General features: G+C 35.7%; 3 protein-coding genes, 2 long non-coding RNA genes, 1 other non-coding gene and 2 pseudogenes across 9 annotated transcripts; 2 read left to right on the top strand and 6 right to left on the bottom strand.

The window, feature by feature from the left end:
* The first annotated feature begins 42,965 nt into the window (after positions 1 to 42,965).
* On the top strand, positions 42,966 to 44,213 carry LOC145794970 (uncharacterized; annotated as a pseudogene).
* LOC114284448 (small nucleolar RNA R71) lies at positions 43,047 to 43,153 on the bottom strand. Its single transcript, XR_003636899.2, has one exon. It is a non-coding gene; the product is annotated as a small nucleolar RNA R71 (small nucleolar RNA).
* A 2,753-nt stretch (positions 44,214 to 46,966) lies between the features above and the next one.
* On the top strand, positions 46,967 to 47,889 carry LOC145794893 (uncharacterized; annotated as a pseudogene).
* A 20,313-nt stretch (positions 47,890 to 68,202) lies between these two features.
* On the bottom strand, positions 68,203 to 82,824 carry LOC114284439 (uncharacterized). 3 transcript variants are annotated; one of them, XR_014334991.1, is made up of 3 exons: positions 82,690 to 82,789; positions 69,486 to 69,575; positions 68,203 to 68,571 (listed from the first exon to the last, which is right to left on the bottom strand). It is a non-coding gene; the product is annotated as an uncharacterized LOC114284439 (long non-coding RNA). The 3 variants fall into 3 exon arrangements; XR_014334992.1 differs by having other exon boundaries at positions 68,203 to 68,560; XR_014334993.1 differs by lacking the exons at positions 68,203 to 68,571; positions 69,486 to 69,575 and adding an exon at positions 74,700 to 75,101 and having other exon boundaries at positions 82,690 to 82,824.
* Positions 82,825 to 88,284: 5,460 nt separating this feature from the next.
* PRXIIF (peroxiredoxin IIF) lies at positions 88,285 to 113,462 on the bottom strand. 2 transcript variants are annotated; one of them, XM_028227333.2, is made up of 5 exons: positions 113,170 to 113,462; positions 113,038 to 113,067; positions 109,660 to 109,818; positions 88,719 to 88,813; positions 88,285 to 88,585 (listed from the first exon to the last, which is right to left on the bottom strand). In XM_028227333.2, exons 1-5 carry the CDS (start codon positions 113,353 to 113,355, stop codon positions 88,480 to 88,482), a joined length of 576 nt encoding a protein of 191 aa, XP_028083134.2. In that variant the 5' UTR covers positions 113,356 to 113,462; the 3' UTR covers positions 88,285 to 88,479. The 2 variants fall into 2 exon arrangements, with proteins under 2 accessions (XP_028083134.2, XP_082733619.1); XM_082877493.1 differs by lacking the exons at positions 88,285 to 88,585; positions 88,719 to 88,813 and adding exons at positions 105,545 to 105,613; positions 105,719 to 105,781 and having other exon boundaries at positions 113,170 to 113,454.
* On the bottom strand, positions 100,465 to 101,516 carry LOC114284437 (uncharacterized). Its single transcript, XR_014334994.1, has 2 exons — positions 101,303 to 101,516; positions 100,465 to 101,219 (listed from the first exon to the last, which is right to left on the bottom strand). It is a non-coding gene; the product is annotated as an uncharacterized LOC114284437 (long non-coding RNA).
* A 1,925-nt stretch (positions 113,463 to 115,387) lies between the features above and the next one.
* On the bottom strand, positions 115,388 to 122,048 carry TSC10A (NAD(P)-binding Rossmann-fold superfamily protein). The gene is made up of 4 exons (XM_028227331.2): positions 121,385 to 122,048; positions 119,704 to 119,851; positions 116,541 to 116,832; positions 115,388 to 115,567 (listed from the first exon to the last, which is right to left on the bottom strand). Coding segments are annotated over exons 1-4 (975 nt in total). The 5' UTR covers positions 121,919 to 122,048; the 3' UTR covers positions 115,388 to 115,566.
* A 5,126-nt stretch (positions 122,049 to 127,174) lies between these two features.
* Positions 127,175 to 128,811, bottom strand: LOC114306965 (uncharacterized). The gene is made up of 2 exons (XM_028252295.2): positions 127,974 to 128,811; positions 127,175 to 127,630 (listed from the first exon to the last, which is right to left on the bottom strand). Exons 1-2 carry the CDS (start codon positions 128,082 to 128,084, stop codon positions 127,349 to 127,351), a joined length of 393 nt encoding a protein of 130 aa, XP_028108096.2. The 5' UTR covers positions 128,085 to 128,811; the 3' UTR covers positions 127,175 to 127,348.
* Positions 128,812 to 144,179: the final 15,368 nt, after the last annotated feature.

Below are 144,179 nucleotides of genomic sequence, written 5' to 3'. Positions count from 1 at the left end.
TGTACTCAGCTAGGGGCTTCTTTGGGGGTTTTACAACCTAGTTGGGTCCAACCTTATTTGACTGGATAGGGGCAACATCGTTTTATGGGACAATCAGGCCAGATTTTGAGGGCCTCAGGAGAGTCAAGTTCCCAAGCCCTAGTTGGGGAAGTTCACAGTTGTTCCAAGTGTGGCCGGTTGGGGCACATCAGTAGTTCTTGTCTGTGGCTTGTAAGCTCATAGGATATCTTGGGTCTGAGGATGACCAACCTTAGCGGTCCAGTAAGGGACGGTAATGGTGGTAATACCGATGGGGTGGTTTTGTTTTGACTAATCCGTTTTGTAATCATTGGGTTCTGTTGTGTAACCAATGTGTTTTGGAATCGTCGGAGCATTAAGGTTGTTTGTTTCTATATATATATATATATAGTTATGTGTGCCTGTGCTTATCTATTTTCTTGAAATGGGCATATTAGAGCATGTTGTGAATCTAAAAGTTTTATGAATGTAATAAGTTGTTGTGAGACCATAAGATTTTTAGTAATAATGCATTTGTATGCGTGTGATTGGTTTGGGAAAAATCAGGGCTAATGAGCCATGTTTTCAAATTTGGAAGGATTACTGAGGGATGCGTACCTTAATCAGGATTACTAAGGGGCGAGAACAGTTATACTTGCCGGGTGTTCGGAATTTCATTAGTGCTATCTAATTGATCTTATGTGCGTGAAAGTGATGTTGGTCTACTGTCGTGGGAATTCCTCGAGGGGATGTGAAGTGTGAGATTAATGCTAGGTATAGTATATATTTAACTTGGTGTTTTACCAGGGGGGCATAGTGCATAATCTTGTTAGGAATAGACTTGTACCTTCAGGGTAGGTAACGTTGCCAAACCTACATTTGTACTGATTGGTCGTTTCGATTGAGGGAGTGTTAGTCCCTATATGGGGTTGTGGTTGTTGGCACCGGGGAGTGGTGTGTTGTGAGCAGCTGGTGCTATATCTCGGGTAGTAGTATATCGGTGTCTCCTAAGTTTTCGGGCTCCTTTATTGTGATCGAATGCGATAGGTTTGTACCTTAGCACTGGTTAGGTCAGGAGATACTATCGGAAGGGTTGATTGGGCGTATAGCCTGCGGTTAGGGTGTGACCCGTGGATGGAGTCACAATGGCATGGTGTTTGTGGATGAAGGTGCTATGTTTGCTGGTGTTCGGTACGAACGGTTACTTGGTAGTGTTAAATGTCGTGGTGTAGCAAACCCTGTCAGTTAACTCGGTATGAGGGAAGGGGTACGTAAATTCTGTTACTTCGAGTTCAGTCGACATGGTGAGTGAAATCTCTAAATGAGGAAATTTTGCATAGTGCGGTGTGTGATAGCGTGTGGTTCGTATGTTGTTAGTAGATGATGTGTAGAAGGGGATCACTCTTAGGGAATCCCAGGCGAATGCCTTGGTAAGGCTATGGTGTGGTTACTGATGAAATCGCGTGGTTTGAGGTTTGGTAAAGCTAGGTCACTTTGATATAAGTATCCGTCATCCAGTTTGGATAGTGGTAGTACAAGTGTGGAAGTAAGGTTGTGTAGAGTGAGTGAGGCACTCTGTTAGAGTCGTTTTGACTCGTTTGGTCCTTGTTTCTGCATTGTAAGGCACGGGGGTGTGCAAAGTTATCCTTTATGTTGTTGTGTTGTTGGGAGTTTCAAACGTTTAGGAGTCCCTATCGTGAAAGTACTATTTTTAGGGATTACGTCATCACTGTGAGTATGGCGGGTTTTGTAGGTTGGTTATGTTGTGATTCGCTTGAGGGACATTGAGTACTCTTCGTAAACTAAAATGATTTTGAATCGAAACGTGAGTTTGCAATCCTTGTTTTTAGAAAATAAGTTGAGGAGAATCTCTAAGTTCGGCTGTGGCCAGTTGTAACGCCCTCAAAATAATAGCATAAAACCCATCACTTAAGACATGCATTGATACAAGAGAAATCAACACTTTCATTCATCAGAGTAGTTCTTACAGCAGCATTACACGTTAACAACAATAATAAATGCCCTACGGGCTTACAGCTTTCCAAGTCAACACTTGGTTACAAGAAAATAGAGTACTAACTCAAATGTATATTAAGCCCTTGGCTTGAAATTACATGCATTACATCAAAGGAACAAACAACAAAAGTCCGCCAGTCCCCAAGCCTCTCAAGCTACGTCCCCGGAGGTGGCAAGTTACCTGTACTTGAAAATGATGTCCCCATATAGGGTGAGCCACAGCCCAGTAGAATTATACTAAACCAACTATGAACAATGACTAAGAGATTAGCAACTGATAGATGGTCAACACTTACACTTCCATTTACATCTTATTATAATTCCATGACGGTCAAGTCTATGCTACAATTTACCTTCCATTTCTTATTCAACTTTGAGTTTGGAAACAAGGCTCAGTACTCTGGCCCAAACATTTGATGAGATCATAGTTTCACCACTAGAACACTTTTGAAGTTCAAGGTGGATACACATTTTGGTGTTGATTCAATAACACATAAACTACTTCCATACTTCACAAACGATGATGATATACATTTTAGTGCTATATCAAATTAAACAAACTTTTCAATAGATAAGCATATGAGCTATATCACTAACACAACAGATAAGCATATGAGCTATATCAGTACTTCAACAAATAAGCATATGAGCTATATTCAATACTACAACAGATAAGCATATGAGCTGTATCAACATTCCAATAGATAAGTATATGAGCTGTATCAACACTTCAATAGATAAGCATATGAGCTGTATCAACACTTCCATGGGTGAGCATATGAGCTGCATCCCTGGGTCCATCCCCCATCTTCCCTTAACCATTAACCGGTTTAGAGGTACATCCCTCATCTTCCCCTAAACCATTAACCGGTTTAGAGGTACATCCCCCATCTTCCCCTAAACCGTGGAGTACATCCCCCATCTCCTCTCATACACAAGTAATGCATATAAACACAGAATCACATACGCAATCAATCAATACATAAAGTTAATGTATTCTATCAACTGTCTACACATAATGCATACAAACACATTGGCCATATGCACAATCAACCAACACATAAAGTTAATGTATTCTATCAACCGTCATACTCTATGACACATCCAATTGATTAGTTTTAGTTTGCCTAATTATCATGCATTGTCTACAACAATCAACACTACCCTCCACCGGTAGCTCAAAGCAATTATTTCTAAGCAGGAAATAAATGCACAAGCAGATAATATATCAACATCTCAATCAGGTGAGCAATAAATGATCTAACTACACCCTTTAGTCTCATACATTCCCAATTTCAACATTTCCAATTCAATTCCTCATTTCCTTTAATTAATTATATGCATTAATTAATTAAAACAATTAGGGAAAATTACCTTAATTAACAAAACAACTCTAAGGTTCCATTTTCATTCACAACCCATCATCCAACTCATGTTTACACCAAACTTGTATATAGGTTTATTTCAAACAAAACCCCAACTGTTGTAAAATTACACAAAAGACCCAAGCGTTCTTGAATCTACCCAACGACACCCAACATATCAAAATGCTAAAATTCAAAGACAAAGCTCATAAGATGGAGTAGGTTATCCCTACCTCAAATAATGGGACCCAACGAAGGAGGTGAAGAAACGAAAATGCTCCAAATCCCAAAATTTTCAGATTAAAAGATAGCCCTCGACGATCAACACAACATTTGTAAAGGCCCAAAGTGAGAAAACAACTCCTACTAGATCAATCCTAAGAGAGAAGTTAGGGTTTTAGTGAGAGGAACTCTCAAAATAGCTTTTTGGAAAAGTAAGAGAGAGAAAGGATGTTGAAAAGTGAACAAAAAGGTCGGATCTCGGCTTTATATAAAAGTCGCCCCGCTCGAGCGCCAAACTCCCCGCTCGAGCGTCCAATTCCCCGCTCGAGCGGCAGATGTACGCTCCCAGAACTTTTACAGACATGGTTCCCGCTTGAGCGTCAAACACAAACTCCCGCTCGAGCGGCCAATCCTCCGCTCGAGCGTCTACCACTGCAGACGAAATACTGGATGGGTGATTTCCCCGCTCGAGCGCCAACACCCCCGCTCGAGCAGACAAGCAACAATAGAGTCCCGCTCAGGCGTCAAAAGCGCCGCTCGAGCTGAGAAACCAAAAACTGGGCAAAGATCTTATGTTTTAAAACACAACCAACTAATTCCCAACTTGCCCAACACGACCCAAAGCTCGAATACTAAGAGGAAGGGATGGAAAGAGGATAAGACAACGGTACTCTTACGAAATCGAATCCAGATTATAGTTAAACACGAAAGGGAAAGCCGGGATCGCTATACCAGTTGTAAGTGGCGTGCTCAAGTAGTGACGGTATAAGTCTGTATACCTTTGAAGAAAAAAAAAAACCCGAGTGCTTTGAAACAAACGGAGTAATAAGACAGATTCTTTAACCTGAATGGAATATTTTATGGGAAGTTAGGTGTGACCTAGTCTGAGTTGCTGGTTACATGTTGTGTGCCTTTGGTAAGACCTTAAAATTTTCGGGTGTAAATGGGCCGTAATGTTGTTCCTTACCCTTGCTTCGTCTTGCGTTCCTGTTTTGTGAAAGTTGACTGGAAGCCTTTTGTACAAATGATTTCATATTTCATAAGTTGGGGTAGTAAGTACTAAATACTGGTTTGAGTATTGTCGATAGTCGAGACATAGTGGATGTCTTAGAACACTGTAGTGGTTGCGTGTGACTTACTATTATCATTGTTATCGGGTCTTGGAGGACGGGACCCTTCCAATAAATGAGGTGTTGTGGAAACGTAACGGGGTTGAGGAAAACCACTTGGGTAATTGAATTTCAGGTCCGAGAGAAATATCCAAATCTATTTGTGGATGTTTGAGCGTGTGTTGTATTCATGTTGTTTTGTTAAAACTTTAGAGAGCATTGAATATGTCTTAAGTTGAAAAACATTGCATATGTTTTTGGTTCATGGAAGTATTTTGAAACTTGCCTTGAAATGAAAGTTTAATGTAACATTGCATATGCTGAATGTATTGTAGAACTAGAAATATATCATGAGCATTGACTATGATATGAAATTGCAAATCATGTATATTGGAAATTGTTAGATTTGAAAGAAATGCATGAGGGTAATACATATTGTAATGTATACTGTAGGTTGTCTCCTGAATAGAGATGAAGTGACCGGTAATGGGTCAGGTTGTTGAATATTGAATGGTAATATTGTTGAGGAATTTCAATGTGAAGTCTTTGCCAAACAAATTGTGGATGGTTATGTGTTATGAGCAACACCGTGTTTATGAAAAATATTTACCAAACTTTTGAGCTTCGTATGAAAAATTGCAAAAAAAAAAAAAAAATTCTTCAGAATGCCAATGTTGAAAATTTGATTTTTCTTTGAGAAATGCCTCATGAGCAAGAGAATAATTTCCCTTATATTTATAGAAAAGATGTGCATTGGTTGTTTTATTTGGAATTTAAAATTGTTGAGAAGTGACTTAGCTGGGGGCGCTAGTCAGGTGTTTTGGTGATTTATCTCGGGAAGAGTTTGGTTTTGTTGAGGTCTTTTGTGCCTGAGTGTTGTCTATGGAACGTGTTGCCTTAGTTAGTCCTTTTTTTTGTGAGAGTTAACTACAAATTTGTTGAGAGAATAGTTTCTTCCCTAAGTGCTTGGGTGTTGAGTGCTTTGTGGTCGATTGACCTTGTAATTGTGTTGTTTTCTTAATTTCGGGGACGAAATTCTTGAAGGGGGGAGGTTATAGCGATCCCAGGTTTGTCCCCTTTATGTACAGTGTTCCGGACTTAAGTTCCGTGGAGTTGGTGGTTGTATGTCTTGTTGTCATCCTTTAATTCCATATGTCTAAGTTTTAAGATGTGTTGGGCGTGTTTCGAACAAATTGGTTGAGCCTTAGTCCCTTTCCTTGTTGCCCAGAGTTTTGATGGTACGCTCGAGCGAGTACCTTTGCGCTCGAGCGGAGTTGGATTTTTGGTTGTCCGCTCGAGCGGGACATTTCACGCTCGAGCGGAGTTTCACACTTCCAGTATCTATGCCTCTGCAAAACTTCTGCAAATGTGTTTTTCACGCTCGAGCGGGTTTCCTTATGCTTGAGCGGGTCACGCTCGAGTGGGTATGTTGGTGCTTGAGCGGGGTGTTCATTGTCTGTGAAAGTTCTGAGAGGGGGTAATCTACGCTCGAGCGGACTGGTTTTCGCGCTCGAGCGGATGTATTTTGTTTTTGTGTCTTGGAGCTCGAGCGGGACTTATTGCGCTCGAGCGGGTCCAGTTTTTGTGTTTGACGCTCGAGCGTTCTATTATCCGCTCGAGCGGGTCATGCGTATATCAGTTGGCAGCTAGGCATTTTTGAATCACTTTTCACTTTTGTTTTCTCTCTCTTACTTTCCCAAAATATCTTTTGAGAGCTCCTCTCTCTAGAATCTCCTTTCTCTCTTAGGATTGATCTAGTTAGAGTGTTCTCCCATCCTTTGGCCTTTACAAAAAATGTGTTGATCGTCGAGGGCTACGTTTTGATCAGAAAAGTTTGGAGTTTGGAGCACTTTGAGTTTGGTCCTCTCCTCCGTTTGAGCTCTAACTTCGAGGTAGGGATATCCTACTCCATCTTATGAGCTTTGTCTTTAAATTTTAGTATTTCAATGTGTTGGGGGTCGTTGGGTAATTTTGAGAAAGTTTGGGGTCTTTGTGTAATTTTCAAAAGATGGGATTTCAAACATATAAACCCTTATGTATGTAATACATTGGAAGATGGACTTGGTGTTGGAATATTGACGAAGAATGGAACTTTAGGGTTGGTAGTGTAAATACGGGAAAAAGCCCTAATTGTTATGATAAATTAATTTGTATAATTAATTTAGGAAAATGAGAAATTGAATAGGAAATATTCAGATTGGAAAGGTACGGGATCAAAGAGTGTAGTTGGATTAATTTATCGCTCACCTAGACAAAATGTTGATATTTTATCCATTTTGTGCATTTATTTTTTGTTTAGAAATAACTGCTTTGGACTATCGGTGGAGGATAGTCTTGATTGTTGTAGACAATGCATGATGACTAGATAAATTAAAACTAATCAATTGAGTATGCTATCGAGTATGGTGGTTGGTATAATACAACAAAATTTTGTATTGATTGATTGAACTTGTATATGATAATTGCTTATACACATTGTTTTGTGTGGGAGAAGATGGGGGATGTACTCCACGGTTTATTGGAAGATAGGGAATGGACCTCTAAACCGGATTTTGTGTGACATTGATACAGCACTGCAATGTGTATCAAGTGTGGATTATAAGAGTGTTTGTTTGATTTGATATAGCACTAAAATGTATATCATTATCATTTGTGAAGTATGAAAGTGGTATTATGTGTTATTGATACAGCACCAAAATGTGTATCCATAATGAATTTCGAAAGTATTTTGGTGATGAGTTATAATCTCATTAAATTATTTGGCCAGACTCTGAGCCTTGTTCTCAAACTTGATGACGAATAAAGAATGGAAGGTGAAATATAGCATGGGCATGATTGTCATGAAACTGTAATATGACATAAGTTGGAATATAAGTGGGGACCATCAATTGAATGTTATTATTTTAGTCATTGTTTATAGTTGGTTTAGTGTATTTCTACTGGGCTGTGGCTCACCTCTTATGTGACTTCATTTTCAGGTACCGACGGTATGCCACCTCCAAGAACATAGCTTGGAAGGCTAGAGGCAGACAGACTATTTTGTTGTTTTGTTTTCTTTGGATGTATTTCATGTAAATTCAAGCCAAGGGCTCAATATGTATTTGAATTAGTACTCTGATTTTGTAACCAAGTGTTGACTTGGAAAGTTGTAAGCCTATAGGGCAGTTACTTTTGTTATCAACGTGTAATACATTTCGTAAGGATACTCTGATGATTGTAATATAATATCTTTTTTCCTGTAACTTGACTGTATGTTATTGATGGGTTTTATGTATTTTTTTGAGGGCGTTACAGACATAGTAAATTGTCCTCAATTGATTGGTCAAAACTTTTATTCAGTAGTGAACAAACAATAATGAATTTAAAAGTTGTTAAATTAAGGTAGTCTGTGGGTGTGGCTTGGGGCCGATTTGATTGAGTATTTGAATTGCACAGAGTATTTAATTTCAACTGTGATTGATTTGGGTTGGATTAGATTATTGTCACTTTTTATAAATTGAAAGTTAATAATCAAAAAGCAAAAGTTAAAAATATTTTTCACTTAACTTTCATTTAATTAATTTTTTTAACTTATTTAAGTTATTTTTATTCTATTAAGTTGTCGATAAAAATTGTACTAAATAATTTGACACTGGTTTTATAATAAAAATAAATCTATAACCATTTCAGATAAATTGCACTAGATAGTCTTTTTATATTGAGAAGTGTTTTCAGCCACAGGTTATTCGCTAGGTGCCTTATTCCTTTAGTCTTAATCCAGTAGTTTGCTTTGCTTCTTATCTTTTGTCACCAATAGTTTGTTTGGATTTTATCAAATCTGACCCCTTTTTTTTTTGTATGGTTTTTTTTTTTTAACGGTTTTTTTTCTTCTTTAGTCTTCTATGAGGAATCACATGTATGTTAAACATGAAAAAGGTGTTGAAGTGTGAATGTGACAATTGCTAGTAGTTAGTTTGATAATTACAGGTGAATTGGGGGTGACATTGATGCTTTTTATCAAGAAAAGTTATATTGAAATTTTTTTTATGTTCAATTCCTCTTAATTCATAATTATTGATTTCCCTATTTCTCATACGTATTTTGATATGATTTTTCTATTGTGATTTCTTGTAACTAGTTTTTTAAAACGAATTCAGTCATTGGAGTATTTTTTTGCAAGTGACTTATCCGTATTTAAAATGTTGGAATTGTGTTGCTTCTCTTTATGAGAAACAAGGAATTGTGTCAGTGGTTGTCTCTTTCATTCTAAACTAGTCTTCTTTTTTAATAAACTAGAATGATTGCTTTTTTGTACCAAATTGTTGATTCAACATTTCACAAAGGCATTGAAATTTAAGTGTTACCTAGTTATGATACTAATTTAGAAATATTCTTTTATTGAAAGTTATCCCATATATGTGCCAGTTTAACTTGGATATCTTTGCTTGTGCCATTTTGACATGGATATCTTTGCCGGTAGTGCTATGCGCATCAATTGGTATACCAATTAGTGTACCAATATATCCTATAACTGTTGGAACAATCTTCTGTGTAAATAAAATAAATTGAAAGTAAATCAAACAAAATAAAATAAATAACTTACAGAATTTATTTTATCGAATTGAATGAAAATTTAAAGACCAAGTCGAGTGTGTGACATTTTGTCCTTAAGACAGATTCGCCCCGCTACGGTGCTTACGGTTATGTGGCGTCTATCTCCTAGGATACAATGATCTTCACAAATTTATAGTAGCACTCCAAACAAATTTGTCCGGTGAACTAGAACCTTATGTTCTATACTCTCTTTAATTTTCCTAAAGACTAATATGAAGAATTTATGCAAACAGATAAAATCTAGACAGTAAGAAAATATTTTCAGACTGATTTTTTGGATCCCCAAACTGCTAGAATTAAACTGGTATATATAGGCAAAAAATCTGTCCGAACAGGTGCTAATTTGAAGTGAACAGATGCACTTTTAAATTGGACAGGTGCAAGCACTATTCAAACAGATAACTGCTGGAATAGTTGATCTGTCCAAATTATATGAACCTGTTTGGACTCTTAATAAATATGTCCAATTCAAAATGGTAGTTTTAAAACTATTTTTAGAGCAGTTTAAACTGTTGGAATATTTAGATAGGAAAAGGTTTGTTTTGACAAAAAATTTAAATTCAAATTTGAATTAAATTCCTGCAATACTTTTTGAAAAAATTCAAATGAATTTTGTCCAAAAAATTAAAACAAGAACTGACCCAACCCACAACCAGCACTACTCGGCTCGGCCAGTCGGACGAACGGACGGACGGCGGCAGTGCGCCCGCTTGTGTGTGGTGGTTTGGGCTAAGGTTTCATTTGTCCATAACTTCTTCCTTCTACAAACTTGGGGTGTCCCTTGGGACCCAACCCAAAGTTGTACACCTAGAGCTTATATACTCACAAAAGCTCTCTTCAAGTTTCAATGTGAGACAACCCATATAAAGAAACCCACATTTAATTCTTGAATTTGTTTAATTCCATGAACCCGAAAACGACGTCAAGTTCCCATTCACTCATAAATGGTTTTGACGAACCGTCTTCATCGTGTGACTTACCATGCGGCAAGGAACACATCACCTCTTCAGACCCACCCCAAAAGACTTTTGGGGCCCACTCAATTTTGGGCTCAAAGTTGGCCCCAAATATGCCTTTATAAAACCAATTTTCCAACAATCCCCCACATGAATGGAATTTGATGGAGAGAAAATACAACAACATGATCTAATTACAGAGAGTACAAAAATTAGAAATATTTTGCAAAGGATAGGTAGCTTTTGACTTTGAACCTTCCCTTGTGAGACACTATCGGATTTACTAGCTAACCAGTGAACATAATGTCTTGAACTGTTCAACCGTTTGTGTAAACCAAGACAATAAAACTCATACAATATATCCTCAGACACAGTTTAGTTCTCACTATTGTGTTCATTTTGGCCCTGAACAACCTGATCTTTCATGAGTGCTCTAGAGAATTGTAGCCCTTCACAAATCTCATAGAATCGGCCCAGTTCACACTCACATAAGTGATTCTTATGAAGAGTATCCTGCTATACTCCACTAGGTTTACCTAGATATAAGAATCATTAAAATTTTACTTTAACCTAAAACGCTGCAAACATCACTATTTCATCATAGAAATGGGTAGGAGTTTGACTCCCCAGTGATCCTTATGAGTCATTCACAACTTGGTTGTCCCTTTGAACCTAGATCTTGGGATCTCCAGTCAACTAGGTTGGGTTGCCGTTGTGGTAACTCTTATTTAATAGGCTTAAGTCCCATTTCTCTCGATGAATTCTCAACTAACTCTCTTGCTAACTCTTTGGTTAGTGGATCTGCTATGTTGTCTTTAGACTTCACATATTCAATGGAAATAATTCCATTAGAGAGTAGTTATCTCACGGTGTTATGTCGACGATGAATGTGACGTGACTTACCGTTATACATATGACTCTGTGCTCTACCAATTGCTGATTGACTATCACAATGTATACATATAGCAGGCACCGGTTTTGGCCACATTGGAATATCTTCAAGGAAGTGGCGAAGTTATTCTACCTCTTCTCCAGCTTTGTCTAAAGCTATGAATTCTGATTCCATAGTAGACCTAACAATGCAAGTCTGTTTGGAAGATTTCCAAGATACAGCCGCTCCACCAAGAGTAAAGACATACCCACTGGTGGATTTTGAGTTTTTAGTATCTGATATCCAGTTTGCATCACAGTAACCTTCAATTACTATTGGATATCTAGTATAATTCAGCCCAATGTTGCGAGTAAATCGAAGATATCTTAGAACCCTTATAATTGCTTTTCCAATGTTCTACTCCCAAATTACTTGTATATCTACTTAATTTACTTACTGCATAAGCTATATCTGGGCTAGTGTAGTTCATCAAGTACATTAAGCTTCCAATAATTTGGGCATACTCTAATTGAGAAATACTTTCATGTACATCCTTAGAAAGAAACAAATTAACATTCACAGGTGTTCTAGCAAGATGATCATCATCTTTGTCGAATTTGTTAAGTATTTTCTAAATGTAATGAGATTGTGACAAAGCATATCCTTCTGATGTTTTGGTAATTTTCATACCTAGAATTACATCAGCAATGCCCATGTCCTTCATGTCAAAATGTTTATTCAACATTTTCTTGGTAGTTTTAATTATGTCATTATTACTACCTATGATGAGCATATTATCCACATAAAGACATACAATGACATAACATCTGTCTGTGTTTTAATATAAACACATTTGTTACACTCATTAATTTTAAATTCATTTGACATCATTGCCTTGTCAAATTTCTCATACCATTACTTTGGCGCTTGTTTTAAACCATCTAAAGATTTACCAATTTACACACTTTCCTTTCTTTTTCTGGAACAAAAAAACCTTCTGGTTGTTCCATGTAAATTTCTTCATGTAACTCACCATTTAAGAAAGCAGTTTTCACATCCATTTGATGAATTTCTAGATTGCATATAGATGCAATGCAATTAGCATTCTAATGGATGTTATTCTAGTAACCAGTGAGTATGTGTCAAAGTAATCTAAACCTTCTTTTTGTCTAAAATCTTTGACCACAAGTCTTGCCTTGTATTTGTCAATTGAACCATCCGCTTTCATTTTTCTTTTGAAAATCCACCTGTGCCCAAGATGTTTACAACCTGGTGGCAAATCTGCCAATTCCCAAGTGTGATTTTACAAGATGGATTCAACTTCACTATTGACAGCTTCTTTCCATAAAGGATCCTCGGGACTGGACATAGTCTCTTTAAAAGTTAAAGGCTCATTTTCTAACAAAAATGTTAGAAAATCTGGACCAAAAGATTTTGAGATTCTAGCACGTTTACTACACCTAAGTTCCTCTTCCTCATTTTCATCTATCTCTTGCTCTTGATCGTGTTCTTGATCATTACTAGTAATAACATCAAAAGATCTTTTATTATTACTAGTCTCTTGTCCAATCTTATTCGGATACACATGTTCAAAGAAAGATGCATTCCGAGATTCAATAATAGTATTTACATGCATTTCGGAATGTTCTGATTTATGAATCAAAAATCGATATGCACTACTATTCTTGTCATAACCAATGAAAATGCAATCAACGGTTTTAGGACCTATCTTAGTCTTTTTAGGATTAGGAATAGTCACTTTAGCCAAACACCCCCACACTTTTAAGTATTTATAGGATGGTACTCTTCCATGCCACAATTCATAAGGTGTTTGATTCATTTTCTTTCGGGGTATTTTATTTAAAATATAATTAGCAGAAAGTATAGCTTCCCCCCACAAGTTCTGAGGTAATCCATAACTTATTAACATGGCATTTATCATTTCTTTTAAAGTCCTATTTTTCCTTTCAGCAATTCCATTTTGCTGAGGTGAATAAGGAGCGGTGGTTTGATGAATTATTCCATGTTCTTTACAAAACTCGCCAAAAGGTGATTCATATTCACCACCTCTATTACATCTTAGTTTTTTGATTTTCTTACCAAGTTGATTTTCAACTTCATTCTTATATTGAATGAAAGTTTCCAAAATTTCATCATTGGTTCGAATTAAATAAACATAACTATATCTAGTATAGTCATCTATAAAAGTGATAAAATATTTTTTCCCACCTCTAGTTTGAATTGATTTTAAATCACAAATGTCACTATGAATTAATTCAAGTGGTTCCGTACTTCTTTCAATTGAATGAAAATGAGTTTTGGATAATTTTGCCTCAACACAAATTTCACATTTATAATTTGAATCAATGTCAAATTTAGGTAAACATTTCATATTAATTAATCTATGCAAAGATCTATAATTAACATGTCCAAGTCTACCATGCCATAAATTTAAAGACTCAAGCAAGTAAGAAAAATATGTATTTTTATAATAACTGAAGGTACAACGGTCATTACATTCATCTTGAAAAGGCCATCAGACATGTAACCTTTTCCTACATACATCCCATTCTTAGTAAGTACAAATTTATCACTCTCAAACACTAATCTAAACCCATTCTCACTCAACGAAGATCCGAAAATAAGATTCTTATGAATGTCCGGTACATGCAGCACATTGTTAAGAGTGAGTTCCTTTTTAGACGTCATTTTGAGAACAATCTTTCCTTGTCCTTCAACTTTGGAAGTTGAGGAGTTGCCCATAAAAAGTTGTTCACCGTTGTCCACTATAGAATAAAATGTGAACATCTTTTTGTCGGCACAAATGTGACGAGTAACACCAGAGTCCACCTACCATTCTTTAGGATTTCCGACAAGATTTCCTCGGAAACAACTGCAGAAAGATTGATGTCATCCACACCATTGGAAATATATTCCACTTCGGTCATATGGGCTTGAGCAGGCTTCTTGCTTGTTCTTCTTTTGCTTTTGCCTTTGCTATGGCAATCTTTGGCTCAATGTCCCTCTTTGTCACAGATGTAACATTTGCCATTAAACTTGTAATTTTTAGTTTCCCCTCCTTTAGAGCCTTGTGATGAACTTTCTCCAGAAGACTTCTGTTTCTTGGCTTTTGAAGTATGTTCCACTACATTTGCCTTTAACTCCATTGGATGCTTACCAGCTCGCTTCTCTGAATTGCGGTTGTCCTCCTCAATCCTCAAACGCACAATTAATTCCTCTAAAGATATTTCTTTGCGCTTGTGTTTGAGGTAGTTTTTGAATTCCTTCCAGCCTTGTGGTAATTTCTTGATTAAGGCTGCAACTTGGAAGGATTCACTGAGAGACATGCCTTCTACGTGAATGTCATGCAGAATGAGTTGGAGATCTTGAACTTGGCTGATCACAGTTTTAGAATCAACCATAACAAAGTCCAGGAATTTGCTAACCACAAATTTCTTTGAACCGACATCTTCCGTTTTGTATTTTTTCTCCAAAGACTCCCAAAGTTCCTTTGCTATCTTGATAGGACTGTAGACGTTGTATAATGTGTTGTCAAGTCCGTTCTAGATGTAGTTCCAGCAAAGGAAATCAGCATGTTTCCAGGCATCGACCGCAGCAACCATTTGCTGGTCGGTTTCATCATCTTTCAAAATAGGAGCATCCTCACGAAGAAAACGAGCCAGGTTCAAGGTTGTAAGATAGAACAACATTTTTTGTTGCCATCTTTTAAAATCAGTTCCTAAGAACTTCTCTGGCTTCTCACCGTAATTTACCGGTACTGTCACAATAGGAGAGGGGGTTGGCACAATTGCAGCCACCACACTAGTACTTGTTTGGGCATTAGTTTCAGTAGCCATAAATTCTAAATTATAAAACAAAATTAGAATTAGAATTTATACTACACAGAAAATTAATCCAAATTCACAGAATTAAATTATGTAAAAATAAAATAAACAAGAATGTAACTTTTATTTTTCAATTAAGTTGGAAATAAAATAAAATTTTATTTAACTAAATTAATTCCACACAGAAAATTAAATTTCTGTAACAATTCAATAATTTTAAAAAAAACTAAAACATATATTTTTTTTAATTAATGAACACTCAGAAATAAATTAAGAAAACCAAAATTAATTTCTGACAAAATTCCACAAATAAATATTCTGAATTGTTAATGACACCAGTATATTACTACTAGTTGTCAAAGAAAATAGACAGTATATTACTACTATCTGTCAAACAGTATATTATTACTATTTGCTTTCTAATCAGAATATTATTTTGTAAAATCACAAGAAAAAAATTTATGTAAGAAGAAGAAAGAAGAAAAGAAATAAAAGAAAAATTCTGTAAACAGAATAATTCGAATAGGTCTTAAGATTGTTGGAACAATCTTCTGTGTAAATAAAATAAATTGAAACTAAATCAAACAAAATAAAATAAATAACTTACAAAATTTATTTTATTGAACCGAATCAAAATTTAAAGACCAAGTCGAGTGTGTAACACTATGTCCTTAAGACAGATTCGCCCCGCTACGGTGCTTACGGTTATGTGACGTCTATCTCCCAGAATACAATGATCTTCACAAATTTGTAGTAGCACTCCAAACAAATTTGTCTGGCGAACTAGAACCTTGTGTTCTATACTCTCTTAAATTTTCCTAAAGACTAATATGAAGAATTTATGCAAATAGATAAAATCTGGACAGCAAGACAAATATTTTTCAGTCTGATTCTTTGGATCCCCAAACTGCTGGAATTAAACTGGTATATATAGACAAAAAATCTGTCCGAACAGGTGCTAATTTGAAGTGAACAGATGCACTTTTAAATTGGACAGGTGCAAGCACTATTCAAACAGATAACTGCTGGAATAGTTGATCTGTCTGAACTGTATGAACCTATTTGGACTGGTAATAAATCTGTCCGGTTCAAAATGGCAATTTTAAAATTGTTTTTAGAGCAGTTTAAACTGTTGGAATATTTAGACAGGAAAAGGTTTGTTTGGACGAAAAATTTAAATTCAAATTTGAATTAAATTCCTGCAATAATTTTTGAAAAAATTCAAATGAATTTTGTCCAAAAAATTAATACAAGAACCGACCCAACCCACACTTGCGCCCGGCACGGGTCGGTCGGTCGGTCGGACGGCGGTGGTGCGTGCGTTTGTGGTGGTTTGGGCTACGGTTTCATTTGTCCATAACTTCTCCCTTCTACAAACTTGGGGTGCCCCTTGGGGCCTAACCCAAAGTTTTACACCTAGAGCTTATATACTCACAAAAACTCTCTTCAAGTTTCAATGTGGGACAACCCATATAAGGAAACCCACATTTAATTCTAGAATTTGTTCAATTCCACGAACCCGAAAACGACGTCAAGTTCCCATTCACTCATAAATGGTTTTGACGAACCGTTTTTACCGTGTGACTTACCATGCAGCAAGGAACACATCACCTCTTTGGATCCACCCCAAAAGACGTTTGGGGCCCACTCAATTTTCGGCTCAAAGTTTGCCCAAAATAAGCCTTTATAAAACCAATTTTCCAACAATAACATTGTTACTTCAAAGTTATGACCCCATCCATTATACAAATTACAAAGACTCAAAACTTTTAAAATTATGTCACATCATCTATTAGTACACTAATCGGTATACCAACTTGTGCATATAGTATTATTCTATCTTTGCTTATGCTAAACATAGTAACATTTTTATTTCTAAAATTTGATGTTTAAACTTTAATTATGAAGTTTACTAAAAGGCATCTTATGTGTAAATTTTTATATTGCGGTAAAATTGTTGTCATTTTAGATTGATTTATTACAATTGAGTTATGTAGCGCAGTAAAATTATTGATTTATTTTAATTAATTCTTATCGAGTGTGTGATACTAAAAAAATTATCTCAAAGTGCCTTAAGCACGAGTTATCCCTAATATATGAACATGGGGAACGCAATTGATAATTTCGTGTCACAAAATATGTCTCAAAAGGAAGCACCTTTAATAATAGTTGTAAAAGCTTTATACAATACAAGTAAATTAGCCATTAATACTATATTTGATTGGGGGATTTGAGGAGGGATTTGGAAACAAAAATGGAAAAGGTAGGTGAAATGTGAATAAAATATACCTAAATTCCACATAATTTCACACACTTTTTCCCTTTCCTTTTCCAAATCACTCTCCAAATCTCTCAACCAAACACAGTATAAGAGAGAACCGAATAATAACAATAGAAGCCTCATTAAGAACAGTGAAATCAGTTTGACTCATCCGTGGTACATTATTTGATGCACTATTGTAATCTGAGAGTGCTCAAACAATGCATAGTCAATTCCATAACAATGAGAGAACCCATAATGAAGCCTCGATATTTGACAAGTTTCGTATTTGGTACAGAAGAAAATTCTGCTGCAATGACAATTTTAAAATGAAGAAGACAACACAGGAAGTTCAATAGGCTCAAGCAGCTAATACACCGATATACCTGAGAATCCCTTTCTTTTCATCGCTATAAAAAAATTAAGATTTTAGAAATCAAAATTTAGGGATAAAAAAATTTTTTAGGGACCAAATAATTTTGTTGTGAAAAGTGTCATCATTATATTTTTAACAACAAAAATTGGACATTAATGATGAATTATTATCCTTTTGTGACCAAAATTTGTAAACCATTTTGAGACCAAATTGTTTTGTCCCTAAAAGTCTATTTATTAGTGGCATTTTCAAAATTTTTGTTTTTTACTTTTCGGGATGACCTTTTAGCAACTATTCTCATGACGATGGAAATTGGTCCCTAAATGTCTTTTGCAACAAAAATTTCACTTTTAGAGACCAAAACATTTGGTCTCTAAAACTCTTTTATGTTGTAGCCATGCACTAAATCTCATTTTGTTGTATAATTTTGGCTTTGCAATTCAGAAAAAAAATATCAGCAACAACAAATAAGGCTAGAAGAAGAAAAGTGGCAGTCAACTGGAAGGAGAGTCGCCACTGTTTTTGATTAATGGTTAAAAATGTATAATTATCTTATTATTTTTAATCATTACTACTCTTATTAATTTAATTCCCCAGCTTTATTCTTAGGTGTGAGTTTAATGATTTATTTTTAATTTTTACAGAATAATTTGCAATTAGGATAAATGTAGGGGCTAAATGGCAATTAAAGAAAAAGGATGCCACATTGAAAACAAATTCTTTCCAGAAAGGGACGCAACATCACACGACCAATCAGACTATTGGAAGAATGATGCGACCTGTTCTGTTCTAAAGCTTCCAATTGGTTTACCTACGTGTAAGGTGCTGAAGAAGTGGGAAAGTAAAATAACGAATTGCTTTCATTGGGTGTATTGCATCAATTGGTTTATCACTATTGGCTACAAATTTTGTACAGGCCAATCACAGTTCAACACGTGGCAGGATGAGGGCAATACGGGAAGACAATTCAAATCTTCAATCGTAATCACACACGTGGCAGTTAGTATTGGTTATTGTGGATTTGCATAGCACTGGATCAACAAAGAGATGCAAGATGACGTGGCTTTAACAGTTACTCATGTATTTGAATTCAAAAACCAGGAGGGAAGCCTAACTGCAAACATAGCGTAGTGGAGCTAACTATGAGAAAACATGATCAGCGATCACGGAGGGATGATTCGACGGTTAGAAACTCATTTCGACAGTTATCATTGAGAAGTATAAATAGCAGAGAAGGCCCCAGAAAGAAGACCCAGACTCATAACCAAAAAACCAATTTTATTTACTTTATTTTCCTTCCAGTTTTTACATTTCTTGCTCTTTACATTTCTGTACTTCAAATTCCTGCACTGTAATTCGTTCATAGGAGTAGTTTCGAGTAGCTTATTGCTGTAAACCTCTACGAGGCTAAATTGGATCATTGTAAGTCTTTTCATTTTTATTTAATGAAATGCTACAATTGTTCTTCATTTAATCATTATTTACTTAATTCTCCTAAACAAAGTCACCAGTAAAAATCCTCTTCATTGAGGCTGAAAGAACTAAAACACAATCGTCTGATAATTGGTTGGCAATTAATCTTCTGTAAGGACTGATTGATCCCTACTGGCATGCTTAAAATTACAATAATAATCTTCGAAAGCCAAAAAAACCAACATATATTTTTGGCATGCTCGGTGGGACTAATTGAAATGGCTAAACGTAGGAGACAAGGAGAAAATGAACACTTGGAAGAAGGCGTAGAAAGAGAGGTAGAAATACTTAATCTAGAGGGTAATATGATAACACATCCTGTGGAAGTACCTATTTTATCAAAACCTATGGTCGAACAGACCAGCACTTCGGAGCAAGCACCACATGTTCAAAATATTGGACGAGGCCAAGGAATTGGACCATCCACTGTTCCATCTACTCAGCCAATGAATCCATGTGAAGGCTTAGTAGATGCCATGAGACAGTAGTTAATGAACACAATGGAAAGATGGGTAATATCCTTTATGGATCGAATGAATACCCATCAACCAACTAACACAAGGCATATGGAGGAAATCTCAAATGTCCCTCAACAAAGATTAGCTAGAGATAAACAGCCTATGCAAAATAATGGATATACTAATGGTCAAACTAGTAATCAAAACTATGAAAGACCATCACCTCAGTCTTGGTATGAGCCTCTTTCGAGGCCTGTGACAAATCAAAATGCTTCATTCTTAACAGTGAAGTCGTGCAAATTGGTGGATCTGGGCCAATACAAGAAAATGGCATAAGGATGTTTCCAAATCCCATGTTCGAAGCCATATCTGGCATGAGAGGGTTCACTAATCCTTTGTTCGAATTTGTACCCAGGGGGTTGGAAGGGTTTCCTGCAACTGGAAGAGACACAACACCTGTTCCAACACCTTTCGCAGGTCCTTTCGCAGGACAAGCTCAAAGGGGTCACCCATTCCCTCAACAGCAGCCAACACCATAGGGACAACCAGTCCCGAATATGCCTCCATATGGGCCAAGAGGACCTCAGGCACAAGGTTGTCCACCAAATCCTGTGTTTGTTCCTCCAGTAGTGGTTCAACAAGCATAAAATATGGTTCCTAGGGACCAAATTGCTGATATTATTAGAGAGATGTGTGGACCGATGGCTTGGGGGGTTCAAACTCCTGTGTACAGGAAGCCATACCCAGAATGGGTAGATAGGGTACATGAATACCCAAGAGGATTTAGGATACCAGACTTTGCTCTTTTTTTATGGGAATGGAAACCAATCGACGGTAGAGCATATTGCTAGGTTCGCTGCTCAATGTGGTGAATTTACCAATAATGATTACATGAAGTTAAAACTGTTCCCAAATTCTCTAACTGGGACAGCTTTTGTATGGTACATTAACCTTACACCTAGCTCTATCCAAACTTGGCAACAAATAGAGGAGGCATTTCATGCCCAATTCTTCCAAACGGAGCCAGAAGTTTCCATGGCAGACTTGGCAAGGTTGAGTCAAAGGCCTCATGAGAAGGCTGCTCAATTTATTGCCAAATTCAAAAGAGCACGAAACAAATGTAGGATCATCCTACCAGAGCCTGAGTTTGTGAGATTGGCTCAAAATGGTTTAGAGTTTAGGCTTCGAAAGAAGTTTGACTCAACTGAGTTTAAAGACTTAGTGGAACTGACCTATAAGATGTCTAGGTATGAAGCATTACTAGAAGAAGAACAAGATCGAAGTAATACATCATACAAGACGTATGATAGAGATCCTAATTATGAAATTGATACAGCAGAGATACTAGGGAAAGAACCTGTGATCTGTGAAGCATTAATTCATAACGACACAACAATAGACCAGCAGTTTAAAAAGAAAGACCTTCATAAGAAATACTTTTTCAATTTAACACAGGCAGATGGCATTTTTGATCATTTGCTTGCGGCAAACTTCCTGAAGTTACCAAAAGGAGTCAAAATTCTATCTCCAGGGGAACTTAAAAGAAAAGCGTATTGTAAATGGCATAATTCTTGGTCTCACTCAACTAAAAACTGTATTGTTTTTTGGGACAGGATCCAAGAACAGATTCAAAAGGGGAGTTTAAAATTCCCAGCTAAAGCAGAAAAGGCTATGGGGATTGACACTAATCCATTCCCAAAAATTGGAGAAATTGCAACTAATGTTATTATGCCAGACTTCCAAAACTTATCTTTGAAGGAATTGGAAGAGGTCAATGTACAAATGCATGTTGCCAGCCAAACTACTATCAAGAAAGATGCTAGAAGTTCACCAGCTGTTGGACAGGACTTTGTAGATCAGAGGGAAGACTCTGATGAGGAGGCATTAGATGATGATTCTTTAGAGGCAGCTGTTATGCAAAGAATGTGTCCCAAGTGCAGGTTGAGCTACAAGTGGTTGAAAGGGCTTCCGATTAATGGGAGGCAGTATTACAAGGATGTGCAGAGGCGTCCTAAACCAACCAGTGCCTATAACAAAAGGCCATATCCAACTGGTACTAGGCAGCAGCCATTCATGGCTAAGCCAAACAGCCACTAGAGTGCACTCCAAGGTCAAGAGACCTCTACATGAATTCAGACCACCTAACTATTACAGAATGAAAGGCAATCATCCTGAGAGAATACTTGAAATGGGCTCAAGTCATGGGATCAAAGCCAGAGATTGGCCCCTTAGACCAGCCTCACACAAAAGGGAAAGTGGCCACCTTCATGGAAGGCTTGAATTAGGCCCAAAACAGGGAGTCAGGGCCAAGCAATGGCCTCCACAGCTAGCTTCGAAACTGGATTTGAAGGAAGAAAGAGACAGTTCGACAACTGAGCTAGTGGGTTCATGGGTACCTGGAGTTCCAGATTGGTTTGTCATGCAGAACAAACCTAAGGAAATGTCTACCTAAAGAAATGTTGTTGGAGACCCGGGTAGGATGGTTAAACCTCTCTTGGTGGCTCCAAATAATTGGGTGCTACTAAAGCATCCAAAAACAAAGGAACCAAATATGGTCCCGTGATTTCTAGATCCTAAAGGAGGAAGATCCAATGAAGGTACACTCAGTACCAGAAGGATCTAAAAGAATGTGGAGAAAGCTCTTCATTGGTCCAGCCAAAGGGCCAGACAAAGGGAGAAAAAAGTTCAAAGTTAGATCATAGTCCAAAATCGACTCCTCAAAACAAAAGGAGTTGCAGTAGAGAGCAATTGGCCACAGTTCACTCCGAACTGAAAGCCAAAGAAAGATCCAGTTTGGCAGGATTGGAAAAGGCTTTGATGAAAAGTGATAGTGAGACAGAGGGAGAAGTTGACCTAGGCCAAAAAAATGAGATGGTTGAAGAAGAAATGTTTGACGCCTTCATGGCTGAATAGACATTTTTGGTTGGAAAACCAGCAGAAACAGACCATTCGAAGGAGGTCATTAGTAATGAAGTGCCAGAATGTAACATGGAAGATGTTTCTGAAGTAATTGAACAAGTTGGCCTGGAAAAGAAGCAAATACAACCTGTGGTCCAATTTGGCTCAATTCCTCCAGTGCCAGTGAATATGGTGCATATACTACCACAGGAGTTCCAGGCTGAGGATGAAAACCAAGAAGGTCAAGAGATTGACCCAATTCCAGTTTCTAGTAAAGACTCACAAGTTAGTATGGTGCAAGACGAATCCGAAGTGGCGACACCAATGGAAATTGGAGATGAGAGTGAGGAAGAGGTGAGTATTAACCTCTTATACCCTTTTGAGTATCCTATAACATCCATGACACAGCATGTCAAACCCTTGTACATCAAGGCCTTGTTTGATGGGATACAGATGAACCGGGTATTGGTGGATAATGGAGCAGCAGTAAACCTACTTCCAAAATCTTCCTTGAAGAAACTAAGAAAAAGGAACCCCAAATTAATCCCAACCAGCACAACCATTGCTGGTTTCGCTGGGGACAAACAGATGGCCTAGAGTATTTTGTCCATCAACCTGAGTGTAGGAACCAGGGACTGCATGACAGCATTCTTCGTTATCGACAACAATGCTAAGTATAATGCTCTGCTTGGTAGGGATTGGATTCACAACAACAAATGTGTGCCTTCCTCTCTACATTAGAAGATAATGATGGCCTTATGCAATGGAGAAATAGAGGAGATCAATGTAGACCCTCAACCCTTCGTAGCTTGTGTAGATTTTGCAGAGGCCAAATTGTATACTGAAGGAGTGACACCACTCAGTATACTAAGAAAACCTGATGGATCAGCCGAAGTGACGGCTGATGAGGAATTAGCACACCTAAAGCACTTAGTCCAGGAAAGTGCTGATGAAGAGTTTGTCGCCAAGGATGACAATAATGCCTGGTTGTAGGCAAAAAGATAGAACCTAGGAGGCCAGATCTTTGGCTTTAATTAAGTTCTCAGTATTGGATGTAAAATCAATAGTCCAGAAGGTGCAAGAGCAAGAGAAAGAAGCCATGGTAGTTGGCAAGCAAGAGTAGCAACAGGTCAGGTTTTTGGCCTTTGATAAATACTGCGTATTGAACATTGAAACAAAAGTCCAGGAGATATAGGTAGAAGAAGCCTTATGGACAGACTTTGTCTATGAGGAAGAGGGCAAAGATGTTGAATCAAAGAAATTGGGAGCAGAACAAAGCAAGAAGATTGCTTCGAAGATAGAAAAAATCAAAGAAGCATCAGTGAGGTCTCAGATGCAAGACCCCTTGGAAGAAGTGAACTTAGGGGAAGGTTCTATACAGTAACCCACCTATATAAGTGTTTGGTTAAATGCTCTTAACAGGGACCAGTTGTTGGTGGTTTTAAAGAGATATAAAGATTGTTTTGCATGGTCTTATAATGAACTACTTGGATTAGATACGTCATTAGTAGAACATAAGCTCCCCATGAGGCCTAATTTCAAGCCATACAAGCAAAAACCAAGAAGGATGAGTCCTGAAGTGATTCAGAAGGTCAATGAGGAAATTCTTAGGCTTCTCAAGGTAGGTTTTATTAGGACAGCCAGATATGTTGAATGGCTATCCAATATTGTGCTTGTAGTTAAGAAGAATGGCAAAATGAGGGTATGCATCAATTTCAGAAACCTGAATTTAGCAACTCCAAAAGATAAGTGCCCCATGCCCATAGTAGATTTATTGGTAAACAGTTTAGCAGGGCACAAGATTTTATCAATGATGGATGGGCACTCTGGTTATAACCAAATCTGCATTGCAGAAGAGAATATCCACAAGACAGCATTTAGATGTCCTGGGAACATTGGCACCTTCGAATGGGTTAAAAATGCCATTTGGTCTGAAGAATGCTGGGGCTACATATCAAAGGGCTATGAACACTATCTTTCATGATCTCATTGGGGGATATTTAGAGTGTTATATTGATGACATTGTAGTAAAGTCCTAATCCATGGAGGAACATTTGTTTCACTAGGAAGCAGTTTTTGAAAGAATGAGAAAGTTCAAGTTGAAACTTAACCCCTCAAATGTGCTTTTGGTGTATCAATTGGAAATTTCTTGGGCTATGTAGTACACAAGAAGGGAATATAGATTAATCAAAACAAAGCCAAAGCTATTATTGAAGCCAGACCTCCATCAAGTAAGAAAGAAGTACAAAAATTCCTTGGACAGGTTAATTTTCTTCGAAGATTTATTTCTAATACTGCAGGAAAAACTAAAGTATTTTCTTCCTTATTGAGGTTGAAGATGGGGAGGAATTTGTGTGGATGGTAGAGCATCAAACTACCTTCGAAGAAATCAAAGCCTACGTGGCCAACCCTCTGGTACTGATGCCACCAAAGGGTGATAAGCCCTTGAAGTTGTACATAGCTACAGCAGAAGATTCATTGGGAGTTTTCTTAGCCCAGGACAATGAAGAAAGCAAAGAGCAAGCAGTTTATTACCTTAGTAGGTTTCTAAATTCTTGTGAATGTAAATATTCAGCTGTAGAAAAGCTGTGCCTTGCATTGTATTTTGCTGTAATGAAATTAAGATACTATCTTTTGCCTACAACTATCTTGGTAATTGCAACCACATATTTGGTTAAATATATGTTATCTAGACCTATGTTGAGAAGAAGAATTGGCAAATGGATACTAGCTTTATCAGAATTTCATCTAGAATATATTCCCCAAAAGGTAATAAAATGACAAATTTTAGCTAATTTCTTAGTGGATCATCCATGTCAAACAAAAAGCCAAGAGATAATGGAACTTGGTATGGTTAGTGTTGCACCATGGCAAATGTGGTTCGATGGATCAAAAGCCAATGATCTAACTGGAATTGGTGTGGTGATTAAGTCACCACAAGGGGTAGAAACCACACATGGTTTCAAAGTGGATGAAATTACTTATTCCAATAATCAAGCTGAATATGAAGCTTTAATAATGGGACTGGAAATACTTATTGGATTACAAGCTCATGCAGTTGATATATTTGGAGATTCTCAATTGGTGGTTAACCAGGTGAAAGGAATTTTCAAGTGTCAAAGTGTAAGCATGTTGCCATATTATGTTGTTGCATTACATTTGCTTTCTCAATTTTAGATAACAAATGTAACTTACGTCCCAAGATTCTTGAATAATAAAGCTAATGATGTGGCTCAGAAAGCTTCTGTAGACGCGCCCGAACGTCCTAGGCTCCGCGCCGCAAAATTGGCGCGAAAATTTGTTTTGTTCATTTGGGCTTACTACAGCTCGGACTCAATGTCACGATTCTGAATCTAATCCCGCAAAGTGCAATGCAAGACTGATAAATCATCAAAGAATCCAAATCCAGCAAATCGTTTTGGAAAACTGATTTTATAAAGAAGTGCCAAACATGGACTGTTTTGCCAGATACAGAGTCGCCACCTAAATATTTATTTTTGGAAAATTTAGGAAACCCTGACTCGTGCCTAAGGCCACGTGTCCGTCATCACCAAAGTTGCCTCAGCTCGGGAACTTGGGTACGAGAGGGGAAGGTCATGCAATGAGCACCCCCGCTCGCCCGATCAAAGATCGGCCTATACTAAGCATGATATCTTGTTTTTGAAAACATATGTGCTCTTATTCCGGTTATTAACCTAGAATTACTATGTGATGCACACAGCGTACAAGTATAGACTAGATTGCCTAAGTTGGAACAAAACATTGCATATTTGTTTGAAAAATGGGTTTGAAGTTTGCTACTCGCAAGTAGGCAAAACCACGGATTTCGATGAATTGTTCTAATTCAAGCAATCCAACCTTCACCCACAGGCATTCAGGCAGTTATATCACATAAGCAAATAGCCTCATGGCAAGCATGCTATCATGGCAATCAATAACACACATGCAAGATGTTAAAGCATAAACACTCACAGTGTACTCCGAGCCAAAACAAAGAACTAGTTAGAAATCATGCATGATCCTAGTTCATGTTAAGATGGCTAATGCAACACGTGCAAAATATGACTAGAAATAGGCTCGGCTATTCTAAGATGGCATATGAAATACGACAATTCGATACATGTATTCAACTTGGAATTGAAATACGATACAATTAGTATGATGCGCCAAGCCCGGTGCATGCAGTACAGATGAATGATGCAAACATGCAATAGCATAAGGATGCTAAATGAAATATGCCCTAAAACTAACCATCGTAAGCAGTTAAGTAAAAGGGAGAAAGACGTGGGGTTGGAAGACATGCATCACACACACGCACGCTTATTACAAAATTGTGCCCTCTCGATGGAGGGTCCAAAAGAATAATACAAATCAACTAATTAATCAACTAACGAGCTAATTAATTATTACACAACCCTTAATTAATTAAACAAATTAATTAAGCTACAAAAACAGTAAAGCGGCCTCGATAAGAGGGACAAATGCATGCCCGATCGGCTTCGCTCGGAAATCCGTTGCCATGCCTCATGTTGCCTCAATTTGCACTGTTTTGTACCTCTGAAAACTGTGAAAAATCCTGTGATGCTCTAGAACCACTTCATGGACATTCTGAAAGGCCATCGGCCAAATGGTGAAGCCATCGGCCAAAGGAAAGGGGTCATCGACCATTTATGAGATCATTGGCCAAACACTTTTAGCCGATCAGCACACCAGATAGCCGATCGGCCATCTTTTCCTACAAAATGCTGTTTTGCTGCAGCAGGGAACAAACAGAGGTATGGCAATACATTTGCAAGACAATGTTTGCAACTACACCCCTTATCATGTTTGAGAATCAAAGGTGTGTAGTTCTCGACCCTCAGGCCACCAATCATGCATTCCAATGCATGATGGCCAAAGGAGCCAAGTGTGCAATTCTATATGGAATGAATGCAGAAAATCACATAAGAGACCTCAACCTCTATCATGTTTGATCAAGAGGCAAGGCCTGCACACACAATGCTATGCAAACACGCAAGCACGATGCAATGGAACTAGCATGCAACAACATGTAATGGAATTAGCATGTAACAACATGCAATGTACCAAGTATGCAACAAGCATGCAACAACATGCAAAGCAAGCATGCAACAACATGCGAAAATGGGCTTAAACTAAAATGGGCAGCACTCAATCATGCCCAAATCAGTGGCCAAAAGTACTAAAATGATGGTGCCAAAATGCAAAACAAACATGCATGCCAATTGGCGCATAAGCTAGGCAACAAGACACAACTCTCAAACATGTGCAAGGTGTGACAAACATGAGAATGTGGCAATGCAATAAGCTCTAAAAATATGTGAGGAATGATGCCAAATCAACCAAACAAAGCAAGTATAGCATGCAAGAAAGCCTAAGGCTTAAGGCTAGCCAAGGGACTTAAACCATGGCTACACAAGGCAAGCCCCAAAGGGCTAAGGGCACCCAAAGTAGTCCCAAGGCAAGTCAAGATAGGGCCAAAAACAAGCTTAAACCTAGCCAACACAAGCTAGAACAAAAGTTCAAAAGCATGAGGCATGCAAGGCTACAAAAGAGGTGTTATACTACACCTATCAAAACCAAACATGGCATGACTTAACCAATGAAAAGCAGAGTTATGGCATGGTAAAACAAGACCAAAAACCCACTTAGATGGCATCCCAAAGACCTAAGCATTGAGGCACGCACAATGATCCATTCATGAGGCATAAAACATCAACCTCCCAATGCTTAGGTCATATGGAATGATGCCAAATCATAAGAATAGTCCTAGCAATGCATACTAATGACTAGGACACTCAAAGCCAACAAGCTAGGTTGAACCATGACTATACAACGCAATGTAAGAATGACCAAAACAACACCAAATAGACCTTAAGCATGGTAAAACAAGGCTAAAAGCTTCTTTGGGTCAAGCCAAAATCATGCTAAAAACATGGCTTAAAGCACAAAGCATGTTAAGGCAATTTCATGGAAATACACTACAAGTGCATGAGGCATGCAAAGGCTAACCAAACCAAACCTAAATAGAGGTATGACATGGTAAGAAAACACCAAATACATGTTGAAGTGGACACGACAGAGGCTAGAATGACACGCTACTTCATGAAGCATACAAGCCTAGTGTGTATGATTTACACTACAAGTGTATAAACCATGCATAGAGTGATCAATCCAAGCAAAAATAGTGGTAAACCTCAGCAAAATAACCACAAATACATGCTAATATACAAGCTAAAACAAGCCTAACAAACATGCTCACACATGAGGCATTTAAGGCAAGTATTGAAGACACAAGGAGAGGGGATGACCCTCTCCTTTTTAGGACCTTAAAACACCATCCCCACCACTGAAATCCATCTGGATTTCAATGGTGAGAAGGCCAAAACAAGGTGATCCCGAAGCTCACAAAGAAGGCACAAAAGCAAGGCCAAACAAGGCCTAAGGGGAGGTAAACAACTCCAAACCAAAAAGTGATCTTAAACAAAGGTCTCAAGCATGAAAAATCAGAACTTTTTGTAGTTTAGAGTTAAGCTTAAAACAATAAGAAAATAGGTCAAAAAGCTTAAGCAAGAATGGGGGTTTAAAAGCAAGAAGCTCACCCTTGAAGAACACCTTCAAGAACACTACTCCAGCAGCCTCCTCTGGCCAAAACCAGCTCAAGAACACTAAAAACAACTCCTAAGGACCTCAGTAACCAAAGGATGGTGGTCTACTAGGTGTTTATGTGCAATAGTAAGACAAAAAGACACTTTAGAGCACAAAACAAGGATCAACAAGGAGATATAGATACAAATGTATATCTATCTCTTAAGACTCTATTTTTTGAACCTCTGAGAAGGGAGGAGGGGCTCCCTTCTTATAGAATTCCAATTCTCAAGCTTGTTGAGCAAGCTTGAGTCTTGAAACAAATCCCTCTATACACGTGTATGGAGGATGTGAATTGTGCATACCAACTGTCATAGCTGGCAGAAAATATCTGCAAAAAGCAGATGGAAAGGTCTTGGCTTAAAAATATGGCCGATCGGCCAACATAAGTGCCGACCGACCAAAAGGAGTGCCGATCGGCCAACACTTTTGGCCAATGGCAAGAACACAAGGCCGATGGCATCATGCCTTGGTCGACGGGTTGAGGGGATGGCCAACAAGCCACCCTCTTCCCTCAGAAGCAAAAACACGAGTGTTTGGTCCACAACCAAGCACAAAACAAACAAGTTGAGAGATCCTAAGGCAAAGCGCACGGCCGAGACCTCCGGGAACTCAAAACGAACACGAGCATTGATGATCATCGAGTGTTCAAACGATGACGTCCAAGTCTTGAGGACGGTCAAAAATGGGGTGTCTACAGCTTCGAATTTCAAGAGAAGGGATAACACTCAAATGAACATAAGCCAAATAACATATCAAAAGGTAATACCACCCTTAAATAAAAAGAATGTGGTCTTAGAAGTCAATCATAATGACTTACAAGAACAAGATTGAAGGCATCCAATAATGCAGTATCTAGCTGGCCCATCTTTGAAAGCTAGCAGAAAAATCAAATTGCAATCTATGCAATACATAATGTATGGTAATGCTCTCTGCAAAAGGGGGGCAGACAGGTTATTATTGGAATGTTTAGGTCCAAAGGAAGCATTGACAGCCATGGCTGAGGTTCATGAAGGCATCTGTGGTGCTCATCAGCCTGGTGTAAAGATGAGATGGTTGCTTCGAAGACATTCTTACTATTGGCCAACCATCCTTAAAGATTGCATAGAATATGCTAGAGGTTGCCAGGCATGCCAAAAACATGGCACTATATGACATGTACCCATAACTGATCTGCATGCAGTTGTGAAGCCTTGGTCGTTTAGAGGATGGGCTATGGATATGATAAGGAAAATATATCCACCCTCTTCGAAGCATCATTGTTTCATCTTAGTGGCCACAGATTACTTTATTAAGTGGGTCGAAGCTAAGCCATATAAGGCTGTAGACCAGACCGAAGTTATTGGATTCATTAAAGATCTGATCCACAAATTTGGCATCCCACAGACTACTGTTGATAATAGGACTGCATTTGATGGGAAAATGGTAAAGTCTTTTGTGGCAGAGTTTGGAATTAGCCTTGTTAATTCTACTTCCTATTATGCACAAGCCAATGGTCAGGCAGAATCATCCAATAAATCTTTGAAGAAAGGAATACAAAAAGTTGTGGAAGATAATCCCAGGGATTGGCATAACTTACTGTTTGATGTATTATGGGCTTATAGAACTTCTCCAATGTCAAGTACAGGAGTCACTCCTAATGCCTTAGTATATGGACATGATGCAGTACTACCTGTAGAAATTAACATCAAGTCCTTGATGGTGAGATGCCAAGATCAGTTAATTCTTAAGCAGTACCATCAGAGTATGTGCTTGGAATTAGAGAATGTGGATGAAGCTAGAATTCTGGCATTAAATAGTATTCTTTTCCAAAAGAAGAAAGCAGCCAAGAATAATAATAAGGTCAAGCACATTAGCTTTGATGAAGGTGATTTGGTATGGGAGACAATACTTTCAATAGGGGTTAAAAGCCACAAGTTTGGCAAATGGTCACCTAACTGGGAAGGACAATATCAAATTCATAGAGTCTTGCCTTCGGGAGCATATCATTTGAAAATTTTGAATGGATATGTACATCCCAAGAAAATTAATGGTAGATATTTGAAGCTTTATTATCCAACCATATGGGAAACACAAGGAATATAATAAGTGTTAAATAAAATAGCATGAAAACACTCAAATAATAAAATAAGGATTTTATTTCATAATGAGTTGAATACATGTAGCCATAGATTGGCCCAAAAGTCAGTATAGTGTTTCAGCTGTTCCTTTACAATTGACTCTCTACTCTTAAGAGATGGGAACAACTGAATGGCTGTAGCCATCTCCTACTTTCGATCAACCAGTCCTTGGTTAGTGATCTGCAGCTTGGTGGCAGTTCGATCTAAAGCCTGGTTAACTGTTGATAGCTCTACTTCAAGTTGAGCTTTCTTCTCTAATAGTTGAGCTCGAAATTGGGAGACAAAGGAATGTTGTTCTTTCAATTCTGACACTACAGCATGTATTTAGGAAACGAAACTCTGGTCTCTCAGCAATTTCTCTTCTGCAACTTTGGCAGTATGGCAAATGTTGATGTAAAAATCAATGGTAGCTGCCGCCTGAGATAAATAACTTGAAATAGTCATGCTGGATTGCTCAACAACCTTGCAACACTGGAGGAAGCCATTCTTAATTATAGGCCTTTGTAAGACTTCGAATGGGATCCTCGAGAAGGATGTCAACAACTCCAAACAGCTATCCAAGTCTAATGCAGGCAAGGAAGTCCTACTAGTGGAGGAAGTGCTCTCAAAAATTTCTAAGAGAGAATCAGATAGGACTAATAACTCGGTTTCATTGTTGGCTGTTGGAGTGGTGGAAGGCATGTCAAAAAGACTAGCTAGTCTAGCCTCAAAGATGTCCACCTCATCCATTGACATAGAGGGTACAAAAAGGACTCTGGTAGAAGGAAGAGGTGGCTGCATGGGAATAGGAGAAGGAAGTGAAGCATCCCTAGCAGTATCTATAGTCTTAGCTACCAGCAGGTCAAGAGAAGAGGGACTGGAGCTAGATAGGGATAGTGGACAAGGAACTGGAGAGCTACCAGTGTCTTCTCTATGGGAATCAGCTATCACTAGAGATGAAGTAATAGCTGGAATTTCCTCAAGAGGGAAAGGAGTAGCAAGGCTTGAAGAAAGAATAAATTGGGTAGAGTCGAAGGATAGAAGAGGAAAGTGTGGAGTTAAGCCGAAAGATAGGGATGCAGGAATGCTTTGCCTCAAGAAAGGTATGAAAAATATAAGACCAAGAAGTGGGAGTATTGTTTGAATTGACTCCACAGTTCGAGGTATTTCAACTTCAGATGAAATTGAAGGGGTCCTTATTGAAGGAGAAGGCAAAGTAATTGTTGCTGCAAAGGAAGAAATACAAAGTAATGTTAAGTCTTAGTATCAAGAATTTGAGAAAAGAAAATAGAGGCATGAAGGAAATTACTAGTTCCAGAAGTGGTGGCAATGATGGGAGAGCTGCGAAGGGTATAATGTTCAGCAATTTGTTGTTTTCTTGCAGCTTCCTTTTGGAATTCATTAGCAGCAGTAGCTTCATCCCTTAGCATTTGTTGTTGCCTCATCTTCTCAGCTCTCTAAAATACAATAAGCTCTTTGGAATGTTCTACCTCTACTGCTTTAGCAGACTGTAGACACCCCATTTTGACCGGCCCTAAGACTCGGGCGCTTTCTTTTGATTACCCGATGATGACAATTAGAATGTGTTTCTCACAAAATTCTCAGTAAGAAAGATGGAATTTAAGTTTTAATCCCAACCTTCACCCATTTTTTTGGCCAAACTATTTTAGACCTTAAAACCCTCTTTTCAAAATATGTTTTTTTTTAAAAATGTTTTCTTTATAGGTTTGGAGTTGAAGGAAATAGGAGGGGATGAAAGAAAGCTGGTTTAGGAAAAGGATGAGTATCAAATCATTAAGAAGGAAATGAGCAGTCTTCACTAAATTAGGCATTTCTGTTTGTACACTTAGAATTTAAATGTGAGGCTACCACCATTAGAAAGTAGACTTCTGGGGCTTCAATTTAGACCCAAGAACCACCTTAGACCAAGTCCAAATAAGGGAGATATGCCCATTTGAAGTTGAGCTTAAGAGCAGATTTTGTTGATCCAGCCCGAGACAGCCTTCACTAAATTAGGCATATCTCTTTGTACACTTGGAATTTAAATGTGAGGCCACCACCATTGGAAAGTAGACTTATGGGGCTTCAATTTGGACTAAAGAACTGCCTAAAACTAAGTCCATATGGGGGAGATATGCCCATTTGAAGTTGGGCTTAAAAGCAGATTTTGTTGATTCGACCCAAAACAACAATAGCCCATTTTTCTTGGTTTTGGTTCGGTTGGGACAACCCATTTACCCATTTTTTGAGCCATTCAAGTGCATCCACTCATCCTCCATTATACCTAATCATCCTCCATAGTCAAAAAGATATTTTGTTTGCATCCATAAAGGAGTATCCCATGCAACCACCTTGAAAATTTGCCCTCCTATCACATTCTTGTCTCCCACCTTGTCTCCCACCTTATTTTTGACCTTTACTCTCCCTCATTGCCTATATAGAATGATCATATTTTAAGAGAGGGAGAGGACCACGAAATTGAAGAGAAAGGAGTGAGAAAAGAGTGAAAAAAGAGAGAAAATTTGAGTTGTTTAGCCAAAAATATTTCTATCTTCCATATACACCCCATACCTTCCATAGCTACTGAAATTCCTCATTTCCATACACCAAAATCACTCCAAAAATTCTGATATAGCCAAAGATCAATCGCCTCGATCATAAGGAAGAATGTTTAGTGATTGAAAGTGAGAAAAACTTGAGAGTTAGCCACTTTCCATACCACAAACTCCATAAACTCCATAATTTCGAATTGAGGATTTGAGAACACACATCCTACACTTGAGGGTGATCAAGAGGAAGTTTGGAAATCAAGAAGTTCAATCTTTCTTTGGAAGGTGAATTTTTAATCTTTCATTTTCTTATATTTTATATTCATATTCTTGCTTCTTATTTCATTGTGTTTTGTTATAATCCAAGTAGTTTGTTTATCTCATATTTATTTTCTTACTTTATATTTCATAGTGTGTTGTTATAATCCTAGTGGTTTGTTTCGCTCATAATTATTTATTTATTTATTTTTATTCGCATACTTTAATTTCATATTAGTTTTGTTGTAATCTTGCATGTTTTACCTCATATTTATTTTTTTATTTTTTTTCGTGTATTAGTCTCATATTAGTTCCGTTATAATCTTGCATGTTCTATCTTATATTTGTTTTATTGCTTTAGGCTTATATTGTGAGTTTGCACTTTATTTTATTTTATTTTTCTTTTCTTTTTTAATCTAACCGGTAGTGGTTAGTTGAGCCACCTACATATTTTTTTGTTTGTTCCTTTTCTTGGTTTTGCAACAAGACAGGTTTTGCTTGGCCTAGTTCGCCGACCGGCCTATTTGGCCGGTCGGTTAGCTTCTTCCGAACAAGATGGCGTAATCTCCCAATATTGACCAATTTCCGCCGGCGGTTCTAAAGAACATGAAGCTTTTATTTTATTTATTTATTTTATTTTGAGTGTATTGTGAGGTTTTTATTTTGTTGTAATATTCTCCTCATCCCTCTCTAATTTGGTTTGTAATTATTCTTTAAATGTTGTAATAATTCCCCGCCCCTCTTCTTTCTATCCCGTTCTTTTACTCGCTTTCTTTATTTGTACATAAACATCATATTTATTTTTCATCATAGTTATGCTTTGCATCCATGTTTCATGCATCTTGATTCGGCTAAGTTTGCATTTGTGGATTTAATCAATTCCTATGTGATTATGTGCGCTACCTCATGTTCTTGAGATGATTCACATATCATATTTTAGAAGCCGAATCTTTAGTTGCATCTCATGAGTGAATTGCATTAGGATTTTGTATATAAGATCATGCATATTTTACTAACTTTGTTTTGCAGCTTGTTCGTGGGACGTCAAACATGTGAGTTTTTATGCTTTAGCATCCCGTGTGTGTGTATTTTTCTTACTATGTCTAGCATTCTACCATGAGGCTAGTTGCTTATGTGATATAACTCTATGAATGCCAGTGGATGGAGGTTGTGTCGCTTAATTTGGAATGATGTTGATTTTTCATGCTTGTAAACTCAATTTATTTGGGTTGTACATCGTCAAAACTCTTTCAAAATGCATGATATCAAATTACTCCAAAATGAATGGCATAGTCTATACTTGTATGCTTCACATAGTAAATTTTAGGATTTATTAACTAATCAGAACATGAACATATAAATAAAATAAAATTCATATCATGGTTAGTAAAGGCCGATCTTTGATCGGGTGGGCGGGGGTGCTCATTATTGACCTTCCCCTCTCATACCTAAGGTTCCGAGCCAAGCATCCTTGGTTACGACGAACAGTGGCCTTGGCACGAGTTATGGGTTTCCTAATTTTCCCAAAATAAATATTAGGTGGCGACTCTGAGATCTGATGACGCAGTCCATTTTTGACAAAATTGCAATAAAATGGATTTTCAATAAAAGTTGCCAAATCTGGACTCTCATCTATGTTTCACATTGCACTCGTGAGAATAGATCAAAGAGATCTCGGGGTTCCGAACTGTTTAACGCGCGCGGGTACCCCCCGGGCATGTTACACAGACACTTCATGAATAGGGTCTCTAGTGAAATCGGAAAGAGAGACAGTCATTTTCCTCTTTTTTTTTAAGGGTGTCTCCTACTCTTTTTCTGTCTCTTCTTCTTCTGCTTCCACATGAACTTCGGGTACCTCCTCGTCAGGGTCAAGTAAGAGCTTTCTTTTCCTTTACTGTTGATGTTTGCTCTTGAGAAGGTTTAAAGCTTGAACCTTTTGGGAAGAATCTCTTTGTGAGGCACCCGTACCACCTACACCAAAGAAAGAGCTATAGGTAAGGACAAAAGCATCATAAAAGAGGAGAAGAGAAAAGAAATAAGAGTACGTACTTTTCTTCGAGGTAGCTCGAGTAACTCTAGGAGGAGTTGAGGTAGCAGATAGGGCTATGCAAAATACTGCCCAGTCTGCTAAAACCGCACCGATCCACATCAATCCGCACCGCTCTAACCACTAACCGCGGTTTAAACTTTAAAATTTATAATCCGCCAACCGAACCGCTCCGCTCCGCTATAGTTCATACGTATATATTTTTTAACTTCCAATAAAATATCAATATAGAAATGAGTGTGAGAGATATTAAGATATGAAATTTATTACAAATTAGTGGTCATATCCATGAAACATATTATGTAAAATTATTTTGTGTTATATATCTAAAAAATATTATACAAATTAGTGTTATATATTATGCAAATGTATAATAATTAGTTAGAATATTCTTCAATTCGCTAATCCGCCAAAACTGCCCAAACCGCAATTTGTCAATCCGCTAACCCACCATTCGGTTTATAATTTTACTTTCAAACCGCCCTAACCGCACCGCGCACACCCCTAGCAGCAGGAACAGACTTTGTAGTGGCAGGCGCAAGAGCTGAAGTAGCATGAGCAGTAGAGGAGGTAACAGCTCCAGTCCCTGTGGACTTGGCTTGAGGTACATCCAGTACCATTAGCAGATCTTGAGGAGGAATGGCAAAGTGCACCTTCATATTGGCCATCCACCAGTTCTGGCACCTTTTTAGTATGTTGCTTTGAGGTACGAAGGGTAAATACTTAAAGTCAATTAAATCCTGGATGAATTTAGAAGTTGCTTCTTCCAATCGAGATCTTCGAATCTTCAGATCCCTACTGTTAAGGCTTAAATTGGTCTGACTGCAGAGAGGTATTGGGACCCCTTGTGAGAATCCAAATTGCCTAGCAAATTGGGCAGGACAATAAGGCTCAGCGATGCATTTGTAAGCTCTGCGGTTCATAGTCCCAATGAATAGCTCTCTAGGAATCAGAATAGAAGCCCATATGTTTTTGTGCTGGGGTGTAGAATAGGACCTATCACTCAAAAAGGTCTTCAACCAGGATGGGCCAATATTGGTAGGTTCGAAGGGACGGAGGCTGTGAGAAGAAGGGGAAGCTGGGAGTTAGTGGAAAAAAGAAAAGTAAAAAGCAAAGTTGGAAAGATAGAGTGAAACATTGGCTAACTTCATACCATGAGTGATAGGGTTTGGCTCTAGAAACCTTAGACATTTAGACTGTAACTCGGTGAAGTATGCAAAAATCCAAAGTCGAAGTATCCAAAATGGGCCTCCCTGATTGGCATCAAAGGGTTTTTCACAAAAAAGGGGAACAAACCCTATAAACATGACCTAGAACGTATGGAGCTAAGGCCACATTTTTTTGCAAAACAAGGGCTTTGGCAAGAGGGACAAATTCAGGCACGATCCTCTGAGAAGAGGTGCAGAAGAGGAACTTACAAAGCCAGTACAATATAAAAGAGAAAAATTCCCTATCAATCACAGGGCCCTCTCTTTTATTCTCAACCTTGACAAAGTCACTATAGGATGAGTTTAGAGAGGGGAGAGAAAAAAGGGGTTTTGAGGTCAGGATAGTCTGGACTAGTGGGGGTACTAGTAGGGGACAATCCTAACAGATGACAGATGTCAAGGACGGTAGAAGCCATCATCCCACATCTGAATTGAAAGAAATTAAAAGCAGAATTCCAAAAACAAAGGGTAGCAGGTATTAAAAAATGGTCCTCTGAAATGGTAAACCTGGATAATTGGAGGGCATCGAAGAGGCAGAGCTCCTAAAGATCCAGTGTCCTATCAGGGACGACTCGATCATACCATTCCTCTCATTTTGGTCTCACTGTGGGCCAACAGCGATGGGGTCGGTTCATCCTCCAGCTTTCCCAATCAAGACCACCTTCGTAAAGGAGACAATGATCTTCTAGACGTGGGTATAGAGCTGGAACCTTACTGGAAATCTCCTTAAAAATGGGCCCAAGCACATATTCTTGTTGCTCATGACGACGGAGAATGAAGATGCGTCCGTCAATGGCACTTTTCTCACCAGCCTTGTACTTCTTACACTCTTCATCAATGATCCTTTTCAAGGCTACAAATGGACTCGCACGCTCTACAACCAGTATTTTCAAGGAAGAATAAGCCATTGATAAAGAGTTCTTTCAGAAGACGAAGTCGGGAAAGAGAGTAAAGGGAAAGAGAAAGCTAATAGAAGATGAAGGGTTTGAGTGTTAGACAACCAAGTGGATTGGGAGCACAAAATAAAAGGATTTTAAAACCTTTCCGTCTGAAAAACACCCAGTCGTTTTATATGGGCGGAATTAATAAAGAAGTACTAAAGGTACGGGTACGAAAGGTTTCCCTCAATATCTTTAATTTGGAAGGGAAATGTATCTCAAATACTAATGTTGGCTTCGAAATCAAATGTTTGGCTTCAAAGCCAAGTTTTGGCGCCAAAAATCAAGGTACAATCAGCTTCAAAATCAGGAAGCTGACTTCGATGCACATTCCACACCTAAGGGTGCAGGAATGCCTAGGTATTTGTTTACTTCAAGAAGAGTAAAGTCCTGCTTTTAGGTTTCTCGATGAGAGTAAAATCTGTCGAAGCAAATTTGAAATACCTTGCAATTAGAGTTTGTTTGTTCTAGACTTCAAAACTAATAGTTGGTTTAGTAGTATACAGAAGGAATCACTTCTTTGGAATAAAACAGTGCAGTCTTTAAAAGAGGTTTCCATATTTTGACTATTTTTTTGAAGCAAAATTAGTTGATTTGAAACTACTTGATTTGTATTAGCCATATGTTGGGGAATTGGATATGATGAAATCAAGTTTTCAAAGGGCAAAATTAGTGAATTCGAAGCTCTAATTCTGAAAGAAAACCTAAGGCAAAAGTTGTCAATTACACTTCATATGTTGGAAAAGTTCAAATTGGGTTTCCAGTATTTCATTGGGTATGAGCGAATTGAGTTTCAAATGATGGAATTGTTGAATTCGAAGTCCTAAGTTTGTTTGTTTTTGACAAATGGGGCAAAATCAGACCATACCAAATAAAGAGAAAATATCTTAGCTTTATCAAGACAAAAGCATTTACATTAGAAACCTTCATTCTCTACATATTCAAGTTCATAAAAATAAGGAATAGAATAAGTGACAAGGTCATGGAACTTGTTCCAACTATGGTCAATGAACTTCTGTTCCTTTTTTATTCTATCTTCTATCTTTTCCAGGCTAGGCTGCTGAAGTTGATAAGCTCTTACTTGATAAAAAAAGTTTTTCGGCCTTTATTTCAAACTCTGTTTCTTTCAACCCTTGTTCTATCTCATCCATGTCCAAGTCATACAGTATGAAAGTTTTTATTCTTGAAATCATCATATTCATCAATGAGATTCTCTGCTTCATACCGGGTATGAACTCGACAGGCTGAGATTTGGTCCAAAGAGCGAGTGGTAGCCACAAAAGTGTGATGCCAATGATGAAGCAGTGAGAGTTGGTCTAAAAACATTTGAAGCTCTGCTTGGGCGATGGGGTTGAGCACATGACCCCGGGTCATAGTATCACAAGCCTATCGAAAATTCTTGAGAGGAACATCGTCCTCAAGAACATTGAAGGGCATGTGAGAAAAGGCCGCAAGTAGAAGTTGGGCTTACTGTCACTGATATTTAGTAGGGGGAGATGAAGGGTTATAGGAGGGGAGAAACTGGTCCTCAAAGAGAGTACGCCTCAGTTCCTCCATCCAGTGAGGGTTTTGCGGAAGAGGGAGGAGCTTCCATCTCGAAAGAAGGAGGAAATTAAGGGTTGTTGACCATATCAAGCCAGTCAGAAGAGCAAAGTTTTGCCTTCTGGGCTAAGAATGACGGGTTATACCCTTGAGCCTCTTCTGGACGACGAGTGGCTTGTACTATCTTCATAGGCATAGAAGATGTGTACCATGCTACCAATAAGTTGTCTTCCAGACGGCGCCAGCGGTCAATGGGTACATATGGGTAAACCATCGAACTCCGAGCAGAGGGAGGGAAAGATAGAGGATCAACAAATTCGACAAAATGATGATTAATTCGCTCTCTTAACTTGGACTCCTTAGGTTCTGGCCAACTTCCCCAACCAGAAGCCCCAGAAGAAGAAAAAGTTGCAGCCACATCCCATGCATAAGGTTTTGGGTCAGAAAAAGAGCTTACAATATCCATGTTTGCAAGATTTTGGGTTAAAGAATTGTGGACAACAAGCTTGTAATCCAAAGGTTGATAGTTTGCAAAAGCTTCCATGACTTGAATATAGGAAGGTGGGTAAAGGTGGCTAATCAATGCATGAAGGTTTTTTCGAGGACGAACAGCATTATCAAACAACTCTTCATATGCTTGATCGAGGTAAGAAAAGGTTTGCTTGGCCATGAGAACTGAACTAGTCTTTTCGAATACTGAGATAGTGGGAATGTTCAAGGGATAGAAGAGAATTTAATGCAAATGTTCATTGGCATTTCTGAAAAATGCAAAGTCCATGCACGTTCTAAGACGTGGATAAAATACCTTGATCCACTAATATCACCAAGTGTTGGGTATATTAGTGTGGAGGGTAATGTTGGCTACATATTATGTACAGGCCAATCACAGTTCAACACGTGGCAGGATGAGGGCAATACGGGAAGACAATTCAAATCTTCAATCACACACGTGGCAGTTAGTATTGGTTATTGTAGATTTGCATAGCACTGGATCAACAAAGAGATGCAAGATGACGCGGCTTTAACAGTTACTTATGTATTTGAATTCAAAAATCATGAGGGAAGCCTAACTGCAGACATGGTGTAGTGGAGCTAACTATGAGGAAACATGATCAGCGATCATGGAGGGATAATTCGATGATTAGAAACTCATTTCGACAATTATCATTGAGAAGTATAAATAGCAGAGAAGGCCCCAGAAAGAAAACCCAGACTTAGATCCAAAAAACCAATTTTATATACTTTATCTTCCTTCCAGTTTTTACATTTCTTGCTCTTTACATTTTTGTACTTCAAATTCCTGCACTGTATTTCGTTCATAGGAGTAGTTTCGAGTAGCTTGTTGTTATAAACCTCTACAAGGCTAAATTGGATCATTATAAGTCTTTTCATTTTTATTTAATGAAATGCTACAATTGTTCTTCATTTAATCATTATCTGCTTAATTCTCCTAAACAAAGTCACCAGTAAAAGTCCTCTTCATTGAGGCTGAAAGAACTAAAACACAATCGTCTGATAATTGATTGGCAATTAATCTTCTGTAAGGACTGATTGATCCTTGCTGGCACGCTTAAAATTACAATAACAACCTTCGAAAGCCGAAAAAGCCAACAATCACTATGGCAATGATGTTATACTATCAATACATGGATAGGCAGAAGACGAGGGGATTATTTAGAAACATTCCAAAAAATTTGTTTCATAATACATAGGCCCCGTTTGGTAGAGCTGTGGGAAAGTGCTTATAGCTTATGCCTAAACAGCATATAGCTTATAACTATGAACATAAGCTGATTTCTGACTTATAAATTAAGCATCTCCTGCCCCACTCAAAGAATAAGCTGATTTCTGACTTCCAAAAAGGTATAAGCTATAAGTTATAAGCTAAACCAAACACATCAAAATAACTTAAATTAAGCTGAAAGCTGAAATAAGCAGCTTTTAAGCTGCACCAAACAGGCACATATTATTTGCGTTTTGTTTTTATGATGTTCTAATTTTCTTTGTTAAGGTTAGGGGTGAAACCCCAATGTTTTCTTTATAGACATTTTATGATTCAGTCATGGTTTTTAATGTCAGATCATTTTAATTGATTAATTTATTTATTTGGAAAAAGTTTTTTATTTAGTATAATATCTTCTTCTATTGTAGACTCAGGACACGATAGAAGCTTGATATTCCCTGCCAATCAAATAACTAGATTTTTATGGTGTAATCAATCAGTGAAAGTAATTAATTTTTTTTTAATTAAATTTTATATGGAATAATCGTTTTTATCTTCCGATTGAAAATACTTTTTGTGTATGTTTCAATTGAGTTATATAAATTAAATCTGAAATATTTTAAAGAAAGCATTGGTGGAGGATCTTTGATGCCTTAGCACCCTTTTTATAATCACTTTATTTTATCTTGTAATTAATTATTTTTCTCAAATTATTCAACCATTTCAAAAATTCAAAATCATATTTTTCTTTACTTTATTTGAGTGTTTGGTAATTATTTTGAACAAACTGGTCCTTGTGGATTTGACCTCAGACTCACTGAGTTATATTACTTTGCGACATCCTGCACTTGGGATTCCAATAAAAAAAGTCACAACAAGTTTTTGGCGCCGTTGCCGGGGACCTGCATCATTGTTTAAAAAAGTACCAAGGAGATTTGCATTGCGAATACAACCCGTTTTTTTTATTTTATTTCATTTTACTTTTGTGAATAAGTAGGATTTGGTTTTTTTTATTTAAAAAAATAAAACAAAATTTGGTTATGTTGCATGCATATTTGGTATCGTGATCATCTTGGTCGGTTGGTAAGAATTGATTCTGATTCAGATACATTGTTTGGTAATCTCTTTGAGTCTAAATTTGATTTATTTGTACACCCTCACACACCTGACACGATGGCAAATAATGGTGGTAATGAAAATCAAATTCAAATGGCCCAACCTATACGAACCTTGCATGATTGTTTGCAACCCACAAGGAGTAGTGCTCCGTCTTGTATTATTTTTCCTCCAAATGCAAATAATTTTAATTTTAAACCAGGTGTGATTGCGTTACTTCCTAGATTTCATGCCCTTGACTCTGAAAATCCTTACTTGCATATTAAAGAATTTGAAGAAGTTTGTGCGACCTTTCTTGACCAAACCTGTGGTGAGGAGACTGTAAGGCTGAAGTTATTTCCTTTTTCTCTAAAAGATAAGGCAAAAACATGGTTAAATTCATTGAGATCTACATCAATAAACACTTGGCAAGAGATGCAAACTGAATTTTTAAAGAAATTTTTCCCAATACATAGAACAAATTCTTTGAAAAGATAGATTATGAATTTTTCTCAAAAAGAAAATGAAACTTTTTATCAGTGTTGGGAACGTTTTAAGGATTTGTTAAACTCTTGTCCACGTCATGGCTACGAATCTTGGCGAGTTATTAGTTTTTTCTATGAAAGTTTGACTCCTCAAATGCGCCAATTCGTAGAAATGATGTGTAACAGTGAATTTTTTAATAAAGATCCCGATGAAGCTTTTGACTACTTTGACTTACTAGCAGAGAATGCCCAATCTTTGGATACCACTAATACTCTAGGACATTCTAGTAAAACCAAGCCTTCTTCTACAATTTCTGGTGGTGGTAAGTACCAACTAAAAGATGATAGCTACTTTGACCAGAAAAGTAGAGGCCATGGAATTAAGGAAAGTTAATGAAATCACAATTGTGCCTAAAAGAAAAAATGTTTGTGACATTTGCGAGACCATGGGACACCTAAAACATGAACGTCCAACTATTCCAACTTTTAAGGAGGTGTTGCATGATCAAGCAAATGCCATATACACTTTTAAAAAGCCCGTTTCATCCCCCTATTCTAAGACTTACAATCCAGGATGAAGGAATCACCCAAATTTTATTTGGAGGAGTAATAATGTTGCACTACCCCCACAACCTCAAGGACATTCTAATTGTGTTCCATATGCTCCCCCGCCAAAGAATAACCTTGAGGATGCATTGCAACAATTCATGCAAGGCCAGACAGTGATAAATAATCAGACATCTCAGGCAATAAATGACATTAAGAACACTCTCACCAAATTGACATCTTCATTGAGCATTCAAGAAAAAGTAAATTTCCTGCTCAAGCTCAACCCAACCCACAAGGACAATATGGTGTGAGTGATTCTTCATCTTCTGACACTCAGCTTGAACATGTCAAATCTATTACTACACTTCGCTATGGAAAAATTATTGATAAAACTATTCCTATGAAGACCCCAAAGCCTAAGGATATTTCGAAATCAAAGAGTGGTGATGATATCGACAAGTCCAAGCCAAGTGAAGAAATGAGATGTCCGATTCCTGCTCCTTTTCCTTAAAGATTGCAGCCCCCTCAGAAATCAAATCAAAATGTTGAGATTTTTTAACTTTTCAAGCAAGTCAAAATTAACATCCCCCTATTGGATGCAATAAAACAAATCCCGCCATATGCCAATTTTTTGAAAGATTTGTGTACAGTCAAGTGAAAGCTTAATGTACAAAAGAAAGCCTTTTTGACAGAACAAGTGAGTGCAATAATTCAGCAAACTTCCCCCACCAAAGTTTAAGGATCCAGGATGCCCCACAATCTCTTGTGTGATTGGGAACTATAGGATAGAGCAAGCTTTCCTTAACCCGGGGCAAGTGTGAACCTTTTACCATATACAGTTTATGAACAGTTAGGTCTTGGAAAGCTTAAACTGACCACCATTACACTCCAACTTGCAGACCATTCTATGAAAATACCAAGGGGAATTGTGGAAGATGTGTTAGTTCAAATAGATAACTTCTATTTTCCTGTTGATTTTATTGTATTGGGCACACATCCTGTTTTGCATACACACACACAAATTCTTGTCATTTTAGGTCGCCCATTCCTTGCAACTTCCAATGCTTTGATTAATTGTAGAAATGGTGAGAAGAAATTGTCTTTTGGTAATATGACTTTGGAGTTGAATATTTTCAATATTTGCAAACAACCAAGGGATAGTGATGAGATTGAGGAAGTAAACTTGACTGATACATTTGTTGAAAAGCATTTCAATAACGCATATTTTCTGATCCACTGGAATCTTGCTTAGTTAATTCTTGTGATTTTGATGAAGATTCAGAACTTGCATACATTTATTCTTTATTGGAATCTGCACAGGAATTGAAAGACTACAAGTGGAAGCCAAAGTTTGAGCAGTTGCCAATTTCTGTGAGTAAGCCCTTGCCATCAAGTGAACAAGTACCAAAACTTGAGTTGAAACCTTTGCCTACAGAGTTGAAGTATGCATTTTTAGGACCCGAGGACACATATCCAATGGTAATATCTTCTAAACTTGACTCTGTGCAAGAAGGTAAATTACTTAATGTTTTGAGACAACATAAAGGGGCAATAGGATGGACCATTGCAGACATTAAAGGAATTAGTCCCTTGGTGTGCACTCATAGAATTTATTTGGAAGAAAATGCCAAACCTTCGAGAGAGATGCAACATAGGTTGAATCCTACAATGAAAGATGTTGTGAGAGGAGAGGTCCTTAAGCTATTAGATGTGGGAATCATTTATCCCATAGCTGATAGTAAATGGGTAAGTCCCACACAAGTAGTACCCAAGAAGAATGGAATAACTATGGTCAAAAATGAGAACAATGAGATGATTCCAACTTGTGTTGTTACAGGTTGGCGTATGTGCGTTGACTATAGAAAATTAAATTCCATGACTAGGAAAGACCATTTCCCTCTGCCATTTTTGGACCAAATTTTAGAAAGGGTAGCTAGACATGCATTTTATTGTTTCCTAGATGGGTACTCGGGATATTACCAAATTGAAATTTCATTAGAAGACCAAGAAAAAACCACTTTTACATGTCTTTTTGGTACTTTTGCTTTTCGAAGGATGCCATTTGGATTATGTAACGCTCCAGCCACTTTTCAAAGTTACATGCTAAGTATTTTTAGTGATATGGTGGAGCAATTTTTAGAAGTTTTTATGGATGATTTTTCTGTATTTGGAGTTTCTTTTGATGATTGTTTAACAAATTTACAGAAAGTTTTGTCCAGGTGTGAAGAAAAGAACCTTGTGTTAAATTGGGAAAAGTGCCAATTCATGGTTACTTCTGGGATTGTACTTAGACACATTGTTTCTTCTAAAGGAATTGAGGTAGATAAATCTAAAATTGAGTAAATTGCAAATCTATCTACCCCCAAGACTGTTAAAGATGTTAGATCATTCTTAGGACATGCAGGTTTTTATAGGAGATTCATTAAGGATTTTAGTACCATATCTAGACTGTTATGTAATCTCTTATTAAAAGATGCACCTTTTGAATGGACTAATAAATGTCAAGAGGCTTTTGAAAAATTGAAACCCATGCTTACTTCTGCCCCTATCATGCAACCACCTAATTGGTCTTTACCTTTTGAAATTATGTGTGATGCTAGTGATTATGCAGTTGGAGCGGTTTTGGGACAACGCATGGACAAAAAGCCATATATCATTTACTATGCTAGTAAAACTTTGAATAATGCCCAAATGAACTACTCTACCACAGAAAAAGAGTTGCTGGCTATAGTATTTGCTCTTGACAAATTTCATGCTTATTTAGTTGGATCGCCTATTGTTGTATTTACTGACCATGTAGCCTTAAAGTACCTTCTCGCCAAGAAGGATGCTAAGCCGCGCTTGATTAGGTGGATCCTTCTACTCCAAGAATTCAACATCACAATCAAAGACACAAAAGGAGTAGAAAATGTTGTGGCAGATCATTTGTCTCGACTTGTGTTTGATGACTCTATAGAAACAATGCCCATAAAGGATACTTTCCCTGATGATCAATTGTTTATTATTACTGATTTGCCTTGGTATGCTGATATTGTTAATTATCTTGTTACAGGCATGATCCCGAGTCAATGGAGAGCACAAGACAGGAGGTAATTTTTGGTTAAAGTAAAGAATTTCTTTTGGGTTGATCCATATTTGTTTAAATATTGTCTGGACCAAATCATAAGAAGATGCGTCCCTAATAATGAAATAAATAGTGTCATCTCCTTTTGCCATTCTGAAGCTTGTGGAGGCCATTTTTCTTCAAAGAAAACCACTGTAAAAATTTTGCAGTGTGGATTTTATTGGCCAAGCCTTTTTAAGGACAGTCATAATTTTTGCAAATCTTGTGAGCGTTGTCAAAAGTTAGGAGGGATAACCCGTAGAAATATGATGCCCTCGAACCCTATTTTAGTGATTAAACTATTTGACTGTTGGGGCATTGATTTTATGGGACCTTTTCCTTCTTCTTCTGGATATCTTTATATCTTAGTTGCCGTTGATTATGTTTCCAAATGGGTTGAGGCAATTCCTTGCAGGCATAATGATCATTGAACTATTTTAAAATTCTTGAAAGAAAATATTTTGTCAAGCTAAACTTACTAACCAGGAGATTAAAAATATTTTGGAAAAAATGGTTAACCCAAATCGCAAAGATTGGTCCTTACGACTAACCAATGCACTTTGGGCATACCGTACAGCTTATAAAACCCCTCTTGGCATGTCACCTTATAGACTTGTCTATGGAAAAGCTTGTCACTTGCCAGTGGAACTGGGACATAAGGCATATTGGGCTATAAAGACATTCAATTTTAATTTAGACAAAGCTGGCTCAAATAAGAAAATTGCAGAGGAATGAGTTAGAAGAAATCCAGAGAGATGCTTATGAGAATTCTAGGATTTACAAAGAAAGAATGAAGGTGTTTCATGACAAGCATATTCTTTGGAAAAATTTTGAACCTTCACAAAAAAGTTTTTTTTTATAATTCTAGATTACATTTATTTCCCGGTAAATTGAGATCTAGATGGACTGGCCCTTTCATTGTTAAAACAGTTTTTCCTCATGGAGCTGTCGAAATTGAAAACCCACAGAATGGTAATGTTTTTAAAGTGAATGGACAGCATTTGAAACCATTTTTGGAAAATTTTCCATCTGAGGATGAGTCCATGGAACTTATGGATCCAATTTATTAGGATCTGTGAAACAACTAGGATTCAATTTTCTTTTTCATCTTGCATTTATTTCCTTTGTTTTGTTTTGTTTTGTTTATTTTATTTATTTATTTTTATTTTTTTTTGTGCTGCTAACCCATTGCAGGAAAAGCAAACATGATTCATCAGTTAAAGTAAACCCCTTCCTGTTTCCTTTTTTTTACATTGAGGACAATGCACCGTTTAGGTTGGGAGGAGGGATTAATTATTAGTTTGTGTTAATTGCAATAAGTTAGTAAACCAAAAAAAAAAATCAAAGTTGTCTTTTATATGTGCATTAAAGTAATTGAGCTTAGTTGTAATATGTTTGTTGTCTTAGCTTAAGAATTGTGTTAAAATTTATTATGCTATCTTCATTAATAAAGTATCCCATGTGTTCATATTTAGAACTTTTGCACTGCACTTTAGCCACATGAATACAAGATTTAGTTGATAAGTAGATGTGACTTAAAAATCTTGACGAATGATAGTGGAGACTTTTAACCCTGCAAGTTTTGAGCCATTCTTTTCTTTGGAGGGCTATTAGACATTTACTCTTAATTTTTCTTTGGAAGCGCACTAATTTGCTTTTTAGTCTTATTATTCTTTGTTTTGGTTAAATGCTGAGACTACATTTATTTGTTGTCACACTATTATTTCCTTGAAATCATGAAAATTAAAGGACCATACCAATTTTTAAGATATGATTTTAGGCCATCTTTGTTTCTTTGAGCCTTATAATTTTCTTTGTTAAAAAAAAAAAAAGCAGCTGAGAAAAATTGAAGTACATGGAGTGCGCTTACTAAAAAGCACGAAAGATGAATTTTTGAAGGAGTCTAGAAAAATGAACTATCTGAAATAATCTCCTAAATTGTGTTATATTTATCTTCATTACTCTCAAGACCTCAACCTTTACTCTCTTTTTTTCCACCATTACCCTTACATTACAACCAAATAAAAGTCCTATTTGATCTTAGGAATGGTATGGTTTGGATATGGACATGATGGATAGTTAATAATGTGTCAATTTTAATTCTCAATATTTGGCATTCCTTCCATGAGAGTAGTTATTTAATCTTTCTTATGAGCATTTTTCAACCAATTTAATATGCAAGAAATTTTGCTTTCGGTTTACATTATTCTGCTCGCATATATTGAGAGTGATATTTACACCATATTCTGAGTGATTCAACTGTTGAGTGTAAAATCTGGTGAGATTGGAGTCAAAGCATATTTCAAATAGACAATTGAGTTACATTTTACCTTGAGGCTAAAAATGTGTTTATGTTGGCTAAGATTATTCACACACTCTGAATTTTGGATACATTGGGATATCTTTACTTGTTGCTAGTATTTGAAATTTGGATTGATTTTTTTGTTAGTATAATGAAATTCATGACTTTGTTCTTGAACTTTATGCACGTAAATAAAGGAGACTTTGAGGTTGAATTTTTGGATGTTTGTGGGTATCATCTCTGAAAATTCTCACGAGACTATAACTCGTCCACTAGGGGTAACCTGGAAGTTTAAAGGCTTATTACATTGCTAAATGCAATCGCATTTTCCTGCGAAAATGGTTTACAAATTTTTGTTCAGAACTATATTTTTTTGATCGCCCTAATTGCTACTAGCAATTAGCTAGTTGGGAGGTGTGATGAATGGTTAAAAATGTATAATTATCTTATTATTTTTAATCATTACTACACTCTTATTAATTTAATTCCCCAGCTTTATTCTTAGGTGTGAGTTTAATGATTTATTTTTAATTTTTACAGAATAATTTGCAATTAGGATAAATGTTGGGGCTAAATGGAAATTAAAGAAAAAGGATGCCACATTGAAAACAAACTCTTGCCAGGAAGGGACGCAACATCACACGGCCAATTAGACTATTGGAAGAATGATGCAAGCTGTTCTGTTCCAAAGGTTCCAATTGGTTCACCTACATGTAAGGTGCTGAAGAAGTGGGAAAGTAAAATAAGGAATTGCTTTCATTGGGTGTATTGCATCAATTGGTTTATCACAATGACGCTATACCATCAATACATGGATAGGTAGAAGACGAGGGGATTATTCAGAAACATTCCAAAAAATTTGTTTCATAATACATGTTATTTGCGTTTTGCTTTTATGATGTTCTAATTTTCTTTGTTAAGGTTAGGGGTGAAACCCCAATGTTTTCTTTATAGACATTTTATGATTCAATCATGGTTTTTAATGTCAGACCATTTTAATTGATTGATTGATTTATTTGGGAAAAGTTTTTTATTCGGTATAATATCTTGTTCTATTGTAGACCTAGGACACGATAGAAGCTTGATATTCCCTGCAAATCAAATAACTAGATTTTTATGGTGTGATCAATCAGTGAAAGTAATTAGTTTTTTTTTTAATTAAATTTTATATGGAATAATCGTTTTTATCTTCCTATTGAAAATACTTTTTGTGTATGTTTCAATTGAGTTATATAAATTGAATCTAAAATATTTTAAAGAAAGCATTGGTGGAGGATCTTTGATGCCTTAGCACCCTTTTTATAATCACCTTATTTTATCTTGTAATTAATTATTTTTCTCAAATTATTCATCCATTTTAAAAATTCAAAATCATATTTTTCTTTACTTTATTTGAGTGTTCAGTAATTATTTTGAACAAACTGGTCCTTGTGGATTCAACCTCCGACTCACCGAGTTATATTACTTCACGACATCCTGCACTTGGGATTGCAATAAAAAAGGCGCAGCAATTTTAATAAATAAAAACGCAAAAAAACAGTAGTAACCTAGTGTGTTTGATGTAAAAAATTATTAGTCAAAAAATAAAACAAGATTTAACTTTAAAACAAAAACAAAAAACCAAAGAAAAGAAAGAAAGAAATATGTTTCTCAAATTAAACCCATTGATTTGTCCAACTTATAACACCATTCAATTGCATGCCTTACACTCAGCCTGCTTGACTAGTATTGATCTAAGTATAAATTCTTGGCATAATCTATCTAACGTTGACCAAATTCTTGCAACAGGCACAACCAGGAAATTCAGCACTTCAAGGCAATGGAACAGTAGGGTGTACTTTTTTTTTTTCCTTCTCAATATGAATATTATTTTATATTGATTTTAGATTGCATATGATTTTCATGGTTGATGTAATGATTCTACTCAGTGTAAAGTTGGCCTTCTTGTTATATTATTTAGACTAAAGTTAAATTTGTTAAAGACATTATATTTTCCCTACAATGGAATGTAATCTTTTAGGCCATAGACTGGATGCATTGTGATTCGTGTGCTTCTTGATCTCCCTGTTGTCCCCTTAAAAAGGCTCTGGTATTAATGTCTAGTACAATACTTGGTGTAACTTTCGATATAGCATTAAAAGCAAGTTGTGTTGATGGATCGACTCATTTATGTCCCCATAATATAGTTTTTTTTTCCCCCTTCTGCTCTCTCTTTCTTTCTTGAGCCTTAAATTGGGATTAGGTGGGGTGGTCTAGATCATGATGACGTTTCAGCATAAGCTTGAGCATATTAAAAAGTTTCAGCATATTAACGTTTCAGCATACTTGGTGTATTTTGTATATTTCTCAAATTAAACCCATTGATTTGTCCAACTTATGACGGCATTCAATTGCATGCCTTGCACACAGCCTGCTTGACTAGTATTGATCTTAGTATAAATAGTTGGCATAATCTAGCTAATGTTGACCAAATTCTTGCAACAGGTTCACCCAGGAAATTCGGCAGTGGGAAATGGAACGGTGAGGTGTACTTTTTTTCTTTTTCTTTCTCAATATGAATATTATTTTGTATTGATTTTAGATTGCATATGATATTCATGGTTAGTGTACTTATCAAAATCTTGTTTAAAACTGATCGGACTGGAACATGTTGTTGGGCCTGTGGGAGCCTACCAAAGATCATGTTTTGACGATCCGAACCGTTCAATAGGTAGAACTTGCTGAGTACTTTATCCCTATAAAAATTCATATTGATCGGATATCGATATCTGCTTGATCGGATCCATTACCTATTGATACCTGCTGAGGAGGATGAATGTAACCTTGCTATTACACTTTCGTACAGCCAACCATTACCTATTGATCGGGGATGTTGACTAGTTTATTAATCTCAGCTGCTCAAGAGTTAATTATCGTGCTAATGAAGATACAATCATGGAATGTGAGGGGAATTGGAAGACCTGAAAAAAGGAGAAAAATAAAGCAAAGCCTTGCAGAAAGAAAAGTAGATATTGCTCTACTCCAAGAAACCAAGAAGGCAGTAGTTGGTTCTGAAGTGGTTAGGACTATGTGGCCTGGGGATAAATTTGATTTTATGGAAGTAGATGTGATTGGTAGATCTGGTGGGCTGTTATGCATTTGGAATCCAGATGTATTCCAGTTAAAGGCTTGTTGCAGTAACCAAAACTTTATCCTGCTATCAGGTACAATTTTTTTCAGTTTTGATTGTGTTATAATTAATATTTATGGCCCTAATGATGTGGTTAAAAGAAAAGAACTTTGGGATTCTTTAGTCAGGTTAAAATCCAGTTTCATGGGGCCATGGTGTATGGGGGGTGACCTTAATGAAATTAGAAATATTTCTGAAAGAATTGGGTGTTCGAGGAGGGATCGAGGGATGAGGGATTTTAATAATATGGTTGAACAACTTGAGTTGATAGACATGCCTATGTTAGAGAGAAAGTTTACTTGGTGCAATTCGCAAGAAAGGGAGAGATGGAGCAGAATTGATAGATTCTTACTTACTTATGAGTGGATGCAAAACTTTACCTTCAAATTATAAGGTCTTCCTAGACTGTTGTCTGATCATTGCCCTATCATTTTAATGGAGGATGATAGGGACTGGGGTCCTAAACCTTTTAGGTTTCTCAATGCCTGGCTATTACACCCCTCTTTCCTAGCCTTTGTCCAGCAAAGTTGGTCAAAATTCGCAGTGGAAGAGTGGGCAGGGTATAAGTGTCTTATGAAGTTTAAAGCACTGAAACAAGCATTAAAACAATGGAATGGAGTGGTGTTTGGTAAGGTTGAATCGAAGCTTAAGAGGGTTGAAGAAGAGGCCCATGCCCTTGACTTGCTAGCTGAGGAGAGACCATTGCTTGGGGCAGAATTGATTAGAAGAAGGGAAGTGCGGGGAGAAGCTTGGAAGTTAAGCAAAATGTTGGAGTAGATTTGGCTACAAAAATCTCGACTGAACTGGGTATCTAAAGGGGATAAAAACACTAGATACTTTCACATTATGGCTTGCAGCAGAAATAGTAGAAACTCTCTAAGTTCAATTGTTGTGAATGGCTCTATGATTGAGGAGCCTTTGGAACTTAAAGCAGCAGCTAAGGCCCATTTCATGACGCAATTCTCTAAATCTTGGAAAGTTAGACCCAAATTGTCTGGCCCTTTTAAGAGTATTGGTGGAGCTCAAGTGGTGGATCAGTTGGAGGCAGAGTTTACAGAGGAGAAAGTTAGGACTGTTATTAGGTGCTGTGATGGTAATAAGGCCCCTGGTCCTGATGGTTTCAACATGTCATTCTTTAAGAAATGTTGGAAAATTGTGAGAGTGGATGTGCTTCAGTTTATGAGGGAATTCCATCAGAATGCTCATCTTGTTGATGGGATTAATAGCTCTTTTATAACTTTAATCCCAAAAAACCATAGCCCTTCTTGCTTATCTGAATATAGGCCCATTAGTTTGATTGGCTCCTTGTATAAGATTTTAGCAAAGGTGCTAGCTAATAGAATGAAGAAGGTGATGCCTATGATTATTAGTGAGGTTCAGTCAGCCTTTTTGCGGGGAAGGAATATATTAGATGGTATTTTGACAGCGAATGAGTTAGTTGATGGGTGAGGAGATCTAATAGAAAAGGCTTGGTGCTTAAATTGGATTTTGAAAAGGCCTATGATTCTATTAATTAGGAGTTTTTATTTGACATGTTATTAAAATTCGGCTTTGGAACTAGATGGGTAAGCTGGACGAAAGCATGTGTATCAATTGCTAAGATCTCTGTTTTGGTAAATGGGTCGCCAACATCCGAGTTTTGTCCTCAAAGGGGTCTTCGTCAAGGTGACCCGTTGTCACCATTTCTATTCAACATTGTGGCAGAGGGGCTCAACATTCTGCTGAGCAGGGCTAAGGAGTTGGGCCTAGTTAAAGGAGCAGAGGTGGGTGCTAATGGATTGAGAATAACACATCTACAATTTACGGATGATACGATTTTATTCTGTGAAGTGGATAGGATGGAGGTGAGCAATATCAAAAGAATTCTAAAATGTTTTGAGATCTCATCAGGTCTGAAAATTAATTATCACAAGAGCGTCATTTGTGGTATTGGGGTGGATGATGGTATGTTGCATGAGTTTGCCTCTATTTTAAATTGTATGCACCAAAAGCTGCCTTTAAGCTATTTGGGACTTCCATTGGGGGCTAATCCAAGCAGGAGAAGTACTTGGCAACCTGTTCTTGACAAGTTCAAACAGAAACTGGCTTCATGGAAGAGAAGGTTACTTTTCTTCACTGGGAGACTAACTTTAATCAAACCTGTGTTGACTAATCTGCCTATTTACTACATATCATTGTTTCAGATACCTGCTGGAGCGGTTAAGGAGATTGAGCGAATGCAATCAGCTTTCCTTTGGGGCGGATTAGACCTCAGACGAAAAGTACATATGGTCCAGTGGGAGGTGCTTGCTAGGAGTAAGAAATTAGGTGGTTTAGGCTTGCGGAGGATTATAATGATGAATCAATGTCTTTTGCTAAAATGGTGGTGGAGGTTTGGAGCTGAGAATCACACTCTTTGGAAGGAAGTGATATGTACAAAGTATGCAGCAAGGGATGTAAGATGGTTACCAGAAATAATGGGCAGAGGATCTAAGATCTGGTCTGGCATAATTAATGCTGTAACATCCGTTCCAGAGCTGCATAATTTTTATATTAATAACTCACAGATTGTTTTGGGGGATGGGAGTAGAATTCAATTCTGGAGGGACAAGTGGGTTGGTAATGTTCGTTTAATGCATGAATTCCCAAGGCTTTTTTCTTTATCTAATGACAAAAATGGTGTGGTTAGTGAGTTCTTCGCGAGAAGGGCAGATGATGATGGATGGAATCTTAGCTTTAGAAGATCTTTGCTGGTATGGGAGGAGGAGGAAGCTAGAAGATTATTCAATTTGCTAAACAATGCACCACCAATATGTCCTAACAGATCTGATGAGCTAAAATGGAGAGCTGACCCAACTGAACTGTTTACTGTTGCATCAGCATATAAATGGTGTGAATCACTTATGGGGCCTGCAGCGCCAGTGGCTGATTTAATTTGGAACAATTTTTTGCCTCCCAGAGTGCAATTTTTTGGGTGGTTGGCTTGGCTTGGTAAGGTTAAAACTTCCAGCTTTCTCCATAGAATTGGAATCTTAACTGAGAGTGCTAATCTTGCTTGTGTTTTCTGCCATGATGAGGTTGAATCAGTGGATCATCTATTTCTTTTCTGTCCTTTTGTTTGGTTGTTGGCAGCATAGAAATGCTTGTGTATTTTCTGGTTCTCAACCAAATTTGGCAGATTTGTGTGAACTAGTGAAGGTCAGATTAGCTATGTGGCTCAAAGCATCGCCAATTAAGGTGGAGTTCTCTATAAACGATTTGGTATTTAACCTGCAGCAAGTGAGGCACTGCATTAGAAATGGAGGTGGCTGAGTCTGATGTCAATTTTGGTGGTAGAGTGTGCATTAGCATCAGGTGGCTGAGTCTGAGATAGTGTGTAGCTGTCTGCCTTTCTTTCTTCTGATAATTCTGTGCTAACTCTACTTCTGAGGATGGGATCTGTTGGTCTGCTAAATTATGCTTCTGTGACAAGATGGTCTTAGCCTCAAGTTGGAGCTTGCTGCTGTTCTGTGCTTTTGATGTTGTGTTGGTTGTGTTGTGATTAGGTGCTAGATGAATGGTCTGCTCTAGATGAATGGCTGAATGCCTGTGCTTGGTGGCATTTTTTACTTTACTGCTAGGACTCTACCAGTAGTACTCTTCTTTCCCATTTGAGCTTTTTGGTGCATCAGTTCATAAATGGTGTGATGGTGCTGGTTGGCTGATTGGCTGATTGCTTTGTTCTCTTATTAGTTCTGGTATTTTTTGGGTTTTAGAGGTCTGCTCAGGTGCTCATGTTGTCTGCTCTGGTGGCTGTCTGCTCAGGTGCTCATGCTGTCTGATGTCTGGTGTTTGTTTTGGCTAAGGTTTGAATTGGTTCCTGGTGTTTGTTGGCTGTGTGATGATGTTGTGGTGCACATGCTGTATGGTTCATCCTCCCCTGGTGCTCTGCTGACATTGGCTGCTCTGATGCTATGGATTGTCTGTTTGCTTGTCTTTCTATATGTGTGTTAGTTTGTTAGTTTTGCTTATCTTATGCTTGGGTGAGGTTGGCTTATGGATTGTCTGTCGGCTTGTCTTTCTATATGTGTGTTAGTTTGGTTGGTGACTCACCAACTCTTGATGGTGTGCTAGCATATGATTGGGCGGCCTTATCGGTGCCAACCTAGTTAGGATTGATTTGGTTCACTATGATGCTTTTAGCACTCATCCTTCTCTTTTCTTTTATTGATGTAATTGTCTTCTACTTCATCAATAAAGCTCCTTTTTCTTTGCTGATTAAAAAAAAAAAAAAAAACTATCAATAAAGTCTACCAAGCTATACAAGCATCTTCTTTTTGATAAACTTTAAATATCATAAAATATTGTTCATGTGATCTATTTAAGATTGTCATTTCATTTAGTGAATTTTAGTTTGAAAAGAGCTCTTCTTGATCAACTTAATTGTTAAAGAGCATCTACACTAATACAATATTTTTTTGTGTTATTTTAACATAATGAAATTACTTTCTATACAAATTTGTTACAATTTGTTCCAGCAGTGTGCAATATTTACTGTGTTAAAATTGCATATTTGCTTTAACAATAAAGTATTTTTTTGTGCTATTTGTTTATTTATTTATCTAGCCATTAACCACAACTTTATAATACTAGTTCAATTTATAGGTTATTGCATAGATGTAATTTTTTATCTCTACATTTAATTTATCTTTATTTATTTATATCAAATTAGTTTTCTTACTTTGGTGAAAAGTTTATTATCATGTGGCTAAACAGGGGACTAAATGATCCACTTTTCTATAGGTGACTAAACAGGTCGTTATGTATATCTCTTGTTTGTTATCATGTAAACTATAATCCCTGTAAATTTTCTACCTTTGTTACATTTTCCCTCCACTATTTTTGCAGGTTTAGAGTACATCTCAAACTGAGTGCCTGATCCCTTTTGGAGTTGGTCTGGCATCAGATCCCATGGCTGTGCCCCAAGGAGGAAAGAAGCTGCCCATGGAAGATGTGTGCTATTACCATTGGCCTCTTCTTGGGGCTGATCAGGTTTTAGACATGTATATTTGGATTTTATCCTGATAGTCTTGCACACTTACTTGAAAGGGCTAAATCTTGCACGGTTGCCAAACATGCAGTTTGGACTTTTTCATATAAGTGATGGACATGGTGGAGTAGCTGCTGCCTCATCTGCAAACAAGTTAGTGTTTCATATCCAACTAGAAGAGTGCTATTTTCCATGGTGGCTAAATCCCCTCTTGCATTTTGATATTCTGATAGTTACCTATGACAGGAGTAGTGTAATTTCAGTATACCCTTTTTCACTGAGTCCAGAACATATATGCAAATTTCCTGAGATCCTGTGTACATCCCTCTTAAAATTCACGCTATCCCCATATTTACTTACAAGTTACAATAATCAATTTGACTTTGAATTAGTTCAACTGATTGTGGCTCCAAATTTGCCTAGGTGGAATGAGTCTTCATTTTCAGTATCTTCTTCCTAACCCGGTTATGTTTGTTAATTCTCACTGCCTATTGAACAATGGAAATTGATTTTGAATTTGGAGCAGATAGTGGGAAGCCTAGTTTGGTCAGGTTGGAAATAGATTGGCCTGATGGTTTGTTTCCTAACCAATCCTTTTGACCTTGTAGAAGATGAAACTCACATTTTCTATCTTGCTTTGGGATTATATGTATGAGGGTGCAAAAATCACATCCAATTTTATTATTGCGCCATATTTTATCCTTGCTTACGCACAGGTGTACAAGTTACTGTTTGCATACCTTATTAATTACCTGACAATTTTATCTCCAGGATGCTGCCTGAGATGGTTGCTAGTATCTTGTCAGATTCATCTAGAAGGCAGAGGGTTTTATCACAATGCGATGCTTCGGATGTCCTTAGGGATGCTTTTCTACAAGCAGAAGCAAGCATGAACCACTATTATGAGGTCTTTAGCCTGACACAACTATACGTGATCTCTTTGTCTTCAGCTTTTATGTGTCTTGTTGATCTAATCTGAAGGAGAGCTCATTTATTTGCTTCATATAAAATAGATTTTTCTACTAATAATCCTCAAAATAGATACGTCTTTCACAATATTTGTTTCTTATAAATGGTTCAATTTTGCTACCAAATTTGGAAATATTATGGTGGCCCCTTAAATGCCAGCGAAACCAGGGGTTAGGTTTTATAACCCAATCCACCACTCCAAGTATTTCATATTGACAAGATCCGCACTAAGTAAAGGACTTTTATCTATTATTAGAATTGTACAATTTGCGAATCGATTCGATTCAGTAGATAATCAATACGAACAGGTTGTGTGAATTCCAAATAACTATGAATCGTATGTGAATCGGTGAACCGAATCAGTGAATCGTGAATTGATTCGATTCGCTAAAATCAACGTTTGGCTTTCTTTTTTGGTTTTTTATTGTTGGAAAAGAGTTCACACAACCTTTTTAAGGTCTTTAGGATTACTATATGCCATCTTTTGACTTTCTCCCTCCCTATAATACTCAAACCTTAGTGAAAAAAATGAACTTTCTCTCTCTATAATATTCTAGGTTTACATATTTAGAGAATGAATTTTTTGAAGGCATCAAGTGAGATTTTTTAAAATGTTTGAAAATTTTGGTTTTTTAACGTTGTAAAAAGTTAAAAAACATTGTTGTTTAGGTATTGTTATTTGGAAATTGAAAGTTTGTCTTTGTTTGTTTTCTTTGTTAAGAATGGTTAATATGAAATAGTATCTAAAAGAGAAAAGGTAAAGTGGTAAACATGGGAACCTGCGTTAATGTCTTACCTAGACCACATGATTATCATTTAAAATAACATTTTCATTGATTTAAACCTAAATATTTTATATTTATTAGATGTAATTAATATCTAAGTGTGTAGATATATTTTTCTATGTAATTTAAAAAATGTGACCGAATCTTTATGATTCACGATTCGATTTGATTTGCGATCGGTACAATACCATTTTGATTCACGATTCGAATCCCGATTTGACGACTATGCTTTTAACAACTTCATTATGCTTGCTTTGTATGTTCTTGCACACTCACGTAGGTAATTGTGTAGTTGGACACTTTGTACATGCCGCAAACCTTGGAAACTACCATATCACATGCGCGCTCTCCTGCTTCTAAAAAATCCCTCTGCACTGCTCTACCTTTTGGCTCTAGTAGATGATTCTAAGGTGGGGCTACTATAGTTTTTGTTATTCATACGGGTTTTTCTTAGGTTGAATAACCACCTTGCCTGATGTTTTTTCATATCTAGCAGTAGCCTGTATTTGTGATTTCAACAACATAATAAGTTGAAAAGGACATTGAAAGTAGCTCTTCAGGAGTTGCAAACCATTTCAAAATTTTGATAAATGATTAGTGCTCAGATATCATATTTGGCTCTTTCTTATAAAGACCTGAGGTGTGCAGGTTCTTTTGCATATAAAGAACTTTGTTATTCTTTTGCAAATGTGAATTGCTTTCAGGAATTGTAGCTTCACACATTTAAATCTTTCTGAAAACTGGAAGAAGAAAAGAACGTGACTTGGATAGATGTGGCTTTTCTGTACCCTATACTTTTTCTGTTCCTACCCAATTTGATTGTTGCATGTTTAACCATGGGAACAACATTGTTTAAGTTCTTGGATATTGAACGTTGTTATTTAAACCCACAGCAAATTGTCAAATTCTTCACTTTTATTTTTATTGTTGTATAATTTTGTAGGGTATTATAGTGTTATCTCTACGCATGATTAAGGGTTATATCATCTTGTTTTCTAATTTATTTATTTTTGCTCCCAGAGGATCAAGGCTGTAGTGCTTTTTATAATAATCAAAAATCTTTCAGGGCTGTACGGCAACAGTGCTTCTGGTTTGGGCTGATGGTCATGAAAATTTCTGAGGATCAAGGCTGTAGTGCTTTTTATAATAATCAAAAATCTTTCAGGGCTGTACGGCAACAGTGCTTCTGGTTTGGGCTGATGGTCATGAAAATTTCTATGTGCAATGTGCAGACCCAGCATGTGTTAGAAGTTTGTGTACTTATTTTGTCGTTCTTAGATCTATTTTTAATTGTGATACTACGTTATCAGAATTTGTACATGTTTCGCATGACATTCTTTACATAATCTCTTCCATAGTTCTGGATGAAGTCGATGGAGAATTTTTCTTATTTAAAAAGAAAAAAAAAAAAAAAAAAAAGAAATAAGAGGAACATGGAGAATTTTGGCAACCTGCAATTCTTCATATGCTCTCTTCCTGCTCTTCCAATTTATAAAAAGTTCCTTCCTGATCCTTTAGAATGTTATTCTAGCAGACTAGCACTCACTAACATCTGAGTATATCAGTGGCCGGGTCAAGAAAATATACCATTGGATTTCGTACTATAGAGCCATGCATGGTTGGTCAAAATAACTATTTTAGAACTAATATGTACACTTCAATATTCCCTTTCTTTTTGGATGATTGGTCAAATAGCAAAAATGATCACTTTTAGTTATCTATTTCCTCTTTTATATCTCTTCCAGGTTTACGCAAGTTACATAAGTCCTAACTTTTTGAAGGCTGTACTATCTGAGTTTCTCTATAATATTAGCTTCAAATTTCATCCCCGCCTAAATTTTTGTCAACTTAAACCAGGTTGGCGAAGAAACATAAATGGATGCACCCCTTCCGTATGCCTGGTTTGTCCATTGATGACCAGTGCAAGTGACCTAAGTTTACAAATGTTTTGGAATGGAAAATTTCTGTATTGGCCTGCAGTGCCACGGTCACTTGCTTTTATATGTTTACATTTATATTTTTCGGGCCATGGGACCTAAAAGTCATTAATGTATCTATCTTGATCTGCATCTTCTTGAAGAGCAACCTGTCGGATGCACTTAAGTACATCTACTTTAGTCTATGAATTTTACACTCACCATTATTTCTAGGAATTACAGGGTCCAAAATGAGTGGTTAATATTTGGTGGATTGCCACGCCAAAAATGGTTGGACCCTTCTACCCCTTTATTGAACCATTATTTTTTTTCCTTCTCTTATCATTACACGAACTGTTAGCACAAGTGGCATTCTAGTTGGTGAATATGTAGTTTGATTATCACCTATCAATTGAAATAAGATTGTAATTCCTCATGAAATTGGGTTTTTGCTAGACAAGCAGATGAAGGGGGGCTGTTTGGCTGCAATTTATTGTAATGGGTGATATATGGCCGCTATGGATTCTTCTAAATTTCCAATTATTACTACTTTATGTTCTCAATAAGTAAATACTTAATATGTAACTTGCAAGAAACTACATACCACATACTTTTTTTCTTTTTGGAGGGTGAGTTTTTCAAATTTGTATTTTTAGAAGTAATTAATGAGGTAGAATATGACAGATGACTAGATAACTTAAATGTAGATCCTGCTAGTAGCATTTTTTTTCACAGGGGCATTATCTATTTATTACCATCGCATAGATGATAACTGAATGAACTATGAACTTTATATGCTAATGCAATAGCTATTAAAATAGCTTTGACATTTTTGTTTCATTTCCTTCAAACCCCCCCCCCCCCCCCCCCCCCCCCCCCTCCCTTTAAATTTAAATGCTTTGATCAAGTCCACATAGTTAATGGCATGCTCAAATTGAAATAGTCCTCTTTCACATAACCTCCCACCCTGTCTTTACTAGTGAGTAATTTGATCCTGTTGTGACCATATTGATGGAAAGCAGATTAAAATGTCAGAAGACCACAGAATCAGCAGTTATTCTAAAAGACTTCGTATGCAAGAAACAGGAAAACCTTTGAAAGATGGGGATACACGCCTATGTGGTATGGAAAAATTGTTTTGTCTAATCTATTGTTTACCTTGTTAAATATTAATAATGAGCTATAACTCTTTTTTATTTTTCCCTGGTTTTCCTTGTCGAGGTCTAAACCTTGGTCAGATGCTTGAAGACAAATTTCTGAAACAGCAAGAAGCTCGTTTTAGTTTGGAGCCTTATATAAGTGAAGTTGTGCACATACATCAAGCAAGCAAGGGCTTTGGTTTTTTAGCAAGGTGATCTTACTTCCAATTAATATCTCTGTTATTCACTGAACTATTTTGCTAATAGTTGCCCTGGGAGTCATAGCTCTTGCTTTTCTGTCCACTTCTCATTTGGCTGATCTTCCATGCAATGGGCCACAATTGAGAAATTACTATTGCATTTTTTTTAACCAGGTCTTGGAAGATGTCTTTTTTTTCATTTGGAATACCTAGAATTGGAAGTCCCTTTATATATATATATATATATATATATATATATATATATCAGCAGTGATTTAAACCCCCTCAAACTTCAACCCCCACCACCCCCACACACACATGGCAGGTGGTGATTGGAGGAGGAGGAAAAAAAAAAGTGACCAATCAAAAAAGAAAAGGGGTCAAAGGGAGTGAGGGAAAAGGGGGTCCCAATCTTTATTCATATATATATATATATATATATCTTGTCCTTCCCGGACTCTGCTTTGGCTTACTTTTAACATGGTGGAAATGTGACTCTGGATGCAGTGATGGCTTTTGGGATGTTAACTTCAAGAAGGCAATTCAGCAACTCAAACAGGTATTGTCACTTGGTTGATACTTCCAGCCCATTTACCATTTTACACTTATTTTAAATTAATTTTAAAATTGGGGTCTTTTTCAACTTACTTCCCAAACTCCGTGAAAGCCTTTTACTAAACAATGCTTTCTATTTCAAATTTCTTTGTTCTGAAGTTAGTAGAAGCCCGTTAAAAGTTGAAGTATGGAGAAAGCGTGACAGCTAACAAAACGTTGTTAATAAAAAAGTTTCCTAAAAATGCTTTTATCAAAATGATGTTACTAAACACCCTTTCATGTAGATTATTAGAAAATAAGTTTTAAAAAATGCCCTAGTTTTGGAATTAAGTTTAAAAATTATTGTAATCTGGAAAATGAGCCAATACTTCCCTGTATTTTTGTCTGGAGGGTTTACGTACTGTTTTTCCATCTTGAACTTCACAGGCGAGGGAGAGATATTGTAAAATAAACTGATGTATATTATTGATTGATAGTTGTTTACAAGATTGTTGTTATTTTGATGTGTTAATTACAGGTGGTGAGGTACTAATTATATAGGAGAGGATTGGGGAGTAGGTGAGTGTATGTGGTAGGTGAGTTGAGTGGAGGTGGTAGTGTGGTAGGTGAGTTGAGTGGAGGTGGTAGGTGATGATATATTCTAACAGCCCCCCGCAAACTCAAGGAGGATAGAAACTAACCAACTTGAGTTTGGAGAGAGTTTACAAAACAAGAAAATACATAAAAATAAACAAGAAAATACATAAAAATAAAAAAAAAGATAGGAGACACTGTATGGTCGTGTCAGACCGTTGGTGAAGACTCTGAAAGGTGGTGCCATAACGTGGTAGAGGACACTGAAGGGGGTGTCATAACATTGTAGAGGACACTGAAGGGTGGTGTCATAACGTGGTAGAGGACACTGTATGCTAACCGGAATCAATGTCGGGACAGTTTATAGGGTCATGTCGGACCGTTGAAGATGCTAACCGGAATCAAATGTCGGGACAGTTTATAGGGTCATGTCGGACCGTTGGTGAAAAAGTTGCACCCTCAAAAGGTGTGCCCAATTTTGTCAAAAGGCGTGCCATCAAAAGGCGTGCCCAATTTATCAAAAGGCGTGTCGGAGTCATCATGGCGAGGCACGTGAGTGCCTTGGTTGGCGTGCCCGTGTGTCGGCGTCAAAAGGCGCGCGATGCGCGTGGCTGCCTCGGCTATAAGACAGAGGCTGAGGCTGAGGCAGAGAAAACGGAGGCTGAGGCTGAGGCAGAGAAAAGCTGCGAAAACCTCTGAAAAATTCTGCCGTGTCTGAGAGAGATTTCTGAGAGAGATTCTGTAACACTCTGTTGTCTGAGAGAATGGCTTCATCGTCTTCCCGCGGGCTGCTCACCCTCTTTCCCGACCTCAACGAGTCAACGAGAGAGAGAACTGGTGCGGTGGCACTGGAAACTCAACCAAGCGCCCCGGAGTTTACTCCGTTGAACTTTCCGATGCGGTCTGTGGAGCAAAGAATGGCAGTGCTGTCAGATGTGGAGGCCAATCAGTATACTCTGAAGGCATGTGTGGAAAGCATGACGGCGGTCACAAATTTGTCGAACCGGCTGCAGAGTAGGACAAATGAGGTGCAGCATTTAAACTCCCAGCTAGCTCTGCTCCAGCGCATGTATAAGGATGCGCGAACAGAGATAAGCGTGCTGAAGGCGGAAAATAAGGAGCTGAAACGGAAGGCCACCGTGATGTTCCGTTTTGGAGGGCCGCCATATGCTGCAGTGGAGGAGTATGGTGGAGTGATCGTGCCCAGTGGAGTGGGAAGCACTGAGGCAACACCGGCCAGGGCCGCCCAGGACGGAGGCAAAAAGAAGAGACCTGCAGTAGAGTAGGAAAAGAAAAATCCCACGGGGGTGTGGTTGTTTTGTTGGTGTGTTTGTTTGTTTTTTTTTTTTTTTTTTTTTTATGTAAAATGGTGAATGGGGTGAGCCCCGACATGAATAAAATGACAAGGTGGTGGAATGTTGTTGGTGTTATGTGTAAAAATAAAAATAAAAGAAAATAAAACAATGGATAAAGAAAATAGATAAAAAAATTTGTGGATGGGGGAGAAGAAAAACAGCGGTGTGAATGTGTTTTTTTTTTTTTTTTTTTTTTTTAATTACGAAAAATAAAATAACATAAAGAAAAGGAAAGTGGGGATAATATGTTATAATAACATGGGAAGCTTGGTTGTGGTGTGATTATTGGAGAGGGGAAGGAATTAAAAAAATGAAAAGAAATAGATAAAAGAAAAAGAAGAAGATTCGGGGTGATCAACAAAGTGGATTTATTGGGGTACAACATGATGATGTTGGGTCCATGGAATGGAGAGAGAGATAGTGAATTAAAAAAGAAAAAAAATAAAAAAAAATAATAATGTAATCATAAAGTGCATGCGGGAATATTAAAGGTTATGATAGTGGATGTGAGAATATTAAAATAGGTTGTGATAGTGCAAGTGTGTGTGTATGGGTGCCTGGTGTGTGTGTGTGATGATTAAAAAAATGTTTGCATTAGAAATCCCGTGGGTGTGTGTGAGTGTGTTGGGATGTGGATCTGTGACTTTTTCTTTTTTTTTTTTTTTTTTTTTTACCGAAGAAGTAACTTGTTAAAATGACAAAACTGAACCAAATAACCACCAAAAGCACAAAGGACAAGCAAGCACAAACAAAGCCATAAACCTAAAGCAAACTTGTCAAACCCGAATCTTAATTCCTCCAGTTTCCATCTGAAGCACCCCCTCCCCTGGAGTATCGGGATCCACCGCTGTTCGAACGGCACCGTCTAGCAAGGTCCGAAATCGATCCAACGGTAATAGAGGCCGGATTATCCTGCCGGATCGCCTTATCAACATCATCTACAACTCGTCCAGTTCGGAATCGTGAGAACCGCAGGGAAAATCATCTCCGGTTCGGACACGGTTGTATCGGTAATCGAGAAGGTTATGAAGCTGGTAGAGATGGTGTCGACGTGCGCGGAGGGAAGGGCGACGATAGGAGAAGATTGATGAAGAGGACGAGTGCGGGGACGGAGCACGGTGTTGCGGTGCTCTGGAGCGTATGCTATCTGTGCCGTGATCGGACGGCACAGGAGGCCGCGATGAGGAACAACGGTTTGACCAAGGTACTGCTGGTGATGCAGAGCGGTTGTACGGCCAGAGCTAGGCAGATGTGTGTTGATTTGGTGAAGGTATGTGTAGAAAATTTTAGCGGAACAGGTTGAGGTCCGGCGGGCGGCCAAGGCGAGGTTGCCGCCGCCGGTGAAGCGAAAAATACTAAATTATTAACTTTGCTCTGATACCATGTAAAATAAACTGATGTATATTATTGATTGATAGTTGTTTACAAGATTGTTGTTATTTTGATGTGTTAATTACAGGTGGTGAGGTACTAATTATATAGGAGAGGATTGGGGAGTAGGTGAGTGTATGTGGTAGGTGAGTTGAGTGGAGGTGGTAGTGTGGTAGGTGAGTTGAGTGGAGGTGGTAGGTGATGATATATTCTAACAGATATACGGCAGACACAGAGAGTCTGGCTGAAAAGATTGGTAATTTTTTGTTGAATGAGGCCAGAACACAACGTACAGAGGGTAACACCTCTGTAATTTTCTTAGATTTTGACAGCATAAATAGAATCCCTTCTTGTAAACTCGACTCTTAGAATGAGCTCCCATGTAAAATACTACAATTTTTATTGTTTTAAATTTATTTTTTTTCCTCTGAAATTTCTCTCTCCCGTCATATTTTTCCTTATCCAAATTATGCTTTAAATGCCTTGATTCTTGGCACTTTTGCTTCAGAGCAGGAAGCTATTGTATGTTCTCTAAAACTGTTAAAGGTGTGTTTGGATCTTGGAAAAAGAAGATAAAGTTTTAAGTATTATGTTTAGAAGTCGAAATTGGGAGAGGCAATCAGTTATTGAAGTTTTTGACTGTAAGATTTGAATTCTTCTTGGTATTCAAGGTTGGTGATAATCTTGTTGGACTCAAATTCATCCATAGCATGGTTGTTGAAGCTTGATCTTAACAATTGGCCAAAGATCGACAAATAAAAATGGGAAGTCAAGTTTTCTTGATTTTGTTTTCTTTAGGCCAGTGGAAATGGATTAACTTGATTGTTTTCTGTTTGGAAAAAATTACAATAAAGTAGTTTTCCAATGTGATGAAAAATTAAATTCTCATTCATGAGAATATAGAGTTTTAACTTTTTCAATATGACAAAAAAATTTAGTGACAGTTCTCCAATATGATGATAACTTTTAGAAAAATTCTGAATTCTATGGGATAGAATTCAGAGTTTGGAAAAATTTTGAGTGACAGTTTTTCAATATGATGAAGAGCTTTAGAAAAATTCTCAATTTTATGAGCATATAGAGTTGGAAATTTTTTGATTTCATAGAAATTTTAACCAATCACAAATAATTTTAGTTCGGGCTCTCTAAATGCCAACATAAATATGAAAGATATTTTTAAAGTATTTGCATCCAATAATTTTTCATTTTTATAACATTCGTTGTCAAATTTGAAATAATTGTATTTTTTTAATAGAAGGGTTGCGTTGTAATTATTTAAATTATAAATATATTTTCTTAAATTTACTAAAATATGGATTGTTCCTTATAGTTTTAAAAATTATAAATATTTTCTTATTAGAAATTTTTATTTAACAAAATTAACAAAAAAACAAAAATTGCTGACTACTTTTCTATATAACAATAAAATTATCAAAATTATTAATAGAAATATATTTTTAACATCATTAAAATCTGTTAATTGACTTGGGACATATTTGATTGATAAGATTACAACATAAGATTGAGAATGTTAGTCCATAAACTCACAATACCATATTTGATTGCAAATTTTATTAATTGGATTACATTTATAACAAGCATTCAATCCGATGAAATTGACTAATTTTTAATATTAAAAGGGGCTAAGAATTATAATTTCAAGTATGAACGAAAAATAAAATAAAATGAATATATAATAAATGATTATCTCACTAATATAATTAGATAATTCATATAATTATTAATCATTTCACTATTAATTATATTAATTAAACAAGACTTTAATGATTTATTAATAAAATGTGCAATTAAAAATTTTAAAAAGTAAAAAATAATTTCACGACTACAAATGATAATTTATATTTTAAACAAATCTCAAATATATATATATATATTTTTGAGAGATCTCAATTACTATAAAAATATTTCAGATTTGTTATGCTATAAAATCTTAGTACGAGAAACCTTAAAAAAAATTTGGGGGGGGGGGGAGGGGGGGGTGAACTTGAGAATGGGGATTATAGCAAGTTGAGTTAATTAGTTTATAGTAAATTTGAACTACTTAAATAATTATTAAAATATTACTCAATCTCTAGTAGCACATTTAGGAACAAGACTTTAGTAGGTAATGCTATCAATATATGTTCATGCACCACACAAGAAGAAATACAAGAACAACTTTAAATTACTAAAGTTTTTTTTTTGATCTACTAAAATGCGGTTTTTTGCTTAGTTAATAACTTAAAATATACATAACCAAAAAAATAACTCAAAATACAAACTATTGATTGGTTGATGAAAATTACAATTGAATTTGAATTGAAACTATCTATATTGAAAACCCATTTCGATATTTTCTATACTATAATAATGATTTCAAAATAGATAGCTTCAAATTACTCTTTCGGGCACAAGACTACCAAAACCAAAACCACTTGTTCGTCTTCTTCAAGTTGTTTGTGCTTGTGTTCACTGACTGCAGCTTCTTCAACTCCGCAATGGTGTCAACCTTCACTTTCTGCACCTCAGCTATAATTTCATCCTTTGCTTGCCTCAATTTAATTGTGTGTGTTTGTGTTGGTGTTTTTGGAGGTTTTGTTATGTGATGTTTTCTTTTTCAATTACTCTGTCGAGATTAATTGGTGGCACCATACCCAACCCTGGTTTGAATGGCGCCAAACCAGTTTCAACCCCCTTCTCATTGATTGGTGTGGGATTGTTACATATTGCCTTGTCGTTAGTTACTATATCAACCTTTGCTCTGGGGATTGGTTTGCTATAGAGGCTAATGGAAGGATCTAGAACTCCCTAACAAACTTTAGAAGACTATGGAGAATTCTAGAAAGACCTAGGAAAATCAAGAACCTATACATTTGTACATATAATTAGATATTTGTATAGATAGTTCTAGAAGGCTAGAACATTCTTGTAGCTTGTAAAGAAGGCTTCCAAAGGAAGCTTCTCCATGTACTTCCTAGTGGCTTCTAGAGTGTTTTATGAGAGGCCAAGAGTGCCTATAAATAGGAGAGGAGCTCATTTGCTCCAAACCATCTAAGAGTTGTAAAGCTTTCTTGAAGGGAATACAAAAGGCATTCTCTCAAACTCTCATTGTGTTCTTATTTGTCTTTCTTCAAAGTTTGTGAGTTAGGCTGACTTAGCATCATCAAGTAGCAAACCAATCCCCAGAGCAAAGGTTGATACAGTAACTAACAACGAGGCAATATGTCACAATTCCATACCAGTATGTGGAAAGGGGGTTGAAACTGGTTTTGCCCCACTCAAACCTGGTTTGGGTATGGCGCCACCAATTAATCTCGACAGAGTAACTGAGAAAGAAAAAAAAAAAAAAAAAAAAAAAAACACATCACAAAACAAAACCTCCAAAAACACCAACACAAACACGAAAAGAAAATAAAGATACGTATGAATCTAGAAAGATATACCTCGTCTAAAGAAGTTTGCCATGGTAGCTAAATGTCTGAGACAGAGAGAGTTGTTGAGAGAGGGTTGCGAGCTGCTGAGAGAGAGAGCTGCTGCAACGGGTGAATTTGCTGAATTTAGGGTTTTGCTTATAACCTTATATATAATGGTATAAGGGAATCAAAGTACACTAAGGGTTGTGGTGGTTTAGTTAATCCAAAAGTAGTTTTTTGGTAGAGTTGTATTTTGAATTTATGAGTTTTAATTATAATTTGAAAAGAAAAAATTTGTTTGGTTATAAGTTTTGAAAAAAGTTTTGAATTGAGTTTTGAATTTTTGAAATTAGAAAAGTTGTTTGATTTAAAAATTTACAACTCATAACCAAACACACAACTCAAAATTTTATTCAAAACTCATACAAAATTTTAAAAATATTTTTTATTTAAAATATAAAAAATAAGGTGCCAATTGCCCGGAAAAAAAAAAAAAAAAAAAACCCCAAACATGCAAACACTATTCCAGTCAACCAGCTAGATGTGCGAGAGGATGACCGAGTAGACGTGTTTTCAAAAGTGGGTGTGAAATCAATTTTTAAAAATTCTAACCAAACACAAGTGGGTGTAAAATCAATTTTTAAAAATTCTAACCAAACACAACATTCAAACCAAGGTGTGGAATCACATTTCCAAAACTCCACCAAACAATGATTCTCACTATTATTGAAAGCTAATAAATAATCACCTAGTTTGGTTTAAATTTTTTGAATTTATTTTTAAAAAAATTGAGTTTATTTTATTTTTCATATTTTTAATAAATGTTTTTTTAAGTTTCAAATATATTTTTTATTTTTTGAGATGTACCGTAGGTATATCTAAAGAGTAAAATATTTATAAAAAAAATATTTTACAAAATCAATAATGCACAATAATATAAAGAGCTGATATAAAGAGCTGAGGTGTGTAGGTTCTTTTGCATATAAAGAACTTTGTTATTCTTTTGCAAATGTGAATTGCTTTCAGGAATTGTAGCTTCACATGTTTAAATCTTTCTGAAAACTAGAAGAAGAAAAGAATGTGACTTGGATAGATGTGGCTTTTTTGTACCCTAAACATTTTCTGTTCCTACCCAACTTGATTGTTGCACGTTTAACCATGGGAGCAACATTGTTTAACTTCTTGGATATTGAACGTTGTTATTTAAACCCACAACAAATTGTCAAATTCTTCACTTCTTTTATTTTTATTGTTGTATAATGTTGTTGGGTATTATAGTGTTATCTCTACAAGCACGTTTAAGGGTTATATCATATTGTTTTCTAATTTATTTATTTTTGCTCCGGGAGGATTAAAGTTGTAGTGCTTTTTATAATAATCAAAAATCTTTCAGGGTTGTACGGCAACAGTGCTTCTAGTTTGGACTGATGGTCATGAAAATTTCTATGTGCAATGTTGGAGACTCAGCATGTTTTATAAAGTATATTCTAAAAAATATAAATTTTACTTAAAAATCATTTAGAAATTCAATAATTAACTCAATCAATTTCTAATTCCAATTCCTCCATGGGATTGGTAGTCCTACTAATGCGGGTTTTACAAGTCTAAGGGGATACTAAGGGGATAGTTAATCCCCTCACTCATGTTAGCAAAACACTCTTTAGGTAGGTCTCACAGACTATTAGTCCAATCTTCCTCTCCGAATAGCTAAACAAACATGGTCTAGGGGTAGGGCTGCAAATGAGTAAAATTGCTCGCAAGCTATCTCAGCTCGTTAAGGGCTCGGCAATTTAGTAAACGAGTCGAGTTCAAGCTCGAATAAGGTCGGCTCATTTATCTTTATTTAAATTATGTAATAAATATATTATTTATGTATTTAATTTATATATGAATAATAGCATAAATACATTATTTGTGTATCAAATAATATAAATAATAATAAAAAATCTTATTGAGCCAAGCTCGAGTTTCATTAAATATTAACAAGACAACTCGAGCTCGAACCTAGTTAGTTATCAAGCTGAGCTCGAGCTCAATAAACGAGTTTGGTAAGCAATTGAGTTAAGCTAGAGCTCAGCAAAATTCAACTAAACTCGTTTCCAGCCCTGCCTAGGAGTGTGGATTGGTAGTCATACTAGTCCAAGGGGATAGTTAATCCCCTCACTCATGTTCCAAAGCAAATACTCTTTTGGTAGGTCCCACAGACTATTAGTCCAATCTCCCTCTCCAAATAGCTAAACAAACATGGTCTAGGAGTAGGATTGCAAATGAATCAAATTGCTCGTGAGTCATGCTCAATTTTCATTAATATTAACGAGGCAACTCGAGCTCGAACCTAGTTAGTTATCGAGCAAAGCTCGAGCTCAATAAATGAGTTTGGTAAGCAAATGAATTGAGCTCGAGCTCAGCAAAACTAGACTAGTCTTGTTTGCAGCCCTACTTAAGAGTGCAGATATATCTACACTTATAAAGTGTGAGAAGGATGCTGGAGTACCACCGGAAATCTCCTATAGAGAGGTGCTCTCACTGTTCTCTGGAACTGGTAATAAAAAATACATTTAGGGCCTCAATTAATAGGATAAATATGTGTAGGATTATTAATACCTACCTCCATATAGTATTGAATATTCTATGATTTTGTGGGATTAAAAGTACTACATATTTACTTAGTCGGCCATCATTTATGTCATCCAAACGTAGAAATATGCATACCAATCCTATGCTCTAATACTAGAATCAAATAGGCTCTCAAATTAAATGCATCTAAAAAGTAAAAATAATTTACTAAAATACGAAAAAAAAATCACTAATTAAAAATAATTGCCTTGTGTCATTTTGGTCCCCACACTTTCAATTGGTTCAATTTTGACTCTTAATCTTAAATTTTGTGTCAATTTGGTTAAATTGATAATACCGTTAGTGTTTTTGCAAAAAAATTATTACTAAATTAATTAAGGTTAACTCACTGAATTGAGCAAATTTATAATTGTCTATAAAATCTTGTGCTTATTTTTTTATTAAAAATTGTCAATAATTTTATTGAATTGGAGTAAATTAAGACAAAATTATAAATTTAAAGTCAAAATCGAGTGAATTAAAAATTACAGAAACTATAATGACACAATGATTAAAATACAAAGACTAAAATATAATTTACCCTTGATTATCTAAACACGTTTTCTTCACTTAAAACCTTAAATCAAAACCCCACTCCGCTCAAAGCTTTCCTAGCTATGTGGAAATGGCGATGAGGCTGGGAACTGGTGAGTCCTAACTTTTTTATTTTATATTTGATTTTCTTCCTTTGATTGAACCCATTTTTATTTTTTAAAAACTTTTTCATGCTTTTGTTTTGCTTGAATCAGATAATCTATTTAATTGTTGGTGAATTTCTGTGGGTTTCTTGTTGGATTGTGGGTTGAATTTCAGATAATTTTTGTGGGTTGAATTTCTCTTCTATTTGGATTCATTATACAGTCACAGAGTGTTGCACACTATTTTCGATGCCTTTTCCCTGTTCCTTTTGGCTTCAATTAAGTGAAATTTGCGTAAAGCTTCATTTTCAGGTGAATTTCGCCAAGGTTTTGGGTAAATAAATTTGCCAGTATTTTGTTAATTTTTATTTTTTAAAAACTTTTTCATGCTTTTGTTTTGCTTAATCCGATAATCTGTTCAATTGTTGGCAAATTTCTATGGGTTTCATGTTGGATTGTGGGTTGAATGTCGGATAATCTTTGTGGTTGAATTTATCTTCTATTTTGATTCATTATACAGCCATGGAGTGTTGCTCACTGTTTCGATGCCTTTTTCCTGTTCCTTCTGGCTTCAGTGAAATTTGCGTATTAGCTTCATTGAATTTCGCCAAGGTTTTGGATGAATAAATCTGTGTTTGGTTTTGGGTGAATAAATTAGCCATTATTTTGTTAATTTTTATTTTTTAAAACTTTTCATACATTTGTTTTGCTTGAATCAGATAATTTGTTCAATTGTTGGTGAATTTCTGTGGGTTTTCTGTTGAATTGTGGGTTGAATTTCTGTGGGTTTTCTGTTTGAATTGTGGGTTGAATTTCTCTTCTAGTTGGATTTATTATATAGTCATGTATCCTAGAAAATGTAGCTCTGGATATGAAAATGGGAAAAATAAGCGAAGAATAAAAATTAATTAATTCAATCTAAGGGAGCTCTTGCAGAGAGTTCAGATTCTGTTGATAGTGAAGAATTTGAAGATTTTGTGAGTGAGGAACCTAGTCATGAAACTAGCAATGAGCACGAGTTGTATGAGTAAATGGATTGAATTGGAAAGTAAATTTCGATTTGAGATTTTTCGTTTCTGTGTGTTTGTGTTGGTGTTTTTGGAGGTTTTGATTTGTTTTGTGATGTTTTCTTTTTTTTTCTTTTTCAATTACTCTGTTGAGATTAATTGGTGACGCCATACCCAAACCAAGTTTGAGTGGCGCCAAACCAATTTCAACCCCCTTCCCACTGACTAGCGTGGAATTGTTACATATTGCCTCGTCGTTGGTTACTGTATCCACCTTTGCTCTAGGAATTGGTTTGCGAGTTCATGATAATGGTAAATAAGAAATTAAATTGAAGCAAGCAAAGGCTGAAATTATAGCTGAGGTGCGAAAAGTGAAGGTTGACACCATTGCGGAGTTGAAGAAGCTACAGTCAATAAAGATTGACACCATTTCTCTGACTGCAGCTTCTTCAACTCCGCAATGGTGTCCACTTTCACTTTTTGCACCTCAGTTGTAATTTCATCCTTTGCTTGCTTTAATTTAATTTCTTCTTTACCATTATCCTGTACTAGCAAACCAATCCCCAAAGTAAAGGTTGATATAGTAACCAACGACGAGGCAATATGTAACAATTCCACACTAGTCAGTGGGAAAGGATTGAAACTAGATTGGGGACTAAGAGGCGAAGAGATTTGTTGTTAGGAGGTTTTGGGGAAAGTGGTTCAGTTATTCATGAACGCAGAGGTCGTCTGAGTTTGTCAGAGATTGATGTACGCAGAGGTGGTGATGACACTAGTGATGTTGATCTTGGTCCATCGATTTCAGAGGTTAGTGTTAGCAAAGAGGAAGTTGATCGTAGAGGATCAGTTGTTATGGATGCAGCAGAATTTTCTAATGTTTTACGAAATGTAATCATCAGTGTAAAAAATAGTGATGTGACTCATGGTGTAATAGTTGATGATAAGGGAAATGTAGTAAGTAAATAAAATTTTGAGTGGTTTCATAAATAAAATTAATAAAATTTTTCATTAATCATGACAGTGGTTACATTAACATCAAACCATTCTCTCATTTTTGGGGACATTGCATCTAACCAACTACTGTCCCCATTTGTTAATAAAATACAAGGAATTCCTCCTCTAATAGTGAGATCTGATTGGAACTTAACAAATACGTGGAAATCTCTCTGGCAGCCTACTAAATTCTTCATTAATTCAGTAGGGACTGTCGAGTATTTGATGTCGTCTATGACGTTGTAGACGGCGTCTTGGTCGTAGTCCTTGAAGCTTATTCTGCCAGAGAAGTAATTGTGTCGTCAGAGGCTTCTGGCCCAGGCGGTTTTGCCTGTTCTTGAGGGTCCTTCGAGGTAGAGGGAGATTGGGCGGATGGGCCTCTGCTCTGGTTCCTGTTATCAGAGGAGGAAGAGAGTTCTTCATCAGTATATAAATTATTGATATTGTTTTTGTGTATCCCTAATCTAAGGAAGTCTTCTTCCCTCCAAATGGAGAGACAACAATTTTAACATAACTCGTACTGAACGAAATTTCGACTTACAAACAAAATATTATTTTCTGCCCATTTTTTTACTTCTTCATGTAAGAAAGGAAATGAATTAAAGAGGCTAGTATATGGGGGCCTCTCTCTTTTGTAATGATCCCTCGAAAATATTTTTAATTGGGGGTATTTTGTGACGTAATCGGTAGGACATCTTTCTTTACAGAGAGCAAAGAATTGTTCCTCCGTTTCTGCTTCGCCAAGTATTCCCCTCCAGAGTTCGTCTTTGTTTTTCGAAGGACTTTTCCCCTTAGCTGAAAATTCTCCCCATTCGACGAACTCGCCCTCTTTCTGTATATACTGTCTACTTGCTGTTGGGGAGTGGAGTTTTTCTATATTTGGATGGTAGATCCTCCCGTTGGTTCCAGTGAGATCGAAAAATCTCGGGTTTGAGGTTTGGATCCTCTTCGTGCATTGAACCATGGCATGAAGGTGAGGGTTTCCATCTTCATGGAGCTCCCTTGCGACAAGTATGTAGTATGGCTAACAGGCTAGTTGGAGGAGAGATTGTAGGAGTTCTAGGAGTTGTTCTTTTGGGCATGGGCATTGTGGGTAAGTGAGGAAAACATTCTTGGCATAAAAACGGAAAGAGGCTTGGCGAGGCATTTTGTAGTGGTAAACAGTGAACTCACACCAGCCGTACAAGGCCTCCCTATTAGTTAAAAAACCTGGTGTGAGTGGTGTGACTGGGGGGCGTTGTATTAATATTACCAACGCCCCCCCTCCCACTGATCTGAGCCGTCCATTGCTATACTTATGGACACGTGTATGAATGTAGTAAAAAGGAAGTCACACCCAGGCCCAGGTGTGAGTGGTGTGAGTACTTTTGATTCCTTTGCCAGATAGTGCTATACACGTGTCGCTCTTCTGGGGGTTTGCGTGGCTGTAAAGAAAATATTTTCCCCAGAATGATAGACATAAAGCAAAGGCGGGAAAATAAATGCGTTTGAATTTTTTTGAATGGGAAATCTTCGTCCTTACACGCGGGCCAGTTTTGCTATATATTTGGTACCAGAAAATATTTTATGGCATAGAGGAATATGCTTTTGCAGTAGGATAGCTATTGTGGTGAAGTTGCTTTCTGGTACCTTATTTCGTCCCTCCTTTTCTTTGTCTTTTTTGTTGATTTATTTGGTATACATTGTTGTACTCCTTAGAAGAGTATCCCGAGAATTACGGGCAGTTTACTCAAATGTGTAGATCGCTTTTTGACATGGCAAATAGGGCTGTGGGAAGAGAGCCGGCGGTCAGCTCCGGCGAAGTTTGTTTCGGTGTACGAGGAGCAGAGGGCAAATATATCAAAGCTAAGGTGTCTGAACAGAAGGGTTAGCAGAGGTAAGAGAATCAACAAAATTTGTAGGATAAAAGATTTGGAGTGTTTCATAAAAAATGGAAAGAATAGGAAGCAGCCAGTATCGAACCCCCTTTGCGTACCGGAGGTCAAGGACACCGACGGTCAGTGGATATAAGCGGAGTTACCGTGGTCGTGCACTTTTTAAGGCGGCATACATTCGCTAACGGTACGTTCAGAATATTTCACGTTATACTAAGAAGACTAAGAGGGGAGTAAGGAAGTTGCAGTTGTACGATGGGGAAAGTGGGTCCTTTCCATACTCAAACTTGGTTTGGATATGGCGCCACCAATTAATCTCGACAAAGTAACAGAAGAAGAAAAAAAAAATCACAAAACAAAACCCAACCTCCACAAACACAAACACAAACACACACACACACACACAGAAATGAAAAATCTCAAATCCAGATTTACTTTCCAATTCTATCCATTTGCTCATACAACACGTGCTCATTGCTAGTTTCATGACTAGGCTCCTCACTCACAAAATCTTCAAATTCTTTGAATCTGAAATGTGTGCAAGAGCTCCCTCAGATTGAATTAATTTTTTTTATTCTTGGATTCTTTTTACCATTTTCATATCCAAAGCTACACTTTCTGGGATCCATCATTGTATAATAAATCCAACTAGAATAGAAATTCGACCCACAAAGATTATTTGAAATTCAACCTTCAACCCACAAAGATTATTGAAATTCAACGATCAATCCAACAGAAAACCCACAGAAATTCAAGCAAAACAAAAGGATGAAAGAGTTTTTAAAAAATAAAAATTAACAAAATAATGGCAAATTTATTCACCCAAAGCCTTAGCAAAATTCACCTGAAAATGAAGCTAATACGCAAATTTCACTGAAGGCAGAAGGAGGAACAAGAAAAAGGCATCAAAACAATGAGCAACACTCCATGGCTGTATAATGAATCCAAATAGAAGAGAAATTCAACCCACAAAGATTATTTGACATTCAACCCGCAAACCAACATGAAACCCACAGAAATTTGCCAACAATTGAACAGATTATCTGGTTCAAGCAAAACAAAAGCATGAAAAAGTATTAAACAATTAAAATTTACAAAATACTGGCAAATTTATTCACCCAAAACCTTGGCGAAATTCACTTGAAAATGAAGCTAATATGCAAATTTCACTTAATTGAAGCCAAAAGGAACAGGAAAAATGTAACGCCCTCAAAATAACAACATTAAACCCATCAATATAGATATGCATTGATATGTAAAAGTTCCACATTCTTCCATTTATCTGAGTTTCATTACACAAAGTATTACATGTTAACAACAAAAGCAAATGCCCTATGGGCTTACAGCTTTCCAAGTTAACACTTGGTTACAACAAAGAGTACTAACTCATTTACACATTAAGCCCTTGGCTTGAATTTACATGTAATACATCAAAATAAAACGACAAAAGTATGTCCGCCTCTAGCCTCCCAAGCTATGTCCTTGGAGGTGGCATGCTACCTGTACCTGAAAATGATATTCCCATATAGGGTGAGCCACAGCCCAGTAGAAATACACTAAACCAACCATGAACAATGACTAAAAGATTAGCAATTGATAGATGGCTAACACTGATACATCCACATAAATCACATTTTATGTCATACGACTTAAGAGTCCAAGTTACTTTTGATTTTTCCTTTTTCAACAGATAAGTATAAAAACTATATCCCATATTCACAGATAAACATATAAACTATATCCACATTCTCAACAGATATGTATAACAACAATATCCCACATTCACAGATAAGCATATAAGCTATATCCACACTTCACAAAGATAAGCATATAAGCTCTATCTTCACTTATCTAGACAAGCATATGAGCTGTATCTACGGAGTTCATCCCCTATCTTCTCCCAACACTATCCGGTTTAGAGGTTCATCCTCTATCTTCCCCTAAACCGCGGAGTACATCCCCCATCTCCTCCTCTACACATAACGTATACAAACACATTGGTTCTATATACAATCACTCAATACATACAGTTAATGTATTCTATCAACCGTCAAATTCCATGACACATTCCATTGATTAGTTTCCGTTTGCCTAATCATCATGCATTGTCTACAACAATCACGACTATCCTCCACCGATAGCCCAAAGCAGTTATTTCTAAACAGAAAATAAATGCACAATGGATATTCAATCAACATTTCATTTCGGTGAGTGATAAATAGTTCAACTACACCCTTTAACCCCATATATTCCCAATCTCAACCATTTCATTTCATGTTCTCATTTCTCACAATTAATTATCCCAATTAATCAAACAATGTAATTAGGTCATTTTCCATAATTAACATTTCAACCCTTAGGTCCCATTTTCATCATTGATTCAACATTTATTCCATTTCTCTATGCCAAACATGCATCTAGGTTTATTATGAATAAAACCCCAACTTTTGTAAAATAACACAAAAGCCCCAAACTTTCACCAAATTACCAAACCAACCCCAACATCTCAAAATACTAAAATTTAAAGACAAAATCCATAGAGAGGAGTAGGATATTCCCACCTCGAAGTTTGAGCCAAAAAGGAGATGAAGACTCAAAGATCAACGTGCTCCAAACCCACACTTTTTCAGATTAAAACGAAACTCTCAACGCCGTCTATCTTTTTAACAAAGGCCCTAGGCTAGATTCACACTCTAGGGAGATCAAATCTTAGAGAGAATGTAAGTCTAGAGAGAGAGAGTCTCGATCTAGGGTTAGAAAGAAAAGGAAGTGAAAAAGTGATGTTCAAAAACGCTACTGTCCGCTGATATAAAACACACTCGCTCGAGCGAAGCCTTTGTCGCTCGAGCGACCAGACACAGAAAACACTCGCTCGAGCCAAGAAGTTCTCGCTCGAGCCGAAAACTCAGAAGTGCGCTCGAGCGAAAGAATGCTCGCTCGAGCCAACAACTCAAACCCTCAGGTCTGCAACCAGAAGCACGCTCGAGCGACAGACTTCTCGCTCGAGCGAAGAACAACCAGACCGCTCGAGCGAAGAAAGCTCGCTTGAGCCAAGAAATGAAACTCTCAGGTCCAGAACCAGGCGTAATCGCTCGCTCGAGCGAAGCCACCCTGGCTCGATCCACCAGACACGAACTCAACTCTCGCTCGAGCGACCAACTCCTCGCTCGAGCGAAGTCCAAAAATCTGGGCAGCAACACTAGGCTCCCAAACACAACCAACCTGTAACAAACCTGCCCAACACATCCTATAACTCAATATACAAAGTAAAAAGGATGCAAACAAGATAATAGACAACTACCAACATCCACGGACACATATCCGGATCACTGTACAACAAGGGTAAACCCGGGATCGCTATAAAAAAGCCATCAAAAACAGTGACCAACGCTCCGTGACTATATAATGAATCCAAATAGTAGAGAAATTCAACTCACAAAAATTATCAGAAATTCAACCCACAATCCAACAGGAAACTCACAGAAATTCACCAACAATTGAACAGATTATCTGATTCAAGCAAAAAAAAAGCATGAAAAAGTTTTTAAAAAATAAAAATTAACAAAATGATGGCAAATTTATTCACCCAATACCAAACACACAGATTTATTTAATTACATATTTATAGAGAAATTAGATTTACTATTTTTATGGGTTCAATCAAAGGAAGAAAATCAAATATAAAATAAAGGAGTGGGGTTTTAATTTAGGGTTTTAAGTGAAGAAAGCGTGTTTATATAATCAAGGGTAAATTATACTTTAGTCCTTGTATTTTAATCATTGTGTCATTATAGTTTCTGTAATTTTAATTCACTCGATTTTGACTTTGAATTTATAATTTTGTCTCAATTTAGTCCAATTGAATAAAATTGTCAACATTTTTTAATAAAAAAATAAGTACATAAGTGGGCATATGTCATGATTTTATAGACAATTATAAATTTGCTCAATTCAGTGAGTTAATCTCAATTAATTTAGTAATAATTTTTTCACAAAAACACTAAAGGTATTATCAATTTGACCAAATTGACACAAAATCTAAAATTAAGGGTCAAAATTGAACCAATTAAAAGTGTAGGGACCAAAATGATATGAGACAATTATTTTTACTGAACTTTTTCGTATTTTAGTAAATTATTTTTACTTTTTAAATGCATTTAATCTAAGAGCCTATTTGATTCCAGTATTAGAGCATAGGATTGGATTGTTAATCCATTGATATGCATATTTTTACGTTTGGATGACATAAATGATGGCCGGCCAAGTAATACGTAGTACTTCTAATCCCACAAAATCAAGGAATATTCAATACTATATGGAGATAAGTATTAATAATCCTACACTTATTTATCCTACTAATTGAGTTGCACAGTCAATCTATTACTCCAAATCAAACAGGCCCTAAATGTACTTTTTATTACCAGTTCCAAAGAACAGTGAAAGCTTCTCTCTCTAGGAGATTTCCAGTGGTACTCCAATGACCACCTCACACTTTTAAAGTGTAGTTTAATCCACACTCCTATGTAGGACTGCAAACAAGCCTAGTCGAGTTTTGCTGAGCTCGAACTCAACTCATTTGCTTACCAAACTCATTTATTGAGCTCGCGCTCTGCTCAATAACTAACTAGGTTCGAGCTCGAGTTGCCTCGTTAATATTAATGAAAATCGAGCATGGCTCAAAAAGATTTTGTATTATTATTTATAATATGGTATAATGAATGACTTGATCTATTATGAAGTTATCATATAAGCACTGCTCAATGAACTTAATTATATTTTGTTATTGCTTCCGCTATTCCCCGATTATATATAATGATATGATTTTGTTATTGAGGCCAAAGGTAATCTGGAATTACTGGCCGGTCATGACCTAAGCCTCTAGGGGTGGGTTTGGATCGTGAGATAGGTGGTAGTTAAAGTTCACATGGTATGTATGCAGGAATCATTTGAAGTCCTGATATGAAGAAAAATGCACTGACTACAGTTTGATTCAGACCCATTTAATATGGTAGTTGACAAAAAAAACAAAAAAACACAAAACAATAGAAGACCCCAACTCATTAGATACAAAGATGAAATCCAAATTGATCGATATTTTAAAAAAAAAAAAGCAAGTGCTATTCCATACAAAAAAATGCAACACGACCCACAAAAAGAAAACCTAAAGAAATCAAGAAAATTAGATAATGGTCATGGTTTATAATAGATGATGGGAGGAAGAGATCTACTTCCTCAATTTGAACTTTGTTACTTGTACATGAGTGGAAGGCACACACGGAGATGAAAATGTAGAGGGATTATGTCATGATTCTCTCATTCCCTTCTTAATTTTTTTTCATTGAAGTTTTGTTCTACTGAGATTATTGTTTTCCAGGATGCACAAGGGCTTTCGGCCTAGACAAATCAAGTAATGGAACTAAATATATTGTCAACGTAGATAAATTATTAAAAGCAAAATATTTACATACAAATCATGAATCAAGAAGTCTCAACAATAAGCAAGGGTCCTTCTTGCCAAGATATAATAGTTTCTTTCCAAAAATGGCAATTCAGAAAGCTCTTTAAAAGCCTCTCAACAATGTATGTGTCTTCTGGTAAGTAAGTTATTGACGTTTCGTTTCTTTTCTTTTCTAGTAAAAGTGAGTTTCTCTTATCCTCTTCAAAGATTGTAACAGAATGATGTAGGATTTGGCTGGGTAAGGAACCAATCAAAAAACACTACCCAAAAATCCTTGCTTGATCCAAGTGTCACGGCCTTGGATTTGCTTAACCAACCCTCAGTCTTTCCAAGCCAACCGTGCGGCCTTAGATGCTTGTAGCACGCCTTGCTTGCATCTAAGTAAGCCTTTTGTGGAAGGGAGCTAGGGGATTGCACACACAAGAGAGACTTAGAGAGAACACTTGGAGAATGCTAACTTTGTATTACTATTTCCTCTTGTTGGACAATTTGGTCTGGTCACGTTGGCGGGTCGTGACACAAGGGCAGGCCATCAGTTTTTATTTGATTTGATTTTTGTTTCTAGTTTCTGAAACATATTTGAATGGTTAGTAAATTAATCTATCTACCAATCTAAACCATTAAAGATGGGAGAAAAATAACACTTACAACTTGGCAGTGCGACAACCGACATAACCTCCAGCAATAACGGCTGGAATTACCGCAACTGGCACAATAACAAAAAGTTTCAATACTTGATTTAAAGGCTGCGAATTCAAAAGAATTAAACAAAGATCTATGGAGAACAATCAAGAACGATTAGGGTTTCAACATATGCCCTAAAATTGACGCACCTCTCCCTCTCTTCTCGTTGTTCGTCGCACCCTCCGTGCCCTACCCAAAAAACCCTAGTCTCCATTTTATAGCCGCGTGCAATAAACTCATTGTTTAGCCCCCCTAATTGTCTTGCACCACATACAACTTGAACCATGTTTGTTTGGCTATACTCATTATAAGCCCATTTTTTTAAAAAGATTTTTGGATACACTAAGAGTGATTCTATTTGTACCATTACTTTATTTATTTATACCCTTTATCTCATTACGTCACTAAAAAAAAAATATAATTCTCATTACACCTATTATATTATCAAAATTAATCTTAAAGTAAGACTCTTTAAAACCCTTTTATCTCTTTACACCAATTGCTTTGCTTGGTTACACTTTTCCAAAAACACTTTTCAGAAAATTCTATTTTTTTTTTTGTTTTTCATATTTTTTTGTTTTTATTGAATTTTTTTAATGTTTTAAGTAATTTTTTTTACTTTTTAGACATACCTACCATAAATATACCTACAAAGTAAAAAAATTGTGAAAAAAAACCTTTTAAAAATTTACTAAATACCAAAAATACAAAAAAAATACGAAAATTCAATACATTTTTTATATTTTCATGTATTTATTAATTTTTTAAAAATATTTTTTCATACATTTTTTACTTTTTAAATACATCTAAGTAAGGTGTATCTAAAAAAGTAAAAAAAAATGTTTAAAATTTTAAAAATATTCACTAAAAATTTAAATAAATAAAAAAAAACACGAAAACCAAAAAACTCAATTTTCAAAAAATTTAATCCAGAAAACTCAAACCAAACACACTAAATTTTTGGAGCAAAAATAAAGGAATAGAGAAGGACGCAGCAAAGTGAAAGAGAGAGATGCAGGGAAGATAGTGAGTGGAATTCACAATGAAATGCATGTTCAGTCACACAATGCTAAACAATTTACATTCCTTCGATGTTATGTTGCCCGAAAAAATAGATTTCTCCAGCGTTTTGTTACTATACATTTATAGAGCCACTTTCTTCCAAATAATAATTTTTAAATTTATGCTAGGCCTGTTCGGTAATACAATACTAATGATTTTGAATTAATTCAGTGTCATGTTACAAGACAAACTTTTTTTCTCAGCAATATGTTGTCATTCGATTGGATGATAACAATAAATTAATTCGGGCCACTTGTGAAGTGACTGTTCAATGATATATTGCTATATAAATTAGATTACTCTAGTATCATATTGCCAAACTATTATCATGATGGTTGTTTGGTGATTTACTTTTTCCTTCAAGCATCCATAAATCAAACACGCATCCATAAAATCATACATAAAAAGTATTCATAGAAATATTCATAAAAACATCAAGTGTACAAACATCTATAAAAGCATTCATAAAATCTGTCATTGTTTGCATCCATCAATCAAACATGTTATCACAATTTGTCTATATCGATAGTTTCGATAACTACTACATTAGGACTGACAAGCGTACAGAATTTATGAATACGGGTCGTATATGCTTTGTCCCATCCACTAGCACGCAAGTGATGAAACAAATCTAATTATTTGCTATCAGATCAGTATGACCAAGTTGCAGATAAACTTAAAACAACATCAATAAGTAAAATTACAAAATAAGACATGGTAATGATCTAAGTAAGCTTGGCAGTTTATACTTGCACAGAATGGTTTCCATTTACAAACCCTATGTAGATATCTCTTCAATCAAGTATTGCAATCGGTACTAATCTAAGTGGTAGAAACGTCAAACACCGTTGCATGGATAAATGATAAAGAATGACTCGATAGTATGATACTATCAAATAGCCTATGTCGGGCGTAGTCATCCAATGATTAAATCCAGGGCTAGGTTTGAAGTAGAATAAGATAGAGGTAAGAGCATCCATCCTTTCTTGTGAACCAAATAATTACACGTAGTGCACTACATTCGAATGCAGCTCAAGTGTAAGTTTTGGTTTTCTGCTATTACCTCCTGCATCTGATGTCTTTATAATAATAACAAATCCAGTCTTCTTCCCAACATCAAAAGCTCATTTAATTAATGCTTGACGACTACTAAAAATCTAAAGATAATAAATACATTTATACGTCAAATTATTAATAAAACTCAATACAAATTAAAAATAAGAAAAAAAATCATATTTATAAAAAACTTTATAAATTTCGCCTGTAATGAATTCATGACTAGAGTCCACTAATAATGCAGTACTTGCATTGTTGCAATGAATAGAAGCATAATCCTTCTAACCAAAAAAAAAATATAAAAAAATGAAACTGAAAATACACGGTAATGAGTAGTCAAATAAATTAAAAAAAAATTCAACCTTGACTTATCGGAAATGTATCTTTTATTCGACAGTTAGTTACCATATATATTTTTTGTTCGGAAATATGATGCCGGACTATTTTATTTTGTTTGATTTCGAAACATTGAACAAAAGTCAAAAACAGTCCAAAAAATGAAACAAAAACCTACCAAACAAATAAAAAAACTCACCAATTTCACTTTTTGATGGTTCTTCACCACCGTTTCTTCATCCATTGCTTTCTTCTATGACCAAAACATTGTGATTCTCACTTTTTAAAAAGAGATGTGTAAGAGAGAAGAAATATTGAGAAAGAAATAAGAAGTAGGGATTGAAGATTAAAGGGTGTAAGGAGATAATAAAACATATTTAGGGGTTGTTTGGGATGAACTATATAAGTGCACTTTTTGACTTTTTAGATAAAAAATTTGACTTTTTACAAAAAAAATGTATATTAAAATATTATATAAAATAACAAAATTACTATATTACCCCTAATATCTCTAAATGCGTACGGACAGTGATTGGGACTTATAGCCAGTATGGTGGGCAACATTCTTCAGAGTACTGTATAAGAAAAGCTTGCCTCCAGTCCGAGATCGGATTGGATGACGTTGTTCGGCACGTAGGGGCCCACCACAAGTCCCTTTTTGATAATCGAAACCGTTCAATGTGTAAAACTCGTCAAGTACTATATGCTTGCAAAAAATCACATTGATCGGATATCGATACCTATCTCATCGAATTAGCTTTTTGTCAACCGTTTTTGTTCACCGTCCATTTTTTTATATAAAACTGATTTGATCATATAGTTATCGATATTTGATCAATGTGATTTTTTGCAGCCATATAGTACTCAACGAATTATACACATTGAACGGTTCAGATTATTAAAACGAGACTCGTAATGGGCCTCCACGGGCAAAACAACACCATCCTGTGTAATTTTTTTATGCACCCGTTTAATTTGTACCATCACTGGGGACAGACCCATCACTATGTCATGCATTCATGGCTTGTACTTTTTTTTTTGTAAATTTGTTTTTTTTTTATATTTTATTTTTGTGAATAGTGATAATTGTTCGATTTTTAGTAATTTTTTGACTTTTTGTTTTTTCTAGAACATGCCAAATCAGCCCTTAATTTTAGTGTTTTGTCCTTAAAAGTAATTTTACACACAGATAAAATTGGGAAAAAAAATCTCATATAAAGAGTGTAAAGAGGTAAAATAATAGCATAATTAGAATCACTCTAAACTAATTACTAAAAAAAAAAAGAAGTAAATTACAAATACAGACATGAGCCGATTTTTTGACTACCCACACATATTACCAAACGAAGCCTTAATGTTCAGTAATTTGAGTTTAGATCAAATGGGAATTGGGGTGGCTGCTGTGCGGGGGTGCTGTGCAGCCAATTGGGCCCTTTTCAGAGCCCATTTTGATAATCCAAACCGTTCCCATTTTAGAATACATCAAGTAGAACATACCTGTAAAAAATCAAGTTAATCGGATATCGTTTACCCATTCATCCACCCACATTTATATTCAGTTTAATACTTTAAATTACAATTGTTATTTATTTTTGTAGATACAAATGTGAGTGGATGAATAGGTAAACGATATCCGATTAACTTGATTTTTTACAGGTATGTTCTACTTGATGTATCTAAAATGTTAATGGTTTGGATTATCAAAATGGACCCTGAAAAGGGCCCAATTGGCTCCACAGCAGTGGTTGCTGTGCACCCCTGCATAACAGCCACCCCAATTCCGATCAAATGACACTAAATTCATTCATTTTAAATAAATTTATCAGTCCAAATTTATTTATTTTTTTTGAACGCAAAAAAAAAAAGTACTCGGAGGATGCTCTGAAGCTGGAGTATTATAGAATTAATATGTATTGATATCAATGATCTGAATCATTCATCATATATAATAAGTTAAAAAGAATATATATACAAAAAATTAAGTTAATCATATATAAATAATCACATCATTAAATCACTTACGTATTATAACAAAAATAAACGGTCTATTCTAAAAAACACGTAGGTCTTATAAATAAAAATGATCTAATAATATATGACAATCGATATTTGATAAATTTAATTTTTTGCATGAATAATTTTCTTATTTATTATATAATATGTACGATTTAAATTATCGAAATGAATCCAAATTAATTTGATAATAGATTAATTTTACCATAAAGTTGACCTTCAATTTTAACAAATCCGAACTCCAAATAATTACACTAGTTTACAACTTTCTATTGCATATTTTTACAGAAAGCATCCTTTACTCTCTCTATTTTTTAATAAACCTAAAAAACCATATTTTTTTCTCTATTTTTTTTTTCTTTTTAGTGTTTTTTTTTTAATTTGTACAATTTTTTTATAAAAAAATTAATAAAAATTCAAGTCCATCTAATGTAGAATGATTTAAAAAATTAAAAAACCAAAATATAAAAATAAAATTCAATAAAAAAAAGAGAAAAAAATTAGTATATATTTTTGTCTTTGGTGAACTTTTATTTATTTATTTTTATTTTTTTGGTCTACCTAATAGAGTAAAGCCCAAAAATTTAAAGCTTTCAAGTTTTTTTAATTTACTAAAATGAACTTTTGTTTTAAAAAAAAAATCACTAAAAAAGTAAATCCCAAACACACGAGATTGTTGAACTTCTATAATTGTTAGACTATATGTAATTCTCTTTCATAATTCAAACAAAGAATTAAGGCAAAAAAAAGCACAGTACTTTCATTAATGGGTGCTTCAAAATCTGCCCTAAAAATTGGCAGTTTCATGAGACAATAAAAGTAAACTCCTTCTTCACTTCCCATGCTCTCTTTCTAGTCCTTCAATTTACCTTTGAGACTACAATCCGTACCAGTAAGAGACATAATTAATGCTCAATAGCAGAGCATGACCTTGTTTGATAATCCATCACAAAAAAGTAAGTAATCACTTGCTTAATGATATGATGTCAAAATCTGAGTTAAATGACTTCCTAAACTATCAACAAAAAGTGGGAATCCTAAGGCACACAGAGCAAAAGAAATCATTGAACAAGTCTACCTCTGGCAATAGCATTTTTGACGCTTCAACAACATTAAATTTTGCATTATTACTTACCCACCAAAAACACAAAAACAAAAACAAGAACAAGAAAAACAAAAACATTTGCATTATTAACCATGTAGTCACTACTTCAATAGGGGATAAAGTATAATTACATACAAAATATCAAGATGGCTGCTTGGATTATGGAAGAAACTGAGACTGGTTCATATCTGTCCCAAGATTACATCCCCACCTGAAACCTCAAACTCAGATGGGGCTTTCTCCACATTAAGAACCTTAACCTTCCCATCAACCACATATGCTGACCATCTATAGAGAAAAAAAATTGTTTTGGTTAGAATCTCGTACTTTTAATGTGTAGACAAACAATTTCTACCAATAAAAGACGAAAAAAGGCAGAGGCCAGTGCGGTGGTTTGAGATGTTAGTCAACAATCACATACCTGTGAGAGCGATGCCCAAGCAAAGCAGCAGAGAGATCTATTCCCAAGTCCAAGCTCTTGTTGAAGCTCCCATCAAAGTCACCATAAAATTCAATCTAGAAAGTCATAATAGATTATAAAATATGAATGCTTCAGCAGATCAACGATGTCCAATCTCAATGCATGAAAGGGGAGACTCATCAGCAGTACCCATGTTACATGTACTCTTCAACTTTCCCCAATGTATCCATGTCCAACAGATATGACAGGGTGAGAGTGTGAGATATGCATTTGACACCCATGCCCAATTTAGGCACTTGGATCTTCTAATTTATATTATGTTTGAAGAAGAAAATGCTCACATTTGCTAGTAAAAAAATATTTTTAGCTTCTTACACAAATGAGAGAGAAATTTCATAATTTTTCTAAATCCTATTTAATATGAAGCATATTTCTAAATAATGTGCATAATTTTATCTATGAAATGTATACAATATATATGTGTGTGTGTGTGTGAGGGTTTAAGACATGTTCCCATACTCATCTAAATTTTGGATGCATATCCCAACAGCCTAAGATTTAGGTTTAGGAGGATTTGATGCTTGGATATATAATCTGTTAGCAAAAATTCGGTTTGGGCCAAATCGATAGACGAGATTCGACAGAAAACCCAGAATTTCACAAACAACAAAAAATCAGGCAATTGTGGTTTGAATATCCTATGTCTTGACAGATTCAAGGACTTCTTTGGAGGTTGCAATGCGAAGAAACAAATGTGAATAAAATGAAAATCAATTGAAGAACAAGTAAACTTGCCACTTAATTACAAGAATTAAATTACAAACTCAATGTACATGACAATCGACAGAGGGGAACTTGGCCACAGAGGCTGAATTCTACACAGACTACTCCTAAATACAGAAGCTATTGCTAACTAAGTTAAATTACTCCTAATTCCATATGAGTTATGTGTTAGATCGTCTTTCTTTCCTTTTAAATTCAAGCCTTTATGCTGCTTCTCTACTGCCACGTGTCCCATCACGGAGCAAATTCCCTCCACTTCTTGCATAACTACTCATGATCTTCACAACTGCTGGTAACTGCTCCTCTGTTGCAGCACTCATTTTCTTTGCAAATAAACCACGTATCTTGCATCATCTGCGTGCCTTATCTCATAACGTGACACCTGGGCCACGTTTGGCCCCATCTTATCAAATTATCAGAGGAATCGACGGAAGAAAACTGCGTCTGCCATATCTATTCCTTTAATTGCGTTACTTAGCTCTACATTCTAGGGTACACCTCCCACTGGAAACTTAAGATTTTCACCTCTAGCATCCCTTGGATCAACTCTCTATATTTATTGTAGCTATTCAACAAAGATGATAAATTTTAGTGCCAACAATGCCACCCTCATTCAAGACAAAAAGATATTTTTTTTTTGAATGAATATCATAAAGGACAAAATAAGGCTTGGACATTTATATATTTGGGCGATGCATTTAGGCTTATAAAAACGAGCCCACAAATCCAAGCCCAAATATTTAAAGTAACATCCGGACGTTAAATTAAAATTAATATGAATTCAAACAAAAAAGGCCCAACCGTCAAGCCCAATTGGTAGTGACAGGCCCAAACTTAATTAAGAGGGTCCACCATAAGCTATATGAACATTAGAATTCAAATCATCACTTCACCATTCTCATGCCCTTTGGTCTACTCTGTTCTTCACCTTCTGCTTTGAAAACCCTTCTCTTTGCTTGTACACTCCAATGGCACCCAAACGAGCTCAAACCAGAGGAAAGAAACAAGCAGAGATGCCATCTGTGCAACGCTTCCCAACTGAGTTCCAACCAAAACTTCGCCAACATATTTTCAACAGTTGCATTATTCCCAGCAGCAACACCTCTGCCCAAGGGGAATTAGGTCTAACCGTTTTTGCCAAAATCCCTGATGAACTTACCCTCTATTATCCCATTGCAGATACTGAAGTGATGCTTTTCAAAAAAGAGAAACTAGCCTAGAACCAATGGCATTCGAGCCCTAACCCCTTACGTTCATTGCAAAAACCAAACCCTAATTGGAGATTATGGGTTCATCGCATGATGGTTTACGATATTGACCTGTGGAGAGCTCTTGGCATTTATGATGTCATTCGATTGTCAACATTAGTCCTAGATATGGACAAATGGGCTATTGGCGTTGCAGCTTGTTTTTGATCTCTGTCCTGTAACTCTCATTTTAAAGTTTGGTATGATCTCTCCCACCATTCTTGATATTGTACATTTGACTGGCCTCCTTGTTACTGGCCAACATAAATGCCTTTTAACTCCTCAATCAGTAGTCCCACTTGACACTGACCTCAGTTATGGAAAGTTCCAAACAAAATATCAACAATTTTTTGGTGAACCCACCAAAAAGAAAGGACAGCTTTTTACTTGTTGTGGCTCTCCCAACATTTTCTATGTGTCCCAGGTCTCAAAATTACCAAAGAGTATTTGGTCCTAGCAACTTATATCCAAGAAGGCACACAACTGGCCTTTGCCCCTTTTCTTTTGGGCGCATTATATAGGGGTCTTTTCTCTTTAGTCGATAAAGAGATAGATCATAATGGTGGAGGTCCTTTTTGGCTCTTTCAAGCCTGGCTCTATGCTTATGTCCCTGAAATTAAGCCTACCACTCAAACCCCTTACTTCTCTCCTTGCGAAAATTATGCTGAATTCTTCTTATCTTTTCGACCAGCCTCATCCAATTCATTTACCAAGGTTTTCACTATTCTATTTGAGCTACCTGTCGATAGAGACCCTCAGCTTTTCATCCCTTTCCATAACTTTCAGTTCACTTCCACAGGATTAACATATATCAATGTTGCTCCTCAAACATTGAATGACACTTGGAGGCAACAACAAAAAGACTTATGGGCTCAAATTCTCATTCCCAAATACATTCTAGTAGGTGGATTCATCTCTACCAATAGGCTTTCCAACTGTAGCTTCGAAAGCTATAATCCCTACCAGTGGGCCAGACAAATGGGACTATATCAAATTGTCCATTGTCCTTACTTACACTCTACCATCCATGAACAAGTGGGATCCATGATTCAATTCAAAATCTCTCAAGAAGTGAAAGATCTGCTGGCTGAAAATCAAAAGTTATTTGATCAATTCAGCTTTTTCTACTGCTAGATTACCCCCTTTACTACCACAAGGTTTAATGAATGGTGGTCTTTAATGAGTGCCTTGATCTTTGATGAAGATCTTCATGCTTGTCTTTGGAATGTGCTCCCAAACAACAGGAGAGGAGCAGAGATGACCATTGGAAATTCTACCACTTTTTCCTTTCTTTATGTATACTACTTACTTTTTGAGTTTATTTAGCCCTTTATGCTCACTCATTCATATATATATATATATATATTTTTTTTTATATATATGTAGCACAACCTCCTAGCAAGATTACCCCCTGGCTATAGAGATGCCGGCCCAGGCTAATCCAACTCCTAAGGACAAAGGCAAGGCTCCAATGAACCCCCTAAAGAAACCTAAAGGCAACCCTTTAAACACCACTAGCAGTGAAGGGTTCATACCTTACAACCAAGGTATAGAGATTGAGAGGAGGACCAAGAGTAGGCAAGAAGAACTCCAAGAACTTTTACCTTCTCAGTCTCAATTGGAGGGTGGTGTTGCTCTTGAGAGGAGGTCAAAAAGACGGCAAGAACAACCAATTCCTCCTCAAGTCACAGCTCCTGCTATACCAACATCCTCTTCCTCTAGCAGTTCTTCTTTTCTTCCAATAAAGGTACAGCTTTCATTCGAACTCTTACTGAGTCAATATGTATTATGTTTGTTCATACTGACACCTTATTCCACTCTTCTTCCTCTCTTTTAGTCATTATTTCAATTATACAAGAGGAGAAAGCTTCTCTCTCCAGCTGCATCTCCTTTTGCTTCTGAGAGATTGCCTGAGGCCCAGACCATTCCACCTTCTATGCCTGAAGACCTGACAAAAATGCGTTCTCCTCAAACAAACTTAGGGCGCATGAATCCCCAACTCACTCAAGAAGAACAGACTGGTATTAGGGAAAAACAGGCTGATCCAGAAAGAGTTGACCCAAAGAGAGTGGGCTTAAGAGGATTAGCCCCTGAATTGGCATACCTTATGGCTGATATTCCTCACGGGATAGCCCTAGGGGATTTGATGGCCTTACCTCTTAGAGGAGTACGCCATGGAAACAATGAGGTCATAAATTTCCCTGGTGTGGCCTCTTCCTTGAAGGAATCGGAAGCCCCTGACCATGCTAGAGTGACTCCAATTGACTCAGGTTGTGTCAGAGAAAACCCAACTAATTTAACTGACAACCCTGATAGCCAAACATCTCCTATCGACAAGAGTTCTCCTATTCATGAGCCTACCCCTGATCCAAATGATGACACTCATCAAAACAGCCAAATCCCACTATCGAATCAAAATGATGAAAGTTGACAAGGCTGATACTGAAATCTTGGAGAGTGAATCACCTTTAGATGAAGAAAGAACTTCCCCTGAAGAGATTACTCATCCTTTTACCATGAACATGGGGGTCCAAACCTCTCACATTCATAGTCCTGTCCAGGAGCTAACTCCAGAGGTTGTGGTCACCAACACCAACAATTCTATTGCTCAAGAATCACTGGTAATCACCTAATCTTTTCACACATTTTTTATTTTATTTTAAGTTACACCAATGATTAACTTCACTTTCTTACTGCCACAGCCTGCAATTGTATCTTCTTCTTCAATTAAAAACTGGTTTCTGGGCATTCCTGCTGTACAAGAAACTGTTGCCAGTCTTTCTGTCGAAGGCAAAATAAAGCAACTGACTGGTGAAGATCAAAAATTGATGGACCAGTTCTTCAACTTGCTTGATCAATCTTTTGGATGATCTAGCCCTTTCGCAAACCACAGTTCTAACTGAATGCCTAAAAGCCATTGCACCTCTAGTGCCACAATTATTTGATCCAGACCAAGTGCAAGCCTTCCAGAACTTCCTTTCGGAACTTCCCCAACACTTGGCAGCTATCAATCAATTCCACTCTGAGCCAAAGACAACTGAAACTCAAATGGACCAAATGAAAAAAGCAGTCACTGCTCTGACTGAGGCCGCCACTGAATCACAAGCCTTCACCATCCAAATTGCTAACCTCACAGCAGAAGAAAACCAACTAGAAGCTCAACTAGCACTTGTGAGAACTTGAAGAGCTGCTACTAAACAAAGACAAACCACCCTCTCTCAACAAATCCGAACTCTATTTGCTCAAGAAGAAGGTGGTCCACTTGCCATTAGGCAGGTCCAAACCAGACTCAGGCAGAATAAAATCAAGCACCAAACTGCCCTTCGAGCCTGGAGTAGACTTTCCATGTATTTTCAAAAAGACTGGACCAAATGTAATTATTTTGATCTGTACTTATTGGAATTGTACTTTTGGCTTGTCATGCATGTCCCTTAAATATAAATAATATGGGAGTGTGACCTAGGGGGCAACTAAGGCCACAAATGTATGGTACTCCTGCATATGGTATTCCTACATTTGATGGGCCTGGTTACCATGAACAAAGAAATAGGCCAATGAATCAAGTAAGGCCTCAGAATGCACAGGAACATGTCATACAACAACCCTATTATGAACCTAACATAATGCATCTAAGGCCTAGAGGGCCTGGTCCTCATTTTCCTTACTTCCAACCAGAAGTTCAGGGAGGGAGACAGCAGCAGCAACATTTAGACCCTCAGGTTAATAATAGGCAGCAAATAATGAACATCATACAAGAAATGTATGGTCTAGGCTTGAGAAGGCCAGATAGACCGATGTTTAGGAGTCCTTACCCTCAATGGGTGGAAACAACTCCCATTCCAAGAAATTATAGATTCCTGAGTTTACTTTGTTTACAGAAGAGAGACAATCAACTATAGAACATGTAGGCAGGTTCATTCTTCAGTGTGAACCTGGTTATGATGATAATTTAAAACTAAGGCCCCGTTTGGGAACAGGCTGATTTAGTAACTTTTTGACTATTTGTCTAAAATATAAGCTAAAATAAACTAGTATGTTTGGGATGACTTTTTGGCTTTTTACAAAAAGATGTGCAAAAAGTGGAGAGAAAAGAGAATCTTTGGCTTTTTGGTATGGGTTGTTGGCTTTTTGGCTTTTTTAGTAACTTTTTGACATTTTGGCTAAACTGGCTCTTCCCAAACGAGGCCTAAAACTCTTCCCTCATTCTCTGTTAAAAGTGGCATTTACATAGTTTATTAACTTGCCAGAAAATTCTATCCATACTTGGCAAGAAATGGAGAGTCAGTTTCATGCCCAGTTCTTTAGAACTGAGCCTGAAGTGACAATGGTGGATTTGTCAAAATTTAAACAAAGGCAAGGAGAAAGTGCAGAACAGTACATCGACAGGTTTAAAAAAGCAAAAAATAGATGTCATGTGTACATGCCTAAAATAGAAGTTATAAGGTTAGCCCGGAATGGTTTAGACTTTGAACTTAGGAAAAAGTTTGAAGGCATGATGTTTAGAGACCTGTTCGAGTTGTCTTCAAGGGCAACTAGTTATGAGGCCATTCTTAGAGAAGAGCAGCAGAGAAATGCAGCCTTATTAGGAACTTATTATCAAGAAGTTGAATTTGATATGGATATCGATATAGATGTTGCTCAAGTAATAGGTAAAAAACTGTGATTTGTGAAACATTAAAGAAAGCTAACAAACCTGTAAGTATGCCAGCAACACAGCCAACCAAAAAGAATGTGACTGTATCACATAGGCAGTATTCTTTTGATTTATCAAAAGTAGATGCACTATTTGATGAATTATTAGCAAATAAATTTTTAACTTTAACTCCAGGCCACAACATTCCCAAAGAAAGGGACAAGTTTGGCGAAGAGTATTGTAAGTGGTATAATTCTTTCAGGCATTCCACTAATAATTGTGTTACATTTCGCAATTGTGTGCAGGATTTGATTCAGAAGGGAATGTTGAAGTATGCTGAAAAAGATAAAGGGGTCATGGCAGTTGATGGTGATCCATTTCCCAATATTGTGGAAATTAATATGGTATCAACTGATTTTCAGTCAAATGATCAAAAGAGAAAGGGAAAAGACCCTAGAGTTCTCTTGGTGGAGTTAGAAAAACTTCACAAGGAGAGAATGGAAAAAATGGCAAAGGAAACAAAAGGGAAAAAAGTTCAGGAAGAACCTATTGAGAGGTTCATTTGTTTTAGGTGTGGTACTGATAAAGAAAAGGCTAAGGCCATTGTGATTAATGGAATTCAAAAAATTGGAAAAGATGTTGGCCTGAGGTTTAACACTATGGGTAGTGGTGATTTGCAAATTTTTGATAATGATTGTATGTTCTATGATGGGACTGATCCAGGAATATTTGGTCCCGCAGAGAACTATGGCAAGGATGATGCTCCATTTTTATTCCAAGGAGCTCCTGTTCATCCATGTTTTGGTGGATCAAGCAATGTCAAGGCTATGCTCAAGCAATACAAGGGTGCTAAATCCTATGGAAGTCCAAAGGTTGTGACCAGGCCATACAGTGGCCAATAACAGTAGCCTGGTTTGTCATACAGTGGTCATCAACAGGCGGGAAGGCCATATGGAGGGCAACAACAGTTTGTAAGACCATTTGGAGGATTTCAACAGCAACATCATGGCCCAAGAATGAGGCCAGAAATACATCTAGTTCAACCAAGGATGGTGAAGCCACCAGTACCATCTCGTCTAGGATGGCAAGGGGTTTCTTACCCAAAGTTCCCAATGAGTGGTTGGAGGCAAATGGGAGAAATAAGAACTCAGAAAAGGAGAGAACAAAGGAGATTCCATGCTATGATGTCTACAGCTGCAGGTGATAGGCCAGCTGGAAGGCAAGATCTAGTATGGACTAGAAATGGATTGGTTCCTACTGCTGGAGCAATAGGGAAGGAAGGGAAGGGTTCAACTTCTAGAGCCCATCCAGTTCAGACAATTCAGCTTTTGAAAAGGAAAATGGAGCCCGAAAAGGCAGATGATAGACCTGTTGGGAAACTCTCTAAGAAGGCTTTGCTAAGGCAGAAGTTGAAAGAATTAGAGAAAGATCTAATGTCTAATGAAGATGACAGTATTGAGAAACATGTAGCAATGAAGGATGATCATGATCAGGATCAGGATCAGGATCAGGATCAGGATCAGGAAATGGTCACTGATAACATGAATATTAATGAGGAGGTTAAGGAAGATGAAGTCAAGGCAGATAGGTCTGATGGTGACTTTGGAGAAAAATTAGCTGCTATTCATTTTGGTTCTTTACCTCCATCCTAAGAAGCATGGACACGGATACGTGACACGACACGGATACGACACGGACACGCTGACACGTTAATTTTCAAAAAATGAAGGACACGACACGTAGGGGACACTCGTGAAATATGTAATTTTATATATTTATTATATGTTATATATATTAATATATCATTCAAAGATAATAAAAAATGCAATATGACACTAATTCTTATAAATTTATATGATTTTTGTTTTATTATTGTATCTTAAGTTATTTTGTTTAAACTTATAATTAGTTTCATATGTATCCAATCGATAGACACGTGTGTTTATGTGATTGACATGTGTGTCTTCCAAGTATCCAAAGAGTGTTCGGCTGTTTAAAAAAATTTTAAAATTAGGACACGTTTTGAAGAGTGTCGGACACGTGTCCTAAGACTGTCGGTGTCCGACACGGACACGACGCGGATACGTCACCTTCTTAGAAGTGTCCGTGCTTCTTAGCCTCCATCCAAGGAGTGTAACATGATTATGACCATCCCTCAGAGATTTCAGGCTAGGCCAAACCAGCCAGATGAATTGGCAGGAGATGTTAAAGATCTGACTGAACCAACAGTTCAGGTAGCAGTGGTTGAGACACAAACCAAGCCACTAAAGTCAATTGAGGTGGTTAGGTCTATTGATGGAGAGAAAGTTGTGCTGAAAAAACCAAAGGATAAGCTCATCAGGCATCTAAGGCCTTTACATGTCAGAGCTTATTTAGAGGGGGCCCCAATAGAAAGGGTTTTGATTGATAATGGAGCCATTGTCAACATTCTTCCTTCTAGGACACTGAAAGCTATTGGGAAATCTATTGATGACTTGCTCCCTGCTGATGTGAACATAAGTAATTTTGCTGGTGGATCATCTGAGGCCAAAGGAGTGGTGGCTTTACAACTACAGGTTGGTTCCAAGTCAATGGGAATAACTTTCTTTGTAATAGACTCCACTTCAAACTACAATGTGCTACTAGGTAGAGATTGGATTCACCTTAATGGTTGTGTACCCTCTTCTTTGGACCGGGCATTGATTTTCTTAACCAATGGTGGTAAAGGAGGGATGGAAGTTTACTGGGCAAATGCAAATCCCTTTGTTGCAGATGTTAATAACATAGAAGCTGCGTTGTATGATGAGGATTTGGGTCCAATTGTGATTGATGAAGAAGAGGTTAAGTCTCAGGGAAAGAGTTTGACAAGTGAAGAATTCAAGGCCTTCATTGGAGAAGGTTTTAAGCAGATAGGCCAGGAATTGGCCAAACCAAGCCTGATGCAAAAGTAGAAAAGGCCTGTGATAGAAGAGGTTGCTGAGGATGAAGAGTAATGCAAGTACAAGTGACAGAAGAAGACAACCTAGATGAGACAACTAATGTAATTAGATCTACTTTTTCTAGGCTTTTTTATTTCTTCTTAGAAAGTAAGTTTGGCTCTAAGTATATGCTCAATTGTTCTTGGGCAGAATATGTTATTGACAGTAGCCCTCTGAGTTATAAAGAGGTGCAATTGGAGCATCTGAAGGCTGCTCCTACCAAACTTGATGACCTCAAGGCAGATGTGCAGGACCCTTTAGATGAATATAACTTAGGGAGTAAGGCCTGTAAAAGGCCCGTCTATGTAAATGCTAATCTATCTAATGAATGTAAGAGCAAGCTAGTTGGTTTGCTTTTTGAGTATGTGGATTGCTTTGCATGGACTAATGAAGAAATGCCTAGATTAGACAGAACATTGGTAGAGCATAGACTCCCAATTAAAGGAAATTTCCTTCCTCATAAACAACCTCCAAGAAGGATGACCAATGAAGTCACCTTATTGGTTAAAGAGGAAATTGAAAGATTACTCAAAACAGGTTTTATTAGAACAGCCAGTATGTTGAGTGGCTGTCTAATGTTGTCCCTGTAATGAAGAAAAATGACAAGTTAAGAGTATGCATAGACTTTAGAAATCTAAATCTAGCAACTCCTAAGGATGAATATCATATGCCAGTGGCTGACTTATTAGTGGACTCAATAGCCAAAAGCAGGATTTTGTCCTTTATGGATGATCATGCTAGGTATAATCAGACTTTTATTAACCTAGAAGATACACATAAGACAGCCTTCAGGTGTCCTAGTGCTTTGGGGACATTTTAATGGGTAGTCATGCCTTTTGGATTAAAGAATGCAGGGGCAACATACCAAAGGGCAATGAATTTTATTTTCCATGATTTGATTGGCAGATATTTAGAAGTATACATAGATGATGTAGCCATCAAGTCTGACAATTTTGATGAGCATTTGGAGCATTTGCAACAGACATTTCATAGAATGAGAACTTACAAACTCAAGATGAACCCTTTAAAATGTACATTTGGGGTATCTGCTAAAAATTTTCTGGGTTTCTTAGTACACCATAAAGGGATAGAAGTGGACGTTAACAAAGCCAAAGCAATTTTGGAGGCAAAACCCCCCGCCAACAAGAAAGAGTTGCAAAGTTTTCTTGGAAAAGTAAATTTTTTGAGAAAGTTCATAGCCAATTTAGCTGAGAAAACTTTAGCATTTTCTCTTTGGTAAAAATTAAGTCAGATCATGAGTATAAGTGGGAGACATGCCATCAAGAAGCTTTTGATCTCCTCAAAAAATATTTGGCAAACCCCCCAGTGCTTATGCCCCCAGTGGCAGGAAAGCCTTTGAAGTTGTATATTTTAGCTTCTGACCTGTCGATTGGTTGTTTATTGGCTCAAGAAAATACTATGGGTCATGAGCAAGCCATTTACTACTTAAGTAGAAGGCTAAATGATGCTGAGACGAGGTATAACTCTGTCGAAAAGATGTGCTTGGCACTTTATTTTGCAGTCATTAAACTGAGGCATTACATGTTGCCTGCAGAGGTGTATGTAGGGGCACAAACAGATGTGATTAAATATATGTTGTCCAAGCCTATCTTGAAAGGAAGACCAGGCAAATGGATTAGCTTTAATCAAATACTGTTTCAAATATGTACCACAAAAAGCGGTTAAGGGGCAAGCCTTGGCTGATTTTCTAGCAGAACATCCTTGTTCCTCTGTCGATTTAGACCTGTATAAGGTCAATGTGGTGGAAAATGAACCTTGGAAGTTAATGTTTGATGGTTCAAAAATAGATCAAGGAGTTGGTGCAAGTGTTGTGTTGATTGCACCAAACAAGCAAATGTACTAATTTGCATATCAGTTGGAAGCACAACATATTCACTCTTGCAATCAAGCTAAGTATAAAGCTTTGATAATTGGTCTAGAGTTGGCCATAGAATTCAAAATTAGAAGCCTCCAAGTTTTTGGAGATTCACAATTGGTCATTAAGCAAGTTTTGGGAGAGTTCAAGTGTGTAAGTGGTGTAGTGTTCTAGGGGAGTATCTAACTGAGGTCAATTGGTTGATAGATTTTCCATTAAAGGGACATGCATGACAAGCTAGAGTAAAATATGACAAGCTTGAATAAAATATGATAGATTTTCCATTAAAATGCCAGCCAAAAGTACAATTCCAATAAGTACATATCAAAATAATCACATCTGGTATAGTCTTTCTGAAAATACATGGAAAGTCTACTCCAGGCTTGAAGGGCAGTTTGGTGCTCGATTTTATTTTGCCTGAGTCTGGTTTGGACCTGCCTAATGGCAAGTGGACAACCTTCTGCTTGAGCAAACAGAGTTGGGATTTGTTGAGAAATGGTGGTTTGTCTTTGTTCAGGAGCAGCTCTTTGAGTTCTCACAAGTGCTAGTTGAGCTTCTAGTTGGTTTTCTTCTACTGTAAGGTTAGCAATTTGGATGGTGAGGGCTTGTGATTCGGTGGAGGTCTCAGTCAGAGCAGTGACTGCTTTTTCATTTGGTCCACTTGAGTTTCAGTTGTCTTTGGCTCAGAGTGGAATTGATTGATAGCTGCCAAGTGTTGGGGAAGTTCCGAAAGGAAGTTCTGGAAGGCTTGCACTTGGTCTGGATCAAATAATTGAGGCACTAGAGGTGCAATGGCTTTTAGGCATTCAGTTAGAACTGTGGTTTGCGAAAGGGCTAGAACATCCAAAGATTAATCAAGCAAGTTAAAGAACTGGTCTATCAATTTTTGATCTTCACCAGTCAGTTGCTTTATTCTGCCTTCAACAGAAAGACTGGCAACAGTTTCTTGTACAGCAAGAATGCCTAGAACCAGTTTTTAATTGAAGAAGAAGATACAATTGCAGGCTGTGGCAGTAAGAAAGTGAAGTTAATCATTGGCGTAACTTAAAATATAAAAAAAAAAATGTGTGAAAAGATTAGGTGATTACCAGTGATTCTTGAGCAATAGAAGTGTTGGTGTTGGTGACCACAACCTCTAGAGTTAGCTCCTGGGCAGGACTATGAATGTGAGAGGTTTGGACCCCCATGTTCATGGTAAATGAATGAGTAATCTTTTCAGGGGAAGTTCTTTTTTCATCTAAAGGTGATTCACTCTCCAAGATTTCAGTATCAGCCTTGTCAACTTCAGCATTTTTGTCTGGTCTTTGTTAAAATCCACCTACTCTCCACCTACTTCACCCACTTAAACCTACTCCACTAAACATAACCCACTACACCACTACCACCTCACCTACTCCACTAAACCTAACCCACTACACCACTACCACCTCACCTACTCCACTAAACCTAACCCACTACACCACTACCACCTCCACTTCACCTACTCCTTACCTACTACACACTCACCCTCTTCTATATATAGGAATCATGAATCATTGTAATAGATATCAATATATCAATCAATAATAATACATACAATTTATTCTCTCTCTTTCTCTATACATTATTTCTTACATGGTATCAGAGCTGGTTTAAAACCTAGTATTTTCGCTTCCCCGGCGGGCGGCAACCTCACCTTAGCCGCCCGCCGGACCTCAACCTATTCCGCTGATAAAATCAACAAAGATTTGTGCAACTGTAGTCATGTGTGAGGCTGATGGAGAAGAATTCTTCACCTCATATGACGAGACAGTCTGGAACTGGAAACACTGCAACATTCTGCTCTGGAATTCTGCAGCAGCTAGATTATAGCTTGGTTGAGTGCCAAGCTTTGGTTCTTCCACCCACTCTTGAACTTGCCCAGCAAAGTGTGAAGGTTCATGCTTGTGTTGGAGGGACTAGTGTGCGCGAAGATCAGCGCATTCTCTCCAGTGGGGTTCATGTTGTTGTTGGTACTCCTGGTCGTGTGTTTGACATGTTGCGGAGACAATCACTTCGCCCTGTTTACATCAAAATGTTTGTCTTGGATGAAGCTGATGAAATGCTGTCACGAGGTTTTTAAAAATCAGATCTATGATATTTTCCAGTTGCTGCCACCCAAAATCCAGGTTGGAGTGTTCTCAGTTGCTGCCACCCAAAATCCAGGTTGGGGTGTTCTCTGCCACAATGCCACCAGAGGCTCTTGAAATCACCAGGAAATTCATGAATAAGCCTGGAAAGAGAAAAAGCTCATGCTAGGATTTGCGAAGTGATTCGCTGCAGGAATTTTGGCTTTGGATGAAACCCTTACCATACTCTACTCATTCTCTCCAACTGTTCTAACTTTTTATTTTTATTATTATTATTATTATATCAAATAATCAATGCACTCATGTTCCCCACTAACAGTGTCCACTTTTGACCCAAACCATTTTCAATCCATCATTTCTCCTTCACCTTTTGCACCCCACTCACCGACTCTCTCTCCACTTTATCACATGGGTTTGTCCCTCTCTCTCCTCCATTTGATTTCAAAAATCACTTATTTTTATTTATTTTTTCCAAGTCACTTTTCCTCTTTTTTAAATACCCCACTTTATTTTGAAACAATCGCACTGATGTTTTTCATATAATCCATCTATAAATATTTTTTATCTATTTTCTTTCTCCCTTGTTTTCTTTCATTTTATTTTTATTTTTTCAACAAAACACTCCCAAAAAAAAAAAAAAACAACATTTTACAAACTTGTCATTTCTTCATGCCGGGGATCAACCCCGATCAGCATTTTACACCATAAAAAAATAAAAAAAAAAATAAAAATAAAATAAAAATAAAAATAAAAATAAAAAAAAAATAAAAAAAAAAAAAAACACAAAACAAAACAAAACACAACCAACACAAATCGGAACAGTGGGATTTTTCTTCTCGCCTATTCTGCCGGTCTTTTCTTCTTGCCACCGTCTTGGGCGGCCCTTGCCGGTGTTGCCTCCGTGTTTCCCACTCCACTGGGCATGATCACTACTCCCTGCTCCTCCACTGCAGCATATGGCGGCCCTCCAAATCGGAACATAAAACTGGCCTTCCGCTTCAGCTCCTTGTTTTCCGCCTTTAGCACACTTATCTCTGCTCGCGCATCCTTATACATGCGTTGGAGCAGAGCCAGTTGGGCGTTTAACTGCTGCACCTCATTTGTCCTACTCTGCAGCCGGTTCGACAAATTTGTAACCGCAGTCATGGTTTCCACACATGACTTCAAGGTATACTGATTGGCCTCCACATCCGACTGCACCGCCATTTTTTGCTCCACCGACCGCATCGGAAAGTTCAACGGAGCAAAACCAGAGGTGTTTGGTTGAGGTTCACTGGCCACCGCACCAGTTATTTCTCTTGTGGACTCGTTCAGTTCTGGAAAAAGCGTGAGCAGACCACGGGAAGAGGAGGCCATGTTCTGGGTAGCTGGACGGGAAGAAGAGGCCATGTTGCTGAGTGTTTCAGAGACGGGTTGGTTACAGAGTATTACAGAGTTTCTTTCTCAGCAAAGGAAGAGTTGTTTTCAGAGGATTTTCAGAAGTTTTTTTGTCTGCCTCAGCCTCAGCATCAGCATCAACCTTGGTTAAATAGCGAGGCAGCCACGCGTATCGCGTGCCTCTTGCCACCAGACGACAAAACGGGCGTGCAAGCCAAGGCGCCCACGTGCCTCGCCATCATGTCCGGCACACCTTTTGATGAATTGGGCACGCCTTTTGATGGCACGCCTTTTGACAAAATTGGGCACACCTTTTGAGGGTGCAACTTCTACAACGGTCCGACATGACCCTATAAACTGTCCCGACATTAATTTCGGTTAGCTCCTTTATGGGTCCGACAAGACTCTGTAAACTGTCCCGACATAGATTCCGGTTAGTTTCTACAAGGGTCCGACAAGACTCTGTAAACTGTCCCGACATTTGATTCCGGTTAGCTTTTTCAAGGGTCCGACAAGACTCTGTAAACTGTCCCGACATTGATTCCGGTTAGCTCCTTCATGGGTCCGACAAGACTCTGTAAACTGTCCCGACATTGATTTCGGTTAGTTTCTACAAGGGTCCAGCAAGACCCCGTAAACTGTCCTGCTACAACGGTCCGACATGACCCCATAAACTGTCTTCTACAACGGTCTGACACGACCACACAGTGTCTGCTACAACGGTCCGACATGACCCCGTAAACTGTCTGCTACAACGGTCCGACATGACCCCATAAACTGTCTTCTACATCGGTCTGACACCGCCATCCAGTGTCCTCTACACCATTATGACACCACCATACAGTGTCCTCTACATGGTTATGACACCCCCATACAGTGTCCTCTACAACGTTATGACACCACCATCCAGTGTCTTCACCAATGGTCTGACACGACCATACAGTGTCTCTTATCCTCTTTTATTTTTATGTATTTTCTTGTTTTGTTACTCTCTCCAAACTCAAGTTGGTTAGTTCCTATCCCCCTTGAGTTTGCGGGGGGCTGTTAAAATCCACCTACTCTCCACCTACTTCACCCACTTAAACCTACTCCACTAAACATAACCCACTACACCACTACCACCTCACCTACTCCACTAAACCTAACCCACTACACCACTACCACCTCACCTACTCCACTAAACCTAACCCACTACACCACTACCACCTCCACTTCACCTACTCCTTACCTACTACACACTCACCCTCTTCTATATATAGGAATCATGAATCATTGTAATAGATATCAATATATCAATCAATAATAATACATACAATTTATTCTCTCTCTTTCTCTATACATTATTTCTTACAGTCTTCAAGCATAGAAGGTGGAATGGTCTGGGCCTCAGGCAATCTCTCAGAAGCAGGAGGAGATGCAGCTGGAGAGAGAAGCTTTCTCCTCTTGTATAATTGAAAGCATGACTAAAAGAGAGGAAGAAGAGTGGAATAAGGTGTCAGTATGAACAAACATCATACATATTGACTCAGTAAGAGTTTGAATGAAAACTATACCTTTATTGGAAGAGAAGAAGAACTGCTAGAGGAAGAGGATGCTGGTATAGCAGGAGCTGTGACTTGAGGAGGAATTGATTGTTCTTGCCTTCTTTTTGACCTCCTCTCAAGAACAACACCACCCTCCAATTGAGACTGAGAAGGTCAAAGTTCTTGGTGTTCTTCTTGCCTACTCTTGGTCCTCCTCTCAATCTCTATACCTTGGTTGTAAGGTATGAACCCCTCACAGCTAGTGGCATTTAAAGGATTGCCTTTAGGTTTCTTTAGGAGGTTCATTGGAGCCTTGCCTTTGTCCTTAGGAGTTGGATCAGCCTGGGCAGGCATCTCTATAGCCAAGGGATAATCTTGCTAGGAGGTTGTGCTACATATATATAAATATATATATATGAATGAGTAAGCAGAAATGGCTAAATAAACTCAAAAAGTAAGCAATATACATAAAGAATGGAAAAAGTGGTAGAATTACCAATGGCCATCTCTGCTCCTCACCTGTTGCCTGGGTGCACATTCCAAAGACAAGCCTGAAGATCTTCATCAAAAATCAAGGCACTCATTAAAGACCACCATTCATTAAACCTTGTGGTAGTAAAGGGGTAATCTGGCAATAGAAAAAGCTGAATTGATCAAATAACTTTTGATTTTCAGCCAGCAGATCTTTCACTTCTTGAGAGATTTTGAATTGAATCCTGGATCCCACTTGTTCATGGATGGTAAAGTGTAAGTAAGGAGAAGGGACAGTTAGATATAGTCTCATTTGTTTGGCCCACTGGCAGGGATTATAGCTTTCGAAGCTACAGTTGGAAAGCCTGCTGGTAGAGATGGATCCACCTACTAGAATGTATCTGGGAATAAGAATTTGAGCCCAGAAGTCTTTTTGTTGTTGCCTCCCTAGTGTCACTCAATGTTTGAGGAGCAGCATTGATATATGTTGATCTGGTGGAAATGAACTGAAAGTTATGGAAATGGATGAAAAGCTGAGGGTCTCTATCGACAGGTAGCTCAAATAGAATAGTGAAAACCTTGGTAAATGAATTGGATGAGGCTGGTCGAAAAGATAAGAAAAATTCAGCACAACTTTCGCAATGAGAGAAGTAAGGGGTTTGAGTGGTAGGCTTAATTTCAAGGAAATAAGCATAGAGCCAGGCTTGAAAGAGCCAAAAAGGACCTCCATCATTATGATTTCTCTCTTTATCGACTAAAGAGAAAAGATCCCTATATAATGTGCCCAAAAGAAAAGGGGCAAAGGCCAATTGTGTGCCTTCTTGGATACAAGTTGTTAGGGTCAAATACTCTTTGGTAATTTTGAGACCTGGGACACATAGAAAATGTTGGGAGAGCCACAATAAGTAAAAAGTTGTCCTTTCTTTTTTGATGGGTTCACCAGAAAATTGTTGATATTTTGTTTGGAACTTTCCATAACTGAGGTCAGTGTCAAGTGGGACTACTGATTGAGGAGTTAAAAGGGCACTTATATGTTGGCCAGTAACAAGGAGGCCAGTCAAATGTACAATATCAAGAATGGTGGGAGAGATTATATCAAACTTTAAAATGAGAGAGTTACAAGACAGAGACCAAAAACAAGCTGCAGCGCCAATAGCCCATTTGTCCATATCTAGGGCTAATGTTGACAGTTGAATGACATCATAAATGCCAAGAGCTCTCCAAAGGTCCATATCTAGGCTAGTTTTGCTTTTTTGAAAATGGGATAATAGAGGGTAAGTTCATCAGGGATTTTGGCAATTAAGGTTGGACCTAATTCCCCTTGGATAGAGGTGTTGCTGCTGGGAATAATGCAGCTGTTAAAAATATGTTGGCGAAGTATTGGTTGGAACTCAGTTGGAAAGCATTGCACAGATGGCATCTCTGCTTGTTTCTTTCCTTTGGTTTGAGCTCGTTTGGGTGCCATTGGAGTGTACAAGCAAAAAGAAGGGTTTTCAAAGCAGAAGGCGAAGAACATAGTAGAGCAGAGGGTATGAGAATGGTGAAGTGATGATTTGAATTCTGATGTTCGTATAGCTTATGGTGGACCCTCTTGATTAAGTTTGGGCCTGTCACTAACAATTGGGCTTGACGGTTGGGCCTTTTTTGTTTGAGTTCATATTAATTTTAATTTAACGTCCGGATATTACTTTAAATATTTGGGCTTCGATCTGTGGGCTCATTTTTATAAGCCTAAATGTATCGTCCAAATATATAAATGTCCAAGCCTTATTTTGTCCTTTCTGATGTTCATTCAAAACAAAAATATCTTTTTGTCTTGAATGAGGGGGGTATTGTTGGCAACAAAATTTATCATCTCTGTCGAATAGCTACAATAAATACAAAGAGTTGATCCAAGGGATGCTAGAGGTGAAAATCTTAAGTTTCCAGTGGGAGGTGTACCCTAGAATGTAGAGCTAAGTAACGCAATTAAAGGAACAGATATGGTAGACGCAGTTTTCTTCTGTCAATTCCTCTGACAATACGATAAGATGGGGCCAAACGTGGCCCAGGTGTCAAGTTATGAGATAAGGCACGCAGATGATGCAGGATACGTGGTTTCTTTGCAGAGAAAAGGAGTGCTGCAACAGAGGAGCAGTTACGAACAATTGTGAAGATCATGAGTAGTTATGCAAGAAGTGGAGGGAATTTGCTCCATGATGGGACACATGGCAATAGAGAAGCAACAAAGCCAGCAGCATAAAGGCTGGAATTTTAAAGGAAAGAAGGACGATCAAACACACAACTCATATGGAGTTAGGAGTAATTTAACTTAGTTAGCAATAACTTCTGTATTTAGGAGTAGTCTGTGTAGAATTTAGCCTCTGTGGCCAAGTTCCCTCTGTCGATAGTCATGTACATTGAGCTTGTAATTAAGTGGCAAGTTTACTTGTTCATCAATCGATTTTCATTTTATTTACATTTGTTTCTTTGCATTACAACCTCCATAAAGTCCTTGAATCTGTCAAGGCATAGGACATTCAAACCACAATTACTTGATTTGTTGTTGTTTGTGAAATTCTGGGTTTTCTGTTGAATCTCGTTTGCCGATTTGGCCCAAACCAGATTTTTGCTAACAGTGTTGGTGTCCAACACGGACACAACACAGATACGCCATCTTTTTAGAAGTGTCCGTGCTTCTGAGCTAGGCATCCTAAGAATATTTTGAAAAAAGTACGCTCATTTAGTCCCATGGGATGGGGGCATCCTAAGAATATTTGACTGAAGAAAAGAGTTGGCCAAGATTTTTGAAGCATGTTGGGCTGTCAACAATAGCAACTTGACCTATGTTTCCTCCCGTACATGGGAAGGAGGAGAGGGGGCAGTACAAATGTATGCACATGGGATATGACCATGGTTATCAAAATCCCGATCCAGATCTTACGATCCTACGATCTTACGATCCATTTGAGTATAATCGATCCGGATCGTGTAAAAAAATCCTTATAGGTAGGATCTTTCGATCCTGGTAATGGGATCTTATAGGATCGTGGAATCCCGATCCAAATCCGATCCTATTTACAAGTCTTGTTTTGTATTGTATGACATATTTTATTGTAAATTTTATGTTTATTGTCTAAATACCCATTTATGTGGTCAAAATAAATAATAAAAATTAAGTAGTATTAAATCAAATAGACAAAAAAAAAAAAAAAATTAGGAAACAAACATTCAAATATTGCAGTAATTTAAGAAAATTAACTAGTCAGAAAAACAAACTTAGTTTTAGCAGAGTTTAAGGAGGGTAAGATGATTGCAACTTTATCTAAATTTTTGGAGAGATTATTTTTGTTATTCAAATCCGCTCTACCAGGGATGCTAACGATAAACCTTATCATTCGGTTAAGTTGCTCTTTTTAGTTCTTAATCTATTTTCATATCTAACTTTGTTAAATATTTTTCATCACTTTTTATGCATTATTGTAAATTGTAAAGTATTTTGTTATAGAATTCTTCTTCTTCACCTTCTTTTTTGATGAAATACAAAACTTTTACCATCGAGTTGTCTATTATATAATATTATATGTACATTTTATATGGAGTATTATATTTTTCACAATATCTTCACTTTTTTTTAATAGAATATATGCTCATTTTGTGTATACTTTTTAGAAAATATTTATTTAAATTAAATAATTATGTAATTTGTCTTTTTCGGTAGGATCTTACGATCCTCGATCCGATTCTACGATCCGATTCTATAAACACCTCCAACGATCCAACGTAGGATCCCGATTTTAACAACCTTGGATATGACCCCTCATATGATGATTACACAGAAAGGAAGAATAAAATAAACTAGATTACACCATTGAGTCCTCTTAATCCATTTAAACATCCAAAACAAAAGAGATGCATGATATGAGCTATTAACATATTAAAGCTGTATGTTTGGAAGGAAAAAGGATGACTAAGAGGATAACTTACAGCATCTTTGGCTTCAATTTTCTCTGCCCAACCATTCATGGTATATGGATCATTAACAGCTACGCATATTACATGATCAATTCCTTTGCCCTTGAACTTATCAATGTTTTTCTTGTAACTAGGAACATGCTGGGCCGAACAAACTCCAGTGAAAGCACCCTGAAAAAAGTAAAACAACAGTCATGACAGTTACAATGCATAATAACCAAAACATAAGACCAAAAAAGGCAGATTATTGAAATGGGTATGTAGGTGGATCTCATTTGCAGTCTTTGTAGGAATGAAGCGGAATCTCATGAACACCTGTTCTTCTTATGTCCTTTTGCTGAGATTATTTTGGCAAAGTTGCTTGCTTACAATGAATCATATTTACAGTGATCCTTTGGGTTGGTCTGATGAGCTTTAGAGGGAAATTTCGTACTGTAATAACAGCAATCTGAGATGCACTATGTTCAAGCTTTCTTTGGCTTGTACTCCATATCAAGTCTGGCTAGAAAGGAATGGTAGAGTTTTTGCTCAGGATTTTAGACATCAATATGTGATTGTGGCTGACATGATTAAGGATAGGCCTCGTTTGGCAATAGGCCGGTTTAGCCAAAAAGTCAAAAAGTTACTAAAAAAGTCAAAAAGCCAACAACCCATACCAAAAAGTCAAAAATTCTCTTTTCCCTCTACTTTTTGCACATCTTTTCGTAAAAAGTCAAAAAGTCATCCCAAACATACTAGTTTTTTTTAGCTCATATTTTAGATAAATAGCCAAAACGTTACTAAATTAGCATGTTCCCAAACGAGGCCTAGAGCTAGAGCTAGCTCAATAAGGGGAGTTAAGAATTTTTTGCAAAATAGTTTGTATGGAGTAGGGGTTTCCTTGCTCTACGCTGCAATCATAACACTTGCTCCCCTTCTGGTTCTATAGTTCTTTTTTATGGTTTAGTTTCTGGGTTTGTTTTATTTTGTTTTGAAGTGTTGGGTTGTGCCCCTTGTTTGTTTTGCAATGGTGTTTTCTTGTGATACAAAATTTAAAGGTACAAGAAAAAAAAAAAATTCAAATCAAGGAAAGAAACAGAAAAATAAATTATTGATGCCAGGGTATATTCTGTATATCTGAGTTATCAATGTGGAGTCCTGCGTTGCAAACCCAAATCCTTTCACTAAAGAATTCAAATCAAGGAATGGTAGAGTTTTTGGGTATTTTTACATTTCTTCTTTTTGCCGTACAATTCAATTTCTTGAATCTTCAAGAAAGGGTCAGTAATTTTAAAGCATGTTATTGATAATTCTAGTATAGGTAACTTAAATGCTGTGTTTGGTTTTCAGACAGAGGAGAAATAGGAATTGAAAGGACAATGATACAAGGAAAACTAATTGCCTCATATTCTCTCCTTCGAAAAAATAACTAAAAATTAAAATTTATCAACCATGATTGAAGAAAATTAGAAGGAAATATAACATCCACAACAACGAATTTCTCTGCTAGTTTGCCTCAAATTTATTTTCCTTCTATTTTCCATTGCCAGTAAACAACATAAGATTATTTCCTAGCATTTTCTTTTCCTTTCAATCACTAAATCAGCAAACCAAATGGAGCCTTAGGATTGTTGCAAACAAACTATTTTGAGCATACGGAAGTAAATATTCTGCCGAAATGGTTCTTAATGGAAATAGTGTTGTTAACTCCACATTTCCAAGACATACTAGCTTCATTTCTTTTCTATGTTTGACATGATGTTCTTTAGTTCTATGGAACACAAAGCAACAAAATGAAATGTGAATGAGCAAGAGGGCTCAAATCATTTGGATTACAACAGTGCCAAGTAATATTGCTTTCCATTTTTACAGCATGCATGGATAAGGCTGCTATGCACAGTCCATTTTTTCAGAAGAAGAATCCAAAAGTTAATGAATTAAAAGCCTTTTTGTCCCCTTTTCCCAATAGGAAAAACTAAAAGCCAATTTTGGCAACTATGGAAATCTGTGGGGAAGTTTGGTGATTTTCCAATATCAATTGCGGAAAATATTCTTACCAAAAACACGAAATGATGTGAGAAAGTCTATGGCTCCATTTGGTGGAGCTTTCAAAATATAATTTCACTCACTTTTGAGTGTGGTGTTTATTTAGCATTTTTAAAAATTAATTCTACATTCACTTTTGAAAACTCTTTCTAAGGCGGAAAATTTGAGCTAACCGATCGTCCCACTGGGTTGTGTATTTGGTTATAAGTTATAAGTTTTTGTATCAAATATCATATGTCACATCACTCAATTCAAACTCAATTTAAAACTGTTTTCAAAACTCATAACCAAACAAAATTTTCACACTCAAATCATAATTCCAAAATTCACAAACTCAAAATACAACTCTATTTTTAAATCATAATTCTAAAACTCTACCAAACACTACCTATATTTTCTGATCATCATTTCAAGAAAAAGTATTTTATGTTGCACTTTATAGTTGCAAAAAGAGATCTTGGGTTTGCTATGCTCATTGTTTGGTATGGCAGGGGTAATGCCTCGGTCGTTTAAGGATCTTTTTCTTTATTGGCATAGGGGTTACCCGAGGGGAGGAGATAAGAAAGTTCTTTTTTTCCTTACTCAAAATTGTATTGAGAAGATCACCTTAAAGGAGATGGGAAGGATTGGGATGTGGCTCCTCTATGTTTAATGTGGTGTGTGTGGAGAGAGAAGAAAATGAAATCTTTTGGCAGTGTGGACTGCTCTACTGATATCTTGAAATGAACTGTTCTTGTTAGGCATTTTATCTATCTAAAAGTCACTATAACATATATATATATATATATATATATATATTTTATTTTGCCTATCCAATTTTTTATGTTTTCATTCCAATCCTACTTTTTATTTTAGCTATTCATCCAAATACTACTCACTTTATTGGAATGCCACATCAGCAACAAAGATAGAGGGAATGGATCATGAGAGTCAAATAGATTTTGCCTAGCCTTTGAAATCTAGCTAGCTAGTGAATATGAACTGAGACAAAATGCGTAACCAAATGCCTAGTGGGTTGGAGATGCTCTTTTCTTTTTTGGCCCAAGGAGGATTATTCCATTTGTTGCATTCTTCTATAGATTTTTTAGGATTTATATATATATTACACTACTAATTTAAGCTGCAATTCAAAAAGATAAAATCAAATCAAATAAAAGCTGGGTATTCATTTTCTCCTTTATTGAATTAAAAATAAATAAATAAAATAAAGTCACTCAATGATTCCCATAAATTCCATCCCCAAATGTTGTTTGCCTGTTTTCTAGCAGAACTTAACAATGTACACATACACACACATACATCTATATCCACAATATTATCATCAGTATATAACAAACAAATGATTGAAATAGAAAATCAACTTACAGGAAGCCCAAAGATGACTACTTTTTTGTCCTGAAAAATAACATTAACCAAATTAATAAAAAAAACAAAACCCAGGTCCAAAAATAATAGAACAAACAAGAGGATTAAAATTAAGATTGAAAATTAGCGAACATTAAATATGTCTTTGAGAGGTGTAGTGGCGAACTTAGAGGCGACGCCTTCGTCCCAGCTCCGAGCTTTCTGGAGAGAAACGTCCGGCGCGGCAGAGACCAGATCCGTCCCCACCGCCACGGAGGCGAAGGCTCGCCGCCATGACGCAGCCACCGTCGCTGATCGCTTTAACATTGCAGTGGCCATAGATTTGTACTGATAACACCTCGCTTTTCTCAATTGCTCCCTTCGTTGATTCTTTGCTACCGGTGGTTGGTTAGTATGTTCACAAGGGATTTTATAAAAATCACATAATTTTATATTTTTTTGAGTTATAATAAAAAAAAAAAAATAGGTTATAATTATAATTAAAATTTTAAAATAATATTATAATTAAAAATAAAAATAAAAAGTTGTCACAATTAAAAAAGTTGGTATAATTCAAAATACATATAATTTGAAGGTGCAAAGATGCTCTCCCCTAATAAGCATGTTTACTGTCTCAATTCACTCACAATCATTAAATATATTTTGAGATTTTCACATTTTAAGATGTTCATATGATCCAATCACAATGAGTAAATTTGAACAAAAGCATAGAGTTATTTGAAGACAAAAGAATAGAATTATTTGGAAACAGACATCCTTGCACAATTTGAAGGGAGTGTATAATGGAATCTTCATTACTATGATGGTGTTTGGGAAGTTTGAGACTTGGGTTTTTCTTTTATTTTTTTCACGAAAAGACAAACTTTTTGCAAAACCAATAAAAATACATCCATATAAAATATCACATCTAATCCCATAATCATTTTATTTTTTCTCTTACAAACATCATATCCAACCACAAAAAAACCCAACCATCTTCCAAAACACGAAAAAAAAATTCTCCAATAATATCTTATAACTAAAAAAATCTACACAAAAACTCACTTTCCAAACACCCACTATATGTTGTGGGTTGGATCTACTGGATGAGGATGTTAAGGATGGTGTAAATTGGTGTTGGGCTAGGATTTGCATTTGGGCTTACATCTGAGAGCCAACTTGGTGTATGGGCTTTCTCTAGGTTTCTACAGCATCAGGGTTGATAAACGAATCAAACAGTTAATTATTTAAATTTGATTTGAAATTTGAAATTTTGTTTAGGCTTGATTACTTAAACTTCTAAAGTCAGTTTCAAATGAGTTTTTATCGAGCCAAGCTCAAGTAATTTGATGTTTCTATATAATCTTAGGCCTATCCAATCGAGTCGAATGAACAATTAATTGTTCAAATTTAGTTTGAAAACTTTAACGAGTTCCAAAATATATTCAAGGTTAACTTGTTTACTTAAAGAACTAAGCTCAAACAAGTTTTTAATAAGCCAAAATATGAGTTGAGTTTAAACTGTTTGGTTCGTTTATCCCCCCTAACAACAGTAAAGTTAGAAGGGAGTTAAGTATATTGTTCAATAACTTTAGGGTAAAATTAAGACGTCTACTCATATTTGAAAATATATATACAATAAATTTTAAAAATTCAATATAGTTATAATAAGTTCAAATATGATTTTAATTTACTTAACATGTCTGTTAAGTTAGACAAGTGAAATATAATTTATTAGTCATATGAATAGAAAAATAATATTATCATCTGTAGTATCTTAAAATGTATATATTATCTTATTTATATTTTTGTATTTTCCTTCCATCAACATTAATTCATATCCCTTTAGCTTTAATCATATTAAAATTGTAAGACTTACTGTATTTTTTCAAAATCTCCATAAAGATGAATATAATTTTTATGTGTTACAATGTTACTCTTTATTTTACATATTTTATCCTACATATTTTATCCACATAGACGGTTTCAAGGCGTCTTAAAACTCTTCAAATGTAATTAGAAGAAAAGACTTTCGTTAAAATAACTATTGTAATAACTATCATGTTCAAGAGAATAAAATAGGATAGAACTGGCTACAATAAATAACCAAGAGAAAGACATGAAGAAGAATTAGAAGGAGAGCTTTGCTATAGTTGTTGAGCTTTCTAAGAACAACATTGATTCATGCCACCAAAAAAAAAAAATCACTAATAGCACTAATGTATTGGGGAAAAAAAAGGCATAAGCAGTGAACGTAGCCCGTTGCCATATCATTAGTGGTGTCATTAGAGCAGCATTTTTAGTACTCTCAACCATTTTTCTTCTAAGAAAAACAACACTGGATAAAGAACTGGCAAATTCAGATCAAGCATTGAAGATTTGATTTGAAAATATTTTATTTCCTTCAATTTGTCAAATATTTGATCCCAAAAAAAAAAAAAAATTGCCAGTTACAAGAACCATCCTCATGAATGGACAAAAATCTGTTGTAATCTCCGAAAGCTGCCATGCATAGGACTGTCCCCGTGTCAAGCTCAAAACTTCCAGGATTCTGAAACCAAACAACAAAAATAAAACTTGAATCATTACTTATGCAACTGTCGTTGCAATTTAAGCACTACCTCTTGTGCTACAAGATGGCACCCAAGAACAGCAGTCAGGTTTTCAGTTCAGTTTAGCAATTCTAGACATAAATTTGCAAAAACGAATCCCAAGATAAAAAAAAAGAAGAAGATGACAGCATATAACAAAGAAGGCTGCTGCTTTTCACAGCAAAAAAAGAAAAAGTAAAGGTAGTGCTTATTAAAATTGGAGATCGAAAAGCTTGTTCGAATCATTGTGAGTCGGATACTTAAATGGCACTTACTATATTCTACCAATTACTTGGGATATGGCAGTTGTAAAAATTATTGCAGATCATTTAATCCGATCCAATGTCAATCACTTTTAGAGTAACAGGAAACAATGAAGTGATGAAGCTACATAAAACTTGCAGCTATGTATGAAATCCTAATGTTTCTTTAGAAATGGCATCTTCCAAACACCATGGGGCAATATAATAGGCATCAACTACACTACATCAAAAAATTGGTAAAACATGGGGAGCTTGCAACTATTGCCTATAAATCAAAATCCTAGTTACTCTGTAAATCATTGAATGCAAGAAATATGTTTTTGACTGCTTTGCTTATTGTTTTTTAAAGAATTTAACATAACATAGTTCAATAAAGCTCTATATTGACTAGAAGGAAACCTGAAACACTTTTTGGATTCAAAACAGAAACAAAAGCTTGCATAAAATTATTGAGAACACAACAGAAATCTAATGCCATGCTTATAACGACTGAAATCAGTTCTTATGTAAATTCTCCATCATCCAATAAAGGTCAGATAAATCAATTGTAATTATTTACTTTCAACATTACCAATAAATACTTATCAAATAAATCAGTAACAGAGAATTAATAAAACTACAGGGAAGCAGATTTCTTAATGATAAATTCTCCACCTTATGAATTACTTACTATTTCTTTTGTGCATGCCACTTTTCTATGCTTCCGTACCAATTCCATTGGAAACATAGACCTGCAAGGCGTACTATACCAGCAGTAACCACCTCAACAAATGCCATTAGGTATGATCTTTGAGGGGATAGACCGGCAGTTGCAATGGTCAATAACAGTCCCTCAAAGTTGCAGGGGACAATAAAACTACCAGATTTGATGCCATCCAAAGCTTTCTTGGCAACTTCATCGGCTTTCATTGCACCAGAGGAAGCTGCAATGATACTGGTAAGCTGTGGTCGTTTCTTGTTCTCTGCAATAAGCACAGATCTTTTAGAAAAATATGGGACTAAAAGTCAAATTTCCAAGGGCAACAACAAAATAAAGTTGCTTCAAAATTGTAACTAGAAACAAATTAAACAACAGCCAAGGGCAATGAGTAACAGTGTTCATACAAAAAATTACTCATGCGTTTAAGGCATGCCTCACGCTAAAAATTGAGCCTAAGAGTATTTAAAAGGTGCATCATAGGAACAAAAGAAGATCAGAAAACTTTTTAAATTAAATCCTGTAAGACAAATGCCCAAGGAAGGCATAGAAAATTCACAGCCTTGCACTACTCCTTTTTATTAATTTTTGGTCTTGGACTGCAAAACTCTAAACCTTTAAGGACTATGCTTAACACCTCTCACGTGAACCATCTCAAGCTGATATTAAAAGAAAAAAACAAACAAAAGAGAAAATCATCCTGGTTAGCTGATTGGTTTATAGAAAAATAAAAAGAAAGATGTTTTATTCGTGATAAAGCAGTGGAAGAAAAGGTACTTCAATCTGTTTTCAGTGAGATAAAACTAAAGATTAGACAAAAAGGGAAAGTCTAATTTCTGCAATCCAATATCACAGTCATTCTTGACCCCCAAAAAAAATTAAGATGTTGGTTCATAATAAGTGCCTTTTGGAATTTCCAGAAGAAAATATACAATTCATCTTACTCATTGTTTCCTTGCTTTCTAAAACAAAACATCCTATGGAACCATATAATTATGGATAAATAAAAATATAATACATATTAAAGCCTGTCAGCTGGTTAAAAGAAAAAATAAAATTTCAGTTTTTGCCAAGTTTCTTTCAAGATACATCAAGACTAACTTAGAAAAGGTAAGAAGAAAAGAACAGGCCCATGTGTGTTTGCGGAATATGCTAAGCTGAAACATAATACAATCCAAATGAGAGACCTTCGGCCACGATTTCTTTAGAGAAGCTTTAAATAATGTTTTTTCTTTCATTTTAAATTTTGTATAAGTAGAACTTCAAAGAATGTAATACATGATTCTTATAAAAAAATCTTGCTTCACAAATCTTTGATGTACTGTGAGTTTTTTTTTTTTTATTTATTTATTTTAAATTTCTTCTTCTTCAATAAAAATATAACATTGCTTAAAAAATCTTTGACTTCCTGTGAAGTAACCACATTCTTATTTGAAGAAAGGTTCCCTACAGGCAAGGTACACACCACGCCAACTATAGAAAATATGAATCACGAAATTTGACAAACAAAAACTACTAACATTTTCAGAGGCCCTCAAAAGAAAAAAAGTACTTCAAAAACAAGGATTTTATCAAGAGAATTGATGACTCCTAGATTTCAAAAGCTTATCCATTTCTCTTCTCCCAAATGTACCAAGAAGTAGCATGGGACTTACCTCCAAAATTGTTCCTTATCTCCGACTCCAATCCACCACAGCAAGAATAGACATGTTGCTATCTGTGGTACTGCCCATTTGCTATATGTGGTACCACCCATTTAAAACACAAAGTTCCCAAGAACCCGTGCCAAATTGAAATGTAAAGAATGGTGATCCAACAACTACAACTATCTTCACATTATGCACCTTATTGAATGCACCAACTAATCAAGTAGTGGTTAACAATAACACATTTATCCTCATCAACGGCCAAGAGCCCGAGAGAGAGAGAGAGAGAGAGAGAGAGCTGCCTCTCAGAGTTCCATTGTCTCCAAGTGTACCTAAAAACTTGCACTTTCAAGTAGGGAAACTATATCTTCCAGCCTATTTGAGGTAATATTGAAAAGATAAAAAATACAAAAAAAACAATGCCCAACTAGTACACATTACTGTGTGTTTGGGAGGGAAAAGATTGAGTACATACCTAACCTTTGGCATAATGTACAAAATGGTGGCCCCAAGACTTGAACCCATAGCTTTAAGATTATTAAGCCAAGTCTTAACCATTGAACCAATAGTGACCCCTAGGTAATATTGAAAAGATAATGAAAGAAAAAAAGAAACACTTGGTTCAATCCTCTGAATGCATTCAATATTCCTACACACTATCACATCTCTCTAGGTCACATCTCTCTAGTCCACATCTTCACCCAATCATCTTCACTTCCCAGGGTCACAAAAAATAAGGAACTTCCTCCAAGAGGATATAGTCTCCACAACATGCATCCTTTGAAAACTCTATCCATTAAACATCCTCAATGTTAAATTTCAAGGACTTTCAAATGACTCATTATATTGAAAAATTGCACCCAAACTCCCCACACTGATCTCAATTTTTCGATTCTTAGTAAGATTGAGAAGCTAGAGACATTGTCATGAATATCAATTAAGACTATTTATTTGACATGGAAAGGATCGGCAACAAATGCTTTGTTTCACAAATAGTGTTCCAATAGTTGTTACAAAATCCAAGTCAAGGACTCAAGAAGTGGCAACCACTAATCTAAGAAGCTATGTTAAGATTCATAAACTTTTTCAAAAATAAATAAATAAAAAAAATTTGAAGAAATGAAAGTAATATAGTAATTTCTAACAATGTCATTTCTTGTAGGGGAACAGATAATTAGCAATGCACTTTCTTTTCATTAACATATGTAACCCTCTACAAAATAAATTGTGCATTGAAAACTACATATTCACAGTCTAAATAAGATAAAACTAATGGGTTAATTTTCTTTTCATTAACAGATTTAACTCTCTCCAAAAATTTTAGTGCACTAAGTAAGAACTACATAGCCACAGTCTAAATAAGACAATACTAATGGGTTAAGTTTCATGAAAAATGATGTTTTGGTGTGGCTGCAAATCTGATATCCAGTCTAAGTCTAGGGACTAGCAGTACAACATAACACAAGTTTAGCAGGATCAGAATGCCAAACCTTCCTCCAAACCAGGGGTTTCAGTGTCAGGGGGGAATATAAGAGAGATATGAATGTTATCCGCAATAACTTCCTGTTGAAGTGCTTCTGCCATGCCTCTGAGGCCAAACTTACTAGCTGAGTAAGCAGTGTAACCATAAATACCCACCTACAAATAAAATTTATGGCAATCAGAAGAACAATAATAACCGTTGCATTAGCGCCCAAATGATTCAGTGACAATATGACTCCAAAAATAAATAAAGAAATAAGGTGACATCCAAAATCTAACAATCACCTAGAGTGTGCCTGATGATTGATATATTAGGCTTCTTACTCTGAAATTTCCAATGATCGGGGAGGAAAACAAAAAGAAAGAGACATAGCTGGACAAGGTGAAATTTAGATTTAACAATTTGCTGCAGCACAAAATGGGGGCAGGAAAAGTTCAGTTCTAATATATTGACTGTGTCTCTTTACTCCATTCAATATGCTTCATAACATGAAAAATGAAAATTTTGCTCTGAAAAGCTAAAAACAAACCAACTGAGCTAGCTCAATTGGCCACTCCTATACTCTCTCAAGTCAGGGATTCAATACTTGCCAATGACAAATACTGATTATTTATCCCCCATTACAGGATCTTTCTTTAGTTGTTTATTTCTTTCCTACTAGGGGGCTCTTTCCTGTTTTGATGTAATGGTCGCTGGTGTTGGGCTTGTAGGTAGGTCTCTTGTTGGATTTTCTTATCTAGTTGATTACCCTGTTTAACGTAATTATCAGGCTACTTGTAAATAATTTAGACATCGCGCGTTCTATTTGATATCATGTCATGGAAAAACCATCATAATATTAAAATAAAATTACGGCGTTATTGTCAAAATCTTGACCACCGGTGCATATCATACGAGGAGATACGAATTCTCCAGAAAAGGCCAATTAGCATTAAGGTCCACCGTTATGAGCAACTCCAATGGTATTTGTTGTGCCAAATTTGGCAAGAGGTTTGGCATTACCAAACTCATCACATCATCATGGAAAGTAAACGAAGTGAAAACAGATTGTGATCTTCTCCGTCACATCATCCAACGGTAAGTGTAATACTCTTTTTTTAATTTAAAATAATTATAAATTTGGTGATGGGATTCTCTCTAGTTTTCATCTGGACCAGAGAGGCGTTGTCTGGGCCCACGGGATCCACCACAAGGATCCATTTTGATAATTTGAGTTGTTCGTATTTTAGAGCTCTTAGTGTATATTATTCAAAAAAAAATTAAATTGATCTTATTTTCTCGCATTTGATTTAAAAAAATGAATGGTATATTTTAGAAAACACAAATGCTTTTTTAGAAATGAACATTTATGATTATCAAATCCACCTATTTTTTATATATTTTTTTTATCAATAATATACATAAAGTCCATAAAAAAATGAACCATTCCAATCATCAAAACGGGGACTCAGGTGGGCCTCAAGGCCCAAACAACACCTCTCCATTTCAGATGAGGACTGGAGAGAAGCCTCTCATTAGATATGTAATGATGGAGATTATCAAAGTACCGTGAAAACCTAAACTACGGAAAGCATAAATACATTGATATCCAATTAAAGCTACATTCACAGGAACTTCACACCACAAAGACACAAACACACATATAATTGACAGTAAAAGGACTAGAAATGAAGCATATAGACCTATACCTGACCAGCCTGAGAAGACATAATCGCAATCGAAGCCGGTCCACGGTCTCTCCGATTCTTCATCCCATTCAAAGCGGCCTTAATCAAATGAAAAGTCCCCATCAAATTCACATCGATCATGAACTTCACTTCCTCCAATTCCTGACTCTCCAATTCCTGCGGTACAAAAACTCCTTGATTACACACCAACACATCGACCGGCCCAGCCTCCTCCACCGCCGCCTTCACGGCGGCGAAGTCTCGCACGTCGGCGCTGAAGACGGCGACGTCGATGCCGGTGGAGAGATGGATCGATTGCTTCGCCTCCTCGAGCTTGTCGCGGTTGCGAGCAAGGATGGAGACCCGAGCGCCCTCCGCGGCGGCCTGGCGGGCCATGGCGAGGCCGATGCCGCTCGATCCGCCGGTGATGAACACGTGGCGGCCTTTGATTGGGATTCTGACGGGTTTGGGGCTGACGATGAGGTAGAGGAAGACGAGGAGAGAGAGAGGGAAGAGGAGGATAAGAGAGAGGAAGGCTAGGTTTGAGTCCGCCATTGATGAGAGCTTCGATTAGAGGTCTCTCTCTCTCTCTCTCAAACAAACGAATGTTCGTTAGGACTGAGAGAGTCCGAGAGTCTGACTTTAATTTGATGATATTAGCTAAATTAAAAGAAAATTTATCGACAAATCTCATTGTGAGAAATGATAATCTATTTAGGCTCGGTTTAGAATACGAAGGTGTCGTTTGGAAATAGATTAATTTAGTAATTTTTTAATTATTTAGTTAAAATACGAGTTAAAAAAAATTAATATGTTTAAGATGATTTTTTAGTTTTTTACAAAAAGATGTGCAAAAGTATAGAGAAAAAAGAATTTTTGACTTTTTAGTATGGGTTGTTGGCTTTTTGACTTTTTTTAGTAACTTTTGACTTTTTGGCTAATCCGACTTGTTGCCAAACGAGGCCTAAATAATACAAAAAGTTAAAAAATCACTATTCTATTTAAGTCACGTTATCTTATTTAAATCATATTACCTCTCTAACAAATCACATCAAACCCAACCCAAACCCAACCCATCTAAGCCAATAAATAAAAAAGTACACTTTTTTAGAACATCTCAAACCAACCTAGATTGGATTGGCATGTTTGAAAAAAAGTCAAAAAATTACTATTCTATTTAAGGTCTCGTTAGAGAACAGACTAATTTAGTAACTTCTTCGCTTTTTGACTGAAATATAAATTAAAAAAAACTAATCACCTTGCTTATTTCTACTTTTCAAAAAATATTTTCAGAAAATTTTATTTTTTTATTTTCTCTGTTTTTTTGTTTTTACTGAATTTTTTTAATATTTTAAGCAATTTTTTTACTTTTTAAACACACCTAACATGAATATACCTAAAAAATAAAAAAATTGTAAAAAAAAATCTTTTAAAAATTCACTAAATACAAAAAATACAAGAATTCAGTACATTTTTTTATATTTTTATGTATTTATTAATTTTTTTAAAAAAAATTTCACAATTTTTTTACTTTTTAGATACATCTAAGTGAGATGCATCTAAAAAAGTAAAAAAAAAATGTTTACAATTTAAAAAATATTTACTAAAAACAAAAAAACACGAAAACTAAAAAAGTCAATTTTCAAAAAACTTAATCCAGAAAACTCAAACCAAACACACTGAATATGTTTGAGATGACTTTTTGATTTTTTAAGAAAAAATGTGCAAAAAGTAGAGAGAAAAGAGAATCTTTGACTTTTTGGTATGGATTGTTGGCTTTTTGACTTTTTAGTAACTTTTTGACTTTTTTGCTAAACCGGCTGCTTTCCAAACGAGGCCTAAGTCACATCATCTTATTTAAATTACATCACCTCTCTAACACATCACTTCAAACAGAACCCAAACCCAACCCATATTTCATAAAAAGTCAAAAAGTGCACTTATTTAGATCATCCCAAACAACCCTTTAATCTTATAAAACTTTTTATAGACCAATTAATTTTATTAATTTTAGAAAGTTAAATATAATATATTATTTAAAAATTAGATTTATGATTATACTCTTTTTTTCTATTTTTTTTATATATATATATATATATATTTTTTTTTTTTTCTTTTGTACTAGAAACATAAGGTATATAATATATGAAAATTAAATTTAGGATGAATTTTTATTTGAAAATCTTATTTATTTGATAAATATTTTAAAAATAGTACAAAAACAACTTGAAATATGAGATTCTTCAAACATTTTAAAAATATATGGGATTATTTAAATATTTCAAAAGGAGTATAAAAACTCCTTAATAAACTTTGGATAAATGTATAATTTCAAACTGTAACACTCCAATATAACAATCAAACGTAATACTTTATTGTAACACTCTAAAAAAAATCTCAGTGTACTTTTCTCAAATGTAACACTATAATATAACGCTCCAAAAAACTCTTTAGTATTTTTTTTTTCAAATATAACACTTTAAAAAAATTCCTTAGGGTAACACTCTAATGTAACATACAAAAAAAATTCTTAATGTATAATTCTTAAATGTAACACTCCAAAAAAACATCTTAAGGGTTGTTTGGGATTATCTAAATAAGTGCACTTTTTGTCTTTTTATAAAAAGATGTGCAGAAAAGTAGAGAGGTGATGTGATGAAAAAAAGATAAAAAGATGGATTATATAGGGGATACCAAACCACCCCTTAGTATAACACTCAAATGTAACATACAAAAAAAAAACTTTAATATAACATTCCAAAAAAAAGATGCGGGATTCTTCAAACCATTTCAAAAGAATGTTGGATTCTTGAACCATTCTAAAAGGAATATAAAAATTCACTAGTAAGTTTTGAAAAAAAAGTATATTAATGAGCTTTTTAATATTTTTATGTGTTACATTGAAGTATGTTACATTAGAGAGTTATGTTTGGAATCACATTGATTGAGATGTTAAGTTTGAGAAAAATACACACAGATTTTATTTTTTATTTTTAAGTTACATTGGAGTGTTACATTTGAGAAAAAATACACTAAGAAATTTTTTTGAATGTAACATTTGGAAAAAGTGCACTAATAATTTTTTTTAGTATTAAGGTGTTACATTTGGAAAAAATATACCAATAAATTTTTAATGTGTTACATTGGAGTGTTACGTTATTAGAATGTTACATTAGAGTTTTACGTTTTTATTCGTAATGTGAGATTTGTTTCAGAATAAGGGAAAATTTTAAATTTTTATAGTATAGGTTGTCTAAATGTGTAATTTTAAATTGGGAGAAACTCACTTTATTCATAAAAAATTAAACTCAAATACTTAAGTGACTGTCTTTCTATGTAATTTTCATTTTAATAAAACATTTGGGTTCATAAGAAAAAAAAGAGAACTAAATAATTCACAGGATCACATTTGAAATTTATTGATACTTCACCCAATTATAAATACTCCTAATTTTGTGTAAAATATAATTTTTTCTCCGTAATTTTAAAAATTATATTTTATTTATTAAAGTTTTTAATTTTATAGTAAATAATTATTTTTATGAATTATTAAAGTTTTTAATTTTATAGTAAATAATTATTTTTATGAATAAATTATTAAATTAATTAATAATTTTAATAATGAATAAATTTTATTTTAATTAATAATTTAAATAATTTGATTATTATATAAAAGAATAATTAAAAAAATTAATTAATTCTATTATATAAAAAACTTCAACAAGAAATATTTATAATTTTTTAAATTATAAGAAAAAAATCATACAAAAGCTACTTTCCAACTTTTAATCCACTTTCCTCTCTCATAAAAAATACAAAAAAAAAATTAAAAAATAACTTTTAACTAGGGGTGGGCGCGGGTCGGTTGCGGCCACGAAACCTCCAATCCGCCATCCGTCCGCCAGATTGGCGGATTGAAGAAAATCAATCCGCATCCGTCCGCCAATCCGGCGGATGTGGATTGAGCGGATTGGCGGTTTGGCGGATGGATGCGAATCGGTTTGGCGGTTTAAAATTTTATAAATTTTCAACATAATTCAACTTGTGCACTTCCTTAAAAAAAAAGAAAAAAAAAATATTACAGTCAATGACTTAAAAAAATATTACAATCACTGTATGCCTTATCCAAAGAAAGAAAGTTTGAAACTTTAGAATATCACGATCACTGTATGCTTCATCCACATATTACAATTACAGCATGATTCATCCCTATAAAGTATTACAATCTGTGATTCTTAAAATATAATAACAATTCAAACCATCAAAACCATAAACAGAGCAGTAGTAGAGATTGAATGTCTCTATATTGTTACATCTACATATGTTTTTGAAAACAAAAACCAACCAGCATATATCATATTTTTTATTTATTATTTTTAGAGTTAGATTTAAAAACTAAAAAATATAGATGAATAATATGTTTATTTTTTTCAATTCAAAAATATATTCAAGTTGAAAACTTTTTTTCAACAAAATATTTAAACTCTTTTTCAATTGAAAACACAAACATAATATTTAAACAAATTGAAAATACAAAGTCTTATAAATTACTACAGGTGCTCGCGATTTGGCGGTTTGGCGGTTCGGTTGCGGCCAAAAAATCTCAAATCCGCCATCCGTCCGCCAAATTGGCGGATTGGAGAAAATCAATCCGCAACCGTCCGCTCATCATCACGCATCCGTCCAAAATGTGGCGGATCGGTTCGGTTCGGTCGGTTTTGGCGGATCGGTATATCCGCTGCTCACCCCTACTTTTAACCATCTTCCCAAAAAATTTCAAAGTTTATTCGGATAATTTTTAAGTTTTTTTTTTTTTTTTTTTTACACTGGAAAAAACATCGACAATTTGTAAGTTGCTTAGTAAAATACGACACCGTGTGAGCTGTCAATTTGGATTGATGTGGCCGAATAGAGGATCTTCGGAGTCTGGGCTCAAATCAGATTTTTTTGGGCTTAAGGCTCAAAATAGATGAAAAAATAGTCTGTGATGAAGCCATAAATGGGCCCCTAACTTTCTAGCCAGCCCAATTAGAGCAATCCATGGGCCTCATGGCTATGGGTGTGCTTTCATAGCTAAAAACAAATATGAGCTTGTGAAAAATTTTCAAAAATTAGTTTGATGAAAAATATATATATATATATATATATTTAAAAAAAAACAATAAGATATTAGTGGGTTAATAAGTTATATTACAATAAAATGGCCGCATTGTCTCCATCGCCTCAAACTCTAAACTTCTAACATTTTCACTGTACTGAAGGACGACTACATGGACCACTAGGTCAACTATTTTGTCTAAAAAAAAATATTTTCATGTTTTTTCAAAAATAATTTATGAAAATTCAAAACCATTTTATTTGGTGTTTATATTTATCAAATTAGTTTCTAATTTTTTTATTTAATTTAATTTAATATATATATATATATATATTTTTTTAAAACTCAACCAAGTGCGGTGACATGGGTTTGATTTTTAGAAACTCTTGTTAGGCATTTTCTTGTTGTGTGAATATGAATACTCTGTTTCTTCTTCATTTAAGATACACAAACTATTTTAGTTACCAGTTAAAGAAAATAATAATAACTAAATTCATATATATATATATATATATATATATATGTTTTAGTTCAAAAAAAATTCATTTTTTTATAAAAAATTTCTAGTCTTTTTCTTTCCCTCAACATTTCAAATTCAATCAAACATACCCTAAATGTTAAAGTTTGATTAAGTTTTTAGTAAATAAAAACTACTAAGTCTCTTGCCATCAAAACTCATTAAATCTATATATACATATCATTTTTGAGATAAATTTCAAGACAAAAATCCCTAGTACGTAACATTTTTGTATTAGGAACCATGAACCAAATGGCATTTTCATGTGCAAGATGGACATCCATGCTTCAAATTCCTTATTAAAACACAAGTAGAAATTATTGAGTAATTAATTATATAAATACACTTCTTTACATCACTACATAGATACTCAACACCTCTTAGAAGGGTTAAAAGAATTATGAGATGGGTTATTCATTGAAGATGCATGTGGAGGAGGCCCTCTTGAATTATCATTAGAGTGCCTTTGGAACTTTGTAGTAGTGTTGGATGAGTTTCTGAAGAACCTTCCTTGCTTGTTCTTTCTTCTCATATGAGATGATGACTGTGGGATGAACACACCAGTCCCTTTGCTCTCTCTTCTGCAAATTTGCTGAGTAGAAAGTGATGATGACTGGGGAGATGGAGCTGCATAGTAAGCTCTAGTGAAGGCCTACAAATGAAAAAAAAAAATCACTTAATTAGCAGAGATAGAATTTAACGTTGGGAACAGACAAAAGATTCTAATTTTAACAGATATATATAATTAAAGACAAAATTGTACACTAATTAGGGTTTACAATACAACTAATATTTTCCAAAAGAAAGATTTATGGGGGTCAGTACTAAATTTTCTGAAAAAATAAAAAAATCAAACTGAAAAAAGTTATTCCCAAACCAAGCCAAAAGAGATTTGAGAACAAAAAATTTTGTGCAAGATAGTTTTTCTTCAGAGTCTAAACCTAGAAGTTTCTTTTCTAGTAAAACTGAGAAAATTTAGGAGGTGGGTGAAGAACCTGGAGAGAAACTGAAGGACAATGGGTGACTTGGTCTTCATCATCATCCATGATTAGAAGAGAAATTTGCTTGTTCAAGTCTGCAAGAAACACATCATCTTCCACTTCCATGGCTATTTCTATTTCTCTCTCCTTGAGCCAGCTAGAGCTTGCAAGTGTGACTTTGTGCAACAACAAAAATAACAGAGAATTTCAGATCTCTCTCTTTCTATATCTGTCCCTTTTTTCTCAAGTTGTATGGGATATAAATGGGCATTAAGGCATTGTCTGGGATCAACTAAAATGTTATTTTTTTGTTAAATAAATTAAAAGGCAAAAGTATGTTTAGCAAGATTAAAAAAAGTCACTAAATTTTTTTTTCACTAACCAAAACAGTAGACACATCAATTTTTTTTATATTACAAAAAAATCACAAATGTCAAACTCTACCAAAGTAAGGCCAAGGACTTTATATTTCTAAATTTATGTTCATGTATCTCAATGTATTTTTAGTCATAAAATCATATATAAATCGTAAGACATAATTCAATAATAAAAAATGTCAGAGAGAAAAAGATTTAGAAATAGAAAATTAGGATGAAATAAAATAAGAGTAATTATTCTATCTTGAATTCTATATTAGTTATACGTCTGTCCGATAATACTTACATGTTCGAAAACAACGAATATAGTAAACAAATTACAAAATTTCATTGAACATGCACATGACCTATATGGTGTTTTGGAGTAATGTGATAATTTATGATTAAATTGGGCAATTAGGGTTAGCATTTTCTATGTCATTTCTCACAACATAGTTACAAAAAAAATTATAAGACATAATTTAACTATTGTGAATATCTGAAACCAGTGTAGGGATGAACTTAAGGACAAAGATTACATGCATGGGTTGGAGTACATGTGGGTGGTGGGTCATCTAATGACAGTTGGCCAATCTATCCAAGTCCTACACCGACAAAACCCCACAAGAGTCATGGAGTGGAGAAGCTATTTCGTGGTTATAACGGCACAGTTACGTAGTATTTTAAATAGACCTCGTTTGGCAAGCGATTTTTTTAGTTAAAAAATTAAAAAGTCACTAAAAAAATTAAAAAGCTAATAATTTATACAAAAAAATCAAAGATTCTCTTTTCTTTCTACTGTTTGTACATCTTTTCGTAAAAAGTCAAAAAGTCATCTCAAATTTACTAGTTTTTTTTAGCTCATATTTTAGCCAAATAGCCAAAAAGTTACTAAATTAGCTTGTTCTCAAACGAGGCCTAAATGTAATTTTTTTTTTTTTTGAATAATTGAGTGTTTGGATTAGTTTATACACATTTTGATTAATTTCAAGAATTAATCTCACCACTCATTTGTACAGGCACTATTTAAAATCAGAACAAATATCCTATATGAATTGCCTTTATTGCTAAATTGAATGTGATTGACAAAAGGGGTATGGTTCATTAATTTCTATTAGTGACGAAAAAAAATAACAGAAGACATAACAATTGGTGATTAATTAGAGTAGGAACACGTAATCACCTTAGGACACCTGATATGATGATCCAACTGGGGAAATAGACGAGGCAGAAGGTCCACACACCCAGACATCCAAGATAGACTTGAATCTCCATCATGTATACTTGGCTGTGAATGTTCTACTGCTATCTTTCTCTCTCTACACTACTCAGGGGATAAGTAGAGAGCTTGATACTCCAAAATAAAATAGGTGGGGTAAAATTAAATTTGATGTGACATCTAATGTAGTAATCTACGGATTTCATTTTTTTATAATTTTTTTTTCTCTCTCCATAATTGGGTGTCACACATGCATGGGTGACTAACTTGATGAGCTAGGTTGAATTTGGGAAAAAATTTCCATATCTTCATCTTGCAGTGGTTCATAGTTAAGCAATTTTGTCAGAAGTCTTGTCATAAATTGCCATACCAATAAACGTACAATTTTCATAATTGGATGCCATTCCATGCTAGCCCTTTGAAAAGTAGAGTGAAAGAGCGAGGTGTTTGGTTGATAGGATTAAAGATTTTTTTTATTCAAATCTTTCTGTGCTCTTATCTTAAATTATTTATAATTATTAAATCATGTAAGAATCCTAAAATAGATAATTCTGAAGACATAATCTAACGTTTGTAACTTACAAGTATTTTGAAATAGATAGACAAACTAACTTCGACATAGATGAGAAGTCATGATGATGAAAATACCTAAAGCCTAAACTCCAAGGGGTCTTGTTTGGTGGGAGGAGAAGGCAGCCAAAGAGCTTACCACTCAAAAAATCGTAACTTCAAATATCACGAAAATCAAATATCTCAACTTTGAGACTACTAGAGGTTTGTCTGACCATTAATTTTAGATTTTTCAAAATTATAATCACCAAAAATTGGTTTGACCATTAATTTCAAAATTCTAAAATTATAAATTAACCTGAACACCTAATTAAAAAAAAAAACTCCTAAGGCCCTAGTAGAGCATGTGATTGTGAAGAGAACAATAATTCAATGAAATGCGGAGTGCATTGGGGGGTCAATAATCCATACATTTATTAACTCATATGGGGCATAATTCAACACAATAATCTTCTTGGATCTTGACATTTTCTTTGCTAAAGTTCATAACTGAGGTGCAAGTACTTTGCTCCTTTTTCTAGAAAGCAAGTAGTTATCAATTATGGGTGTGAAGAGGCCCACACACCACGTGGTTGGCTGGAAGGGCATAGGAGGTAGTCTCAGTATATGAAACTCTTGTAGAAGTCTAGGGAGGTCAATTTAGATTATAAATTTAAATAAGAAAATAAATGAAAATATGTATAAAAAATGTGTAAAAAATAATTGTATTTTATTCATATTTTATATATTTTTTTCTTTTTTAAATTTCTATTTAAATTTATAAACCAAATACAATCTTACCGTCTTAAGTGGGAGTGTAAAGGTTAGGTTGAGAGAGAGCGAGTTTTGTGTTGTCTTTTTTTACTTTTTAACTTTCTCTTATTTTTATCTTTACTAAATTATTTTAAAATTATATTAATTTTTTTTTTTACTTTTCAGAATCATCTTAGCAAAAAATTCTTAAAAAGTAAAAATAGAAATCTAAATAAGTTCACACCAAAAAAAAAAAAAATCAATTTTGAGAACTTTTTAAATAAAATTTAATTTATTTTCATTTTTAATGATTTTTTTAAAATTGATTTTAAAAAAAATTTAAAATTGTCCAGTAAAGACAGATTAAAAAAATAAAAAATAAAAAAAATTTGATTCAAAGTTCAAAAAAGTTTAAAAAAACAAAAATAAGTGGAAAAATTAAATTGACTTCCTAATTTTAACCAAATGAGAGTAACTAGCAAGTCAGAGTCTTGAGAATAATAACCCTAGCATGTCCCTTGAAGCCTTCAGGCCCCGTTTGTTTTGGGAGATATAATGGAAGGGATTAATAGTGGAGAGATTAATAGTGAGGGGATTATTAGTGAGGGGATTAGTAGTGAGGGGATTGATAATGAGGTGATTAGTAGTAAGGAATTGTTAAATTATTTTTATATAAAATAATAAAACAAATAAAAAAATATAAAAAATTAAAAATTATATTTTAAAAAAAAATTCCCATATATAAAAAATAAAAAAATAAAAAAATTTCTAATCACCTCACTATTTTTCTAATACCATCTCTACCTCCTCCTTACCAATCCCCTCTCCAAGGGTATTACTAATACCAAGGGACTAATAGTCCCAAGGCGTTCTCCCAAAACAAACAAGGCTATTACTAATACCTTGGTATTAACAATCCCAATACCCTCTCTTTCACCCAAAAGAAACGGGACTGTTCCACCATCTACCATAGGCTTGACTGTTTCTTCTCGTGGGTTGTCATCAGAATCGTACTCTGAGTTTTAATAAACTAACTAGATAAATTACATAAGCCCACGCAAGCTATTGGGAAGCTAATCACTTTGGAAAAACATGTTGGAAAAATAGTACTAAATTATTTAAAAAATATAATTTAAAAATATATAAATAATTTTTGGATAAAATTAAAATTGAAATTAATTGACAAAATAACAGAACAAAACTTACAGTATATAAATAGATAAAACCTGATCGAGTCGATTGTGTGATACTATTTCCTTAATACAGATCCGTCCTCCCACCAGTACTTAGGATTCAATGGACGTCTATCTCCCAGGATACAACGATCAATGTCTTGCACTAGCAGCACTACTATTGCAAGCCTAGCCAATTTCGCTGTACATGTACTTTCTTTATAGAAAAATTACACTCAGAAAATATGAAGAATCAATGCAAAGATAAAGAGAAAAATGACTAATTCTTTTTTTAACCGAAGTGAGGGAGATGGAATTTATAGACTTCTATGAGACTTTTTGGAAAGGTTGTGACCCTTTAAAAGGACACACTTTCCAACTCAAAAGATACAACCATTAGAGTAAATTTTAATTCAAATTTTTCAACAATCTCCCACATGAATGAAATTTACGGAAACGACATGCAACAACATGCAGACAAAGAGAGAGTACATTAAGGAAATACCCTGCATCGGGATAGGTAGCTTTTGGTTTTGAACCTTCTCTGGTGAAAGCCTATCAGACTTACTAGCTAATCAGTGGACGTAATGCCTTGAACTATTCATCTGTTTGTGTAAGCCAAGACAATAGAATTCACACAGAGTATCTCCAGACATAGTTTACTTCTCACAATTGTGCCTGTTTTGGCCTTGGGCATCTCCTGGTATTTCATGAGTGCTTTAGAGAATTTTGCCTTATCGATTCTCATAGAAACGACCCCTTCACACTCATATAGGTGATTCTTATTTTAAGTCACTTAAATACTCCTTTTGAAAGACATTCGTCTAGGGTTTTTCAAAATATAAGTGATCATTAAAAGCATAGCTTACCCTAAGTTCCCTGCATACAATACATGTTGTAGATATCACTCTCATCATAGGAATGGATAGGAGTTAGACTTCTTTAGTGATTTCTGGTGAGCCACACATAATTCAGTTGTCCTTTTGAACTTAGTTCTTGGGATTATATATCATTGAGTAATTAGTGGATACATTATATTATCCTTAGACAATATTCACAACTGAAAGCAAATGTCCTACGGTGTTTAAGTCTTTGATTACATCAAGACTTACCGTTTCTCTATGTCACTCCCATTTTCAAATAATAAACATAGAGTTGTTCTTTAGGAGTTAATGAAACCATTTTTGCTTCTACTCCAACTTTGTTTTATAAAAAAAATTAAGATTCTTTGTGGACCTACAATCGGAACCATAACTTTGGTAAAATCCTCTAAGCACCCCCACATTTTAAGTATTCCAAGGAAACGTAATTTCTCTTGCTGGTGTATAATTACACAAAAATATTAATACACCCCCACAATTTTGAGATAAATCAGAATATATCAATAATTGGCTTGCTTGAACAAGATGTAAAATTGCTTTGTGAATATAATCACAATACTAATTTGTCAAAAATACAATTAGACTTTATAACTTTCTTTTGCAGTACAAAGGAAAAATGGCTAATACCGGTTGTGACCACAACACTTTGTCAAATAACATTTCTTTAGCCATGCATTGTTTCTTTTTGTTTATTGCAACCTTTAATTCCAATCTTAACATGGAATAGAAATATTACATTTACATCTTATTTGTCTTATCCGGTATTAGTGACTACGTCGACAATTACCAAAGCGTCTTCCACTCATGAAATATTTTAACTCATATAATATTTCATTACGGAGTTATCGGTTACCACACCAATTTTACAGTCATTATTCAAAAGAATAGTTAGATTTTCTCTTATGTCAAAACACATAAGTTCACATTTTTTTATCAACACTTTGATAAATAATTGACATCCATTTATAATATACCACATACTAAATCGATATATCAAATATATCAATTAAAGACATCAAATTACATTCAAAAAATTTTCCCAAGTATATAACATATACTCCATATTTTTTCAAATTTCAAGAATTCACAAACCAAAAATCATACCAGATTTTAGAAATTATATCTTGATTTTAAAAACGCATTCTTGAAAACTTTCACAAAATATTTGTCAAATATTTGTGTTTTTCCTTAAGAGGAACTTGAGATACTAACTTATAAACAAATATACATAATTGAAATTCTAACAATTATAAAATTTAAATGCATAGTATTCCTCAAATAAAAGTTAATCATGGTCATACTCAATCGGAACAATTAGAATCATTACACTAACCCAATAATATGTCATTACTATTGGACCCAAATCTAAGCCCAGAATATTTTGAATGGTACCAAATAGATTGGCCCATATCCAGAATCTAATGACAAAAAGAAACAGCGATTTAAAATAAATCATCACACCGATAGTTTTCTCCAATTGTACATGTTAGACTTATTAATTTTGATGATTTATTTAATTATATTTTAAATTTATTTGAAAGAGAAAAATAGAATCAAAATTTATTTTGATGATTTATTTGAAAGAGAAAAATATAATTAAAATTTATTTTGATGATTTTATGTTTTAATTTATTTGAAAGAGAAAAATAGAATCAAAATTTATTTTGTCCCATTATTTCTTACCTAAAACTTTTATCCTAAATGTTGTTAGAATGTATTTAATATTTGATTAAATCAGAGGTTCAAACAGTCCAAAACAAAAGTTCAAACAGCCCAGCACAGCAGCAGGCCAAAAAGTTCAAGTGAAAGATATTCAAATTAGTAATGATGAAATAGAAGATATTCAAATTAGTAATGATGGAGTGGAAGATATTCAAATGAATACAACGGCTATAAGTTTCATTATATATACCAAAACATCTAATGTAAACAAGTTACAAAAAAAAATCAGAAAATATTCTTTGATCTATAATCACTCACATCTATTCTCTGAAAAATTCTCTGAGAAGTGTTCTTTAATTTTTGTTTACATCCTCTTTTAGAAATTATACACAGAGACGTATAGCTTTAAGCCTATTTTTCCTATGTGAGGTTTACAGAAAAACTAGAGTTTCATTTTGTATATCCATCTGGGAGAGATATTTATTATAAGCTTTCTTTAAAAGCAAAAATACCACTTCATCTTGTAAAAGTGTTGCAAACACTGTGTTCTTGAAATCTTGAGAGTGATTGTGAACCACCTAAGATTTGCAAGGGTTTGGGTTTGTGAAGTCTGTGTAAAATCTATGGAGGATTGCTCCATATTTATGAGGTTGCTAGCACCCTTGTGAAACTAGAAGATAGTGGAAATCTCAAGTAAAACTTGAGGAGTGGATGTAGGCTTAGTTGAAGCCGAACCACTATAAATTTGTTTGTCTCATCTTCCCTAATTTTTTCACTTTCCTACTACTGCTATAGCTATCTAATATTCATGTGTTAATCATTTGATTTACCCTGTATGTTAGTTATACTTCATTGTTATTTTGCTTGATCTTTACTGCTAAGTTCATCATTGTACTTGTTAATAATTTGTTGTACTAGTAGTTAATTTTATTGGGGTATTATTAATTTTAATTTGTAAAAACCTAATTCACCCCCCTCTTAGGTTACTTTTTAGGTGACAGTACAATAATTGCCATGACCAATTGATTTGGTGTTTTGCATCAAAAGCATTGACATAAAATTTCATTACTAGTCTATTGACAACCAGTGAGTCTCACCAATTTATGTCATGAGTTTGTTAAAAAACATTTCAAAATCATCAAATACCTTCTTTAAAATATCAGGAAAAACCATTGTGCTAAACACACAAACATGCCATATTTATATATTTATTTTAAATTAGAAAATTTAATTTAAAACATTTCCAATTGTCTTTCCAAAATGTTGATCATTATGTTCAACTAATAAACGACAAAAGAATTTCCCTTATAAATAAATAAACCATTAGATTTGATATTTGGATGATTGGATTATCCAAACTTAATTCAACGATTAAAGACCCAACTTAAATTCCAAACAGTTTGGGTTAAGAATGAAACGGCACCTTTGAACGGAACACCAACATGCCGATTGGTTTCTTCATTCTCAACGAAGGAACTGGCAATTTCTGCACCACCACTTCGCTGACACAACTTCTGATTTCGTTCTTTGAAGAACACATGACCCTAATATGACTCTGAGCTCTGCAATTTATCTTCCGAATGGTGCCAAGTCACAGGAAGGGTGGTGACAGAGCATCTGCAGCGGCTGCCGCCGTTGCTCGCAAGCAATGGAAAGTCAGCGATCTTGTTCTCACCAAGGTTAAGGGCTTCCCGGCCTAGCCTTCAATGGTAAGTGAGCCAGAAAAGTAGGGCTACTTGGCTGATTGGAAGAAAGTACTTGTTTACTTCCTTGGAACCCAACAAATGGGCCCTTATACGCCTCGAACATACCCGGACACCATGGTGTTCCAAAAAACTCCATACCTCTCGAGCATTCTATTAAATAAGTACTGGGTAGGTTTGATTTTCCAAACTTGCAATACATGTTGAACAATGTATTTAAATAAAAAGTGCTTAGAAGGGTCGAAATGTGCTTGAAAGTTTGAACAATTAAATGCAAATCTATCTTCTCTTAGTTTGGTTCTTTTTCTGACTTGATTAAACAAAAGCATTTTTCTGTTTCTATAACAGTTTCAAACTGCCTTTGACAAAACAAAAGTACCACAAAAGTCACAATTCAATTAATTCCCAAAATAAATTGATTTCTGATCGATTCAAAAGCACATATAAGTTATAACCGGAACTGATTTAACAATCATAAATCTATTTAATAACAATTCTGAATCACAAAACAATATTTGTCCAAAAATCATAAACATGGACGAATCTGTCTTAAGATTGTCGGAAAAATAGTACCAAATTATTTGAAAAATATAATTTAAAAATATGTAAACGATTTTTGGACAAACCAAAATTGAAATAAATTGACAAAATAACATAACAAAACTTACAGTACATAAATAGATAAAACCTGATCGAGTTGAGTGTGTGACACTCTTTCCTTAAGACAGATTCATCCTCCCACCGGTACTTAGGATTCAATGGACGTCTATCTCCCAGGATATAACGATCAATGTCTTGCACTAGCAGGACTACTATTGCAAGCCTAGCCAATTTCGCTGTGCATGTACTCTCTTTATAGGAAAACTAGACTCAGAAAATATGAAGAATCAATGCATAGATAAAGAGAAAAATGACTAATTCTTCTTTTAACCGAAGTAAGGGAGATGGAATTTATAGACTTCTATAAGACTTTTTGGAAAGGTTGTGACCCTTCAAAAGGATACACTTTCCAACTCAAAAGACACAACTATTGGAGTAAATTTTAATTCAAATTTTCCAACATAACATATTAGGCACAACTAAGAATTAATACATATAGCAAAAGCATTATTAAACAAAAGAACAACGAAGAAAATTGCATGCCAAACATTTTTCATTAATACAAGATAAATTAAAATCCAAAACTATAACCAGATAAAACTCCAAGTATCGTTATTGACTATAGTTATTGAGTTTTTTTTTTTGGGGGGGGGGAGAGGGGAAGTTGAAAACATTTAGCAATTTATTTAAAATCAAAACACATCATGAATTAAAAAAAAAATCAATAATCATTGAAACAACATTATAAATTACTTTTAGACTGCCCCATTAGAAGATAAAGATAAAACACATACCTAAAAAACTACAAGCCACAGAATTTATGTAGCTTCGAGCCTTAATAGAATCAAGACCAAGAACAATTATATTGAAATCATTGTAAAATACAAGCTCTTTGTCCTCAATACAGCAAAAATGTGGTACAATATTCACACCGGTAACTCTTTCCATGACACGTTTTGTAGCCACCTCAGCCTTTGGCTTTCCAACGTCTCCAAGCCTATGAAGGCAAGATCATTATTAAAAAACAGTTTCTAACAAGAAATAGGATTGTCAAGGAAAGTTAACGAAAGAAAAATTTTAACTTCATTTGTATTCTGCAACAGCTGAATGTCAAATTTTTTGGGTCAAGCTTGTACGAATTTTATTGATACGGAAAAGTGATTAGTTTGTGATCTGCATCTTTCAAGCAATTGATGAGGAAGAAAAAAAGAAGGCAAATGATTGATCAAAAAAATGACAGAATCAATATGCCCTTACTACTGACCATTTTCAAGATATTATTGCAATTTCAGCAAGTTTAATATTGTGATGATTATGAATCTTATCAACTAGTTTTAATTCAAACATATTCTTATGTTTGTAACTAGAATTACTTCCATTATAAGTTGAAAGATCATTTCACAGTGGCGCTCACTCATTTTACTTCTCATTGGTAAATTTCAAGAAGATGCAAACATCGTTTCGGACAGGTCATCATCTGGAAATTGAGGCTCGTAGCCAACCTCCCCAATAAAGAGCCAATAAAACCAAAACACTAAAATCAGATAGAACAAGATTTCTTACAATCATTTCAAGTAAACAAGAAGGGTGATTTCAACTGTTAATAATCAATCCTTAATACACCTGCAAACCCACTAATAGACACTGCTTTGAGTAAGGATTCAGCTAGATTACTCATTTACTCATCCACATATTTATTATTATTGTATAGTTGGGTGACTGGGAGGATGGATCCAGATATGTTTGCTTTTTTGGATTTTGTAGATGATTTGATTGGTTAGATGTTCAGCCTTTTGGGGGCCTTGGTTTTGTATTTTTTTAGCATCTTCTTGATGCTTCTAGTAAAAAATTATTATTATTATTATTATTGATGTCACATTGATGCCTGAAGTGGGTAAGATTGATACAGACCAAAATGAGTAACCCTTTTCCTTTTTCTTCTTAATCTCACCAATCACTACATTCAAAGCTTCAGTATTAGAAAAGAAGACATCTTAGAAGGCAACTTAAGTCCTTAACAAGCCAAATACCTTTACATAAGAAATTTGAAGTCTCACCACAAAAGTCTCGGCAAAACAATCTCATCCCAGACCTTCCATTCTTACTTGCCCTCCACCATGGGACATCCTTGTACTCTTTGCATACTGGGGGCATCATAATGCACCTATAATATAGTTTCATTTAAATTTCAAATTTCACTTTTTCTCCCTATAACTTTAAAAGTATTTTAATTGTTGGAAAATAATGGTTTTTTCGACAACTTTAACGGAATTAAAGTGGGATCCAACTGCCGGTTGAGGTGGGTCTGAGTGGTTTGGTATTCTCTCAAGTGAGAAAATTACAATATAAAAATGATGGGCCGAAACCATTGAGTTGTAAATGACAATTGTCTCATAAGGTGGGCATCAATAGAAATTGGGCTTGGGCCTAGGCTTGGATTTGGACTTAGGTTTAGTCTTGGTCTGGACTAGCCTAGGCTTGTGTATGTGCATATGTTGGACTTAGGCCTCGTTTGGGATGTTACTAAATTAGCCAATTAGTCAAAAAGTTACAAAATTAGCCAATTAGCCAATTAGTCATATCAAAAAGTCAACAATTACGGCTTCTCTCTACTTTTTGCACAGCTTTTCGTAATTAGTTAAAAAGTCATCCCAAACATACAAGTTTTTTTTACTTACCTCTTAGCCAATTAGCCCAAAAGTTACTAAATTAGCATGTTCCCAAACGAGGCCTTAGTCTTAGGCATGGGCTAGATTGTGCTATGCTGGACTGGGCTTGGCTTGTGTATATGTTTTAGACTGGGTGTGGATCAGGTAGTGATCCAATACCCGTATCCATTTTACTACCCATCTAGTTGGATTATTTAAATAGCATTATATATATATATATATATATATTTATTCAACCTTTGTAACTCTCATCTTTTGATGATAGAGTTGATGATCATTATGCATATGGGAGTTTTGCACTTTTATAACTTTAGCCCTAAAGGCTATAGTTGATGGCCATTGATGCTAGGTTTTATGGTAGCCTTTATGGCTAAAACCTCTTTCCTATAAGTATAAAAAGGGTATTTCCCCTCCGACTTAGAAGAAGAGAAGAAGAGTTTTTGAGAGATTTTGATGGAAAATAGAGATGTTGTTTTGAGATTAAAAAAAAAAAGTTGGAGATGATTTTTTACACTAAAGAAAAATTTTCCTATATTTTGCTAGTCCCTTCTTTGGTTCTTGTTAGAGAGAGTGCAACCATTATCAAATTCGCCACAACTAATAGAAGGTACTTCTACGTTAGCTCAGTCTAAACCGTCATATCCTAAGAGACAGAAGTCGACGTTCTTCTAGCACCCATGGTGAGGCGGCTAATCTGTTTTAAGGACATTGTGGTATTACACAGGCTTCGGTTTGCTTCCTTCCACTAGTTTTATTTTATTATGAATTTTTGTAAATTCTAGCATGTTTTTGTTCTGTAATTCAAAGTAGTTGTTCAATATGAATCTATTTATTTTATTTAAGTATTCCAGTTATACAACAAGCCAACATTAATTTGATCATTTCATATAAATTATAGATTAAAATTAACAGTTTTAAAATATTTGTCAATTTTTTAAAATGTATACATAAATAAAATTAATAAAAACTTATACGAAAAGACTAAATTAAAATTGAACCTAAAGTGTATGGATCAAATTATTTAAATTAAAATAATACGAATTAAAATGAAATTTAAACCAAATTATAAGGATAAATAAAAAAATAGAATTAACCCTTTTTGTAGTTTTCATTGTTGTTGTTTTTTTGCTTTTGGTGTGAAATAGACAAAACATTATGAATATTAATTAAGAAAAATAAAAAATTGAGAAACTAATTGCAACTCAACAGTGAGAGTCTCAGCCATAATTTTACTTGCATTTTTTTTTTAGTTAATTTACAATTGGTACATTTTTATTTTTGAATTTTTGGATATCTCCTTGATTAATTATAAACTTTTTTTTGTATTGATGCCTTATTTTAATACATGTAAATTTCTCAAAGATTTTATTTAATGAAAGAATTTTATTGAAAAATAATAAGAATAAAATTGGGGAATTTTTTTTAAGGTCCCTGATATTAAGATTTTATTAGATAAATGACATACAATATTTTCATAGTAGTTAAGGTCCCTCACATTTCTATAGAGAAAATTCGATTTAGAGAAATTTTGCCAAACTCAGAGAAATTTCACCCCAACTTAAAAATTTTCAATTTTCACAGAGAAATTTCTCTGTGATCATACCAAAGAAGTTTTGAAATTTCTTTAAGTTGGGGCTGAAATTTCTCTGAATCGGGTGAAATTTCTCTGATTTCACAGAGATATTTTGAAATTTCTTTGTGATCATACTAAAGAAATTTTTAAATTTCTCTGAATCGGATGAAATTTTTCTAAGTTGGGCAAATTTTCTTTGTAAAGATATTGAAGGACCTTAGCTAATAAAAAAAAAAAAATCTTAGACCTCTCCTACTACACAAAATTATAGAGGGATATTTCACTAATTTTCTCAATGAAATATCAAACATATCAATCGTGGTTTTATAGTGTGAATAATTTTGAAGTAAATAAGTGTTTGTTAACATTGAGTTTAATTTTTTAATTCAAGACCACACAATAATACGAATCTTATTTTGATTATTTGATCTATTATTTTTTTTAGATTTTTTTATATTCATTTAAGAAAAACTAAAAATAATAATTCGCTAATTGTAATCACATTATTTAATCTCATTTATTTTTCAAAAAATTCAATTTTCAAAATCATATTTGAAATCTATTTAATTTAATATAAATATGATAAAATAATGTTAAGCAATTATCAGGTTAGTTTGCTTTTTTTTATGAATAATAATTTATACATTGTGTGATATGATCCAAAAAAATCAATCAATTAAATTATCAAAATATGGTCAATTTGGATTGTCAAAATAATTTATACATTTATACACAGACCAAGACTAAACTAGTCTAGTCCACAATGAATTAGAGACAAGTCTATTCTTAATTTTTAATGTTGGATAGAACCTTTTGTTGGAAAATTTGGTTTATAAGGCTTATTTTGGGCTCATTTTGAACCCAAAATTGAGTGAGCCCCGAACGTCTTTTGGGGCGGGTCCGAAGAGGTGACGTGTTCCTTGCCGCGTGGCAAATCACACGATGAATACGGTTCGTCAAAACCATTTATGAGTGAATGGGGAGTTGACGTCATTTTCGAATTCGAGGAATGGACATTTAAAGATTTAAATGTAGGTTTCCTTTTAATGAGTTGTCTCACATTGAAACTTTAAGAGAGCTTTTATGTGTATATAAGCTCTAGCCTATAACACTTGGGTTGGGTCCTAAGGGGCACCCAAAGTTTGTAAAAGGGAAGAGTTACGGACAAAGTGAACCTTAGCCCAAACCATCACATGCGCGCGCCGCCGTTTGGCCGTGCCGGGCCCGGGCGCAGGTTGTGGGTCAGGTCGATTCTTGTATTAATTTTTTGGACGAAATTCATTTGAATTTTTTCAAAAATTATTGCAGAAAAATTTAATTTAATTCCAAAATTGAATTTAAATTTTTTCTGTCTTAAGATTGTTGGAACAATCTTCTGTGTAAATAAAATAAATTGAAACTAAATCAAACAAAAATAAATAAATAACTTACAGAATTTATTTTGTTGAACCAAACGAAAAATAAAAGACCAAGTTGAGTGTGTGACACTCTATCCTTAAGACAGATTCGCCCCGCTCTGGTGCTTATGGTTGAGTGGCGTCTATCTCCCAAGATACAATGATCTTCACAAATTTGTAGTAGCACTCCAAACAAATTTGTACGGCGAACTAGAACCTTGTGTTCTAAACTTTCTTTAATTTTCTCTAAAACTAAAATGAAGAATAATGCACCAAATAAGCAAAGTAGGACAACAAAAGAAATTTTTAGACTGATTTTTGGATGCCTTAAACACTGTTGGAATGTTGGTATTTATAGGCAAAATATCTGACCCGAATAGGTGCTAATCTGAAGTGAACAAGTGAGAATTCAAACTGGACAGATTCTGTTTGAAAATCAAACAGATCTGTTTGTAACTGCTGCACTGTTTCGGAAAGATTTGAACCTGTAACAACAGATACAATTACTGTTTCAAAACTGTAACTGTTTGGACAGTTTAAGAAATTTGAAGCTGTCCAACAGATTGAATAACTGTTTAGACAATTTTGAATCTGTCCGGTAGGAAAAAAACCTATTCGAAAATTGCAACTATAAAAATTTGAATTTCAAATTCAAATTTGGAATTAAATTCCCGCAATAATTTTTGAAAAAATTCAAAAGAATTTTGTTCAAAAAATTAATATTAGAACCGACCCGATCCACATCGCGCCCGGCACTGCTCGGCTCGGCCAGACAGACGGCAGCGGCGGCGTGCGCACGTATGGTGGTTTGGGCTAAGGTTCACTTTGTTCATAATTTCTCCCTTCTACAAACTTGGGGTGCCCCTTGGAGCCCAACCCAAGTGTTGTAGTGTAGAGCTTAGATATATAAACAAGCTCTCTTAAAGTTTCAATGTGGGACAATCCATTAAAAGGAAACCCACATTTAAATCTTTAAATTTGTTCAATTCCATGAACCCGAAAATGACGTCAAGTTCTCATTCACTCATAAATGGTTTTGACGAATTGTCTTCAACGTGTGACTTGCCATGCGACAAGGAACACTTCACCTCTTCGAACTAGGAATGGCAATGGGGCGGAGCGGGGCCGGGCTGGGGATCGCCCTCCCCGTCCCCGATCCCCGACGGTAGAAACTCCTCCGGCCTCGACCCCGACCCCGACCTCGACCTCGACCCCCAACGGGGAACCTATCACCGGCCCCACCCCCGCCCCCTAACAGGGATTGGGTTTCCCCGACCTCGGAAATTCCCCGACCAAAAAAAAAAAAAAAATTCAGCCCTAAATCTGATTCAAATTTTGGTCCCAAAAATTTCAGTCCCAAAAAAACTTCAACCACAGATTCATATTCAACAACAACAACATATCAAATTTAATAACAAGATCAGATCATCATCATCAACAGATTTAAATTAAAAAAAATAATCTGAAAATCTCATCATCACCAACAAGATCTGAGTACAGGTCTAACAGATTTAACCACAGATTCATCATCATCAACAGATTTAAATTAAAAAAAAAATTATCTGAAAGAGGGGCGACAGTGAGAGGTCGACGGTGGAGAGTCGCTCAAAGAGAGACAACTGTGAGAGGCAACTGTGAGAGGCTGCGGCAAGGTCGACTGTGGCTGTGGCGAGGTCGACGGTGGCTG

This window comes from Camellia sinensis, chromosome 7 (assembly GCF_055761805.1).
Source record: "Camellia sinensis isolate YWXY chromosome 7, ASM5576180v1, whole genome shotgun sequence".
NCBI lineage: Eukaryota > Viridiplantae > Streptophyta > Magnoliopsida > Ericales > Theaceae > Camellia > Camellia sinensis.
This window is presented reverse-complemented; position numbering and strand designations above follow the sequence as displayed.

Coding starts and splice junctions, on each gene's coding strand:
- PRXIIF (XM_028227333.2), bottom strand. CDS start 113,355: ATGGCCACTGCAATGTTAAAGCGATCAGCGACGGTGGCTGCGTCATGG. Junction 109,819..113,037: donor TAGTCATCTTTGGGCTTCCT/GTAAGTTGATTT, acceptor TACTTTTTTCAG/GGTGCTTTCACTGGAGTTTG. Junction 88,814..109,659: donor AAATTGAAGCCAAAGATGCT/GTAAGTTATCCT, acceptor ATGACTTTCTAG/ATTGAATTTTATGGTGACTT.
- TSC10A (XM_028227331.2), bottom strand. CDS start 121,918: ATGGCGGACTCAAACCTAGCCTTCCTCTCTCTTATCCTCCTCTTCCCT. Junction 119,852..121,384: donor TGTCTTCTCAGGCTGGTCAG/GTATAGGTCTAT, acceptor TTTTATTTGTAG/GTGGGTATTTATGGTTACAC. Junction 116,833..119,703: donor AACCCCTGGTTTGGAGGAAG/GTTTGGCATTCT, acceptor TGCTTATTGCAG/AGAACAAGAAACGACCACAG.
- LOC114306965 (XM_028252295.2), bottom strand. CDS start 128,084: ATGGAAGTGGAAGATGATGTGTTTCTTGCAGACTTGAACAAGCAAATT. Junction 127,631..127,973: donor GTCCTTCAGTTTCTCTCCAG/GTTCTTCACCCA, acceptor TTTCATTTGTAG/GCCTTCACTAGAGCTTACTA.